Below are 144,179 nucleotides of genomic sequence, written 5' to 3'. Positions count from 1 at the left end.
CACAACAAATCAAAACATATGGAACGCAGCGAAGGCAGTGCTCAGAGGGAAATTTGTAGTAATAAATGCAGCGCTCCTTGGAAACCATATGGGGCCATTCTACCCTGTCCTATAAGATAACTAAGAGTAGGAATCAACCCTATGGCAATGGGTTTGGCTTTTTAAAATCCTTACATTAAAAAAAAAAAGATGTCAAATCAATAACTTTAAAATTTTAGGAACTAGAAAAAGATAGACAAGGGTTAACTCTGGTGAAAGGCAACACACAATATAGGGTAAGTCAGCACAACTTGACCAAGGCAAAGCTATAGAAGCCTCCTAGACACATATAAACACCTTGAGGGACTGAGTTACTGGGATTGAGTGATGGGGACTATGGTCACGAGGGACATCTAGGTCAATTGGCATAATATAGTTCATAAAGGAAATGCTCTATACCCTACTTGGTGAGCAGCATCTGGGGTATTAAAAGATTGCAAGCAGCCATCTAAAATATATCTATTGATCCCATTATGTCCATAGCAAAGGAGAATGAAGAACACCAAAGGCACAAGGAATATATCAGTCCAAAGGACTAATAGACCACATGAACCACAGCCTCCACCAGCCTGAGCCCAGGAGAACTAGATGGTGTCTGGCTACCATCACTGACCACTCTGACAGAGATCACAATAGAGGGTTCCATACAGACTGGGAGAAAATTGTAGAACAAAATTCAAATTCACAAAAGACAACCAGACTTACTGGTTTGATGAAGACTGGAGGAGCTCCCAAGACTGTGACCCCTGGACATTTTGCTAACTCAGAACTGAAGCCACTCCTGAGGTCCACCTTTCAGCCAAAGATTAGATAAGCCTATGAAACAAACAATAACACACGTGAAGAACATACTCCTTAGTTCAGTCATGCATATGAGACCAAATGGGCAACCACCTGCCCAAAAGCAAAGATGAGAAGACAGGAAAACTGGATGAATGGACACAGGAAACCCAGGGTACAAATGGAAAGGGGGGGTGCTGACACAATGCAGGGATTACAACCAATGTCACAGAACAATTTGTGTATAAATTTTTGAATGAGAAACTAATTCACACTGTAAACTTTCACTTAAAACACAATTTAGAAAAAAAAGCACACTAAACCTAAAACTACCAGAAGATGGAAAATAACAAAGATCAGAACAGATATAAATGAAATAGAGAATAGCAAACAATAGACAGAATCAACAAATCCAAAAGCTGTTTGTTTGTTTTTTTTTAAGTTCAATAAAATTTATAAACCTTTAGCTAGGCTGACAAATACAACAACAAAAAAAAGAGAGAGAGAGAGAGAAAAGATTCAAATCAGCAAAATAGTAAATGAAAGTGGAGGTATTACAACTGACCCAGTAGAAGAATAAAAACTTATAACACAATACTGTGTACAACTGTACTCCAACAAACTTGATAATTTAGATGAAATGGACAAATCCTTAGAATCACACAAACTACCTAAACTGACTCAAGAGGAAGTAGAAAACTTCCAACCGCAGCATACCTATAACAAGTGAAGAGGTTGATCAGTAATAAAAAAAATCCCCCCTGCCACCTGCCCCTCAAAAAGAAGTCCTGGACCAGATAGCTTCACTGGGAAATTTTACCAAACATTTAAAGAATTTACACACATCTTGTTCAAACTCTTCCAAAATATAGAGGAGAAAGGAATACTGCCTAACTCATTTTAGAAGCCAGCATTATCTTAGTACCAAAGCCTGACAAAAACACCACAAGAAAGAAAAACCAGAAGGCAATATCCCTTATGTATATAGATGCAAAAATCCTCAGTAAAATTATACTGAGCGGAATCTAACAGCATATTTAAAAAGTCATACACCATGACCAAGTGTAATAAAAAAAAAAAATGCATTAAATAGAAGAAAGGAAAAGAACCTCATGTCATCTCAATTGATGCAGAAAAAGGTTTTGATAAAATCCAACACCTTTTCTTGACAAAAACACTCAACAAGATAGGAATAGAAGGGAAGTTCCTCAATATTATTACGGACATTTATGGAAAACCAACCACCAGCATTATATTCAAAGGAAAAAGATTGAAAGCTTTCCCTTTAAGACTGGGAACAAGACAAGAACACCCACTCTCACCACTCCTCTTCAATATTGTATTTGAAGTCCAAGCCTGTGCAATAAGTCAAGAAACATAAATAAAAGCTGTTAAAATCAGAAAGAAAGAAGTAAAATTATCTCTATTCACAGAAAATCCAAAATAATCCACAAGAAAGCTTCTAGACCAAAAAGAGAAATTTAGAAAAGTTGCAGGATACAAGGTCAACACACAAAAATCAGTTGGGGTTCTATATACCAGTAGTAAGAGATCTGAAGAGAAAATTAAGAAAATAATCAAATTTATAATAGTGTGCCCTCCAAATGAAATAGTTAGGAATAAATTTAAGTAACGATGTTAAAGACTTACAAAATGAAAACTGTAAAACACTGCTGAAAGATTATTATACCAAAACCAAATCTGTTGTCATCAAGTCAATTCCGACTCATAGCAACCAAACAGGACAGAGTAGAACTGCCCATAGAGTTTCCAAGGGGTGCCTGGTGGATTTGAACTGCCAGCCTTTTGTTTAGCAGCTGTAGCTCTTAACCATTATGTCACTGGAGTAAAAAAAAAAAAAAAAATCCACTGCCGTCAAATCAATTCCAACTCATAGCAATCCTGTAGGACAGAGTAGAACTGTCCCATAGGGTTTCCAAGGAGCAGCTGGTGGATTGAAACTGCCGACCTTTGGTTAGCAGCCAAATGCTTAACCAGTGCACCTCTAGAGCTCCATTAGCCATTAAAAAAACCCATTGCTGTCACGTCAGTTCAGACTCATAGTGACCATTAGCCATTGGAAAGATGAAAATCAAAACCACGATGAGGAACTATTTCACTCTCATGAGGATGGCTAAGATTTAAAAAAAGAGTGAGAGAAAAAAAACAGAAAATAACAGATGTTGGGGAGGATGTGGAGAAATTGGAATGCTTATCCATTGCTGTTGGAAATGCAAAATGGCACAACCACTGTGCAAAACAGTTTGGTGTTTCTTGAGAAAGTCAAGCATAGAACTATCATATGACCCAGCAATTGCCACTCCTAGGTATATACCCTAGAGACCTAAAAGCAGCAACAAGAACAGACATGTATACCCATGCTCATTATAGCAGTGTTTACAACAGCCAAAAGGTGGAAACAATCCAAATGTCCATGAACAGATGAATGGATAAACAAAATATGGTACGTACATACAATGGATGTTCCGCTGCTATTCATAAGGTTTTCACTGGCTAATGTTTGTCAGAAGTAGCCTGCTGGGTCCTTCTTCCTAGTCTGTCTTAGTCTGGAAGCTCAGCTGAAACCTGTCCTCCATGGATGACCCTGGTGGTATCTGAATACTGGTGGCATAGCTTCCAGCATCACAGCAACACCCAAGCCCCCACAGTACGACAAACTGACAGTCTGAAATTGATCGAACATGCAATCAAGATGCATTGAAATTGTTGGTGATTGGAATGCAAAAGTTGGACACAAAGAAGAAGGATCGTTAGTTGGAAAATATGGCCTTGGTGGTAGAAACAATGCTGGAGATCGTATGATAGAATTTTGCAAGACTAACGACTTTTTCCTTGCAAATACCTTCTTTCACCAACATAAGTGGTGACTATACACATGGATCTCGCCAGATGAAGCACACAGAAATCAAATTGACTACATCTGTGGAAAAAGACGATGGAAAAGCTCAATATCATCAGTCAGAACAAGGCCAGGGGCCGACTGTGGAACAGACCATCAACTGCTCATATGCAATTTCAAGCTGAAACTGAAGAAAATCAGAGCAAGTCCATGAGAACCAAAATATGACCTTGAGTATATCCCGCCTGAATTTAGAGACTATATCAAGAATAGATTTGACACATTGAACACTAGTGACTGAAGACCAGATGAGTTGTGGAATGACATCAAGGACATCACACATGAAGGAAGCAAGAGGTCATTGAAAAGACAGGAAAGAAAGAAAAGAACAAGGTGGATGTCAGAGGAGACTCTGAAACTTGCTCTCGAATGTCAAGCAGCTAAAGCAAAAGGAAGAATTGAAGAAGTAAAAGAACTGAACAGAATATTTCAAAGGGCATCTCACGAAGACAAAGTAAAGTATTACAATAAACATGTGCAAAGAGCTGGAGATGGAAAACCAAAAGGGAAGAATGTACTCTGCATTTCTCAAGCTGAAAGAACTGAAGAAAAAATTCAAGCCTCGGGTTGCAATAGTGAAGGATTCCATGGGGAAAATATTAAACGATGCAGAAAACATCAAAATAAGATGGAAGGAATACACAGAGTCATTATATCAAAAAGAATTAGTCGATGTTCAACCATTTCAAGAGGTGGCATATGATCAGGAACCGATGTTACTAAAGAAGTCCAAGCTGTTCTGAAGGCATTAGCGAAAAACAAGGCTCCAGGAATTGATGGAATATCAATGAGATGTTTCAACAAACAGATGCATCGCTGGAGGTGCTCTCTTGTCTATGCCAAGAAATATGGAAGAGAGCTTCCTGCCCAACTGACTAGAAAAGATCCATATTTATGCTTATTCCCAAGAAAGCTGATCCAACCAAATGTGGAAATTATAGAACAATGTCATTAATATCACTCACAAGCAAAATTTTGCTGAAGATCACTCAAAAAGGGCTGCAGCAGTATATCAACAGGGAACTGCCAGAAATTCAGGCTGGTTTCAGCAGAGGACGTGGAACCAGGGATATCATCGCTGATGTCAGATGGATCCTGGCTGAAAGCAGAGAACACCAGAAGGATGTTTACCTGTGTTTTATTGACTGTGCAAAGGCATTCGACTGTGCGGATCAGAACAAATTATGGATAACGTTGCAAAGAATAGGAATTCCAGAACCCTTAATTGTGCTCATGAGAAACATTTACATAGATCAAGAGGCAGTTGTTCGGACAGAACAAGGGGGTACTGAATGGTTTTAAGTCAGGAAAGTTGTGCGTCAGGGTTGTATTCTTTCAACGTACCTATTCCATCTGTATGCTGAGCAAATAATTCCAGAAGCTGGACTATATGAAGAAAAATGGGGCATCAGGATTGAAGGAAGACTCATTACCAACCTGAGTTATGCAGATGACACAACCTTGCCTGCTGAAAGTGAAGAAGACTTGAAGCACTTACTAATGAAGATCAAAGACCACAACCTTCAGTATGGATTGCACCTCAACATAAAGAAAACAAAAATCCTCACAACTGGACCAATGAGCAACATCATGATAAATGGAGAAAAGATTGAAGTTGTCAAGGATTTCATTTTACTTGGACCCACAATCAACAGCCACGGAAGCAGCAGTCAAGAAATCAAAAGACGCATTGCATTGGGTAAATCTGCTGTAAAGGACCTCTTTAAAGTGTTGAAGAGCAAAGACATCTCCTTGAAGACTAAGGTGCACCTGATCAAAGCCATGGTATTTCCAATTGCATCATACGCATGTGAAAGGTGAACAAAGAATAAGGAAGACCAAAGAAGAATTGACACCTTTGAATTGTAGTGTTGGCAAAGAATATTGAATATACCATGGGCTGCCAAAAGAACGCACAAATCTGTCTTAGAAGAAGTACAGCCAGAATGCTCCTTAGAGACAAGGATGGCGAGACTGCGTCTTACATACTTTGGACATGTTGTCAGGAGGGATCAGTCCCTGGAGAAAGACATCACGCTTGGCAGAGTACAAGGTCAGCGGAAAAGAGGAAGACCCTCAACGAGGTAAATTGACACAGTGGCTGCAACAATGAGCTCAAGCATAACAACGATTGTAAGGATGGCTCAGGACTGGGCAGTGTTTCATTCTGTTGTGCATAGGGTCGCTATGAGTCAGAACCAACTCAACGGCGCCTAACAACAACAACAACAAACAGTGGAATACTTCTCAGCAATAAAGAGAAAGGAAGCCTGCTACATGCCAGAACATGGATGAACAATGAAAAAATTATACTGAGTGAAATAAGTCAATTGCAAAAGGACAAATATTGTATGTACCATCTCACTTATATAAAATAATAAGAGTAGGCAAATGTTGAGAAGCCTATATATATACGTTATGTATATATATATGTTATGTGTATGTATATATGTTATGTGTGTATATATATATATGTTATGTGTGTATATATATATATATATATATATGAACCCTGGTGGCACAGTGGTTAACAGCTCACCTGCTAACCAAAAGTTCAGCAGTTCGAATCCACCAGCCTGTCCCTGGAAACCCTATGGGCAGTTCTATTCTGTCCTATAGGGTTGTTATGAGTTGGAATCAACTCGACAGCAATGGGTTTTATATGTGTATATATATATATATAAAATCTCAAAACCACAATGAGGTACCACTTCATCATGAATGGGTTTTCACCATGAAATGGGTGTTGTCTGACTACATATCACATTCATAATGAAAACGCTCAGAAAACTAGGAATGCAGGGGAACTTCCTCAACTTCATAAAGAACATCCACAAAAAAAAATTCCAGCTGACATTTTACTTAATGGTGAGAAATTAAGATTGAGATGAAAGCAAGGCTGTACACTCCCATTCAACATTGTATTGAAAGTCCTAGCTAAGGGAATAACACAAGAAAAGGATATAAAAGCTCTACAGATTGGGAAGGAAGAAAAAAAAATTATTTGCAGATAACATGATTGTCTAAGGAATCAACAACAAAAACTTATTGGAACTAAGAAGTATTTATAGCAAGGTTGCAGGATACGAGATCAATATATTAAAGTTAATTCTTTTCCTGTATATCAGCAATGACCAATTAGAATTTGAAATTAAAAACAATACTATTTATGTTAACATCCCCCCAAATCAAATACCAAAACCAAAAAAACAAGCCTGTTGGCATCAAGTCGATTCCGATTCATAGGGACCCTATAGGACAGAGTAGAACTGCCCCATAGAGTTTCCAAGCAGCACCTGGTGGATTCAAACTGCTGACCTTTTGCCTAGCAGCCATAGCACTAAACCACTATGCAACCAGGGTTTCCAAAAATGAAATACATAGGTATAAATACAACGAAATATATACAAGATCTACATGAGAAAACTATAAAACTCAAATGAAAGAAATCAAAAAAGATCTAAAGAAATGGAAATATAATCCATGTTCATGGATAATGTCTTAGTTATCTAGTGCTACTATAACAGAAATACAAGTGGATGGCTTTAACAAACAGAATTTTATTCTCTCACAGTTTAGGATGCTAGAAGTCTGAATTCAGGGCACCAGCTCCCAGGGAAGGTTTTCTCTCTCAGCTGGCTGTGGGGAAGGTCCTTGTCATCAATCTTCTCCTGGTTTAGGAGATTCTCAGAACAGTGACCCCAGGTCCAAAGGATAACCTCTGCTTCTGGCTCTGGAATCTTACTGGTAGAATGTCCCCCTGTCTCTCTGCTCACTTCTGTCTTTTATATCTCTAAAGAGATTGACTCAAGATACAACCTAATCTTGTAGATTGAGTTCTGCCTCATTAACATCAGTTGTGTCTGCCTCTAATCCCGCCTCATTAACATCTGAGTAGGATTTACAACACAGAAAAAATCATATCAGATGACAAAAGGGAGGCCATTCACACAATACTGGGAATCATGGCATAGCCAAGTTGACACACATTTTTGGGAGACACGATTCAATCCATAACAGATTGGAAAATTCAATATTGTTAATATGCCAATTCCATAAAATTTAGTTTACAGATTCAACACAATCCCACTCAAAATTGCTGCAAGTTATTTTGTGGATAAAGACAAATTTTATATGACTTCAAGGTTTATAAAGTTTATACTGGGTCATAGAAAGTTAAAGTTTTTAAGACCCAGGATAGCCAACCCAGTTAAGAAGAGGAACAAAGTTGAAGGACTGACACTACCTGACTTACCTGACTTCCAGAGTTACTATAGAGCTACAATAATCAAAACAGTATGGTACTGGTGAAAAAACAAATAGATGACTGGAACAGGATAGAAATTCTAGAAATAGACCCACACAAATATAATCAACTGATTTTTTTTTTACAATGGAGTAAAGAAAATTCAGTAGAGAAAGGATAGTCATTTTAACAAATAGTGCTGAAAGAAATTAATTTCTATATTCAAAAAAAGATGACTCTAGATACATATCTTACATATTTCATAGAAGCTAACCCAAAATGGATTATATACCTAAATGTTAGATGCAAAATTATAAACCTTCCAGAAGATAACTATAAGAGAAAACCTGGTCGATCTTGGGTTTGGTGATGACTTTTTAGATACACCATCAAAAACAAAACACATGAAAGACAAAGTTAAAAAGTTGGACTTCATAAAAACTTTAAAAATTCTGTCCTGTGAAAGACTGTTAAGAGAATGAAAAGAGGTAGACTTGGAGAAAATCTTTGCAAAACACATATCTCATAAAGGACTTATACTCAAAATATACAAAAAACTGTTAAAACTCAACAATAAGAAAACAAACAATCCAATTAATGCAATCCAATTAATAAATGGGCAACAGATGTGAACAGACACCTCACTAAAGAAGATATACAGATGGCAAATAAGCACATGAAAAGATGCCGAATATCATATGTCATCATGGAATTTCAAATTAAAACAACAACAAGATACCACTAGACACCCATTAGAGTGGCTACAATCCCAAACACTGACAACACCAAATGCTGGCAAGGACGCGGAGCAACAGGAACTCTCACTCACCGTTGATGGGAGCGCAAGATGGTACAGCCACTTTGGAAGACAGTTTGGCAGTTTCTTACAAAGCCAAACATAGGCTGACCATACAGTCCTGCAATTACCCTCCTAGATATTTACCCAAATGAGTTAAAGACTTGAATTCACAAAAGCAAACAAATGTTCACAGCAGCTTTATTCATAATTGCCAAAACCTGGAAGCCATCAAGATATCCCCTGATAAAGGGATTAAAAAAAGTAAAAAATCTGCAGTACATCCACACAGTGAAATGTTATTCCGCAACAGGCATGAATTATTAAGCCAAGAAAAGACAAGGAGAAACTGTAAATGCATATTGCTAAGTAAAATAAGTGAAAAGGCTGCATATTATATGATTCCAACTACATGACGTTCTGAGAAAGGCAAAACTATAAAGACTGTAAAAAGATCAGTGATTTTCAAGGGTTTAGGCGCAGCTGAGAAAGGATGGAATAGGTGGAGCACGAGGCCTTTTTAGAGTGATGAAACTATTCTGTATGCTTTGGTAATGGTGGTCACCTGGTATTTTGCATCTGTCAAAACTCATAGGGCTGTACAACAAGAAAAAATAAACCCTAATGTAAACTAAGAACTTCAGTCAATAATAATGTGTCAACATTGGTTCATCAATTGTAGCAAACGTATCACAATCATGCAAGATGTTAATAACAGGGAAAACCATGAGTGGGGAGAGGGAGGTATATGAGAACTCTGCATTTTCTGTGGACTTTTTCTTAAAGTACTGCTCTAACAAAATAAAGTCTTTAAAAAAACCCAAGAAGTGTTAAGGAGGAGGTGGGACTTTTAAAACTATCTTGGACACTAAAATAAAGTTACTTTGTCACAATCAAGTGACGTGGACGAATCTTATAGTTAGAAGTGTTCCAAGCGAGAAGAAGTGGGATGAAGTTTTTCAAGTAATGGATATTGTGCCTGGCATCAGTAAATGTGAATGTGGAACCCCAAATGTAAGCAGCGTGAAGAGCATTTCTGGACCAAGTGATTCATTCAAAAAATGAAGAAAATATCCCCGACCCCAGATTCAAAAAAAAAACAATGAGCAGCTCGCCCAAGGACACAGATCTAATTACAAGCAGAGCTGAAACTAGAAGTCAAATTAACTGTGCAATTGAATTATTATGTAAGTTTCAGCAGAAAATGTAGCCTCTAAGAATGTGCACATCAAGGATAAGTGTAATATAAATAGAAAAACGTAGTATTAGCACACTTACCACTCACATACCACAAGAGAATGTTACAAGGATTACTGCACTAAGCCACTGGCCTCTTTGAAGGCCTCTGCACTAGCCACATAAAAGGCCCGGGGCAACACAAGGGCCCTTTGGTGACCTCTTACTTAGGAGACAAGCATGTGTGATAACAAGACAAGCACACAGTTAAACCTTAAAATATTTCCATTAAAGGTAACTTCTTTTATTTTAATATCATTTGAAAACACACACACACACACACACAATTGTTGTCCCAATACAAGAAGAAACTCGGTCCTTTTCAAAATCTCTGTCTTTTGAAATTCTAAATCTACCCCCTCCGTAAACACCCAGCAGATTGAACCAGCCCTCTCAGGGACAGCCCTGCCCTCAGGGCGAGAGCAGCAGGGTTACTCCAAGCTCTAATTCAGACCCTGGAAGACAATTTGCAGGAGGCGAGCAAAAGCTGACTCCTCTTTAGGAAACCACATCCCCCAGCACAGGCCAAGGCGCCGTCTGCCCCTGTGATGAGACAGTGACACAGTGTTCAGGAATGCAGACACCTGTAAGAGCAGGAACAGAAAATAACAGTCACCTGTCTAACCTGATCCACCCAGGTGGAAAGGGTATGTTTGGTCATGACTGGGAGCTTGGCATTGGCCTGTGGAACAAAAAGGAAGGGGAAGCCGGCACTCTGCCTGGAATGCAGCGCTCTGTCTGTCCCCAGCCAAGGGCAGTTACAGAGAGATCTCCCCCTCAAGGGCCCGCTCTGCTCCTTTCCATGACTCCATTCTGTTTAGAGGATAGCTGTCTCTTGCTGCTCCTCTGACATCAATGCCATTTTGCACAGTTACAAAACTCTGCTCTGTTGCTCCCACACGATCTGAGCCTGGAGAGCTGCATCTTTCCTCCCTGGGAAGGATGTAAATGCGGAATGGGAACTAAGACAAGGGGGAATGTGCAGTTACTGTTCCATCACTCACCTTTCTTTTTCTCTCTCCTCAAGGAAAGAGTGCGCCTACTGTAGAGTCCTGCTCCTACGAAAACAGAGCCTAGGCGAAACATACACACACACACATACATGCACTCACTGTACATATAAGCATATATATAACTTGCATAGCCCCAGGTGAATTTTCCAAATGTGCCATGACTCGTAAGGAAGAGGAAGAGAGAAGGATGCACTGGGTGAAGGACTGGATGGAGATGGGCCCAGAGCAGCCTGGGGATGAGTCGCCCCTCACCCTGGGTCACCTGACCTCCCTCCCCTTGCTGAGCCAAGGTCCTGTGTCTGGACCAGGGGAGACCCAGCCTGTCCATGTGGGCACCCACTCCAGTGTTAGTCAAGCACACAGGGCTGGTGCTCCTCAGCATGCACATGGCTGGGAACGCTGCAATGTTGCCAATACTTCACATCCGGACAAGCAGGCTTTCAGAACAAAGCAGTGCGTCAGGACACCCACACGACCTGCTCTCTGTGTGGCTTCTGTGTGAACTTGAGTGCTGCCTTCACTTATCATCTTTGCTCCATGTTTTCTTCAGAGAATCACTGCTGGTAAAACATCAAGTGCTGTTGTCCTTGGCAGATGGGGGCCTATGCAGGGAGAGGAGGAGAAGGTAACATTTCTACCATCCTTTTTCAACGTCAAGGGAAAAATTGGAATGTTCAACACGGCCTTCACAAAGCTGTTTCTAAGAGTCCCTTGGCAGTGCAGGGCCAGAGGCCAGCAGGGACTTTTCTCTGACACTCGGGGACAACCAGGGCTTTGTCCCCTTCCCTTCCGAACTCTGTTACATGGCTCCCCAAGGAAGAAGCAACCCAAGGCACAGCAGCCAGTCTTTCCCTTAGCCCCTTGTACTTAAAAGAAAAGGAAAGAAAAAAACTGAAATCATTGGGAGCCAACTGAATGTCACTGATGAAGTCACTGATGAAGACAGGTCTCCATCCAGCCGGCTCCAAACTAGTGGTCCTGGAGAGGCCTGAGCGCAAGTCCCTGCTGGCATGGGGTGCCGGGAGGCTGCGCGTGGGATAGAGGGCCCAACTTGGGCAAAGGGCACTTGCCCATGTGCCCTGCTCGCCGTAAACTGTGCCATCTTTGCCTCGAGAACATTAGTGATTTCTTGGCCCTCTCTGCCCTTTTGAAGGAATACTTCCATGGGAATTTATACTTGCTCTACATTCATCAAACATCTCAAAGGGAAAAGCCCCTCATTCTACCTTTAACACACTCAAGCACAAACTTGACCACTGAAATATTCCTACAACTTCTCGGAGAGGCTATTTCGGGTTAGCCAGCACACTCTTTACACCCACCAAAAGAGAAACGCTTTCCCACAGTCCTGTGTGCTCCTTGGTGCAGGTGTTGAAAACCCCAGACCTGATCACCATGGTTTCTTGCACCAATGCTGTATTCCCTTCTTCCACTGAAACAGCCCAAATCATCTGCCCAAAACACACCCTTATCAAATCCTCATTTTGATACCCACTACTGCAGGCTGCACAGATGGCAAGTGTTGTGCATCCCTATGTGGAGCCTTACTGAGGAGGAAGAGATTAAAGATGCCTGGCCTGCAGCCACCTGCATGGGAGGCAAAATGAAAAGCATCATCTTAGGAAATAGAGTTCATGAGGAACAGTCACAGTGCCTTCAAAGTGCAGCAGTTCCCTTCTCAAAGGTTCACAAAAAAGTGAAGACACCATGAGAAATATGTCTCATGAGTGGAACCATTCTCTAGGAGTGAGAATCTCCTTCAGGACGTTTGCTCTGGAAACAGACGTTCTTTCTTTCGTCTCCTAGAAGGAGTAGAAAGCCCCTTGGATAAACAGAGAGAGACTCCTAGGACCCTTCCTCTTGGACGTGAGCTCCATAGTTCACCAGGACGGTACAGAACACTAATACTGACACAACATTTACTAATACAGCTAATTAGTATGGTTCTTCAGATCACAAAACTCCTGCTCTTCAAGGCTCAGTCTCCATATTATTTTCTCCAGCCTGTGTTCCTGTGAAGGAAAGGTGGGGTGGAGAGGGGCTACCAAAGCAGCCTGAACATTCTAAGTTCTTCAAAGAAGGGAAATGACAGTGATAAAAAATAGAGACCCCCGGCCTCTGCCCCAGTTCATCTTGTTAGTCCCAGGGAGAGGAATGGCACTCTAGTTCACCTCTTGTTCACCTGGGCTGGTGTGAGCAGGATGGTAGTGTCTAACACCTCAGTCCAGATTCTGGCAACGACCATGCAGTCTCCTTTTAGGACACCCAATGCTGCGCTCTGTACCCTTGCTGATGACACGTGGCTATGGGCATCAGCACTGGGGTCAGTTGGGTCACCCAACACTGGAGTCCTCACAGAAAAATGGGAACCAAATTATGGAGACTCTACTCTTCCATCTACTGTTACCCATGGCTTAAACCCATTAAATAAAATGGCCCTCAAGTCAATTCCAACTCACAGTGACCCTAAAGGACAGATTAGAACTGTCCCATAGGGTTTCCAAGGGTGTAAATACTGATGGAAGCTGATTGCCACACCTTTGTCCTGAGAAGCGGCTGGCAAACTGGCGACCTTCTGGGTAGCAGCCAAGGCTTAATCACTGTGCCACCTGGGTTCCTTTCCATGGCATAACATGGGATTTTAAAGAATGTAAAGCCTCATTACATATACTCTTGAAATCCTATCCTATATCTTGTGATAAAGCAAATTGTTCAATGAGACTGAAAAACAGTCTGGGATCTTTTCATCTGGAATCTGAAAACGTGTTACAAGTACCTCTTGGTCATGACATACCACTGACCTTTGCTAGAAAGGCTTTCCATTGCTGCAATCAGCTTCTCTGCCAACACTTTCCCCTCCACAGACACAGGCACACTGCCTGTCCACAGCTAAACTTTGTTATGGAGCCTCATCTGTACCAGCACGGGTAGCCAGATCATCTACTCTGTCGTGGATCCTCCTATGGTCCCTACATTTCACAGAAGAAGAAACCAGAACACAGAAAAGCTAAGGTGGCTAAGGTGGCCAAAGAACACAGAAAGGTCAATGGTGGCTCTGGTTCCAATCCTTCTGTCACGGGATAACATTTTGGAAAATATCAATGTACTTTCCTGTCTTGCATTTCATTGTTATATAACATTTCCCTTATCAACCCATTCACATTATCCACCTCCACAAAGACAGGGATCCTGAGGGGAAGGGGAAGGAGGCTTAAGACACACCAGCGGGAAGGTAAACAGAAAGAGAGTTGACTATAGTTCATAATGTGTTTCTGCCCAGCATGACAGAACTTAGCAACAAAATGCTAGGTTAGAAAGTCAGCCGCTGTCCAAAGTGAACATTTTCTAAACTCCTGGAGCATCTCAAGACTCAACATGAGGTGCTGACCGCCATAAAGAGAACTGGGTCTGAAAGGTCCAAAGACGATAAATATTCCTGTCCTGGTGCTTGGCCACAGGCTTGCTGGCTGAGGTGGGGAAGGAAGTCCATGTCCTCTGGACTGGGGGAGGGGGGTGCAGGGGAAAGGGAGCAGTGGCAGGGGACCTGGGGGTTTCCACCTCCCTTATCTAGACCTTGGCTTTCAAATAATTGAGGGGAATTCTGAGATCAAGCAGGGTGCTTTATTGCCCTATGTTTGGGACTCAGGAAGGAGTCTGCCTGTCATTCTACCCACCTTCCTTTCCACAAAACAAAAACACACTCAAAATGTGATGGAAGATGCATGGTTGGGGAAGGAACAGCTGGAGGTGGCTGACTTTTCCCTCTCTCCGTTCTCATGTGTCATGGACAGGGGCTGGTTGGAATGTCAGGAGGTACATTATGGGTGGGTGTTATGACCAGATGGCATAATTATTATGAAATTAGCTCACTTTGGCTAGTAGATATGAGTACGTAGCTCTGTCTCCAAGCCTTGATAGGTCCCCACAGTGTCCCTAGTTCAAAATACACAACACCTAGCATAAGTAGGCGTTCAATAATTTTTTTTTCAGTTGTTTGTATTTTTATTTATTAGTAAAAATCTATGTTTACAGAATATCAGTTTGAAGGGTCATCAAAATATTAATCTTCCTAGACTATCCACAGTGAGCCCTGGTGCTGCTAACCAAAAGGTCAGCAGTTCAAATCCACCAGCCACTCCTTGGAAACCCTATGGGCAGTTCTGCTCTGTCCTACAGGGTCACTATGAGTTGGAATCAACTTGATGGCACACAACAACAACAACAAACCACCCACAAGGTTTGGTTCTGGAATTAAAGGTAGTTGTTATCAACAGTACTTTTTAAAACATACACATGATTCTGCCAGCCATAATGGCTTGTAACTCTTTATTTCATCTTCTTGTTCTCTGGAAGGCCTTCCCAGATGTCCTAAGTCTCTGGTTTGAGACAGGGATAATGCAAAAGGCACAGCTGCTGACGAGAGGCTGCAGCCTTCCTCCCCTTCCCTGATGTTTCTGAAATAATGAATCCACAGGTAGGTGAACGGATGTATAGATGGAGGCAACTTTTCTTAAAAACCCATTGTGTTTCAATTATTATATTGACTGCTTTTATGCATATTATTTTGTTTATTTGGAAAGATAGGTCTTATCTTCCATTTTTGCAGATGAGGAAATTCAAGCTCAGGGAAGTTTTAAGTTAATGGGTTCATGCAGCTTATTCCTGATGGGACAGATCACTGTGCACCTGGCCCTAAACCCACACTGCTACTCCTTTTCATAAATGCATGGCACACTTCTTCTTTTTTACCCTAAACAATCACAAACCAATGGAAAACATCTGGGTTTTCCATGCTGGAGTTTGGCACAGCAAGAGATGTCTAGAGACAAAGAAATAGAAGGCTCATCGTCAAGCATTGCCATGAAGACACAGGTTATTATTGAGTTGGCAGGAAAATATAGTTACATATGTGTTATTACTATTACCTCACATTCATTGAGGCTTATGATGTGTCAGGATCTGTGTTTAACAATTTATAGGTATTATCTCATTTGATTTCCTAAAACCCTGCAACGTAGAATCTGTTACCATCACATTACGAGTGAGGACACTGAGGTTTGAGGAGGGTAAGTCATCTGCCCAGGCTCACACAGGACTTGGCGGATCCAGGGACTGAGCTCCAGTCTCCCTAGCAATCTAGCATGTGCTTCCCCTCCTCTACTCTACTCCCTCCCTCTTCCCGAGATATTCAGAACTCCTTACCACAGCTTACATATGCTGAAGGACCCCACGGTATAAGGAACATGGTGAATTCCCTTAAGACGGTAACCTGATGTTCTATATTAGATTTTCAAAATGGTGTTAAGAAAGAGAAGAAAAATTCCTTATAAAATTGTTTCCAAATACCTCGTACTGTTATATCATAAGGAATATAAATCTTTGATTTATTTTCCCTTTCAATGGCTTTGACAAATATGAATGTTCTCTGCTGGTGATTCTTCATTTGACTGTACTATAAAAAATAATCAATACTTCTATAATGTCAAACTACAGAAAACAAAAGCAAACCCCTGGCCTGAGGGTTAGCAGAAAAAGGTGTCAAAGACCAAGAGCACAGGGAGAGGGCGCAGTACGGCAGGTGGTTCTATTGCAAGAATCTTGGATTCAGCAGCTGTTCAGGGATTAAAAGAGGGAAAGGGACTCAGGGCATATTAATTAGCAAGAAATATTTTATATTTAAAGTTTATCAAGCAACAAGTCAACAGGGTAACAGCGGGACCAGCTGGGAGACAGAATACGGAGGAGATAGTGTTCTAGCCAGACATGCGGTTCTTATCGCACTGTGCATTGCTTGGCTCTAGGTCATGAGCTGGAAACCCCTATCAGCAGTTACATACTCTGCTGCAAATATCCTCAGGCCCTCACATTTCCCTGAAGTGTATCTATCTCTTTGAAATGTCTCCACGTTGCCATTTTTCTGCTGTATTTTAAGCAAAGAGAGATACCGTTAGTTCTGGCTATTTCCTATCATAAAATATCCCCTATGATCTGCTCAATGTCTGGATCACAGAGAAGAGTTAGAGAAAGTAAAAGAGCAAGAAAAAATATGACTTAACCTAACGTCTGTTCTATGAAGTAAAGAATTCTACTCTATCCTTGGGGTTATCAAAACAGGGACACCTCTTCAAAGCACATTTTCACATATTAGATTCGAATATGTATTTAAAGATAGAAGAATTGGGTCTCCTGAAATGTTCTTTATATCATATTCCATTCTGTTTTTATCCTGACAAATAGACTTCTCTCCTGGCCAGAGTCGCACACAGGAGTCCGAAAGTAAGCTCCTTGCTCAGGCCTTATGTTTAGTCTTGGCCCCAACCTGGAGCAACAGAAATTAGCCCACTCTCTGAAATCACATCCTCCTGGGCATCCTGTTGTTTCATCTCATGTGGACCATCCGAAAAACCCCTGGATGTACAAAGAGAGTTGAGATTTATGGCACCAACAGAAAAGCTCTCACAAAGCTCAGTTTAAAACCTTCTCTGATCTCTATTGATAGCTAAAATGTTTGGGTAACTGGTATTTGGAAACTTGAATTTGAACTAAGATCAGTCAATTTACTGGAACTGTATGTATCCTTCAAAAAGAAAATGTTGTGACATAGATAGCTCCCTTCCAGGGCGTGCCTACTCAAGCCCACTACTTACACTTCCCCTCACACTGCCACTGTCTGTCAGTGTGTTGTACTGTGGGGGCTTGTGTGTTGCTATGATTCTGGAAGCTATGCTACCAGTAATTCAAATACCAGCAGGGTCACTCATGGTGGACAGATTTCAGAGGCACTTCCAGACTAAGACAGACTAGGTAAAAAGGCCTGGTAATCTACTTCCAAAAATTAGCCAACAAAAACCCCATAGATCACAACAGAATAGTTTTGGATGTAGTGCTAGAAGATGAGTCCTGTACAATGGAAGGTGCTCAAATATGCAGTGGTTGCAACAATGGATTGGCACATGACAATGACTGTGAAGATGGCACAGGTAGGACTGGGCAGTGTTTCATTCTGTTGCACATGGGGTCACGATGAATTAGAACTGACCTGATGGCAACTAACTACTAACAAATCTACAAACAACTAGGCATAACGGGAACTACCAGGATCTCTCTAGAAGGAAGAGAATCATGTGGAAAATCCAAGAAATGGCACTCAAACCTGATGATTCTAGGTGCACCCGTGAACCCACTGCGGACCTTTGCCCAACTAAGTGCTGTAACCGCGATTTGAAACCGGGCGGCGGAAGATGTAGGTTCAGAGCACAGTTTGACAACTGTCAGAGCTCTTCAATTGGAATGCAGATGTTCCACGCCACTGATGCCCAGGCTGGGGTGGCCACGGACCCTGGGACAGCAGAGCCACCAGCGAGCAGGTCTAGTCCTGAGAAGATTTGTCCATTTACCCCAGGGGCCACACAAAATTCTTTCATCTGTGCCAGGGGAACAAGTAAATAAGTAAATAAAGCTGGGAAGCTGTGTTCCCTGTGATTCTACCTCTAAAACAGTTGGCTGTCGGAAGATGGTGCACCGAATATTCGCCAGTGTGTAGGAAACAAGCATCAAGATCCTCCTCCTTCCACAGCCTCATCTGCTTGATCCATGCTGGCTCCTGACTCCTGAATTATTTCAATGTTATCACTGCCTCCGACTCTTACTAATGTGTGTAAGCACATTCCTTCCATCATAAGTTTTCTTGTCTTTCCGTAAATATAGGAGATACACCCTATATCTGTTTGCTTCTGCCTTGCCTTCAGGACATGATTGTTGTATCAATGTCAACCCCATGAGCATGCAAATCTGGACCTCAGGGAAGTTACTCTGCTAACAGCTTCAATGGGTGGGCCTAAATCTGACCACTCTTAACACAGCATCATCATTCCTCTACTTCTTCATAATACAGCTGTGACACCATATGACAGGCAACCACTGTTGCCACTTTGCTTGTAGCCTGGGAATAAAGGACACTAAAGTTGGGGGGCATAAAAATGTCATTCTTGATTTCCTCTTATGTGAAACCTTGGCAAAAGTAAATCAATTTCTTCCTCATTTAAATTCAGCATGTGTCAGGATTCCTGAAAGCACCCTAGCTACTAAAATGCATATTTTCCCACTAGCTCACTTTCTCACCTCGAGATGACGCTGGTGATAACAACAATAGCAGCTAATGTTTATCACCACTACCCATCGGTCCATTTGTCATACTGAAATGGATTGCATGTTTCTATGACCCTGGAAGCTATGCCACTGATAGTTCAAAATACCAGCAGGGTCACCCATGGAGGACAGATTTCAGAAGAGCTTCTAGACTAAGACAGATTAGGAAGAAAAGCCTGGTGATGTACTTCTAAGAATTAGCCAATGAAAACCTTATGGATAACAACAGAATATTATCCAGTATAGTGCTGGAAGATGAGCCCCTTAGATTGGAAGACACTCAAATTACAACTGGGAAAGAGCTACTTCCTCAAAGCAGAGTAAAACTTAATGATATAGATGGAGTAAAGCCATGTTGGCCTTTATTTGCGGATGAGACACGATGAGAAATAACAGCTGCAAACATCATTAGTAATTGAAATTTGGAATGTAGGAGGTGTCAACCAGTAAGAACGAGTACTGTGTTAAAAATAAAAGAAAGAAGGATAAATAAAGCACTACTGAAGAAGTAGAATGAAGTAGGGGAACTTGCACAACCTGACCTCAGAACCTACTGTACAGCAACAGTAATCAAAACAGCCTGCTACTGGAACAACGACAGACATATTGACCAATGGAACAGAATTGAGAACCCAGATAAAACCATATACCTACAGTCATCCAATGTTTGACAAAGGCCCAAAGTCCATTAAACGAGGAAAAGACAGTCTTTTTAATAAAAGGTGCTGGCAAAACTGGATGTCCATCTGCAAAAAAAATGAAACAGGACCCATACCTCCCACCATACACAAAAACTGATTCAAAATGGATCAAAGATCTAAATATAAAACCAAAACCTATAAAAATCATAGAAGAAAAATAAGTTAAATGCTAAAGGACCTAATACATGGCATAAACAGTATACAAACCATAACTAATGATACACAAACACCAGAATATAAGCTAGATAACTAGGATCTTCTAAAAATAAATATTTGTGCTCATCAAAAGACTTTATTAAAAGAGTAAAAAGAGAACCTACAGAGTGAGAAAAAGCTTTTGGCTATAACAAATCAGACAAAGGTCTAATCTTTCAAATCTTCAGGAAAATCCAACACCTCTACAACGAAAAGACAAATAACCTAATTAAAAAATGGGCAAAAAATATGAACACGCACTTCACCAAAGAAGACATTCAGGTGGCTAACAGACCCATGAACAAATGCTCACCAGCACTAGCCCTTAAGCCCTTAGAGAAATGTAAATCAAAACTGCAATGAGATACCATCTCACCCAGACATTACTGACAGGAATAATAATAAAGAAAAAAAAAAACAGAAAATAATAAATGTTGGACAGGTTGTGGGGAGATTGGAACTCTTATGCACTGCTGGTGGGAATGCAAAATGGCACAGCCATTTTGGAGAATGATATGGTGCTTCCTTAAAAAGTTAGAAATAAAAATACCATGTGATCCAGCAATCCCACTCCTAGGAATATATCCTAGAGGAATAAGAGCCATCGCATGAATAGACGTATGCATATGCATGTTCACTGCATCATTACCCACAATAGCAAAAAGGTAGAAACAAGCTAAGTGTCCATCAACAGATGAATGGATAAATAAACTATGATACATACATACAATGGAATACTACAGAACGATAAAGAACGATGATGAATCTGTGAAACATCTTACGACATGGATGAATCTGGAGGGCATTTTGCTGAGTGAAATAAATCAATCACAAAAGGATTAATATTGTGTGAGATCACTACTACAAAAACTCATGAAAAGGTTTACATACAAAAAGAAACAATCTTTGATGGTTGTGTGGGGGAGGGAAAAACACTAAATAGATAATGTATAAGTGGTAACTTTGGTGAAAGGTAAGACAGCATACAATACTGGGGAAGCCAGGACAGCTTGTACAAGGCCAGGTCATGGAAGCTCCATAGACACACCCAAACTCCCTGAGGGATGAAATTACCGGGCTGAGGGCTGTGGGGATTAGTTTTGAGGAACATCTAGCGGAACTGGTACAACACAATTTATAAAGAAAATGAGTAGCATCTGGGATCTTAAAAGCTTGTGAGTGGCCACCTAAGATACTCCATTGGTGTCACCCCTTTGGGAGCAAGGGAAAATGAAGAAAACCAAAGAAACAAGGGAAAGATTAGTCCTTTGGACTAATGGACCACAACTACCACAGCCTCCACCAGACTGAGTCCAGCACAACTAGATGGTGCCCAGCTGCCACCACTGACTGCCTGGCAAGGATCACAATAGAGGGTCCTGGACAGAGCTGGAGAAAAATGTAGAACAAAACTCTAACTTACAAAACAAGACTAGAAATAATGGTCTGACAGAAACTGGAGAAACCCCAAGAATATGCCCCCTGGACACCCTTTTAACTCAGCACCAAAGTCACTCCTAAGATTCACCCTTCAGCCAAAGATTAGACAGGCTCATAAAACAAAACAAGACTAAATGGGTACACCAGCCCAGGGGCAAAGATAAGAAGGCACAGGGGACAAGAAAGCTGGTAACGGGGAATCCAAGATCGAGAAGAGGAGAGTATTGACACATTGTGAGCTTGGCAACCAATGTCACAAAACAATATGTATATTAATTGTTTAATGAAAAACTAATTTGCTCTGTAAAGCTTCACCTAAGTACAACTGAAAAAAAAAAAAAAACCACGAAAAGAAATTTACTGAAGGTTCAAGACAGTCCATACCAGGGACGTGTCTGATCTCACAAAGTGAAACCAAATGCTCCCAGACGGTGGAGTTACAGAGGCATTTTTATGAGGTTAATAAAATACAACATCATGCATTAAGAAAGTAAATGATCATTAGAAACATAGGAAAGAAGGGAAAGACCAAAAATGATGTCAAAAGAGACTGAAACTTTCTAAGTGCAGAATAACTAAAGAAAATGAAAGAAATGATGAAGTAAAAGAAATGGGTGGCTCAAGAAAACAAGGTAAAGAATTATGATGAAATATGCAAAGACCTGGAATTAGAAAACCAAAAGGGAAGAATATGCTCAGCATTTCTCAAGCTGAAAGAACTGAAGAGAAAATACAAACCTCAAATTTCACTACTGGAGTATTCTATGGTCAAAATTTGAATGACACAGGAAGCATCCAAAGAAGATGGGTGGAATACAAAGAATCACTGTACCAGAAAGAATAGGTTGATGTTCAACCATTTCAGAAGCCAGCATATGATCAAGAACCAATGGTACTGAAGAAAGAAGTTCAAGCTGCATTGAAGGCGTTGGGGAAAAACAAGACTTCAGGAATTGACAGAACACCAATTGTGATGCTTCAACAAAGGGATACAATGCTGGATGTGCTTACTGATATATGTCAAGAAGTTTGAAAGACAGTCAGCTGGCCAACTGTCTAAAAGAGATGCATATTTGTGCTCATCCCAAATAAAGGCAATCAAAAAATGCAGAAATTATAGAATGTCATTAATATCACAAACTAGCAAAATTTTACTGAAGATAATTCAAAAAATGACCACAGCTATACACAGACAAGGAATTGCCAGAAGACCAAGACAGATTCAGAACAAGATGAGGAAAGAAAGGTATCATTCCTGATATCAGATGGATCCTGACTGAAAGCAGAGAATACCAGAAAGATATTTACCTGTGTTTTATCAACTACATAAAGGCTGCATGGATCATAACAAATTATGGATAACAATATGAAAAATGGGAATTACAGAACACTTAATTGTGTTTCTGGAAACCTGACATGTATCAAGAGGCAGTTGTTCAAACAGAACAAAGGGATAATTTGTGGATTAAAATTAGAAAAGTGTGCAGCAGGGTTGTATCCTTTTACCTTACATAGTCAATCTATATGCTAAACAATCCCAGAAACTGGACTATATGGAGAACACAACACAACCTGTGATATGCAAATGACCCAGCCTTTTTGCCTAAAAAGAAGATTACTTAAAGTACTTACTGATGGAAGTCAAAGACTACAGCCTTCAGTATGAATTATGCCTGAATGTGAAGAATATGAAAATCCTCACAACTGTACCAATAAACATCATGACAGAGGAAGAAGAAACGGAAGTTATCAAGGATTTCAATCTACTTGAATCAAAAATCAATGATCATGAAAGCAGCAGTTAAGAAATCACACAACATATTGCATTGTGAAAATCTGGTGCAAAAGACCTCTTTAAAGTTTTAAAAGCAAAGGTGTCACATTGATGACTAAGGTACACCTGACCCAAGTCATGGTCTTTTCAGTTGCCTCATATCCATGCAGAAGGTGGACAATAAAAAAGGGAGACAAAGAATTGATGCATTCATATTGAGGTACTGAAGAAGAATATCTAATTTACTATAGACTGTCAGAAGACTAGACAAATCAATGTTCAAAGAAATTTAATCAGGATGCGGGACTTTGGCTTGCTTAGTTTTGACATCATAAGTAAAAGCCAATCCTTGGCAGAGAGTTGGTGAAAACAAGGGAAACCCTCAATGAGATGGATTGATACAATAGCCACAACAATGGACTCAAACATATCAATCATCATGAAGATGGTGCAGAACCGGGAAACATTTCATTCTGTTACACATAAGGTTGCCATGAGTCAGAACTGACTCGATGCCAACTAACAACAACGTTTATTGAGTCATTCTGTACCAAGCGCTGTTCTGTTCACAATATCTCTGTCAGTTTGGTACTATTGTTGCCTCCACGTTATAGATGCGAAAACTGAGACACAGGAAGGGTAAGTAACTTCCCCATGGTCACACAGTACTAAGTGACAGAGCACAGAATTTAATTTAGTTTTTAACTATTGAAAATGTTATGCATGTTCATGTAACGATTCACATAGTATACAAAAGACCAGAAAGAGAAGTAACAGACTCCTGTTCTACCCTCCCTTCTCACCATAGCCTCATTCTTGAAGCAAATGATTCTAAACGTTTCCTTTTTATTATTTCTTCTGATGCTTACCTCCATAAATCTAGATGACATACTTATTTCTCTATTTCTAGATTTGTCACTTCAGACAATATTCATGGACTTTCTTATAAGGCATATGAGAGAAGGGATCATTTACACTCCCAACTCCTTCTTCTCAATTCTGAAATGCATATTTCAGTTCTTCTACTGACTACCAGTATTTAAATGTGCATTTTCTTCTGTCATATGCCACAGGCAGTATTTCCTGACACTCTTGACTCCTAATATGAGAGTAAATGTGAATGCTCAGTAACACCCCTACCCTTTCACTCCCACCCATGCCCACTTACACACCTTTTCTACCGCCAGAGTTATGAATATTCACATTTAGTTCTGTGCCACAATCAAGTCTTATTGCTTTGTCCAGAGATTGACTCAAAATATGCAAAACCAACAAACACATTTACATTTTTATAATTGTATAAGTACTGCTCACTGAGCCCATTAATAAGCTACAATTCTTTTTCTTCTCTGAATATACTGTCTTGATATCTGAGCCACTCAAATTATACTGTTCATATTCCCCAAATCAAATGGAACCTATCTTACAAGATCACATTACATTCTTAAGCATTCTATATTTCCGTTTGCTTCATATTTGAGTTATAGCTTTCTTACACAGGTTTTTCTTTTTCCACATTTTTAATTGCCTGTTTTTTTCTTGCATTATCTGTCTTTATTAGTGCTTTATTTCTAAGCACTAATCATACTTTCCATCTCAACAAGTTCCTTTCTTTCCTGGGGATGTCTTCTGAAGCCACCTTTCTCCCACTCTAGTCTTGACAGATGCTTCCAAGCTTACAGCTCAGTCTCTTCCACACGATTTACTTTACTGCACTCCTGGGTTGGACCTACTATTTACTGGGTGTCATGTCTTCCTCTTCCTTCGCTTTACTTCCTCAGTTTGCTGAAATTCAACCTCAACTGACTTCCTAAGAAAGAATTCATAAATACTCTCTAATTCATTCTATGAGGCAAACGTAATCGTAATACGAAAAACAAAACAAAACAAAGACATCGCAAGAAAAGAAAACTCTAGTCCAATATTCCTTATGAATATAGATGCAAAAATCCTCAACAAAGTACTAGAGAACAGAATCCAATAGCATATTAAAAGAGGAGGCATACACCACAACCAAGTGAGATTTATTCCAGGAATTCAGGGATGGTTCAACATTAGAAAATCAATCAACATAACATTAGGACAAAAGAAAAGAATAACATGATTATCTCTATGGATGCAGAAAACCCCAATCCAAAACCCACTGCTGTCGAGTCGATTCTGACTCGTAGTGACCCTATAGGACAGAGTAGAACTGCCCCATAGAGGTTCCAAGGAGTGCCTGGTGGATTTGAACTGCCAACCTCTTGGTTAGCAGCCGTAGCACTTAACCACTATGCTACCAGGGGATACAGAAAAAGCATTTCATAAAATCCAACATAATTTCTTCATGAAAATTCTAAAGAAGATTGGAATAGAAAGGACATTCTTCAAAATGATTAATGGCATCTATGAAAAAACAACAGGCAATATAATACTCAATGGAAAAATACTGAAAACTTTCTCCTTGAACTTGGGAACAAAACAAGGGTGCCCAGTCTTACCACTTCTATTCAATATTGTATTAGAAGCTATAGCCAGAGCAATAAGACAAGAAAAAGAAATAAAAAAGTGTCCAGATTGGAAAATAAGTAAATTTATCTCTATTTGCCAATGACATGATCCTATATGTAGAAAATCACAAAGATTCCACAAAAAAAGCTTCCAGAGCTTATAGAGCAATTTAGTAAAGTTGCAGGATACAAGGTCAACAAGCAAAAATCATTTGGGTTTCTATAAACCAGTAATGAAAAATCTGAAACTGAAATTAGGGAAACAATTCCACTTACAATAGCATCTAAGAGAATGAAATAACTAGGAATAAATGTAACCAGGGATGTAAAAGACTTTTACAATAAAAATTACAAAACATTGCCAAAAGAGGTTAAAGTGGACATAAATAAATAGAAAGATGTTCCACGTTTATGGATTGGAAGACCTAATATTGTTAAGATAATACTACCCAAAGCAATTTATAAATTCAATGCAATCCCAATCAAAAGTCCAACAGCCTTCTACATAGAAATGGAAAAACCAACACTCAACTTCATGTGGAATGGCAAGAATCCCTGAAAAATTAAAGCAATGTTAAAGGAGAAGAACATAGTAGGAGAACTCACACTTTCTGATTTAAAATATAAAGCTAGAGTAATCAAAACAGAGTGGTACTGGCATAATAATAAACACATGTTGTTATGTTGTTAGGTGCCATCGAGTCGGGTGACCCTATGTACAACAGAACCAAACATGGATGGGTCCTGTGCCGTCCTCACAATCGCTGTTATGCTTAAGCCCATTGTTGCAGTCACTGTGTCAATCCTTCTCATTGACGGTCTTCCACTTCTTCACTGGCCCTCTACTTTACCAAGCATGATGTCCTTCTCGAGGGACGGATCTCTCCTGACAATATGTTCAAAGTATGTGAGACTTAGTTTCACCATCTATGCTTCTAAGGAGCATTCTGGTTGTACTTCTTCCAAAACAGATTTGTTCATTCTTTTGGCGGTCCCTGGTATATTCAATATTCTTCTCTGAAACTGCAATTCAAAGGTGTCAATTCTTCTCTGGTCTTCTTTGTTCATCGTCCGGCTTTCATGTGCATAGGAGGTGATTGAAAAAACCATATCTTGGGTCAGGTGCACCTGAGTCCTCAAGGTGACATCTTTGCTTTTCAGCACTTTAAAGAGGTCTTTTGCAGCAGATTTGCCCAATGCGGTGTGTCTTTTGATTCCTTGACTGCTACTTCCATGGGTGTTGACTGTGGATCCAAGTAAAAGGAAATCCTTGACAACTTCAATCTTTTCCACATTTATCATGATGTTGTTTATTGGTCCAGTTGTGAAGATTTTTGTTTTCTTTATATTGAGGTGTAATCCATACCATCTTGAAGGTGAATCCACACTTGCTTCATCAGCAAGTGTTTAAGTCCTCTTCACTTTCAGCATGCAAGGTTGTGTCATCCGCATAATGCAGGCTGTTAATGAGTCTTCCTCCGGTCTTCATACAGTTCAGCTTCTCAGATTATTTGCACAGCATACAGATTGAATAGGTATGGTGAAAGGATACAACCGCAGTATCCCCTTGTTCTGTTCGAACGACTGCTTCTTGATCTATGCACAGGTTCCTCATGAGCAAAATTAAGTGTTCTGTAATTCCCATTCTTCCAAAGTTTGTTTTGATTCACACAGTCGAATGCCTTTGCATAGTCAATAAAACATAGGTAAACATTTTTATGGTATTCTCTGCTTTCAGCCATGATCCGTCTGACATCAGCAATGATAACTCTGGTTCTGTATCCTCTTCTGAATCCAGCTTGAATTTCTGGCAGTTCCCTGTCAATACATTGCTGCAGCTGCTTTTGAATGATCTTCAGCAAAATTTTGCTTGCGTGTGATATAATGATATTATTCAATAATTTCTGCATTTGGTGAGATCACCTTTCTTGGGAATAGGCATAAATATAGATCTTTTCCAGTCAGTTGGCCAGGCAGCTGTCTTCAAAAATTTCTTGGCATAGGCTAATGAGTACTTCCAGTTCTGCATCCATTTGTTGAAACATCTTAATGGGTATTCCGTCAATTCCTGGATCCTTGTTTTTCACCAATGCCTTCATTGCAGCTTGGACTTCTTCCTTCAGTACCATTGGTCCCTGGTCATATGGTACCTCCTGAAATGGTTGAACGCCAGCCAATTCTTTTTGCTATAGCGACTCTGTGTAGTCCTTCCATCTTCTTTTGATGCTTCCTGAGTCGTTTAATATTTTCCCCGTGGAATCCTTCACTATTGCAACTCGAGCCTTGAATTTTTTCTTTAGTTCTTTCAGCTTGAGAAATGCAGAGTACGTTCTTCCCTTTTGGTTTTCCATCTCCAGGTCTTTTCACATGTCATTATAATACTTTACTTTGTCTTCTCGAGCTGCCCTTTGGAATCTTCTGTTCAGCTCTTTACTTGGTCATTTCTTCCTTTTGCTTTAGCTACTCTAAAATTGCAAGTTATCAAAAATGAAATGGAACACTTAGACGTTGATATCCTAGCCATTAGTGAGCTGAAATGGACTGGTATGACCATTTTGAATCAGACAATCAAATGGTCTCCTATGCAGAAAACAATGACTTGAAGAGGAATGGTGTTGCAATCATTGTCAAAAAGAACATTTCAAGATCTATCCTGAAGTACAATGCTGTCAGTGTTAGGATAATATCCACATGCCTACAAGGAAGACCAGTTTATATGACTATTATTCAAATTTATGTGCCAACCACTAAGGCCAAAGATGAAGAAACTGAACATTTTTACTAAATTCTGCAGTCTGAAATTGATCGAACATGCAATCAGAATGCATTGATAATTACTGGTGACTGAAGTTGGAAACAAAGAAGAAGGATCAATAGTTGGAAAATATGGCCTTGGTGATAGAAACAATGCCAGAGATTGTATGATAGAATTTTGCAAGACCAATGGACTTCTCCATTGCAAATACCTTTTTTCACCAACATAAATGGTGACTATAAACATGGACCTCACCAGACAGAATACACAGGAATTAAATAGACTACATCTGTAGGAAGAGATGATGGAAAAGCTCAATATCATCAATCAGAAAAAGGCCAGGGGCGAACTGTGGAACAGACCATCAACTGCTCATATGCAAGTTTAAGTTGAAACTGAAGAAAATTAGAGCAAGTCAATGAGAGCCAAAGTATGACCTTGAGTATATCCCACCTGAATTTAGAGACCATCTCAAGAACAGATTTGAAGTATTGAACACTAATGACCAAAGACCAGACAAGTTGTGGAATGACATCAAGGACATCATACATGAACAAAGCAAGAAGTCATTAAAAAGACAAGAAACGAAGACCAAAATGGATGTCAGCAGAGACTCTGAAAGTTGCTTTAGAACTCAAGTAGCTAAAGTGAAAGGAAGAAATGATGAATGATGAATAAACACATAGATCAATGGAATAGAATTGAGAGTCTAGAAATAAGTGCACACATCTATACTCCACTGATTTTGATAAGGGCTTTAAGTCCATTCAATGGGGAAAGAAGAGTCTTTTTAATAAATGGTGTTGGGAAATTTGGATTTTCACATGCAGAAAGAAGAAACAGAATCAATGCCTCACACCACACATAAAAACAAATTCAAAATGGATTAAAGACTTAAATGTGAAAACTAAAACCATAAAATTCTTGGAAGAAAATGAAATGGCAAGTCTGTTTAGATTTTAACAATGGATTATTTAATATAATAGCAAAAGCACAACCATTAAAGGCAAAATAAATAAAAGCCACATCATAAAAATGAAAAACTTTTGTTCATCAAAAGAGTTTACAAAAAACTGAAAAGACAAGCTGCAGACCAGAAGACTATCTTCGGAAACCATATATCTGATAAGAATGTACCACATTTTTACCCAAATAATGCCCATCTTCTGTGTTTGTTTGCTAACTGCACCCTCTCCCTGCAAGGTATTTTTGTAAGCACCACTTACAAACAAACATAGAAGACCTGTGTTATTTGTATAAAAATATGGTAATAACCAGAGTATGTATAAAACATCGACAACTAACAACAAAAAGACAAATACACCAATCTAAAAATGGGCAAAGGGCTTGGATACTTTACCTAAGAGGACACTCAAATGGCTACCAAAACATGAAAAGATACTCAACATTATTGACCATCAGAGAAATGGTAAAACCATGAGATACCCTTTCACTTCCACTAAGATGGCTAAGATTAAGAAATATATATATATATATAACAAATGTCTGCATGGCGTGGGGAAATTTTACCACTTGTCTGTTGCTGATGGGAATGTGAAATGGTACACCTGTTGTGGGAAACAATGTGGAAGTTCCTCAAAACCTAAAAATAGAACTACCGTATGACCCAGCTAGGAATATACCCAAAGGACTTGAAAGGAGCAACACAGACAAATGTATACCATGTTCGTTGCAGCACTATTCACAATAGCCAAAAGGTGGAAATGAACTAAATGTCCATCAATAGATGAACAAAGTATGGTACATACATACAGTGGAATATTACTCAGCCAGAAAGAGAAATGAAATCTTGAAACATGCTACAACATGGGTAGAACTTGAAGACATGCTGAGTGAAATAAGTCAATCGCAGAACATATATTGTATGACTTTCTTCACATAAAAAGACAAGAACATGCAAATGTCTAGAAACCAAAGTTTATTAGTGGTTGCCAGAGGTGGAAGGGAGGACTGAGTTTTGGTTTATGGTGATGGAAAAATCACATTGATTAAGGGTAGGGTTGTACAAGTGATTAACGTAATTACTATTAATAAATTGTAAACCTGTAAAAAGTTTTCGGGTAAAAGGTAGAATTGGCAAAAGTTGTGTGATAGATATATTTACAGCCACAAAAAAGAGAAGCTGCTGAGTCTGCTTATGTACCAGCAAACACCTAATGGGATTTTGTCCCTTGCTTTGAAGTTTTAAGGTCATGGTTTCATGGGACACCCCAGTCAATGGGCATAATGATGTGTTCAGTGCTTCTGTTCTATCTCCTAGATTGTTGCAGAATTCCAGGAGGGTCTTGAAAGCTTGCAGGTAGCCATTCAAGGTACAAGAGCTGGTTTCCATTTGCTTGTGGCAATAGAGGAAGAAGGAGAGTCAGGAATAGGAGGAGGAAATGGAATATGTGACTAATCGCCTCCATGAACAACTGCCATCTCTGCCAGGGGACCAGAAGAAATAATGGTGCCCAGCTACCATTACTAAACATTTTGATCCAAGATTCTATAGCAGAATCATGATCAAAAGGGAGAAAATGCAAAAGAGAATTTCAAATTCTCATGGAATCCAGATTTCTGGAGCCATGGCAGCAGGATGAATCCCTGAAACTATCACCCTGAGATAATCTCTAAACCTTAAACCAAAAATGTCACCTGAAGTCTTCTTAAAAGCAAACAATAGTTTAACTAGTAGAGAATGGCTGCCTTGAGCATTGTGCTCTTCTAAGAACTATCTACATGAGATTGAACTGACAAGAGCAACTCTAAAGATTAGGTAGGAAACTTAGGCGGCAATGAGTTTATGTTAATGGAGGAGTGGCACGTATTGAATTGTGTCCCCCCCAAAATATCTGTCATCCTGGCTAGATCATGATTCCCAGTATTGCGTAATTGTCTACCATTTTGTCATCTGATGTGATTGTCCTATGTGTTGTAAATCCTACCTCTATGATGTTAATGAAATGGGATTAGTGGCAGTTATGTAGGCTCAATCTATGAGATTAGTCTACAGTTTAAACCAATCTCTTTTGAGATATAAAAGAGAGAATTGAGCAGAGAGACAGGGGATCCTCATACCACTGTGAAAGAAGCACCAGGAGCAGAGCACATCCTTTGGACCCAGGGTCCCTGTGCTGAGAAGCTCCTCGGCTGAGGAAGATTGTTGACAAGGACCTTCCCCCAGAGGCAACAGAGCGAGAAAGCCTTGCTTTGGAGCTGGCACCCTGAATTCTGACTTCTAGCCTCCTAAGCTATGAAAGAATAAATTTTTCTTTGTTAAAGCCATCAACTTGTGGTGTTGGTGTTATAGCAACCCTGAATGACTAAGACAGGGAAGAACCATTTAGAAAAGGAGGATGAGAATGGTTGCACAACTTGAAGAATGTAATCAATATCAGTGAATTGTACATGTAAAAATTGTTGAATTGGTGTATGCTCTGATGTATATATTCTCAACAACAAAAATACATTATACAAAATAAAAAGATTTTTTTTAAAAAGAAGAATTCATGCACGTAAATTGTTTAAGCATTTGCATATCAAAAATATCTTTCTGCCCTCATACTTGATTAATACTCTAATGAGCAAACATTTTTAAACATCAACCTGTGTATTTTTCCCTCTTGGTAATTCATTTTTTCCCTGAAGCCTTTCTCCAATTGAAACTCGATTTTGTGGCTAAGGTTTACTGTCCCCATGAAAGGAAGGATATTAAAGAAAACAGCAAGAAAAAATCAAATTCTTGGCTGTGGGTCTCAAACAGATGATTTTTTAAACAAATGGCCACGACGGTAGTCTTGAAAACAATGTTTTCTATTACAAGAGCCAGGCGGTGCCAACCAGGGAGTTGTCTCATGTATAGATGCTCAGTTTCCTTTTCCTCTGTGTTCCTGCAGACTTGGATCCCGGGTCCTCCAGGAAGATCACTGTCCAGCCCCTCAGAGCATGTTCTCTGGCAGTCTGCCTTCACAGCCCACCCACTTCCCGTCATGGAACTTTGCGGCAATAGCCTGTGCATAGGTGAGTTGATCTGCCTAGAGCCCCATGCCCCGCCCTGCCCCGTTACCTGAGCTATGATGAGCTCATTCATTTGATCACTACTCTGCTATTATTTGGGTGGGGTCTTGGGAGGAACTGGAAGTAAAGGCCCATTCCTAGCCTGCCCTATTAAACCGTATGCCTTTGTCTTTTTATTCACTCTTGGTTCACAGTTTCAATCTACCTCAGGGAGTTAACATTGCTTATATATCAGAAGGAAACCCTGGTGGCATAGTGGTTAAGTGCTAAGGATGCTAACCAAAGGGTCAGCAGCTTGAATCCGCCAGGCGCTCCTTGGAAGCTCTATGGGGCAGTTCTACTCTGTCCTATAGGGTCGCCATGAGTTGGAATTAATTGAACAGCACTGGGTATATATCAGAAATCACTCCGGGTCTCTGACCACCCCAGAGGCAGAAAGGACATAAAAAATAATTTCTAGTGTCAAAGTAGTCACATTAATTTTTGTCAGTTTCTACTAATTTTTCTCATCTTTTAACTCTGCAATTAAACTTCACGTTAACACAGTTAAACCGGTATGGGACTAACTATATATGTGCAGTTATTATCAGTTTCAACTAGTTTATCTTCTCTTCTAATTCCTTTAAATCTTAGATTGGTTAATGTAAAAATCTCTCTGAATTTAGCTCTGGCTGGGCTTTAACATTTCAGAGTGAGAGAATGTAAGATTTATATATGTAATTTGGAAAACTGGTTCTTAAAGAAAATAAACTAATAATATGCAAGTTATTGTTACAGTCATATCAATATGAAGTATTTTTTAAAATATAAATGTAAGTTTAAACTTCAGTAATAATCTATTACAGGATCTAAAGATCAGCAGCATAGAACTGACCTTGGAAAAGACCATAATTAATCGTATCAATATGATTTGACTGAATGCATTTACAATCCAGTATCAATTATCACATATGCAATATTTCTCTCTAGGATAATACTAGAAGTTACATTAATGGTTAGCCCTTACAGAGTGTTATACGGTACTACTATTATTTTACCCATTTTGCAGATAAGGGAACTGAGGCATAGATGGGGTAAAGTAACTTGCTTAAAGTCACAAAGCTAATAAACCAAAAAACCAAACCCACTGCCATCGAGTAGATTCTCACTCATAGCGACCATATAGGACAGAGTAGAACTGCCCCACAGGGTTTCCAAGGCCATAAATCTTTACAGAAGCAGACAGCCGCATCTTTTTCCCACAGAGTGGCTGGTGGGTTCGAACTGCCAACCTTTCTGTTAGCAGCAGATGGCTTAACCACAGCACCACCAGGACTCTTTACATGGCTAATAAAGGGAAAAGTTTACTGTTTGGTTCAACAACCTAAATGGTAAGTACTGCAAGAGGGAATAGAAATTTAATAATTCCAGGGAAAAGCTCTGTTAATAGAATAGGACAAAGATTGAAACCAGGCATTGTTCTTACTTCAGTTTTGTAATTCCATTTTTTGAGTTGCTAAGAGCCCTTTGGAAGGAGACCACCCTGGCCTGATTTTTAAGCCTTCATCCCCAGGCACAGTGCAGCATCTGCTGGCCTTAATGTAAGGGTGATTGCTGCAGTGTGCATCGGTTCAACTGGAGACACTTCCTGGGTCAGTTACAACTTCCCCATTACAACCCTGAGCCAATGACAACTGCATGCCAAATATTAAAAACACATTTTGGAAAGGAATTGGTTAGTAGCAAGGCACTATTTCCTGAAACAAATGCTTTAGAATCAGTTGTGGCAAAGAATGTAGGTTCTACTCAAAACCTTCTACCATAGTATCATGGCCTCCTGCCAGAGCCAGGCATGGACTCCTCTACCAAAATCAAAATGCCATATTTCTAGCACTGTCTTTGTGCAGAATAGAGATTTCGTGTCCTTTCAGTCTGTGTTAAGTAAGTTAGTCCTACATAAGGAACATTAAATACACAGTCTACACATTAAAAAAAAAAAGAGGAATATCTAGATTTCTTTTTTACAAAACTAAGTTTATTCACTCTTTTTCACTATTTTAGGCCCTACCTAGAAGTTTGAAAAACTGTGGATTAGTTAGTACAGCTGGATTATTTAGTGAAAAATGTGGGTCTGTTAGTGCAATTAATATATAACTATTATTTTGAGATAGTGCATGCTTACATGGAACAAGCAGCCTAAGTGCAGTGTGATGAATTACTTAGTACAGCCTTTCTCGCCATGTAACTCCCACCCAGGTGATTGGGCAGGGCTGTGCCAATAAGATAACTGTGGCCCACCAAGGGGATGGTCAGTTTTGCCCTAAAAGAAAGCCAATTCCAGAACATAGAGGAAAGACTACCTCCACCAAGGAAGGAGAGACCAGCAGCAGAGACCCAGCAGCTTCCAGGCCCAAAGAGAGAGAAAGCTGATTACCTTTGGGCAGAGACTAAAGGCCAGGGAGAGGTGTGCCTGTAAGCACAGCTGGGAAGAGGTTATCCTGAGTGCTCCTGAGCCTGAGTTGTAACTGTTTCTTCCCTAATAAACTCCATAATAATGAGTACGGTCTGTGAGCTCTGCGTGGCCATTGCAATAAATTATCTGACCCAGCAGAGAAGTAGAGTGTTGTGCGAGGGACAGTTGGTGTCAGAATTCATAAAGATGGCTAGAGAAGAGGCTTACGTGGCCTCCACCTCATGGGAGTCAGCCTTGCACTGTTGATCTTGGTTCTCCTTCCCCATTATGGGGTTGGAGGAGGTCAGACACCACCCCCATGCTATTTTTACACCAAGGAATATGCTAAAAGTGCAATTCAAGTAACAAATGACCTAAATAGCGTAAGACTGACTGTCACAGAAACTCAGATCCTAAGACCAAGGCAGGTATAATGACACATGCCAAGGCTAATTGACAATTGCGCCGTTCATCCCAATTGTGCAGCACATCACCTGGAGGCAAGCTGCTGCTGATCCTCAAAGACCACCTTACACGTGAATGTGCTGCTCTGCCTCCAGCCCATCTGGCTCAGCCTCCTCCCAGATTGCATCCTTTAGAGTCAGAAAGACTACATATTTGAATAAATCCAAAACCAAAACCCACTGCTGTTGAGTCGATTCTGACTCACAGCGACCCTATACAACATACTAGAACTGCACCGTAGGGTTCCCAAGGAGCAGCTGGTGGATTTGAACTGCCAACCTTTTCGCTAACAGCTGAGCTTGTAACCACTTACAGCCAGGGCTCCAACACATTTGAATATCAAGTTAAATAATCTCCGGGCTTTCCTTAACAGTTACGCATAAATTTTGTCTCCTTTAAGATGTACTAAGCTCTCTCTGGAAAAGCACTGTAATTTTTCCTCTCAACAGTGAATACAGGGCCTGGAGATAATGTCCAAAATGCTCATTTAACTGAATTAAACAAAGGTATCTGTGTTCCCACTATGAATCTGAACCAGAGAGGGAAACTATAATGAACACTGGACATGTCTGCTTTGTGCTTTGCATCAGCAGTTTCCTGAGAAAGGTTATTTAAGCCTCTCACATATTCCCAGTTGAAAGAACACACGTGTACACCGGTCACTTTAAGGACTAAATGATGAGACCTCATTTTCAGAATGCATGAAACTGAAGTCTGGCCTTCTCCAGCCATTCTTAAGAAAGATTTTCCCACTAGGGAAAACAGAGCAAACATACATAGTCCCACTGACTTAAAACATCAAATAAACACACAACAACATATTTAAACCTTAGTAACTAGTACTTATGTAGAAAAATGTAATTAGGGTTTATTTTCTATTCCAAGTTTAACAATACTGCTGCTACACACACAGCCAGAAAATTCAATCTTTAACATGCTTCTAGTTTTTCAGAACACAGATGCTGCCACATTCTCTAGTTCAAAATAGGACTTGTTTCTTGTGCCAAACTCAGCAAGACACATCATGCCTAACTGATGGACATCAGGCCATTTGGATTTGCGTAACACATCATTGGAACAAATGTCTCTTCTTTCCTTTTATATCTCATGGTTCAGTTAATTATCATTGCTTGGCATGCTATCTAGCTTAGCACTAAAAAAGGAATCAAATGATTTTATTAAGTCAGTGAATGCCAAAATGGTTCTTTTCCTTAGAACTGCAAGGCTTTCTTATTGATCTTCAAGAGGAAAAATGTAAAAAAAAAAAAAAAAATTTTAACATTCTTAAATACATTGCTCATGTCCAGCTGATATTGTAAACCATAACTTGTTCCCCATAAATGGCTTAGAACCTCTCTGCACTCTCCATTATCACAGATACTGTCTTTCCTGAAGTTAGTGAAGAGGACATATATTCTGTAATGTCTACAGTACATATATTCTGTAATAAGTTTCTATTCCTTCATCAGAAAAATGGTAAGAGGTGCCCAACAACCTTGACCAATTTTACAGTACACAATGGAAGAGAGCAAGAGCAGAAAGGACAGAGATCTACATGTGGTGATCACTGGTGCTGTTCATTAATTATTTCTAGTTGTCTCCCCTTACAGCAGAGCACTTCTGAAGCTTGGTTGGGTGAATGAGGCCAGATAATTGTACTACCCTATGAGTCGTTACTGGAGTTGATATATGTCACTTCCCATCCAAACATGAATTGCCAATGCACGAATTTCCAGCATTGTCTTTCCCTATGATCCACAGTTGGCCACTTTCAAGTAGGTGGTTGCTCCATTAGCCTCGTTCCTCGATAAAATAAATAAATAAATAAGCAGAGCCCCTGCTTGAACTACAAGGTTATACAGAGTGTCTGAGAAATGAGCCAACGTTTCCCAGCTCTGAGGTGGGCCAGCAATTAGTCACTGTGGCAGAGCTGGGCTTGTCCTTACTGATGTATCAGTGCACTGACACAGCAGGGTTGTATCCTGAGTCAGGCCTCTTGAGGGGCGGAATAGTGGTCCAGGGTCTGCAGATGAGCTGGGTGTGGCTATACTCAGCCCCACCTGCCCATCCAAAGTGAAGAGAGACTGAATAAGACTATATGAGTGGGAGGGCTTAGTTTTAATCATCTTAATCTTTTGTCCCAGTGTAGCCATAAGTTATGCAAAGGAATCTCCTACTTTGTGATAATTTAATTTCATGAATTGGGAAGAAGTGTACTTTTTCTCCAAAGCTAAGAATGTTAGTACCTACTAACCCTCTCAATCACAAAGGAAAGAAATTCAGTCATTTGAATTTTGAAATTCAGTCTATTCCTTCATCAGAAAAATGGAATATATCCCCCTCTACAAACAAAATCCCCTCCTAAACAGTTTCTGAGAAGTGACTGGCATAAAACATGCAGAAAAAGATATTCCACAACACTCTTTTGCAAGTAATTGAACAGCCTTGATAACAAGTAAATTCTCTCAATGTCTAACAGGTCTTTGCTATAAATTAAAGCCATTTGCTAATGAATTCAATTTCATAGAATTTAATGCTGCCCTAAATGTCATCTCAATCTATTAATTCTATTCTATTCTAGAAAAGCTTGAAAGTCATATACAACAATCTAATTTTTGTATATATAATATTTTGTGTATATATAAAATTAAAAAATTTTGAAATAAATAATAGAGAAAAATGGCAATTTACAATAGGAAAAGTAGGAAAAATGAGCAGAAAGTCCTCACAAAACTAGTGCCACTAGGGTCTGTATTCTTGCTAGAGGTAAAGCAGAAACTCATCTCTGAGGCTTTAACAAGCCAGTGCCTCAAGGAAAACCTGCCCAGGCCACACTCCATGCCGAAGGGTCTTAGAGGCAAGTCTGTGACCTGATGAAATCATGGGTCCACACATAAACTCAGACAAGGAAGTGACCTGTCTCAGACCTAGTCGGCTTCAGATCACATCTTCCATGCATATGAAGATTTCCCTGCTGTGGCCCTCAGCAAGTCCACCACCCCCAGATGCACACGATAAGAAAACATCTACAAGTAAGAGGAAAAATCCAGAATGGCACTTCAATTACTATCCAGCCTCAGCTATAACACTCACTTCAAAGCATATGACAACAGTGCTCATGGAGAAAGAGAAACACAGTGGGGACCCACAGCCAAGCCAGAGCCCAGAAGCTCAGTACCCTCAGGACTAAACCCCAAAGTAGCCAGAGCTTTCATTCTTTCACTTACACTTTTTGAACTCTGAACTTCATGTCTTCATTCCAGTCCAAAGTGTAATGAAAAACACACACACAGAAACTACACAACAGTTAAAGGGAAGGTCCTCTTTTTAGAGTTTTTCCCAGGGGCCACAATTTCACTGCTTCACACTCACCTATCAGCTTCTGAAATAAAGGCCCCTTCCTCCTGTCCACAGTCCAGAGATTGGGTCACTGCTGTTCCAACTTGATTTATTAATCTATCAAAAAAACAAGACAAAGCCAAACCAAACACAGAGTATAAATATGTAGCTATGAAACAAATCTGGAAGCCCTAAGAAAGGATTGATAAATTTTGATTACACAAAAACAAAAAGCATCTAAATGCCCAAAACCATCATAAAACCAAAAAAAAAAAAAAAAAAAAAAAACCCAGTGCCATTGAGTCATTCTGACTCATAGCGACCCTATAGGACAGAGTGGAACTGCCCCATAGAGTTTCCAAGGAACACCTGGTAGATTCGAACTGCTGACCCTTTGGTTAGCAGCCGTGGCACTTAATCACTGCGCCACCAGGGTTTCCAAAAAACCATCATAAGTGAAAAAAAAGTCAAATGACAATCTAGAAAAATATATTTGAAATTCGTACTATATGCATAAGACTAATTTTCCTAAAATGTGAAGCACTCCTATAAAGTAACCAGGAGAAGTAAAGGATAAACAGTTGACAAAAGATGAAATGAAAATAATTCTTAAACCAAAAAAAACCAAACAAAACCCATTACTGTCAAGTCAAATCCAACTAATGGTGACCCTATAACCTATGAAGATGTACTCAGTTTCACTCACAATGAGTGAAATGCAAATGAAGCTACATGAAAACACCATGTTTCACCAAACAAAATGACATAGACTAAAATGTTTGTAAGCATTTTAGTTTTGGGAAGGGAGTCCAGGCACAGAGAGGCTCATTCCTTGCTGGTGAGAGTGTGAACCGGCCCACCTGTATGGAGGGAAATTTGGCAACATTAGTCCTAATTACAACTACATATATCCGTTGACCTAGAAATTCTACTTTTAGAAGTTTATCTTACCGATACACAGTTGGCATATGGAAACACTAGCATACAGAAACACCGATTAGAACAGCAAAAGGTTGGAAATAACCTAAAAATGTCCATCAAAAGGGGAATGTTTAAATAAATTGGGTTTACCTCCAGAAAACAGAATATAGTCTTTGGAGAGAGGAGAGAGAATGAACACCTTTATTTATATACTCATATGAAAGAAGCTACAAAATATATTGGAATATACAGTGGAAAAAACGATATAAAAACAAGGTGCATATCAAGGTGCATAGAATGCTTTCATCTCTGTTTAAAAAGCGAAGGCAGAGTATATTGTGTGTTTGGGGAGGGTGCATGCGTGCGCGTTTGTGCTTGTGTGTGCTTGTGTGTGTGTGTGTGTCTTCTAATTGCACAAAATATTTCTTCAGAGACACCCAAAAAGCTGGTCCATAGCATCAGCTTGCAGTGTTGGCCCCCTGCCAGCTAAGTGGTTGGGTGAGCTTCCCTGTGAGTTTACCCACACTGCGTCTGCACCATTTGAACATTCAAACATGTGTGTGCACGTTCACCAACAAACACCTGCTCTTTAGGTGCATTGGTTTTCAGGAATCTGTGAATGGCCAACTATACTGTGATAAATCCTGAAACCTGCCTTTAAAACCAATACTTTAAAGTTATACTGTTATATAAAACAGGGCTCATAATAAAATAACAAGAGTAGTTGCCCCTTCTAACAGCAGAGTTCACAAAACACCACATTTATTTATTAGTTTGACAACTATTTACATGTGCACAGGCATCTGGGGTCACTGAAAGACCAGCCTGGTCACTTGTGCTCTAGATGCCAGTCTCCCATGGCCCCTGTCCCTCCAGCCCCAGGAGTCCTACTCTTGGGGGTGCCCTTCCACCCCCTGCCAAGATGGCAGTGCAGGGACTTGCACCTGGTGCTCTGCTTGGAACCCTGCTGATTGGTCACAGTGTTGCCCAGCAGGGCAGCAGCAGGGCCCAGGGTCTGGGCAGGGTAGGGCCCTGATCAGGGGGAAAAAAAACAGTATAAATCCTGAAGCTGTTGGGAAGATGCATCCCTAAGAAAAGAAAAATAAAGTCCTTCAGCAGCAGATGAGAACACGAACCAACAAAGCGCAAGACGCATACATACCATTTCACCTTCTGGGTGAGGACATTCTGTGTCTCTTTCTTCTCCGTGTCAGTAGTTGTTTTTAGCTGCTGATGAGTCATCCCCCATCCAATTTACGGCAACCCCACACACAACAGAAGAAACACTGCCTGGCCCTGCACCGACCCTGTGATTGTTTGTACATTGGAATATTGTCATCCATAGCGTTTTCATTGGCTGATTTTTGGAAGTAGAGTTGCCAGGCCTTTCTTCCTAGTTTGTCATAGTCTGGATACTCTGCTTAAACCTGTTCAGCATCATGGCAACACAAAATCTACCATTGACAGGCGGGTGGTAGCTTCACATGAGGAGCATTGGCAGAGAGTCAAATCTGTGTCTCCCCCATGGAAGGCCAGGATCCTACCCCTGAACCATCACTGCCATCTTATCTGTGAGCAGCAACCAGCAAATATCAAATCCAGAATTGTCATCCAGTGTACATTAGCTGAACAAATGAATGAATGAGTTAAAAAGTATTCATGTCTTTGAATCTTCCTCTAGTAGAGCATAATCTTTTAAAACACAGTAACTAGTTATGCTTAACTCCACGATGACATTTCATAGCATAATTCTAAAATACTTTAGTACAGTGGAGCAGGAAAGTGAGTTGGGTAGACGAGAATGGGAAACTTCTACTTCGTTAGAGAATGAGGTGTGTTGGGTCACCACTGCTCAAGAGTTTCAACAAGCTTGGGGGCTTTTACTTTCTGCTGCTCAGCACACTTTCTCTTGGGATCCAGAGCCCTTCAAAGGTTCATTAAAGAAAGATAACAGGAGCCTTAGTGTTCCAAAAGCTGATCATCTCAATTGCACAGGAAGTGGAGTCTCATTTGATTTTGCAACTCAGCTTGGATTATTTTCTTAATACCTCTGCTGACATTCTTCCCTTTGCAGTTAGTCATTCATGCTGCTGCGTTTAAATTACATGAATTAAGAAATGTTTGGCTGCTTTCCACTTTGAAACCCCTGCGGCAGGGCATCGTTTAAAGCATCTCTTAGGACTGGTGCCAGGCTCTGCAAACATGCCTGCCGGTTCGCTCAGGCTCCTTCATGTTGTGGCATACAAGGTTAATTACCCTGAAAAGCATGGACAGTAGAGGAAATGCCAGGTGCACTGTATCACCACACATACTTTCAGAGGTTGTGTGCTCACTTGTGAGCAACAGGACAAGGGAAGATTTGAGGGCTGCATCACTGGATACATTCAATAACAACAATAAAGGAAAGCAACACTGCTGTACAAAGGTCACACTTGCTCTCTGTTGTCACAGCATTGACCACAAGCAGTGTTCCCTTAGGGATTTATTTCCTGAACGTACAAATAATCAACCGGTTAATAAATTATTAGAACTTTTTTTAGGTACAAAATATAAAAAGATTCCACAAGTGATGCAGAATTCCTAGGTAATTAGCAGAATCCTACAGTTCCTGTAACAGCATAATTTTAGGCAGACTTTTTTTTTTTTTTTTTTATGAAGAGCTTAGAAACCCTGGTGGCATGGCAGTTAAGAATTACTGCCACTAACCAAAAGGTCGGCAGTTCAAATCCACCAGGTGCTCTTTGGAAACCCTATCAGGCAGTTCTACTCTGTCCTATACGGTCGCTATGAGTTGGAATCAACTCGATGGCAGTGGATTTTGGTGTTTTTTTTTTTTTTTATGAAGAGCTCACCTGTTTCTTGTAGTTTTCAATTTCATTTGCAAAATGCTTCTAGCTGCAGAATAGGAGAAATAAATGAGTTCCATAAAGATCTAATTTGTTGTCTCTAAGTAAGCTAAGTAAGCTATATAATATTCTGTGACTATGTTTAACACAGAATACTTAAGTAGTTAACTTAAGTAAGGCATAAGTGGCTAAGGTGAGGTCTTAAAATGAAGGATTTTCAAAGCAAAATAAGGCCATGCACTATATCAAACTCAGTAAAAGCTGACAATAATCCACCTACCTCTACAACACACTCTGTGTGATATTGAGGATCATTTTCTTGTTCAAATATTTTATTTACAAATAATGGCAAATGGATTTCTGGGACAACTGGAGGCTAACTACAATCTTCAATTTTCTACCTCAGCAGGACAGCAGAGGTGGGAGCAGGAAGTCCTATTCCGTTTGATATCATTTCATTGACTGGCTTTGTGCTTATGAGCATAGGGTCTGTGTTTATTATAAGGGGTTTATATAAACACGCTCATCTCATAGCGACCCTATAGGACAGAGTAGAACTGCCCCATAGAGTTTCCAAGGAGCACCTGGCGGATTCGAACTGCCAACCCTTTGGTTAGCAGCCATAGCACTTAACCACTATGCCACCAGGGTCGCTATGAGTCGGAATCGACTCGACGGCACTGGGTTTCGTTTTTATATATACACGCATACCTCTCCCACCTTTCAAATACCCAGCCATTCTCACGCCAGAGGCATATAGAGGGTAATAATTGCCCAGGGGGATATCTCTAAGTTTGCACCCCCACCTTGTCAAGGGGAGGGTTGATTCCCTGGCCGGCCTCATTGACCCAGGGGTAGGGGGGTTGCTTCCAGGGATAGATACCCCCCTTTAATCCCTCTCATTACACCTCTGTCTCTTGCCATTTACTGATTTTTACACTCTCCCATCTACCTGTCTCTGCCTGGCATTCTCCCATTCCCTCTCATCAAACTATTATTTAACCAGAAACTTCATCATGCTGGCATTGTGCCAACTTGGGTTGAATGGTTACGACAAATAGGGCAGGTAAATTTTGTAGCTGTGCAGGGCTGGCCAAAGGGCAAAGACTAAAAACCCTCTGAGATGGTTAGGTGGGCCAGCCGACCTAGCTTCAAAGCTTTCAGCACACAGAGACAAAAGGATTTTGGAAGGTGGTCACTAGTAGGTATTTCCAGGGAGATAGACAAGGTCATACAATCCTTGCTTTCCATACTAATCGGTGAATGTCTTCATATTTGTGAAGGTTGTGCAGTGGAAACCCAATCAAAGCCTTCATGAATATTAAAATGTTTTCTATGTTAACAATATGCAATTGTATTTGGCTAGCATAGTGCCTAGTACATAGTAAGTGTTCAACAGATACTGAATAAACTGCTGACTTTATACTCCAGTGTTTGATTATATAACATTTTATGTTGTGATCTCCTGGGGTATGATTATTCGAGAAGATAAATGAAAGATTCCTGAAAAGGAGGACACTGTCCTTCATGGGCCTTTGGGTCGTGCAAGCAGTTAAGTCCTCGGCTACTAACTGGAAGGTTGGAGTTTTGAGTCTACCCAGAGGTACCTTGGAAGAAGGGCCTGGTGATCTATTTCCAAAAAATCAGCCATTGAAAATACTATGGAAGATAGTTCTACTCTGACATATGTGGGTTTGCCATGAGTCTGATTCTCCTCCTGGATAGTTTTTGGGTTTTTTTTTAATGTTTTCCAAAGCAAAAATCACACTAAGCATACAATAGGCACTCAAACGTTGTGTTAAACTAAATTGAGGCCCCTCTCACTTGAGTGAATGGCCTGCCCATGGAAAGTGGTAAAGGCCATATTCCACATAATTTTATCCTCAGTGTGTTTAACTTCAGAGGGAAGAGGATAGAGGAACACTCTAGAAAGTAACTATAAGTGACTATTTCCTCTCCACTGTGAATTTGGACTGTTTAAGATTTGTAACTATCATGGCCTAAATATTACTGCTCATTTTTTGTTTGATATCAAGATAATGTCAGATGATTCATGATAACACCTTCACTGAAGGAAATGGAAAAATAGTGGTCTCTGTTATGTGTTAAGGCATAAGACTTAATGGCTTTATCTGCATAGCAATTACATCTAATAGAAAATCTAACAAGAAAAAATCTAATAGAAAAAAGCTAGTTTGAAAGAATAGTATGGAGGCAAAGCCAAATTTATTACTATACTATGTTTTAAAGAACCGGCTTTGAATTATAGCCTTTCAGCAGAATTTTCAACAATTTAAAAAGACAAAGGTGAAAAAAGTTTCCTTAACCCGTAGGTTTAATTGTTCACAGCTTTAAAAGAAAGATAATGGAGTGTTGTAAGAGTAGGAAAGGAGGAATTATTACCACAGTAATAAGAAACCAGAATAATATGATTTTATTTCATGTGAGACATTTAGCCAGGTCAGATACCGGCAGTAGAAAGGGCTGCACGTTTCTTGCCTGGTGAACATACTTATTCGAGGCAAGAGCTTTTCTCAGATAGAAGGAAGAAAAGGAGGAGGAGGAGGCTCTAGTTCTACAAATCTCACCTACTCTGAGGGAAGGCATTCCTGAGGCATGTGTTGTTGTTAGGTGCCGTCAAGTTGGTTCCAACGCATAGCGGCCCTATGTACAAGAGAAAGAAATGCTGCAGGGTCCCACACCATCTTCACAATCATTGTTATGCTTGAGCCCACTGTTTTAGCCAACATGTGAATCCATCTCCTTGATGGTCTTGCTCTTTTTCTCTAAACCCGTATTTACCAAAAATGATGTCCTTCTTCAGAGACTGATCCTTCCTGATAGGGTGTCCAAAGTACTTGAGATGAAGTCTTGCCATCCTTGCTTCTAAAGAGAATTCTGGTTGTACTTCTTCCAAGACAGATTTGTTCTTCTGACAGCCCATGGTATAGTCAATATTCTTCTCTAACACCATAATTCACGTGCATCAATTCTTTGGTCTTCTTTATTCATTGCCTAGCTTTCACATGCCTATGAGGTGACTGAAAATAGCATGGCTTGAGTCAGGCACATCTTAGTCCTCAAAAAGACATTTTTGCTTTTTAACACTTTAAAACGTTCTTTTGAGGCAGATTTGCCCAATGCAACACGTTGTTTGATTTCCTGACCACTGCTTTCATGGGCATTGATTGTGGATCTGAGCAAAATGAACTCTGTGGCAACTTCAATCTTTTCTCCTTTTATCATGGTGTTGCTTACTGGTCAAGTCGTGAGAATTTTTGTTTTCTTTATGTTGAGGTACAATCCATTCTGAAGGCTGTGGTCTTTGATCTTCATCAGTAAGTGCTTCAAGTCCTCTTGACTTTCTGCAAACAAGGTTGAATCTTCTTCCAATCCTGATGCCCCATTCGTCTTCATATAGTCCAGCTTCTTGGAGTATTTGCTCAGCATACAGATTGAATAAGTATGGTGAAAAGGTACAACCCTGATCCACACCTTTCCTGACTTTAGACCATGCAGTATCTCCTTGTTCTGTTCGAATTGCTGTCTCTTGGTCTATGTACAGGTTCTAGAATTAAGTGTTCTAGAATTCCCATTCTCCGCAACGTTATCCGTAATTTGTTATGATTCACACAGTTGAATACCTTTGCATGGTCAATGAAACACAGGTAAACATCTTTCTGGTATCCTCTGCTTTCAGCCAGAATCCATCTGACATCAGCAATGATATTCCCTGTTTCACATCCTCTTCTGAATCCACTGTGAACTTCTGGCAGTTCTCTGTGGCTGTACTGCTGCAACCGCTTTTGAATAATCTTCAGCAAAATTTTACTTGTGTGTGATATTTTTGTGTGTGTGTGTGTGATATTAATGATATTGTTTGATAATTTCAGCATTCTGCTGGATCACTTTTCTTTGGAATGGGCACAAATATGGATATCTTCCAGTTGATTGGCCAGGAAGCTGTCTTCCAAATTTTTTGACATAGACAAGTAAGCACTTCCAGCACTGCATCTGTTTGTTGAAACATTTCAATTGGTATTCTGTCAATTCCTGGAGCCTTGTTTAAAGGTGCAACTTAGACTTCTTCCTTCACTACCATCGATTCTTGATCATGTGCTACTTTCTGAAATGGTTGAATGTCAACCAATTATTTTTGGTACAGTGACTCTCTGTATTCCTTCCATGTTCTTTTGATACTTCCTGTGTCATTCAATATCTTCCCAGCAGAATCCTTCATATTGGAATTCAAGGATTCAATTTTTTCCTTCAGTTCTTTCAGCTTGAGAAATGGTGAGTGTGTTCCTCTCTTTTGGTTTTCTAACTCCAGGTCTTTGCAATTTCATTATACTTAGCTTTGTCTTCTCAAACTGCCCTTTGAAATCTTCCATTCAACAGTTTTACTTCATCATTTTTCCTTACACTTTAGCTATTCTTTCAAGAGCAAGTTTCAGCCTCTTCTGACATCTACTTTGGTCTTTTCTTTCTTTCCTGTCTTTTTAATGACCCTTTGCTTTCTTCTTGTATGATGTCCTTGATGTCATCCCACAGCTTGCGTGGTCTTAGGTCATTAGTGTTCAATGCATCAAATCTATTCTTGAGATAGTCTCTACATTCAGGTGGAATATACTCAAGGTTATATTTTGACTCTCGTGGACTTGTTCTAATTTTCTTCAGTTTCAGCTTGAACTTGCATATGGGCAATTGATAGGCTGTTCCATCATTCAGCTCCTAACATGTAAGATCTATATTCTAACATGAACATGTAAGCTGCGTTATTCCATGCCTATTGTTTTTGCGTCTCCATGTGTGAATATAAATACCTTTCTGAACCTGCTTTTCCTAACCCTCTGGTTGCTGTACAGAAGACTGTGAGAGGAGGGGAATAAGTCCCCCCAGGTGATGGCCTGAAGTACAAACACAGCAAGCTGTTTAGAAACATCAACATTAGAGCATTAACACTGCGTGGGACGGTAGGGAGCTTCTAGTCTAACCTGCCCGCATTTTCAAAAAAGGAAATTAAGGACCAGGAAACTTCCATGAAATGATCAGTGTGACAAAGCTGGTGAGGAGGAGAGTTGTTAAGAAGAGTTGGTTAGGAGAAGAACCACTATAATCTTTATAGCCTGAGTCCCTTCCAAAAGAACCTTCTTTCCTTGGGGACACTCATACCAGTCAACAAAAGGTAAGGTGACAAAGATACACTGGAGAGACAAAGGTCTTCTCAAAAGATCATGGTGAAGAAACAAGAAGGAAAGGGGCTACTCTATGTCAGGCCTTGGTACATATGGTCACGTTCAATATTTATGACATTCCTGATGACTAGTTTCATTGTGATTCATTCATACATAAGAGAATCGGGCTGGGTGAGGTTACAAATGACTCATGTCACCACTGTGACAAGCAGTGGAGCCCAGATTTTTATCCAGGTCTGTAGGACGCCAAAGCCTGAATTCTTCCTATTACCACTTGGATGGGTTCTCCTGAACCCACTCAAACAGCCATTCCCACATGTGGCATAACATCAGGACTGGTCACAAACACAGGCTTCCATAAAAACTGATGACAACTGGTTCCAGTTAAGATGAGGGCTTAGATAGAGACACTGTAACATCCACTTACAACAAAAACTTGAGAAACCCTAGTAAAACAGACACAAATAATGACCTCATATTCCTGAACATCAAATGGAGGGATAAAGAATCAGATTGAGGAGGCAGGGCCAAGATGGCAGAATAGCCAGATGCTTCCTGCAATCCCTCTTACAACAAAGACCCAAAAAATCAAGTGAAACGATTATGGCAAGCTAGGGGCCCTGAACATCAAAGGCAAAGTTAGAAAATGGACTGAGTGGTGGGGAAGAGACAGGTGGTTCAGAAGTGAAGAGGAGTTGCTGGGCCTGAATAGCTGGGAGCTCTCACACAACATTCCTCGGAGTGGCAATGGTGGGCCAGTATTAGAATTCAGCTGCAGTTTCCTCAGGGAGAAGCAGCCTGCCACACAGCCTACTCACCCTCTGGAACCAGAGAAGAACAGCGCTCTCAGCAAAAGCTAAGTGCTTGTGTATATTTTACAGCACCCTCTGCCCCCAAGCCAGCTTCGGTGGCTGATGATTTCCCTGGGCCTGAGATAGGGTCCTTTGAGCACCCTAAGCCATGCTTCCAGACTTGGAGAAGGAATAAATTCACGTCAGGTGTAAAAGATAATTTTCCAGTGCCTCTATGTGGAGGAGCTCAGGACAGAAGCAGCTCCTGTACAAGCATAAACAGTCCGTGGACTTTGAATACCTTTCCCCCCTGCATGGACTTGTGTGGGCCTATTTCAGGAGAATAGACCCTTGCTGGCAGGCTGCAACTGTTTAGGCAGTGAGGTGGAGAGGTGGGTGTTTGATATTTGACACCGCTTTGCCTATTAAACAGGGTCTTCATCGACCCACATCAGGGGCCTAAGGACTGGTGGCTCCCCTCAGGTCACCCAGCCACCTGCAACAAAGATCCAAAGATAACTGGTACCTCCAAGCCCTTATGACCAAAAGCATTGGGTGCCCATGGTCCATCTGCAGAACCCACCCACCTGTATGCTCTAGGGAACAGGGATGTGCTTTCTTTAAATACACTTGGGGGATGGTTCTCAGTGTCCTGCCTTGTTCACAGCATGACTCCCTGCTGCAATCAGATACCAGTACCTACACCATTCACTCCTACCCCTCTAACACTGTATGATAGAGACAGTATCACACACTTGATGACCAGCTACCTCGACACCTGAGCTGAATCCATACAAGAAAAGTGAATGAACTCATAAGCTTTCATACCTGGTAACAGCTCTAGCCATCTGGTGACAGGACGTCAGAGCTCCAAAGGCAAAAATAATCAAGCTGGCTCACTCAAGCAACCCATTTGAGTAAATCAAAACAAAACAAAGCAAGAAGCTAAGATACAGTAAGCAAACATAAAATGAACTAATATAATAACTTATACATGGCTCAGAGACAACAGGCAATATCAAACAACATAAAGAAACAGACCATGATCACTTCAACAAGCTCTCAACACAAAGATTCAAAAGATCTTCTGCATGAAAGTGCCTTTCTGGAATTACCAGATGCAGAACACAAAAGATTAATATACAGAGCTCTTCAAGACATCAGAAAGCAGATCAGGCAATATGCAGAACAAGCCAAGGAACACAGAAATAAAAGAGATGAAGAAATTAAAAAGGTTATTAAACAACATAAAGAAAAATTTAATCAGCTGCAAGAATCCATAGAGACACAGCAATCAGAAATTCAGAAGGTTAACAATAAAATTACAGAATCAGACAATTCGGTAGAAAGGCAGAGGCGCAGAATCGAGCAAGTGGAAGGCAGAATTAGTGACCTTGAAGATAAAGCATTTGGCGCCAACATATTTGAAAAAAAAATCAGATAAAAGAATTAAAAAAAAAAAAAGAAGAAGAAGAAGAAAGCTTAAAAATGATGTGGGATTCTATCAAGGCAAATAACCTACGAGTGATTGGAGTACCAGAACAGGGAGGGATAACAGAAAATACAGAGAGAATTGTTGAAGATTTCTTGGCAGAGAACTTCCTGATATTGTGAAAGATGAGATGATATCTATCCAAGATGATCTTCGAACTCCATATAAGGTACATTTTAAAAGAAAGTCACCAAGACATATAATAATCAAACTTGTCAAAACCAAAGATAAAGAGATAATATTAAGAGCAGCTAGGGATGAATGAAAAGTCACCTACAAAGGAGGGTAAATAAGAATAAGCTCAGACTACTCGGCAGAAACCAGGCAGACAAGAAGGCAATGAGATGACTTATATAAAGCATCGAAGGAAAAAAATTGCCAGCCAAGAATCGTATATCCAGTAAAACTGCCTCTCAAATATGAAGGTGAAATTAGGATATCTCCGAATAAACAGATTTAGGGAATTCACAAAAACTAAACCAAAACTACAAGAAATACTGAAGGCAATTCGTTGGTTAGAAGATCAATAGCATCAGTTATCAACCTAAGACTAGAACAATGGACAGAGCAATCAGATATTAACCCAGACAAGGAAACAACAAAAATAAATTAAGATTAAACAAATGCTCAAAACAGGGAAACAGTGATGTCATTATGTTAAAGAAGACAACATAAAAATAATAAGCGGGGACTAAGAAGTGTTGTCAGGAGGGATCAGTCCCCAGAGAAGGATATCATGCTTGGCAGAGTACGAGGTCAGTGGAAAAGAGGAAGACCCTCAATGAGGTGGATTGACACAGTGGCTGCAACAATGAACTCAAGCATAACGACGATTGTAAGGATGACTCAGGACCGGACAGTGTTTCATTCTGTTGTGTATAGGGTCCCTATGAGTTGGAACCAACTTGACAGCACCTAACAACAACAACAACAAGAAATGTAGTCTTAGATCTTTCATATCCAGAGGAAGACAAGGCTATATAAAGAAATAAAAGTTAGGTTTAAACTCATAAATATAGGGGTAAATATTAAGGCAACCACAAAGGAGACTAACTATCCTACCAATCAAAATAAAATACAACAAAAAATAGAGACTCAGTAGAAACAAAATCAACAACAATGAATAAGAGGAAAAGAAAATATCAAAAGATAAACTACTTAGCACAAAAAATTAAGTGGAAAAAAGAAACTGTCAATAACACACAATAAAAGACATCAAAATGACAGCACTAAACTCATACCTATCCAAAATTACACTGAATGTAAATGGACTAAGTGCACCGATAAAGAGACAGAAAGTGCCAGAACGGATAAAAAAAACTTGACCCATCTATATGCTGCCTACAAGAGACACACCTTAGAGACAAACTAAAACTCAAAGGATAAAAAAAAATATATCAAGCAAACAACAATCAAAAAAGACCAGGAGGGGCAATATTCATTTCTGACAAAATAGACTTTAAGGTTAAATCCACCACAAAGGATAAAGAAGGACAATATATAAGGATTAAAGGAACAATATACCAGGAGGATATAACCATATTAAATATATACACACCCAAGGAAAGGGCTGCAAGATACATAAAATAAAATCTAACAGCATTGAAAAGTGAGATAGACAGCTCCACAATTATAGTAGGAGACTTCAACACACCACTTTCGGTAAAGGACAGGACATCCAGAAAGAAACTCAATAAAGGCACTGAGATCTAAATGCCACAAACAACCAACTTGACTTTATAGACATATACAGAACACTCCACCCAAAAGCAGCCAAGTATACTTTCTTTTCTAGTGCATACGGAACATTCTCTAGAATAGACCGCGTATTAGGTCATAAAGCAAGCCTCAGCAGAATCCAAAACACTGAAATATTACAAAGCATCTTCTCTGACCATAAGGCCATAAAGTAGACCTAATAACAGAAAAAGCAGGGAAAAGAAATCAAACACTTGGAAACTGAACAATACCCTGCTCAAAAAAGACTGGGTAATAGAAGACATTAAGGATGGAATAAAGAAATTCATAGAATCCAATAATTATGAAAACACTTCCTATCAGAACCTTTGGAACACAGTGAAAGCAGCGCTCAGAGGCCAATTTATACCAATAAATGCATACATACAAAAAGAACTGGCCCAAATCAAAGAAATATCCCTATAACTTGAACAAATAGAAAGAGAGCAACAAAAGAAACCCTTGGGCACTAGAAGAAAGGAAATAACAAAAATTAAAAGAGAATTAAATGAAACAGAAATCAGAAAAACAATTGAGATAAGAACAAAAGCCGGTTCTTTTGAAAAAATTAACAAAATTGATAAGCCATTAGCCAAACTGACAAAAGAAAAACAGGAGACGAAACATATAACATGAATAATAAATGATAAGGGCAATATTACAACAGACCCAACTGAAATTAAAAGAATCATATCAGATTGCTTTGAAAAATTCTAGTCTAACAAATTTGAAAACTTAGAAGAAATGGATGAATTCCTAGAAACACACTACCTACCTAAACTAACACAAACAGAGGTAGAACAACTAAATAGACCCAAACAAAAGAAGAGATTGAAAAGGTAATCAAAAAAACTCCCAACAACAACAATAAAAAAAGCCCTGTCCTGGACTGCTTCACTGCAGACTTCTACCAAACTTTCAGAGAAGAGTCAACACCACTACTACTCAAGGTATTTCAGAACATAGAAAAGGAAGGAATACTCCCAAACTCATTCTATGAAGCCAGCATATCCCTGATACCAAAACCAGGTAAAGACACCAAAAAAAAAAAGAAAGAAAATTAAAGACCTATATCCCTTATGAACTTAGATGCAAAAATCCTCAACAAAATTCTAGCCAATAGAATTCAACGACATATCAAAAAAATAATTCACCATGACCAAGTGGGATTCACACCAGATATGCAGCTATGGTTCAACATTAGAAAAACAATTATTGCAACCCATCATATAGATAAAGCAAAAGACAAAAACCACATGATTTAATCAATTGATGCAGAAAAGGCATTTGGCAGAGTTCAACACCCATTCATGACAAAAACTCTGAGCAAAATAGGAATAGGAGGAAAGTTCCTCAACATAATAAAGGACATTTATACAAAGCCAACAGCAAACATCATCCTAAATGGAGAGAGTCTGAAAGCATCCCCCTTGAGATCAGGAACCACACAAGGATGCTCTTTATCACCACTCTTATTCAACATTATGCTGTAGGTCCTAGCCAGAGCAATTAGGCTAGATAAAGAAATAAAGGGCATCCAGATTGGCAAGGAAGAAGTAAAAGTTATCTCAATTTGCAGATGACATGATCTTATATACAGAAAATCCTAAAGAATCCTCAAGAAAACTACTGAAACTAATAGAGGAGTTCAGCAGAGCATCAGGATACAAGACAAACATACAAAAATCAGTTGGATTCCTCTACATCAACAAAAAGAACATTGAAGAAGAAATCACCAAATCAATATCATTTACAGTAGCCCCCAAGAAGATAAAATACTTAGGAATAAATCTGACCAGAGATTTAAATACCTATACATAGAAAACTACAAGACCCTATTGCAAGAAACCAAAAAAGACCTACATAAGTGGAAAAATATACCTTGTTCACAGATAGGAAGACTTAACATTGTAAAAATGTCTATTCTACCAAAAGCCAGCTATGGACACAATGCAATTCTGATCCAAATTCCACCGACATTTTTAATGAGATGGACAAACAAATCACCAACTTCATATGGGAGGAAATGAGGCCCCAGATAAGTGAAGCACTACTGAAAAAGAAGAACAAAGTGGGAGACCTCACTGTACCTGATTTTAGAACCTATTATACCACCACAGAAGTTAAAACAGCCTGGAATTGGTACAACAACAGATATTTAGACCAATGGAACAGAATTGAGAATCCAGACATAAATCCATCCACATATGAGCAGCTGATATTTGACAAAGGCCTAAAGTCACTTAAATGGGGGAAAACACAGTCTTTTTAACAAATGGTGCTGGCATAACTGGATATCCATTTGCAAAAAAAAATGAAACAAAACCCATACCTCACACCATGCACAAAAATTAACCCCAAATGAATCAAAGACCTAAATATAAAATCTAAAATGATAAAGATCATGGAAGAAAATATAGGGACAATGCTAGAAGCCCTAATACATGGCATCAACAGTATACAAAACATTACTAAAAATGCAGAAGAGAAACCAGATAACTGGGAGCTCCTAAAAATCAAACACCTATGCTCTTCCAAAGGTGTTGCCAAAAGACTAAAAAGATTACCTCCGGACTGGGAAAAAGTTTTTCACTATGACATTTCCGATCAGTGTCTGGCCTCTAAAGTCTACATCATTTCACAAAAACTCAACCACAAAAGACAAATAGCCCAATTAAAAAATGGGCAGTGGATATGAACAGACACTTCACTAAGGAAGACATTCACGTAGCTAACAGATACATGAGGAAATGCTGACAATAATTAGCCATTACAGAAATGCAAATCGAAACTTCAAAAAGATTCCATCTCACTCCAACAGGCTGGCATTAATCAAAAAAACACAAAACGAGAAATGTTGAGAGGTTGTAGAGAGACTGGAATACTTATACACTGCTGGTGGGAATGTAAAATGGTACAAGCACCTTGGAAATCGATTTAGTACTTCCTTAAAAAACTAAAAATAGAATTTCCATATGATCCAGCAATCCAACTCCTTGGAATATACCCTAGAGAAATAAGAGCCTTTACAGGAATAGATATACACACACCCATGTTCATTGCAGCACTGTTTACAATAGCATAAAGATGGAAGCAACCCAGGTGCCCTTCAACAGATGAACGGATAAATAAATTATGCTATATTCACACAATGGAATATTACACATTGATAATGAACAATGATTAATCCATGAAACTTTTCATAACATGGAAGAATCTGGAAGGCATTATGCTGAGTGAAATTACTCAGCTGCAGAAGGGCAAATATTGTATAAGACCATTATTATAAGAGCTTGAGAAAAAGTTTAAACTGAGATGAAAACATTCTTTTGTAGTTTTGAGAGGGGGGAGGGAGAGAGGTTGGGAGGTTCACTAGTTAGTAGATAAGATCTACTTTAGGTGAAGGGAAAGACAACACACAATACAGGAGAGGTCATCACAACTGGACTAAACCAAAAGCAAAGAAGTTTCCAGAATACACTGAATGCTTCGAAGGCCAGAATAGCAGGGGCAGGGGTTTGGGGACCACAGTTTCAGGGGACATCTAAGTCAATTGGCATAATAAAATCTATTAAGGAACCATTCTGCATCCCACTTTGAAGAGTGATGTCTGGGGTCTTAAATGCTAGCAAGCAGCCATCAAAGATGCATCAATTGGTCTCAACCCACCTGGATCAAAGGAGAATGAAGAACACCAAGGACACAAGGTAATTATGAGCCCAAGAGACATAAAGGGCCACATGAACCAGAGACTACCTCATCCTGAGACCAGAAGAAGTAGATGGTGCCCGGCTATAACCGATGACCACCCTGACAGGGAACACAACAGAGAACCCCTGAGGGAGCAGGAGAACAGTGGGATGCAGACCCCAAATTCTCAAAAAAAGACCAGACTTAATGGTCTGACTGAGACCAGAAGGACCCCGGTGTTTATGGCCCCCAGACCTTCTGTTTGCCCAACATAGGAACCATTCCCAAAGCCAACTCTTCAGACATGGATTGGACTGGACAATGGGATGGAGAGGGATGCTGGTGTGGAGTGAGCTTCTTGGATCAGGTGGACCATTGAGACTATGTTGACATCTCCTGCCTGGAGGTGAGATGAGACAGTAGAGGGGTTAGAAGCTGGCAAAATGGACACGAAAAGAGAGAGTGGAGGGAGACAGCAGGCTGTCTCATTAGGGGGAGAGTAATTGGGAGTATGTAGCAAGTCGTATATAAGTTTTTGTGTGAGAAACTGACTTGATTTGTAAACTTTCACTTAAAGCACAATAAAAGTTATTTTAAAAATTTCACAAAAAATTTTAAAAACTTTTCACATCAAAAGACAAGGACAGAAATTAGACAGCAGCGCAAGAAAAGCAAACTATCACCTACAAAGGGGCCTCAATAAGTTTAAACACTGATTTCTCATCAGAAGCGATGCAAGCAAGATGGCAATGGAATGACATAAACAAAGTCCTTAAAGAAAAGAACTGACAATTGAGAAATATATACTCAGCAAAATTATCATTCAAAAATGAGAATGAATTCAGGACATTCCCAGATAAGCATAAATTAGGGTAATTAGTAACCACCAGACCAGCCCTACAAGAAATACTAGTGGGAGTCCTTCAGAAAGAAAACCAAAGACATCAGACCACAATCTGAGGTGAAGACACATGACAGCCAACTGAATACATATAACAGTAAAATAAGGTTAAAAATGTATTACTGGGAATCTGAGATACAAAATTGTAATCAACAAAAACATCCAAACAAAAGGGGGAATGAATGGAGTAAATATAAAATTTTCACATGTTGAGGACATTGAGGTAGTCTTAAGATAAAACAGATCATTTTAAATATAGGATGTTAAATGAAAACCTCATCATAACCACAAAGAAAATTAATAAATCTACTTACCAAAATAAAGAAGAAAAACAAAGACTCAACAGACATAAAAACAACAATAATGAATAAAAGGGAAAGAAAATCCATATATAAAAAGAACTCAGTATAGATAGGAAAGAACAAAGAAAACATTAAAATCACAAAAAGTGTTTTAAAAAAAGACTCAATTAAATCCTTCCCTATCTATAATCACACTGAAAGTAAATGTATCAAATTCTCCAGCCAAGAGACAGAGTGGCAGAATGGATTTTAAAAAGTGATTCATCCATGTGATGTTTACAAGAGACGGACCCTTAGGCACAAAGACATAAATAAGTTAAAAGTCAAAGGATGGAAACATACATTCCAAGCAAACAATTAGCAAAAGAGAGCAGGGGTGGCAATATTAATGTCTGAAAAAAATAGACTTTACATCAAAATCAATTACAAGAGAAAAAGAAGGGCATTATATAATGATAAAAGGGTCAATTCACCAAGAAGATAAAAAACAATTATAAAAGTTTATGCACCCAATGACATAGTCCCAAAATTTATAAAACAAACCCACTGCCATTGAGTCAATTCCAATTCATAATGACCCTTTACGGTAGAGTAGAACTGCCCTATAAGGTTTCCAAGGTTGTAAATCTTTACTGAAGCAGACTGTCACATATTTCTCCCATGGAGCAGCTGGTGGGTTCAAATCATAAACCTTTTAGTTAGCTGCCAAGCACTTAACCACTATACTACTAAGACTCCTTATAAAGCAAACAATGGCAGAATTATAGACAGAAATAAACAGATATGCAATAATAATAGGAGATTTTAATATGCCACTTTTAACGATGGATAGAACAATTAGGAAGAAAATCAGTAAAGATATAGAAAACTTGGATAACACTATTAACCAACTAAAACTAAGACAAACATAGAACGCACCACTAAACAGCGCAACATATATTCTTCTCCAATGCACATGGAATATTCTTCAGAGTAGACTGTATTTAAGGCCACAAAGCAGACCTGAATAAAAGTTAAAGGACTGAAATCAGACAAAGCACCTTCTCTGACCACAATGGTATGAAGCAGAATTCAATAACAGGAAGAATAAGGACAAAAAGATAAATACCTGGAAACTAAATAACACACTACTAAAACAATAAATATTGGGTCATAAAAGAAATCAAGGACAAAATTAAAAATACACAGAGTCAAACACAACTGAAAATATAACATACCAAAACCTTTGAGGCTCAGGAAAAATAGTGCTCAGAGGAAAATTCATAGCAATAAATGCCTACATTAAAAAGAAGAACCACGGCTTCCATCAGACTGAGTCCAGCACAACTAGATGGTGCCTGGCTACCACCACTGACTGCTTTGATAGGGATCACAATAGAGAGTCCAGGACAGAGCTGGAGAAAAATGTAAAACAAGATTCTAACTTACAATAAAAGGCCAGACTTACTGGCCTGACAGAGACTGGAGAAACCTGAGAGTATGGCCCCCAGATACTCTTTTAGCTCAGTAATGAATTCGCTTTTGAGGTTCACCCTTCAGCCAAAGATTAGACAGGCCCATAAAACAAAATAAGACTAAAGGGGCACACCAGCCCAGGGGCAAAGACTAGAAGGCAGGAGGGGACAGGAAAGCTGGCAATAGGGAACCCAAGTTCAAGAAGGGAAAGTGTTAACATGTTTTGGCATTGTTAACCAATGTCATAAAACAATATGTGTACTAACTGTTTAATGAGAAACTAGTTTGTTCTGTAAACCTTCATCTAAAGTACAAAAAAAAAAATTTTTTTCAAAAAAGGAGAAAGATCCCAAATCAAAAAGTTAACCCAACAACTTAATCACATAGAAAAGGAACAGCAAAGGAAGCCCAAAGGTACCAGAAGAAAGGAAATAATAAAGATCAAAGATGAAATAGAAAACAGAAAAACAATGGAGAGCATCAACAGGATCAGAAGTTTGTTCTTTAAAAGAATCAATAAAATAGACAAACTACTGGCTAGACTGACAAAGGAAAAAAATAAGAAGATGCAAACAACCAAAATAAGAAATGAAATTGAAGATGTTACAACAGATCCAACTGAGATAAAGAGCACCATAACAGAATACTGTGAAAAATTGTACTCCAACAAATTTGAAAAACTAGATGAAATAAATAAATCCCTAGAAACTTACTAACTACCTAAACTAACATGAATAGCAGTAGAAAATCTAAACAGACCCATAACAAGAGATTAAAGAAAAAAAAAAACTCCCAACAACAACAAAAATCCCTGGCCAGATGACTTCATTGGAGAGTTTTATCAAACATTCAGAGAAGAGTTGATACCAATCCTACTCAAACTCTTTAAAAACATAGGAAAGGAAAGAATAGTCCCTAACTCATTCTATGAAGCCATCATCACCCTAATACCTAAGCCAGGTAAAGATATCACAAGAAAAATAAATTAGATACCAATATGCCTCAGGAATATAGATGCAAAAATTCTCAACACAATTCTAGCAAATAGAATTCAACAACATATTAATCAAATTATATACCATGACCAAGTGGGATTCATACCAGGAATGCAAGGGTGGTTCAACATTAGAAAATCAACCAGTGTAATTCATCACATAAAGGAAGACAACCACATAATCATCTCAAGTGATGCAGAAAAGACATTCGGTAAAATGTAACACCTTCTTTTGATAAAAACCCCAGCAAAATAGGAATAGAAGGAAATTTCCTAAACATAATTAAGGGCATACATGTAAAACAAACAGCCAACATTATACTCAATGGAGAATGACTGAGAGCCTTCCTCTTGAGAATGGGAATGAGACAAGAATGCCCACTGTCACCACTCTTATTCAATATTGTACTGGAAGTCCTAGCCAGAGCAATAAGGCAAGAGAGGGAAATAATCATATCCAAATTGAAAAGGAAGAAGTAAAACTGTCTCTATTCACAGATCCCATGATCCTATACATAGAAAATCTCAAAGACACCACAAGAAAGCTGTTGGGTCTAATAGAATTCAACAAAGTTACAGGGTGTAGGATTAACACCAAAATAACCTACGTTGCTTTACACTAACAAGGAAAAACCTGAAAAGGAAAACAAGAAGACAATGCAATGTACAAAAGCACCAAAAAATATAAAATGCCTAGGAATGAGAATAACCAGGGATAGGAAAGACTTATTCAGTGAAAATGATTTAAAAAAAAAAAAAAAAAAAACTACTAAAATAGACTAAAAGAGACCTACATAAATGGAAGGGCTTTCTGCACTCATGGATAGGAACAATTAATATTGTGAATATGTCAACACTACCCAAAGCAATCTATAGATAAAATGCAATCCTGATCAAAACTCCAACAGCATTCTCTAATGAAATGCAAAAAGTAATCACCAACTTTATATGGAAAGTAAAAGAGACTACGAATAGCAAAAGCAATCTTGAAGAAAAACAAAATAGGAGGCCTACACTGCCCGATCTCAAAACACACTATACAGTTAAAAGTAATCAAAATAGCCTGGTACTAGTTCAATGATAAACACATAGACTAGTGGAATAGAATTGAGAACCTGGAAATCATCCATCAATCTATGGACAACTGATTTTTAACAAGTGGTCAAAGTCCATCCACGAGGAAGAAACAGCCTCTTCAATAAATGGTGCTGGAAAAAATTGGATATCTACTTACCAAAAAATGAAACAGGACCCATACCTCATGCCGTACACAAAAACTAACTAAAAATGGCTCAAAGACACAGAGGTAAAAGTATAAAGTGCTTGAAAGAAAACATAGGGACAAAAATATGGGACCTAAGTTTTTTGTAAACATAGTTTATCAAACACAACTACAAACAGATGAACAGCAGAAGACAAATTACATAACTGGGACCTCATAAAAATTAAATACTTATGCTCATCAAAAGACTTTATCAAAAGAGTAAAAAGGCAACCTACAGACTGGGAAAACATCTTTAGCAACAACATATACGGCCAGGGTCTAATTTCCAAAATGTATATAAAATTTCAACAACTCAACAACAAAAGGACAAAAAAGTCAATTGCAAAATAGGCAAAGGGCATGAACAGACACTTCAACAAAGAGGACATTCAAGCAGCCAACAAACACATGAAGAAATAGTCTGTGATTAGCCATTAAAACTGAAAAAGCCAAACCCATTGCCTTCAAGTCTATTCTGACTCATAACAACCCTATAGAACAGAGTAGAAGTGCCCCATAGGGTTTCCAAGGAACAGCTGGTGGATTCATACTGCCAACTTTTGGTTAGCAGTGGAGCTCTTAACCACTACACCACCAGAGCTCCTCATCAGCTGTTAGAGAGATGCAAATCAAGACTACAATGAGATACCATCTCCACTCTGCTAAAACAGCAATGATTGAAAAAAAAAACAAACAAACAAAAAGGAAAACAACAAATGTTGGCAAGAATGTGGAGTGATGGGAACCCTCATCCACTGCTGATGGGAATGTAAGGTACAACTGCTTTGGAAAACAGTATAAAAACTGCTCAAAATTTTAGAAATATAGCTACATTTTTGTTATTGTTCTTAGGTGCCGTCCAGTCAGTTCTGACTCATAGCAACCTTGTGTACCACAGAATGAAACAATAGCCAGTCCTGCTCCATCCTCACAATTGTTGTTATGCTTGAGGCCATTGTTATAGCCACTGCGTCAATCCATCTTGTTGACGGTCTTCCTCGTTTCTGTTCACTCTGTACTTTACCAAGCATGATGCCCTTCTCCAGGGACTGATCCCTCCTGACAACATCTCCAAAGTATGTAAGACGCAGTCTCACCATCCTTTGCTTCTAAGGAGCATTCTGGTTGTACTTCTTCCAGGACAGATTTGTTTGTTCTTTTGCAGTCCATGGTACACTCAATATTCTTCGCCAACACCAGAATTCAAAGGTGTTAACTCTTCTTCAGTCTTCCTTATTCAATGTGCAGCTTTCCCATGCATATTATGCGATTGGAAATACCACGGCTTCAAGGTGACATCTTTGCTTTTCGACACTTTAAAGAGGTCCTTTGCAGCAGATTTGCCCAATGCAATGCGTCTTTTGATTTTACTGTTGCATCCATGGGTGTTGATTGTGGATCCAAGTAAAATGAAATCCTTGACAACATTATTCTTTCCTCTGTTTATCATGATGTTGTTTATTGGTCCAGTTGTGAGGATTTTTGTTTTCTTTATGTTGAGGTGCAATCCATACGGAAGGCTGTGGTCCTTGATCTTCATCAGTAAGTGCTTCAAGTCCTCACTGTTCAGCAAGCAAGGTTGTATCATCTGCATAAGGTGGGTTGTTAATGCATCTTCCTCCAATCCTGATGCCCCGTTCTTCTTCATATAGTCCAGCTTCTCATATTATTTGCTCAGCATACAGATTGAATATTTATGGTGAAAGAATACAACCCTGACACACACCTTACCTGACTTTAAACCATTCAGTATCTCTTTGTTCTGTCTGAACAATAGAGCTACCTTATGATCCAGCAGTTCCACTGCTTGGAATATATCGTAGAGATCTAAAAGAAGAGATACAAACAAATGTATACACACTTATGTTCATTGCAAGGCCATTAACAGTATCTAAAAGATGGAAACAACCCAAGTGTCCATCAAAGGGTGAATGGATAAAGAAAATGTGGTACTCAGCAGCCATAAAGAGTGATGAGCTCCCAAAACATCTTGGATATAGATGAACCTAGAGGACATTATGCTAAACAAAGTAAGTCAATCACAAAAGAACTAATATTATGTAATCTCACTGTTATAAAATGACAAGAACAGCTATATACACAGAGACCAACATTCATTGGTGGTTACCAGGAGGGGAGGAGGGTGATTCATTCTATAGAGAGTGATCACTTTTTAATTGTGGTGATGGAAAATGTAGCACCAAATACTCGAGAAGCATGCACAGATTAACCAAGATAACTGATGCTACTAGGCTGTACACACACACACACAAAGGATGTCTGGGGAAATGCCATATTGTATACAATTTTTCAACAACCAAAATTTGTGTGTGTTTATTTGCATATATGTGTGCATAAAACCACTAAACCCATTGCCTTCGAGTCAATTCTGACTCATAACAACCATATAGGACAGAATAGAACTGCCTCATAGGGTTTCCAAGGAGTGGTTGGTAGATTCCAACTGCCTACTTTTTGGTTAGCAGCTGAGCTCTTAACCACTATGTCACCAGGGCTACATATACATGTACATATGTACACATACACATATATGTATTTGGATACATTTATCTCCACACATCTGTCAGTTTGTCATACTGTGGGGACTTGCGTGTTGCTGGGATGCTGAAAGCTATGCCACTAGTATTTCAGATACCAGCAGGGTCAACCATGGTGGACAGGCTTCAATGGAGCTCCCAGGCTAAGATTAGGAAGAAGGACCTGGCAGTCTATTGAAAAAAATTAGCTAATGAAAACCTTATGAATAGCAGCAGAACATTTCTAATATAGTGCCAGAAGATGAGCTCCTCAGGTTGAAAGACACTCAAAATAGAAAAGCAGACTAGACCTTAATGGCGCGGATGAAGCCAAGCTTTTGGGACCCTCATTTGCTGATGTGGTATGACTCAAAATGAGAAGAGACAGCTGTAAACATCCATTACTAATCAGAATGTGGAAAGCACAAAGTATGAATCTAGGAAAATTGGAAGGCATCAAAAATGAAATGGAATGCATAAACGTCGATACCTAGGCATTAGTGAGGTGAAATGGACTGGGTTTGGCCATTTTGAATCAGACAATCAAATGGTCTACTATGCCAGTAATGATAAATTGGAGAGGAATGTTGTTGCATTCATCATCAAAAAGAATGCTGCACTGATATTTGACAAAGGCCCAGTGTCAGTTAATCAGGGAAAAGATAGTCTTTTTAACAATTGGTGCTGGCATAACTGGATATCCATTTGCAAAAAAAATGAAACAGGACCCATACCTCACACCATGCACAAAAACTAACTCCAAGTGGATCAAAGTCCTAAACATAAAGACTAAGATGATAAAGATCATGGAAGAAAAAATAGGGACAACATTAGGAGCCCTAATACAAGGCATAAACAGAATACAAAACATTACCAAAAATGACAAAGAGAAACCAGATAACTGGGAGCTCCTAAAAATCAAACACCTATTCTCATCTAAAGACTTCACCAAAAAAGTAAAAAGACCACCTATAGATTGGGAAAGAATTTTCAGCTATGACATCTCCGACCAGGGCCTGATCTCTAAAATCTATATGATTCTGTTAAAAGTCAACCACAAAAAAGACAAACAACCCAATCAAGAAGTGGGCAAAGGATATGAACACGCACTTCACTAAAGAAGATATTCAGGCAGCTAACACATACATGAGAAAATGCTCTCGATCATTAGCCCATTAGAGAAATGCAAATTAAAACTACGATGAGATTCCATCTCACTCCAACAAGGCTGGCATTAATCCAAAAAGCACAAAATAATAAATGTTGGAGAGGCTGAGGAGAGATTGGAACTCTTATACACTGCTGGTGGGAATGTAAAATGGTACAACCACTTTGGAAATCTATCTGGCATCTTCTTAAAAAGTTAGAAATAGAACTACCATACAACCCAGAAATCCCACTCCTCGGAATATACCCTAGAGAAATAAGAGCCTTTACACAAACAGATATATGCACACCCATGTTTATTGCAGCACTGTTTACAATAGCAAAAAGCTGGAAGCAACCAAGGTATCCATCAACGGATGAATGGTTAAATAAATTATGGTATATTCACACAATGGAATACTATGCATCAATAAAGAACAGTGACGAATCTGTGAAACATTTCATAACATGGAGGAACCTGGAAGGCATTATGCTGAGTGAAATTAGTCAGAGGCAAAAAGACAAATAGTGTATAAGACCATTATAAGATCTTGAGAAATAGTATAAACTGAGAAGAACACATACTTTCGTGGTTACGAGGCAGGGAGGGAGGGAGGGTGGGAGAGGGTTATTTACTGATTAGTTAGTAGATAAGAACTACTTTAGGTGAAGGGAAGAACAATACTCAATACATGGAAGGTCAGCTCAACTGGACTGGACCAAAAGCAAAGAAGTTTCCGGGAGAAACTGAATGCTTCAAATCTCAGAGGAGCAAGGGCAGGGGTTTGAGGACTATGGCTTAAGGCGACTTCTAAGTCAATTGGCAAAATAATTCTATTATGAAAACATTCTGCATCCCACTTTGAAGTGTGGCGTCTGCGGTCTTAAATGCTAACAAGTGGCCATCTAAGATGCATTAATTGGTCTCAACCCACCTGGATCAAAGGAGAATGAAGAATACCAAGGTCACAGGATAACTATGAGCCCAAGAGACAGAAAGGGCCACAGGAACCAGAAACTTACATCATCCTGAGACCAGAAGAACTAGATGGTGCCTGGCCACAACCAATGACTGCCCTGACAGGGAACACAACAGAGAACCCCTGAGGGAGCAGGTGAACAGTGGGATACAGAGCCCAAATTCTCATAAAAAGACCAGAATTAATGGTCTGACTGAGACTAGAAGAATCCCGGTGGTCATGGTCCCCAAACCTTCTGTTGGCCCAGGACAGGAATCATTCCCGAAGACAACTCATCAGGCATGGAAGGGACTGGACAATGGGCTGGACAGAGATGCTGATGAAGAGTGAGCTCCTTGTATCAGGTGGACACTTGAGACTGTGATGGCGTCTCCTGTCTGGAGGGGAGATGGGAGGGTAGAGAGGGTTAGAAACTGGCAAAATGGTCATGAAAGGAGAGACTGGAAGGAGGGAGTGGCTGACCCAGGGGGAGAGTAAGAGGGAGTATGGATTAAGGTGTATATAAGCTTATATGTGACAGACTGACTTGATTTGTAAGCTTTCACTTAAAGCACAATAAAAATTATTAAAAAAAAAAAAAAAAAGAACACTGCAAGATCTATCCTGAAGTACAAGCTGTCAGGGACAGGATAATATCCATACACTTAGAAGGAAGACCAGTTAATAACAACTATTATTCAAATTTACACACCAACTAAGGCAACAAATAAGAAATTGAAGATTTTTACCAACTTCTGCAGTCTGAAATTGATCAAACATGCAATCAAGGTGCATTGATAATTACTGGTGATTGGAAAGTGAAAGTTGGAAACAAAGAAGGATCGGTACTTGGAAAATATGGCCTTGGTGATATGGCCTTTTTTTTTGGTGATAGAAACAATGCCGGAGATGGCATGATAGAATTTTGTAAGACCAACAACTTCCTCATTGCAAATACCTTTTTTCAAAAACATATATGGTGATTGTACACGTGGACTTCACCAGACGGAATACACAAGAATCAAATAGTCTACATCTATAGAAAGAGACGAAGGAAAAGCTCAATATCATCAGTCAGAGTACGGCCAGGAGCAAACTGCAGAACAGACCATCAATTGCTCATACGCAAGTTCAAGTTGAAGCTGAAGAAAATTAGAACAAGTCCACGAGAGCCAAAATATGACCTTGAGTATATCTCACTTGAATTTAGAGACCATTTCAAGAACAGATTTGATGCACTGAACACTAATAACTGAAGATCAGACAAGTTGTGAAACAACATCAAGGACATCATACATGAAGAAAGCAAAAGTCATTAAAAAGGCAGGAAAGAAAGAAAATACCAAAATGGATATTGCAAGAGACTCTGAAACTTGCTCTCGAAAGTCAAGTAATTTAAGCGAACAGAAGAAATGAGGAATTAAATGAGATGAACAGAGGATACCAAAGGGTGGCTCAAGAAGACAAAGTGAAGTAATATTATAATGAAATGCACAAAGACCTGGAGTTAGAAAACCAAAGGGAAAGAACACAGTCAACTTTTCTCAAGCTGAAAGAACTTAGGAAAAAATTCAAGCCTCCAGTTGCAACATTGAAAGATTCTACAGGAAAATATTAAAGGACACAGGAAGCATCAAAAGAAGACGGAAGAGGCAGGGCCAAGATGGCTGACTAAGTAGATGCCACCTTGGATCCCTCTTGCAACAAAGACTCAGAAAAACAAGTGAATCGATCACATACATGACAATCTACAAACCCTGACCATCAAACACAGGTCTAAAGAGTTGACCTGAGTGACAGAGACTGAGAACAAGCAACCACGGGGAAGCAACGACTGTTTTCGGAGACTGGAACCAGCGTCTCAGTCAGAAAACCTTGGCACCGGGCTTTGGACTGGGCGCAGGGGAGTTGAGCATGGAATTCTGAGACGGTGCAAACACGGGACTCAGCCCTAACCCCCAGAAGTGACCTCGGGGGAAACCCAGCCAGTGCACGCAGGCAGCGCAGCAATGCAACAACACGGCTCACAGGAGAAGTCACCGGGAGGCAGCAACTTGTTTTGGAGCCTGGTGTGCGGTGTCACAGCTGGGGAACCTTGGCGCTGGGCTTTGGACTAGGAGCGGAGGAACTGACCAGAGCTTCTGAGACAGCACAAGCACGGGATGTGGGCCTGACCCTCGGGGGCAATCTCGACCCAGCCAACACACACAGGCTACACACCCCTCAGGAATCTCAGAAAAAACAGTCATCACCAAGCAAGATAAGTAACTTTGTCTATATTCTGGGGTGTTACTCTCTCCTATCTATCTGATCCCTACCCTCCCCTTCCCAGGCAGCTTCATTAACATTGGAATTTCCTGGGCCAGAGTGAAGTGCTCTGTGGGTTTTTTTTTTTTTTTTTTTTTTTTTTTTTTTATGGTCTTTTCCTAACCCATTCTCCTGGCCTGAGAGAAATAGCTACAAAAAAACCCAGGAACCAAAAATGCTTCCCTGACTTCCCAAAATTGGACTGAAAATACAGAACCAGCTCCAGCCAAGCACATGAGATCCACAGTCTTGGGCTTTCATCCCTACAGGGAACAAGGTGGCTATTACAATGCAAAGGCAATTCTGATAGGGATCTGACTGTAACAGTTTTAGCTGATTACTGGAAAGACAAGTTTCTCAGGTCTGATATCTCTACCTATTGAACAGAGCCCTCACTGACCCACAACGGGGAACCAAGGGCTGAAGCTCCCCCCAGACCACCTAGCCTCCTGCCTTAGGGGTCTGAGGATGGCGACACCTACTAATCTGTAGAGGTACATGCATTGGATACCTAAGGTACAGCTGCAGAGCCCACCCACCAAAGTGCTTTAGGAATAGAGACACACCTATCTCACTGGCACTTGGGGGAAGCCTGTCAGCATCCTGCCACCCCTGGAGTGTGACCCCTTGCTGCTACTAGAATCTGGTGCACAAAACTATCACCATTACTCCTCTAGGAGGATAGGTGACAGTCTGCACCACACACTTGGTGACCTAAAATCAGATTCTACTCAAGAATAGTGAATGGACTCTTAGGCTTATATATCTGGTAACAACCCAAACCAGCTCGTAATAGGACATAAGTGATTCAAGGGCTACAACAATCAAGACAGCACAATCTAGTAGCCCATCTATGTACACTGAAAGAAAACAAAACAAGATAAGACTCAGTGAGCAAATATAAACTAAATCACTACAATATGTTATAGATGGCTCAGAGACAGCAGTTGATATCAAACCACATAAAGAAGCAGACCATGATTGTGTCTACCACTCCCCAAATTAAAGAATTAAAATCTTTCCCAAATGAAGATACAATCCTGGAATTGCCAGATGCAGAATATAAAAAACTAATTTACAGAATGCTTCAAGACATCAGGGATGACCTCGTAAATGAAATAAGGCAATCTACAGAAAAAGCCAAGGAACACACTGAAGAAAGCAGTTGAAGATATCAAAAAGATTATTCAAGAACATAGTGAAAAAATTAATAAGCTGCAAGAATCCATAGAGAGACAGCATTCAGAAATCCAAAAGATTAACAGTAAAATTACAGAATTAGACAACTCAATAGGAAGTCAGAGGAGCAGACTCGAGCAATTGGAACATAGAGTGAGGGACCTGGAGGATGAGGGAATTGACACCAATATAGCTGAAAAAAATCAGATAAAAGAATTTTAAAAAATGAAGAAACGCTAAGAATCATGTGGGACTCTATCAAGAAGGATAAGTTGTGTGTGATTGCAGTTCCAGAACAGGGAGGGATAACAGAAAATACAGAGAGAATAGTTGAAGATCTGTTGGCAGAAAACTTCCCTGACATCATGAAAGACGAAAGGATATCTATCCAAGATGCTCATCGAACCCCATTTCAGATTGATCCAAAAAGAAAATCACCAAGACATATTCTCATCAAACTTGCCAGAACCAAAGATAAAGAGAAAATTTTAAAAGTAGCCAGGGATAAAAGAAAGGTCTCCTACAAAGGAGAATCAATAAGTTCAGACTACTCAGCAGAAACCATGCAGTCAAGAAGGCAATGGGATGACATATATAGAGCACTGAAGGAGAAAAACTGCCAGCCAAGGATCATATATCCAGCAAAACTCTCTCTCATATATGAAGGTGAAATTAAAACATTTACAGATAAACACAAGCTTAGAGAATTTCCAAAAACCAAACCAAAGCTACAAGAAGTACTAAAGGAAATTGTTTCATCAGAAAATCAATAATATCAGATACCAGCACAACACAAGGTCACAAAACAGAACACCCTGGTATCAACTCAAATAGGGAAATCACAAAAACAATTTAAGATTAATTTTAAAAAGAAAAAAATGCTCAAAACAGGGAATCATTGAAGCCATTATGTAAAAGATCACAATAATCAAAAAGAGGGAGTAAATACAGGAGGCATAGAACTGCCATATGGAGAGGAAAACAAGGCGATATAGAACAACACAAGTTAGGTTTTTACTTAGAAAAATAGGGGTAAATATAAAGTAACCACAAAGAGGTCTAACAATTCCATAACTCAAAATAAAAACCAAGAAAAACATAACAACTCAGCAAACATAAAGTCAAATACTATGAAAATGAGGAACACACAATTTACAAAGAAAAACATCTCAGCACAAAAAAGTAAGTGGAAAAATGATATTGTCAACAACACACACAAAAAGGCATCAAAATGACAGCACTGAACACATACTTATCTATAATAATGCTGAATGTAAATGGAATAAATGCACCAATAAAGAGACAGAGAGTATCAGACTGGATAAAGAAACACGATCCGTCTATATGCTGCTTACAAGATACACACCTTAAACTTAGAGACACAAACTAAAACTCAAAGGATGGAAAAAAATATATCAAGCAAACAATAAGCAAAAAAGAGCAGGAGTAGCAATATTAATTTCTGACAAAATAGACTTTAAAGTTAAATCCACCACAAAGGATAAAGAAGGACACTACATAATGATTAAAGGGACAATTGACCAGGAAGACATAACCATATTGAATATTTATGCACCATATGACAGGGCTGCAAGATACATAAAACAAACTTTAACAGAACTGAAAAGTGAGATAGACACCTCCACAATTATAGTAGGAGACTTCAACACACCACTTTCGGAGAAGGACAGGACTTCCAGTAAGAAGCTCAGTAGAGACACGGAAGACCTAATTGCTACAATCAACCAACTTGACCTCATAGACTTATACAGAACACTCCACCCAACCGCTGAAAAGTATACTTTTTTTTCTAGCGCACATGGAACATTCTCTAGAATAGACCACATATTAGGTCATAAAACAAACCTTTGCAGAATCCAAAACATCGAAATATTACAAAGCATCTTCTCAGATCACAAGGCCATAAAAGTGGAAATCAATAACAGAAAAATGAGGGAAAAGAAATCAAATACTTGGAAATTGAACAATACCCTGCTCAAAAAAGACTGGGTTAGAGAAGACATTAAGGAGGGAATAAAGAAATTCATAGAATGCAACGAGAATGAAAACACTTCCCATCAAAACCTCTGGGACACAGCAAAAGAAGTGCTCAGAGGTCAATTTATATCGATACATGCACACATACACAAAGAAGAAAGAGCGAAAATCAGAGAACTGTCCCTACAACCTGAACAAATAGAAAGTGAGCAACAAAAGAATCCATCAGGCACCAGAAGAAAACAAATAATAAAAATTAGAGCTGAACTAAATGAATTAGAGAATATAAAAACAATTGAAAGAATTAACAAAGCCAAAAGCTGGTTCTTTGAAAAAATTAACAAAATTGATAAACCATTGGCCAGACTAACTAAAGAAATATAGGAAAGGAAACAAGTAACCCAAATAAGAAACGAGATGGGTCATATCACAACAGACCCAACTGAAATTAAAAGAATCATATCAGATTATCATGAAAAATTGTACTCTAACAAATTTGCACCCCACTTTGAAGTGTCTGCGGTCATAAATGCTAACAAATGGCCATCTAAGATGCATCAATTGGTCTCGACCCACCTGGATCAAAGGAGAATGAAGATCACCAAGGTCACATGATAGCTATGAGCCCAAGAGACAGAAAGGGCCACAGGAACCAGAGACTTACATCATCCTGAGACCAGAAGAACTAGATGGTGCCTGGCCAGAACCGATGACTGCCCTGGCAGGGAGCACAACAAAGAACCCCTGAGGGAGCAGGAGATCAGTGGGATGCAGAGCCCCAATTCTCATAAAAAGACCAGAATTAATGGTCTGACTGAGACTAGAAGAATCCCAGTGGTCATGGTCCCCAAACCTTCTGTTGGCCCAGGACAGGAACCATTCCCAAAGACAACTCATCAGACATGGAAGGGACTGGACAATGGGTTGGAGAGAGATGCTGATGAAGAGTGAACTCCTTGTATCAGGTGGACACTTGAGACTGTGTTGGCATCTCCTGTCTGGAGGGGAGATGGGAGGGTAGAGAGGGTTAGAAACTGGCAAAACTGTCACAAAAGGAGAGACTGGAAGGAGGGAGCGGGCTGACTCATGAGGAGGAGAGTAACTGGGAGTAAGGAGTAAGGTGTACATAAGCTTATATGTGACAGACTGATTTGATTTGTAAACCTTCACTTAAAGCTCAATAAAAATTATTTTTAGAAAAGAGAAGATGGAAGAAATGCACAGAGTCACTGGACCAAAGAGGACTGGTTGATGTTCAGCAATTTCACAAGGCAGCATATGATCAAGTACTGATGGTACTAAAGGAAGAAGTCCTTTAATCACCTCATATGTATTCAAAAGCTGGTCAATGAATAAGGAAGACCACAGAAGAAATCATGTCTTTGAACTATGACGTTGGCAAAAAATGCTGAATATACCATGGGCTGCCAGAAGTACGAACAAATCTGTTTTGGAATAAGTACAGCCAGGATGCTCCTTAGAAGCAAGGATGACAAGATTTCATCTCACATACTTTGGACATGTTATCAGGAGGAACCAGACTCTGGAGAAGGACATCATGCTTGGTAACGTAGACGGTCAGCAAAAAAAGAGGAAGACCCTCAATGAGATGGATTGACGCAGTGGCTGCAACAATGGGCTCAAGCATAATGATTATTGTAAGGATGGTGCAAGACTGGGCATTGTTCCCTTCTGTTGTATCTAGGGTCGCTATGAATCAGAACCAACTTGCCTGCACCTAACAACAACAGTACACATATGTGTGTGTGTGTGTGTGTATATCTAGATTTGTATACATATGTGTGTGTATATATTTGTATACATATATATGTGTGTGTATATATATAATAATAAAAAGTCACAAAAACATCTTAGACATAACCAATCACTTCGTGGGATTAGTTTTCTTGGTTTGAAGACTTAGGGTAATAGTGTCGTGAGACAACATGGTCAATTGGCATAATATAGTTCATAAAGTTCTTATTCTACTTCCTAGTCTGATGAGTAGCATCTGGAGTCTTAAAAGCTTGCAAGTGGCCATCTAAGATACAACTATTGGTCTCTACTCATCTGGAGCAAAAGAGAAAAAAGGAAAACCAGGACTCAGAGAAGGAACCAGTCTACAGGACTAATTGTCTACCTGAACCATGGCCTCCTCTACCTTGAGACCAGAAGAATCAGACGGTGCCTGGCTACTGGTATCAAATAATCTGATCATGACAACAGAGGGATCCTGATAGAAAGGGAGGAAAATGTGGAATTTCAAATTTTAAAAAAATTCAGACTTACTGAACCCACTGTGACAGGAGGAATCCCTGAGACTATTACCCTGAGATATTCTTTAAGCATTTAACTGAAATGATCTCCTCAAGTCACCTATTAGCTAAATAGCAAGTTAGCCCATAAAGTGATGAATATCACCCTTGAGTATCTCCCTCCTTTAAATAACCACCTATCAAAATAGGAGACCAAATAGTCAACAAATTCTCAACAAGCATAGATGAGAATGGGGTAGGGGGGACTATGAGACTAGGTTAATGGGGACAGAACAACTAGCAGAAATAATGAGATACAATGTTGAAATAATGAGGTAATAATGTTGATACAATGTGGAGGCTGTAACCAATATCACTGAACAATATGTGTAGAAATTGTTGAATGGAAGGTGTTTTTCTGTGTATGTGTCCCTCGAAAATAAAATACTATTAAACAAAGAAACAAATTAATGATGACTAACTTCCAAAATAATTTTTCTTTAACTTCCAAAAGGAGATGGGTTTGACCTCAAATGTTTCCCCAGTGACTTACTCCAATTTCTACCGATCAAGTTTTTTTTTTTTTTATTGTATCTTACACAAATCACTCAGGAGTGCCTTGAATGGTTGGCTCTAATGATTTTCCAGGATGTTTTCATAGATACATGGATGTTTAGTAAAACAATACAGGAATCCAAATTACTGCTCCTTGGCTTGTCTGAGAAAAAAGATGGTCTATCTTAATTTAATCATTTAAATCTACTATTGAGTAAGAGGAACTTATTTTCTTTGCTGTTTTTCTTAGGTATTTCTCTAATTAGAACCAGCCTATCAGATCATTGAGTGTAATTTACACGAAGTAGTGAAAAATAAACCAGGCTTTATGTATGTTTAAACTATATGATTGTAAAACTTGTTTAAAGTTAGCACAATTACTAAAGAGTCATTAGACAAAGGGTATGCCTTTTCTTTTCAAACTTCATTGTGCCAAGGTGTGCAGTAAATACTGTTCAATAAACAGCCATAAATAGGCCAGGAATTGACTGTGTGCTCACACGTGCCTTTCCACGGTTCTAATTCCACTTGAAATGTATTGTTTCAGGGAACTTCCCCTGTCAAATCTAGCTTTCCTATTTGAACTATGTAAACACTGTTCCATGTGTGTAAATAAAATCATAAATTTAGGAAATATATTCTCTGAATTAAGTTTCTGAAGGAAAAATGGTTTTATAAAGTGGAATTAAATCCCCATCCTTGTATTAAATTCCTTATTTGCTAACAAGGAAATAAGAGTAGTCACTTTCAAATTTAAAAATCAGAAAAAAAAAAGAGATCTGAAGAGCAAGAAAAAAGAATAAGAAGTGATATTGATTCAGTAAGTTATTCAATGAACATTAACTGTCCAAAATCTAAAAGGTTCTGTGGATACAATTTCTGTCCTCAGGAAGTTTCTAATCTACCTGAGGAAATAAGCAAAGAAACAGGCAATTCTAAGAGAGTGTAGCAGTCTCAAAGACAAGGTTCAACTGATGAGCCCTGAGAACTTGCAGGAGTGTGGTCAGCCCCATGGGATATAGCCACATAAGCAAAGTGCAGAAAGAGAAAAATGCACACAGCATAAGAAAAGCCCTGAAGAATGTCATCTCATCTAGTCTGGAGGGATGAGGGAAGGTTTCTGTGGAGAGGTCACACCTAACTCAGTTTTTATGGAAGAGCAGGTAAAAAAGGGGCTAAACTGGGAGAGGAAGACAGGATAAACAAGGCATTAAAGTGACAGACAGTGTAGCATATGGGGAAATCCTAGCAGCGTGGTGTTATCATAGCTTCAGGGACAAGTTAGGAAGAGGGGAGAGGACATACTATGGATGTAGATATGGGGCATCTTCTGATCCTCTAAGCAGAAACTCCATTCTCCTTGAGGTAGGTCAATCCAGAAGCAAGGAAGAAGACAGATGGATGACGAATGGAGGGGGTAAAAGTGGAATGAAGGTACTTGGTTTCACAGCTATCACTAGAGTCCCTGGAAGAGCTGATAAAAGCTGGGCTGGGCAGGGAACTAGAAATGGCAATGAAGAGGCAAACTGGAGCGCTATGGAAGGAAGTACAATTTTCAGGACTTGGTGATATGTTGGATGTAAAAATCCAAACAGTTTAGTGGACTTCCCTGGTTCTCCTTGCCACCTCTCTGACCCAAATACAAAGACGTTTGAACTGGGGGTTACAGAGCAACCCACATGGGACTCTGGGAGGCCAAGAGAGGAGGTGGGTAGTTTGAGGTCTGGGATTGGAACAACATGCCATGGCGACTGACCCCCACCAAAAGGGTGATTATGGGCACACCCTCCCCAGACAGTTTCCCTCTGACAATGGCAGGCAAGCCTGGGACCATCGGTGGAGACCTATCAAGAGCTCAGTGACAATAAGAGGGTGGGGTGGCCTCTCTTTCCAGCAGGGCCCAAGAATCCCCTTTTCCTCCAAGAGAAAACTGGTCTCTCAGATGGAACCAGCAAGAACACACCACAGCAAAGTTCTGCCCAGGAGGGCTTTGTTCCAGTAGGCCATGTTTCCCTTTCCCTGCCCGGAGACCCCCAAAGCAGCCATGGGGCGCCAGTAGAGAGATCTCACTATACCCCACCCCTAATATACCCCTGTGCCACCAAGTGACACCCTATGATCCAACCGGGGAAACCCTTCTGCCCTCTCAGGCAGTACCAGCAAGGACCAGTGGGAGGACTAGCAGCACTAGATAAACCAAGAAGATAAGAATAAAACTGCAAAGGCTCCAAAAATTAAACTGTCATTCAAACCAGCCCATGAAGTAGGTCAAGAACCATATACTAAATCTAAAGAAGAAGAACGCTCACTAAAATAAAAGGTTTAAATAGGACACAGAGACTCCTAACATAATAGACAAAATGTCCAGGATACAACTGAAAGTCATCAGTTATGCAAAGTATCAGGAAAATCACACTTGGATGATGAAAAATAATAATAATAAACTGACAGTTACACTGAGATGAGTCAGATGTTAAAATTGACAAGGATTTTAAAGCAGCAATCATACAATGGCTTCAATAGTCAGCTACAAGTCCTCTTGAAAAAATGCAAATATAGAAGAATCTCAGCAAAGAAATAAAAGTTAAAGTGAAATTAAAATTATGAAGGGAAAGATCAAAAACCAAAACAGAACCTATTGCTCTTGAATCAATTCTGACTCATGGCGACCCCGTATGTGTGACAGAGTAGAACAGCAATCCATAAGGTTTTCAATGGGTGTAATCATACAGAATTAGATTGCCGGGCCTCTCTTCCACAGTGAAGTACAGTACTGCTGGGTGGATTTGAACCATCAATCTGTGAGATACTAGCTACTAGCTGAGCTCAAACCATTATGTCACCCAGGGGCCATGAAGTGAAAGACACAATAACAGAAATTAAAAAAAAAACAGCTAGATAGACTCGATAACAGAGTAGACATGGTGTACGTAATCAGTGAACTTTGGGGCGTAACAGTAGAATTCACTCAATCTGAGCAGAGAGAAAATAGACTGAGGGGAAAAAAGGGCCCTCAGAGACCTGGGGAACAATAATAAAATCTGACATTTGTATCATCAGAGTCCTAGAAGGCAAGGAAAAAGAGAGTGGGGCTGAAAGAGTATTTGAAAAAATAATAGCAGAAAATGGCCCAAATTGGTGAAAAACACAAACACTGATCCAGTGAGCTGAAGAAATCCTAAGCATGATAAACTCAAGGAAATCCATGCTGAAACATATCATAATTAAACTTTTGAAAACTAAAAACACAGAACAAACCTCGAAAGCAACTAGAAAGAAATGGCCCATTACCTATAAAGAAACACCAATTTTAATAACAGTGGATTTCTCATCTAGAATTAAGGAGGTCAGAAGGACATGCTACAATATTTATAAAGTGCTGGAAGAAAAGAATTGTAAACCAAAAATTCTGTATCCAGCAAAAGTAGCCTTCATTAATTGAGCAGAAACTAAAACATTCTCAGATGAAGTAAAACTAAAAGAATTTGTCACTACTGGAGATGTCCTTAAAGATTTGCTAAAGGAAGTTCTTCAAACGTAGAGGAAATGATAAAAGAAACAAGGATGGACAATCTGGAAATATTGGAGAATAAGAAAGGAAGGAACAACAGAGGATTGGAAATATGGATACATATAATAGAAAATCATTTTTCTCATGAGGTTTAGAATCCATATTTGATGACTGGAACAAAAATTATAGCACCATCTGATACTCGAGACTATGATAGTTAAAAGTAGTTACAGTAAAAGAGACATAGAAAATGGCAGAGAAGGGAGTTCAAAGAATCAGTTCTTCCACTGAAGCAACCACTAAGCTGGTAAAAAAAAAAAAAAAAAAAAATGACAGAATCAATATCCTCAAAACTCTGTACTCTAATCAAAATTTTACAGTAACTATGGGAGTGTTTAATGAAGAAAGAGGCTGCTAAATTTCAGTAATAAAGCATTGTTGTTGTTTTGCTTACACTGTAAAATCCCCTTTTCTCCCACTCAGCAGTGGCAGCAGCCACGGAAACAGTGGCTCCTGGTGCAACTTGCTGGTTCCAAGGGCACAATATGGACTTTGCACTCCAAAATCTGTCTGTGCATTTTGACATGTCTGGTCATTTCCTGGAGGAGCTGACGCAGAGACTTACCTTCGTTTTACCAAATTTGGGCTGAGGAGGCTGTCCAGGCAGCATCCAATGAAAGCATTTAAGGACATATACTACTTGTAGCCACCTGGTGCAAAGAAGCAAATAGACCCGATTGCCTGAGAAGGAGGCAGCTGAGGGGGAATAATTTCAGAAAATAAGGGCATTGGGGATTCTAGAGTACAGTGTGCATCCCAGGGCCAGACACATGCTCAGAAAAGACCTAGGCAGATCCTACGTTTACGCTCCTGGCTGATCTATAGGTTTCATGCAAGCAAAGGATCGAGTTTAGTGCCTCAACTCACAGCAAATCTGGAAATACCAGGAGAGTTTTTTGTTTGTTTTTGTTTTGTTTTTTTATTGCAGGCTTTTTAAAAAATCTCCATCAGGTTACTGGGTGACCACTTAGATACTGGGACAGAGACTTTCATTGATTACATACAATAGGAATACTTGTATACTAAATTTTGCAACAAGAATACCTATATACAATAATTTTGCAAATATAAAAATAATTTTGTCTTTGCAAAATTATTTCCTCCATATTAGTAATCACTGTAATGTAAATAGGTTTAACTCACCAATAAAAAGACAGAAACTGGCAGAATATATTTTTAAAAAAATGTTCTCACTATATGCTGTCTATGAGAGACTCACATTAGATCCCAAAACAAAATAAGCTGAGAGTAAAAGGATGGACAAAGATATTCCAAGCAAATGGACCCTAAAGAGAGCGTATGTGGCTACACTAAATATCTGACAAAATGGACCTTAAATCAATAATTATTACAGGATTCAAAGAAAGTCATTCTATATATTGATAAAAGAATCAACTCATCAAGAAGATATAGCAATTATAAATATAAATGCACCCAACAAGAGAGCCACCAAAATATGAAGAAAAATCAGTAAAATTGAAGGGAGAAATAGACAGTTCAGCAGTAATAGTTGGACACTTCAAAACATCACTTTCAATAATACATAGAACATCTATATAGGTATCAATAAGGAAATAGAGGACTTGAACAAAATCATAAACCAACTATACCTAACAGACATAAAATATAGCATTCTACCCATCAACAGCAAAACACATCTTCTTCCCAAGCACCCATAAGACATTCTCCAGGATATACCATATGTTAGGTTGCAGAACAGCTGTCAATAAATTTAATTAGATTTAAATCATGCAGTGCATCTTCTTCAACCACAATAAATGAAGCTAGAAATCAATAATAGAAGAAAAACTGGAAAACCCAAAAATACATGGAAATTGAGTAACACAACATTGAACAACCAATGGGTCAGAAAAGAAATCACAGGGGAAACTGAAAAATACTTCTAGACTAATAAAAACAAAAACACAACATACAAAAACCTATGGGATGTAAGAAAAACATTACCCAGAGAGAAATTTGTAGCTATAAGTTATTGCATTAAAACAGAAGATCTCAAATCAATAATCTGACTTTATACCTTGCAGAACTAGAAAAATAAGGGCAAAAAAAAAAAAAAAAAAAAAAAAAAAATCCAAAGCTAGTACCCAGAACCCCAGACAGAAAGAAGAAAATAGTAAACACTAAAGTGGAGATAAAGGAAATAGAGAATTGAAAAGAGAGACAGAGATTTAATGAAGCCAAAAGTTGGTTCTTTGATAAGATCAGTGAAATTGACAAATCTTTAGCTAAACTAAGAAAAAAGAGACTCAAGAAAATAAAAAATGAAACTGAGGACATTAATACTGACCTTACAGGAAGAAAAAAGGATTTTATGAGAATCCTATGAAACAATGGCAACAAACAAATCAGATATTCTAGATGAAATGGAAAAACTTCCAGAAACATACAAATTACCAAAACTGACCCAAGAAGAAAGAGAACATCTGAATAGACCTATAGCAAATAAAGAGATTGAGTCAGTAATTAAAACCCTCCCAGCAAAGAAAAGTCTAGGATCACACAGCTTTTCTGGTGAATTTTATCAAACATAGAAAAAGAATTAATATCAACCCTTGCCAAATGCTTTCTAAAATAGAAGATGGGGAATGTTTCCTAACTCATACTAAAAGGCCAGCATTACTCTGATACCAAAGCCAGAAAAAGACACCACCAAAAAATCACCAGAAAAATATTCCTTATGAAGGCAGATACGAAGACCTTCATAGTAAACCAAATCTAACACCATATTAAAAGGATTATACACCATGACTAAATGCAATTTATCCCGGGAATACGTGGGTAGCTCAACATAAGAAAAAACAATCAATACAGTAGTCTCCAACTTCCAATGTATTTGAGTTACAATGAACCACACTTACAATCATCAAATTTTTTTTACATCTTATCATTAGTAATACACACTACATAAAATGTTGCAGCATGTAATTCACTGATGTTATCATTCTGAGAAGTTCACTCATAGATGTTCAATTTTATGATTTACTGTTTAAAACACTACTGTATAGCAGGCTATGTCCTGGTCTACAATGAAGTCAGTGTCAGTGTTGAGAGTCAAAATGGATAGAAAGTTGGGCAATGCTTAACTCTAATCACATCTGAACTGTGCAAGCACTCGAAAGCCATTATGACTCTGACTTCATTGTTAATACACTGACCTTGACTTCATTTTAGACCAAACTTGTTGCTGCCAAGTTGATTCCAAGTCATAGCAACCCTATAGGACAGATTAGAATTGTATCATAGGGTTTCCAAGGAGCTGCTGAACTGCTGACCTTTTGGCTAGAAGCCAAGCTCTTAACCACTGTGACACCAGGGCTTCTATAACCAAAACCCGTTGCTGTTGAGTGGATTCTGACTCATTGTGACCCTATAGGGTTCCTATAGCATGATCTTATTCAATGTTTTGTACCTGAAGAAGCATCAGTTGTTAATTTGAAGTTGACTTGTTAAAAGTTTCTCTGTGACACCTGCACTGTTTCTAGTCCCAATAATATGTCTAGAAAATAAGTCACGCCATTAAAAGTTCTGACTCAAAAAAGAAAGTCAGGAAGGCTCTAGACATGGATATAAAGATGAAGATCATTAAGGCCTCTGATAATGGAAAGCAAGTTGACAAAATAGCATGTGAGAAAGGACAGTCTCATCTGACCATTTTGATAATCATTAAGGATGAAATAGGATTTTGAAGGCAGTTAAAGGAGTGATTGGCATAAAATCAGTAATTCTAACAAAGAAGAGGAAAGGGCCAATCCATGAGATGGAGAAGCTCTTGATGATTTGGATAGAATATCAAATCCGGAAGAGGATTCTTGTCAGTTAATTGACAAATCAAACGAAAGTGTGCAGCCTTTTTGAAAACCTGAAGAAACAGCAAGGAGAAGACTACCACAAGTACTTTAATTCCAGCAAGGGAAGTTTTGATCAAACGAAGATTTGGCTTACATAAGTGCATATAACTGGAGGAGCAGGAAGCGCCAATGTTGAAGTTGCCTAAAAATTCAAGGGAGAGCTGGACTAAATAATACAAGATGAAGAGTAGGTACAAGACAACCAGAGTAGGTTTTCAACATGGCTTCTTTTGGAAAAGGATCCCAGAACAGATCTATATTCACAAAGAGGTGATGCCTGGTTTCAAGACATTTAAAGACAGAATCACACTGCTGCTTGGAGGAAACGCTGCTGGATTTAAATTAAAATCTTTTCTTGTTTACAGTTCTGAAACCCCCTGAGCATTCAAAAACATTGCCAAAAATAAGCTGCTGGCCTACTATAGGAGTAAATTGAAGGTCTGGATGACAATTACGTTATTTGAAGACTGGTTTTTAAATTGTTTCATCTGAGAAGTGCACACTTACTGCCTTGAAAAGAGCATTCAAGATTGTGCTGCTACTTGATGCCCCAGGACATCCTCCTCATGCAGATGATCTAAATCAAGGTGTAAAAGTGGTGTATCTACCTCTCAGTGTGACAGCTGCGATTCAGCATGTGGATCTAGGTGCAGTTGCCACCTTCGAGGCATACTATCTACAGACTACGTTTACTCAGGCAATAACTGCAAGAGATGTAGATACAATAATGTTACACAATTTCTGGAAGAATTATAGTAGTCTTCAGTGTATCTGAAACATGATACTGGGACAACTGAATAGCCACCTGTAAAAGAATAAAGTTGAATCCCTACCTCACTCTATATAGGGATATTAACTCAAAAAATGGATGGGCAAACTAAATTTGAGAGCGAGAACTGTGAAACTCTTAGAAGAAAACATAGGAGTAAATCTTCATTACCTTGGATTTGTCAATGGATTCTTAAATATTTTACCAAAACAACTGAAAAAACTATGAGTTCGAAATTTGCCAAGGATACAGAATATTCAAAGAACACAATCAAACACCAGGATTCAATTGACCCAACAGCAAAAGCATACACTTTTTTTAATTTTCAATTGCCCGTGGAACATGACCAAAATAGACCATACCTGGGCCATAAAACACGTCAGCAAATGAAAATATTTGAAATGATACAGAGTATTTCTCTGACCATGTCAGAATCAATTTAGAATCAGTAACTGGAAGATAACAGGAAAATCTCTAAACATTTGGAAACTAAACAGCACATTTCTAAAATACTCATGGGTTAAAGAAAAATTCTCAAAAGAAATAAAAATTTACATATAACTCACTGAAAACAAAATAAAACATCAAAATATGTGGATACAACTAAAAGTAGTTCTCAGAGAGGGAAATTTATAGCACAATTAGAGATGAGGAAAGGTCTTTATAGCCTAAATTCCTACCTCAAGAACAAGAAAAAGAATAGGAAAATAAGCCCACAGAAATTATAAGGAATAAATTAATGATGATAAGAGTAGAGAGCAATATTGAAAATAAGAAAAACCAGTGAAACAAAAGCTGTTCCAATGAAAAGACCAATAAAATTGGTAAACCTCCACCAAGGCTGACAAAAATAAAGAGCGAAGACATAATTCACAAATGTAAGATAGAAAGTATCATAAAGATTTTGCCTCCACTAAAAAGAAAAGAAGGAAATACTTCAAAAAATTTATGCTAATAAATTCTACAACTTAGAAGAAATGAACCAATGTCTGAAAAACCACAAAATACTAAGACTCAACTGATATTAAATGGACAATCTGAATTGTCATTAAAGAAATTGAATTCATTTTAAAAAACTCCCCCAAAGGAAATCTTCAGGCCCAGATGGTTTCCCTGGAGAATTCTATCAAACATTTAAAGAAGAATTAATACCAATTTTATACAATCCCTTCCAGAAAATAGACAAGGAAGAAACACTAACTCATTTTATAAGACAAGTATTATCCGGATTTCGGACAAAAAAATAGATTTAAAAAAAGGAAGGAGTCATGGTGGCACAATGTTGAAGCACTCAACTGCTAACTGAAAGGTTGGCAGCTCAAACCCACTCAATGGATGTGTGGGAGAAAAACCTGGCAATCCAATCCTGTAACGACTACCATATTTTTCTGCAAATAACACACACCTTCTGTTTGTAGAAGCCCTACCCCTCAACCATGAGGTATTTTCTCAAGCTCCTCTATGCCAATTTTTTTTACATGTGTTGCTGTAAAAAAAAAATTTTAGCATAGAGAGCTGATGAAAATACCTCATGGGGGAAGAGAACAGTTGGCAAACAAACATAGAAGGCACACATTATTTGCATAAAAATACAGTACAACTTAGAAAACCATATGGGGCTGCTCTACTCTGTCACGTGGGATTACTGAGAGTCGAAATGGACTTGACAGCACCTAGCAACAACAACAGATCAGTACTTCTCTTAAATTTAGATGTGAAAATTCTCAACAAAATATTAGCAAGCTAAATTCAGAAATGTATAAAAAGAATTGTACACCCTGACCCTTCAAGCCTAAGGTGTGCCTGGCACAAGCCATGATATTTTCAATCACCTCATATGCATATGAAAGCTGGACAATGAATAAGGCAGACCAAAGTAGAATTGACGCCTTTGAATTGTGGTGTTGTCGAAGAATATTGAATATACCATGGACTGTCAAAAGAAGGAACAAATCTGTCTTGGAAGAAGTACAACCAGAATGCTTCTTAGAAGCAAGATGGCAAGACTACGTCTCACATACTTTGGACATGTTATTGGGGGACCAGTTCCTGGAGAAGGACATCACGCTTGGTAAGGTAGAGGGTCAGTGAAAAAGAGGAAGACACTCAATGAGATGGATTAACACAGTGATTGCAACAATGGGTTGAAGCACAACAATGATTGTGAGGATGGTGGGGAATTGCACAGTGTTTCATTCTGTTGTTCATAGGGTCGCTATGAGTCAGAACCGACTCGATGGCACCTAACAACAATAACAATAATATAATCAATTCATGTAACTCACCCTATCAACAACCTAGAGAAGAAAAGTCACATGATCATATAAATTAATGAAAACACCTTATAAAAATTTGAATCTCATTTTGTTAAAAACTCTTAATGAGTTAGGAATAGAAGGTGGTGGTGTTGTTGTTAGGAGCTATCAAGTTGGATCTGACTTACAGCAATCCTCTGTACAGCAGAATGAAAAGCTGCTCGGTCCTGTGCCATCCTCACAATCACTGCTATGTTTGAGCCCATTATTGTAGCCACTATATCAATCCATCTCACAGAGGGTCTTCCTTTTTTTGCTGACGCTGTACTTTGCCAAACATGATGTCCTTCTCCAGGGACTGGTTCTTCCTGATAACATGTCCAAAGTATGTGAGACAAAGTCTCACCATTTTTGCTCCTAAGAATAATTCTGGCTGTACTTCTTCTAAGACAGGTTTGTTCATTCATCTGGCAGCCCATGGTGTATTCAATATTGTTTGTCAACATCGAATGCGTCAATTCGTCTTTGTCTTCCTTATCCTTCCCTATTCATTGTCCAGCTTTTGCATGCATATGAAACTGTTGAGGAAACTCTTGTGGCTTAGTGGTTAAAAGCTATGGCTGCTAACCAAAAGGTCAGCAGTTCGAATCCACCAGGGGCTCCTTGGAAGCCCTATGCGGCAGTTCCACTCTGTCCTATAGGGTCCCTATGAGTCAGATTTGTTTTTTGGGTTTTTTTTTTTTTTTGAGACTATTGAAAATATCATATCTTGGGTCAGAAGCACCTTAGCCCTCAAAGTGACACCTTTGCTTTATAACACTTTAAAGAGCTCTTTTTATTTTCACTGCCAATTTGAGGTAACTACCTTCTATTGCAACCGTTTTTGAAATGATGATTCAAAAACAGTTGGACTGGAAGGTGCCACTGCCACTGCCATCGAGTCAATTCCAACTCATAGCGACCTTATAGGACAGAGTAGAGCTGCCCCATAGAGTTTCCAGGGAGCACCTGGTGGATTTGAACTGCCGACCTCTTGGTTAGCAGCTGTAGCACTTAACCACTACTCCACCACAGTTTCCAGACTAGAAGGTAAATAGAGAGCATCTAGGATAAAACCTGTAATTAATATCAAACTTAATAGTGACAAATTGAGTACTTTCCACCTAAGATGATGAATAAGGCAAGAATTCCACTTTCATCACTTTCAATCAACAGATTACTGAAAATTCTAGCCATTGCAATAAGGCAAAAAAAAAAAAAAGAAATAAAATTATATGGATTGGAAAGGAAGAAATAACAGTGTACCTATTTGCAGATGACATGTTGTAGAAAAACTCAAAACTTTTACAAAAAACTTCTAGAACTAATAAGGCCACAGAATACAAGATCAACACCTAAACATCAATTGCATTTTTAAATAACACCAATGAACGTGTGGAAACTAAAACGAAAAACAATACCATTTAAATCCCTACAAAGAAAATGAAAACTTAGGTATACGAAATAAAACATGTATAATATCTGTATGCTGAAAATTACAAAATTCTGATTAAAAAAAAAAAGGAGATCTAAATAAATGGAGAAGCATACAGCATTCATGGACTAGAAGACTCAATATAGTAAATAGATCAATTATCCCCAAATTGATCTACTGATTTAAATGTAATTCTAATTAAAACCTAAAAAGGTTTTTTTGCAGACCTAGACAAGTCTATTCGAAAATTTATATGGAAAGGTAAGGCCCTAAAGTAGGTAAAAACAATCTTGAAAATGAAGAATAAAGTGAGAGAACCACTTCACCCAATATCAAGGCTTAATTTAGATAAAGTAATCAAGACTGCATGGTATTGGCAGAGAGATAAAGACACAGATCAATAGAACTGAACAGCGAACACAGAAGTACACCCACAGAAATATGCTTAACTGACTTTTTTTTAAATAATTTTTATGGTGCTTTAAGTGAAAGTTTACAAATCAAGTCAGTCTGTCACATATAAGCTTATATACACCTTACTACATACTCCCAATTACTCTCTCCCTAAAAAGTCAGACGGTTTCCTCCTTCCAGTCTCTCCTTTCGTGACGGTTTTGCCAGTTTCTAACCCTCTCTACCCTCCCATCTCCCCTCCAGACAGGAGATGCCAACACAGTCTCAAGTGTCCACCTGATACAAGTAGCTCTCTCTTCATCAGCATCTCTCTCCAACCCATTGTCCAGTCCCTTCCATGTCTGATGAATTGTCTTCGGGAATGGTTCCTGTCCTGGGCCAACAGAAGGTTTGGGGACCATGACCACTGGGATTCTTCTAGTCTCAGTCAGACCATTAAGTCTGGTCTTTTTATGAGAATTTGGGGTCTGCATCCCACTGATCTCCTGCTCCCTCAGGGGTTCTCTGTTGTGTTCCCTGTCAGGGCAGTCATCGATTGTGGCCGGGCACCATCTAGTTCTTCTGGTCTCATGTTAATGTAAGTCTCTAGTTCACGTGACCCTTTCTGTCTCTTGGGCTCATAGTTATCGTGTGACCTTGGTGTTCTTCATTCTCCTTTGATCCAGGTGGGTTGAGACCAATTAATGCATCTTAGATGGCCGCTTGTTAGCATTTAAGACCCCAGACGCCACGCTTCAAAGTGGGATGCAGAATGTTTTCTTAATAGAATTTATTTTGCCAATTGACTTAGAAGTGCCCTTAACCCATAGTACCCAAACCCCTGCCCTTGCTCCGCTAACCTTCGAAGAATTCAGTTTATCCAGGAAACTTCTTTGCTTTTGGTCCAGTCCAGTTGAATTCACCTTCCCTGTATTGACTATTGTCCTTCCCTTCACTTAAAATGGTTCTTATCTACTAACTAATCAGTAAATAACCCTCTTGCACCCTCCCTTCCTCCCCCCTTCTTGTAACCATGAAAGAATGTATTCTTCTCAGTTTATACTATTTCTCAAGATCTTATAATAGTGGTCTTATACAATATTTGTCCTTTTGCATCTGACTAATTTCACTCAGCATAATGCCTTCCAGGTTCCTCCATGTTATGAAATGTTTCACAGATTCCTCATTGTTCTTTATGGATGCGTAGTATGCCATTGTGTGAATATACCACAATTTATTTAACCATTCATCCGTTGATGGACACCTTGGTTGCTTCCAGTTTTTTGCTATTGTAAACAGTGCTGCAATAAACATGGGTGTGCATATATCTGTTTGTGTGAAGGCTCTTGTTTCTCTAGGGTATATTCCGAGGAGTGGGATTTCTGGGTTGTGTGATAGTTCTATTGCTAACTTTTTAAGAAAACACTAGATAGATTTCCAAAGTGGTTGCACCATTTGACATTCCCACCAGCAGTGTATAAGAGTTCCAATCCCTCCGCAGCCTCTCCAACATTTATTGTTTTGTGTTTTTTGGATTAATGCCAGCCTTGTTGGAGTGAGAAGGAATCTCATCATAGTTTTAATTTGCGTTTCTCTAATGGGCTAGATCGAGAGCATTTTCTCATGTATGTGTTAGCTGCCTGAATATCTTCTTCAGTGAAGTGCGTGTTCATATCCTTTGCCCACTTCTTGATTGGGTTGTTTGTCTTTTTGTGGTTGAGTTTTGACAGAATCATATAGATTTTAGAGATCAGCCGCTGGTCGGAGATGTCATAGCTGAAAATTCTTTCCCGATCTGTAGGTGGTCTTTTTACTCTTTTGGTGAAGTCTTTAGATGAGCATAGGTGTTTGATTTTTAGGAGCTCCCAGTTATCTGGTTTCTCTTCGTCATTTTTGGTAATGTTTTGTATTCTGTTTATGCCTTGTATAAGGGCTCCTAACGTTCTCCCTATTTTTTCTTCCATGATCTTTATCGTTTTAGTCTTTATGTTTAGGACTTTGATCCACTTGGAGTTAGTTTTTGTGCATGGTGTGAGGTATGGGTCCTGTTTCATTTTTTTGCTAACGGATATCCAGTTATGCCAGCACCATTTGTTAAAAAGACTGTCTTTTCCCCAATTAACTGACACTGGGCCTTTGTCAAATATCAGCTGCTCATATGTGGATGGATTTATATCTGGGTTCTCGATTCTGTTCCATTGGTCTATGTGCCTGTTGTTGTACCAGTGCCAGGCTGTTTTGACTACTGTGGCTGTATAATAGGTTCTAAAATCAGGTAGAGTGAGGCCTCCCACTTTCTTCTTCTTTTTCAGTAATGCTTTACTTATCCCGGGCTTCTTTCCCTTCCATATGAAGTTGGTGATTTGTTTCTCCATCACATTAAAAAATGTCATTGGAATTTGGATTGGAAGTGCATTGTATGTATAGATGGCTTTTGGTAGAACAGATATTTTTACTATGTTAAATCTTCCTATCCATGAGCAAGGTATGTTTTTCCACTTATGTAGGTCCCTTTTAGTTTCTTGCACTAGTACTTTGTAGTTTTCTTTATATAGGTCTTTTACATCTTTGGTAAGATTTATTCCTAAGTATTTTATCTTCTTGGGGGCTACTATGAATGGTGTTGATTTGGTGATTTCCTCTCTGATGTTCTTTTTGCGGATGTAGAGGAATCCAAGTGATTTTTGTATGTGTATCTTATAACCTGAGACTCTGCCAAATCTTATAACCTGAGGCTCTGCCAAACTCTTCTATTAGTTTCAGTAGTTTTCTGGAGGATTCCTTAGGTTTTTCTGTGTATAAGTTCATGTCATCTGCAAATAGAGATAATTTTACTTCCTCCTTGCCAATCTGGATGCCCTTTATTTCTTTGTCTAGCCTAATTGCTCTGGCTAGGACCTCTAGCACAATGTTGAATAAGAGCGGTGATAAAGGGCATCCTTGTCTGGTTCCCGTTCTCAAGGGAAATGCTTTCAGACTCTCTCCATTTAGAGTGATGTTGGCTGATGGCTTTGTATAGATGCTCTTCATTATGCTGAGGAATTTTCCTTCAATTCCTATTTTGCTGAGAGTTTTTATCATGAATGGGTGTTGGACTTTGTCAAATGCCTTTTCTGCATCAATTGATAAGATCATGTGGTTTTTCTCTTTTGTTGTATTTATGTGGTATATTACATTAATGGTTTTTCTAATATTAAACCAACCTTGCATAGTTTTTCTCTTTTGTTGTATTTATGTGGTATATTACATTAATGGTTTTTCTAATATTAAACCAACCTTGCATACCTGGTATAAATCCCACTTGGTTGTGGTAGATTATTTTTTTTGATATGTTGTTGAATTTTATTGGCTAGAATTTTGTTGAGTATTTTTGCATCCATGTTCATGAGGGATATAGGTCTGCAATTTTCTTTTTTTGTGATGTCTTTACCTGGTTTTGGTATCAGGGATATGGTGGCTTCATAGAATGAGTTAGGTATAGTATTCCACCATTTTCTATGCTTTGAAATACCTTTAGTAGTAGTGGTGTTAACTCTTCTCTGAAAGTTTGGTAGAACTCTGCAGTGAAGCCACCTGGGCCAGGGCTTTTTTTTGTTGGGATCTGTTTGATTACCTTTTCAATCTCTTTATTTGTTATGGGTCTATTTAGTTGTTCTACTTCTGATTTTGTTAGTTTAGGTAGGTAGTGTTTTTCTAGGAATTCATCCATTTCTTCTATGTTTGCAAATTTGTTAGAGTACAATTTTTCGTGATAATCTGATATGATTCTTTTAATTTCAGTTGGGTCTGTTGTGATATGGCCCATCTCGTTTCTTATTCGGGGTATTGGTTTCCTTTCCTGTATTTCTTTAGTCAGTCTGGCCAATGGTTTATCAATTTTGTTAATTTTTTCAAAGAATCAGCTTTTGGCTTTGTTAATTCTTTCGATTGTTTTTCTGTTTTCTAATTCATTTAGTTCAGCTCTAATTTTTATTATTTGTTTTCTTCTGGTGCCTGATGGATTCTTTTGTTGCTCACTTTCTATTTGTTCAGGTTGTAGGGACAGTTCTCTGATTTTCGCTCTTTCTTCTTTGTGTATGTGTGCATGTATCGATATAAATTGACCTCTGAGCACTTCTTTTGCTGTGTCCCAGGGGTTTTGATAGGAAGTGTTTTCATTCTCGTTGCATTCTATGAATTTCTTTATTCCCTCCTTAATGTCTTCTCTAACCCAGTCTTTTTTGAGCAGGGTATTGTTCATTTTCCAAGTATTTGATTTCTTTTCCCTCATTTTTCTGTTATTGATTTCCACTTTTATGGCCTTGTGATCTGAGAAGATGCTTTGTAATATTTCGATGTTTTGGATTCTGCAAAGGTTTGTTTTATGACCTAATATGTGGTCTATTCTAGAGAATGTTCCATGTGCGCTAGAAAAAAAAGTATACTTTTCAGCGGTTGGGTGGAGTGTTCTGTATAAGTCTATGAGGTCAAGTTGGTTGATTGTAGCAATTAGGTCTTCCGTGTCTCTACTGAGCTTCTTACTGGAAGTCCTGTCCTTCTCCGAAAGTGGTGTGTTGAAGTCTCCTACTATAATTGTGGAGGTGTCTATCTCACTTTTCAGTTCTGTTAAAGTTTGTTTTATGTATCTTGCAGCCCTGTCATATGGTGCATAAATATTCAATATGGTTATGTCTTCCTGGTCAATTGTCCCTTTAATCATTATGTAGTGTCCTTCTTTATCCTTTGTGGTGGATTTAACTTTAAAGTCTATTTTGTCAGAAATTAATATTGCTACTCCTGCTCTTTTTTGCTTTTTGTTTGCTTAATATATTTTTTCCATTCTTTGAGTTTTAGTTTGTTTGTGTCTCTAAGTCTAAGGTGTGTATCTTATAGGCAGCATATAGACGGATCATGTTTCTTTATCCAGTCTGAGACTCTCTGTCTCTTTATTGGTGCATTTATTCCGTTTACATTCAGCATAATTATAGATAAGTATGTGTTCAGTGTTGTCATTTTGATGCCTTTTTGTGTGTGTTGTTGACAATTTCATTTTGCACTTACTTTTTTGTGCTGAGACGTTTTTCTTTGTAAATTGTGTGTTCCTCATTTTCATAGTATTTGACTTTATGTTTGCTGAGTTGTTATGTTTTTCTTGGTTTTTATTTTGAGTTATGGAATTCTTAGGCCTCTTTGTGGTTACCTTAATATTTACCCCCATTTTTCTAAGTAAAAACCTAACTTATATCATCCTATATCGCCTTGTTTTCCTCTCCATATGGCAGTTCTAAGCCTCCTGTATTTACTCCCTCTTTTTGATTATTGTGATCTTTTACATAATGACCTCAATGATTCCCTGTTTTGAGCATTTTTTTCTGTTTAAAATTAATCTTAATTTGTTTTTGTGATTTCCCTGTTTGAGTTGATATCAGGATGTTCTGTTCTGTGACCTTGTGTTGTGTTGGTAAAAAAAAAAGAATTTTTTTTTTTTTTGTATATGATACTATTGATTTTCTGATCAATTTCCTTTAGTATTTCTTGTAGCTTTGGTTTGGTTTTTGCAAATTCTCTAAAAAAAAAAATATTCTCTAAGCTTGTTTTCATCTGTAAATGTTTTAATTTCACCTTCATATTTGAGAGAGAGTTTTGCTGGATATATGATCCTTGGCTGGCAGTTTTTCTCCTTCAGTGCTCTATATATGTCATCCCATTGCCTTCTTGACTGCATGGTTCCTGCTGAGTAGTCTGAACTTATTCTTATTGATTCTCCTTTGTAGGAGACCTTTCTTTTATCCATGGCTGCTTTTCCAATTTTCTCTTTATCTTTGGTTTTGGCAAGTTTGATGAGAATATGTCTTGGTGATTTTCTTTTTGGATCAATCTGAAATGGGGTTCGATGAGCATCTTGGATAGATATCCTTTCATCTTTCATGATGTCAGGGAAGTTTTCTGCCAACAGATCTTCAACTATTCTCTCTGTATTTTCTGTTATCCCTCCGTGTTCTGGTACTCCAATCACATGCAAGTTATCCTTCTTGATAGAGTCCCACATGATTCTTAGGGTTTCTTCATTTTTTTAAATTCTTTTATCTGATTTTCTTCAACTATATTGGTGTCAATTCCCTTATCCTCCAGGTCCCCCACTCTACATTCCAATTGCTCGATTCTGCTCCTCTTCCTATTGAGTTGTCTAATTCTGTAATTTTACTGTTAATCTTTTGGATTTCTGAATGCTGTCTCTCTATGGATTCTTGCAGCTTATTACTTTTTCCACTGTGTTCTTGAATAAACTTTTTGATTTCTTCAACTGCTTTATCAGTGTGTTCCTTGGCTTTTTCTGTAGATTGCCTTATTTTGTTTATGATGTCATCCCTGATGTCTTGAAGCATTCTGTAAATTAGTTTTTTTATATTCTGCATCTGGCAATTCCAGGATTGTATCTTTATTTGGGAAAGATTTTAATTCTTTAATTTGGGGAGTGGTAGACACAATCATGGTCTGCTTCTTTATGTGGTTTGATATCAACTGCTGTCTCTGAGCCATCTATAATATATTGTAATGATTTATTTTATATTTGCTCACTGAGTCTTATCATCTTGTTTTGTTTTCTTTCATTGTACGTAGATGGGCTACTAGATTGCACTGTCTTGATTGTTGTAGCCCTTGAATCGCTAATGTCCTATTACCAGCTGGTTTGGGCTGTTACCAGATATATAAGCCTAAGAGTCCATTCACTATTCTTGAGTAGAATCTGATTTTGGGTTACCAAGTGTGTGGTGTAGACTGTCACCTATTCACTTAGAGGAGTAGTGGTGATAGTTGTGTGCCCCAGATTCTAGTAGCAGCAGGGGGTCACACTCCAGGGGTGGCAGGATGCTGACAGGCTTCCCCCAAGTGCCAGTGAGATGGGTGTGTCTCTATTCCTAAAGCATTTTGGTGGGTGAGCTCTGCAGCTGTACCTTAGTTATCCAATACACGTACCTCTACAGTTTGGTAGGTGTCACCATCCTCAGAGCCCTATGGCAGGAGGCTAGGTGGTCTGGGGGGAGCTTCAGCCCTCAGTTCCCTGTTGTGGGTCAGTGAGGGCTCTGTTTAATAGGTAGAGATATCAGACCTGGGAAACTTTTCTTTCCAGTAATCAGCTAAAACAATTACAGTCAGATCCCTATCAGAATTGCCTTTGCATTATAATAGCCACCTTGTTCTCTGTAGGGATGAAAGCCCAAGACTGTGGATCTCATATGCTTGGCTAGAGCTGGTTCTGTATTTTTAGTCCAATTTCAGGAAGTCAGGGAAGGATTTTTGGCCGCTGGGTTTTTTGTAGCTGCTTCTCTCAGGCCAGGAGAATGGGTCAGGAAAAGACAAACCAAAAACCAAAAAAAAAAAAAAAAACCCGCAGAGCACTGCACTCTCTGGCCCAGGAAATTCCAATGTTAACGAAGCCACCTGTAAAGGGAAGGGGAGGAATCAGATAGATAGGAGAGAGTAGCACCCAGGAATATAGACAAAGTTACTTTGCTTGGTGATGACTGTTTTATTTGAGATAAAACAGTGCATTGTGTGCATTGGCTGGGTCGAGATTGCCCCCGAGGGCCAGGCTCACATCCTGTGCTTGTGCTGTCTCAGAAGCCACGGTCAGTTCCTCCGCTCCCAGTCCAAAGCCCAGCGTCAAGGTTCCCCAGCTGAGATGCCACACTCCAGGCTCCAAAACCAGTCGCTGCCTCCCAGTGACTTCTCCTCCTGTCAGCCGCGTTGCTGCATTGCTGCACTGCCTGCGTGCAGTGGCTGGGCTTCCCCTGAAGTCACTTCTGGGGGTTAGGGCTGCGTCCCATGTTTGCGCCATCTCAGGATGCCATGCTCAGCTCCCCTGTGCCCAGTCCAAAGCCCGGTGCCAAGGTTTTCTGACTGGGACACTGGCTCCAGGATCCAAAAACAGTTGCTGCTTCCCCATGGTTGCTCGCTCTCTCATTAGCCACGTCAGTGTTCAGCCTGCTTGCGGGGGCTGAGTCTCTGTCACTCAGGTCAACTCTTTAGATCTGTGTTTGATGGTCAGGGTTCGTAGATTGTCATGTATGTGATCGATTCACTTGGTTTTCTGAGTCTTTGTTGCAAGAGGGATCCGAGGTAGCTTCTACCTAGTCAGCCATCTTGGTCCCGCCTCTGAACTGACTTTTGACAAAGTTACAAAAGCAGTTCAGTAGCAGAAAGATAGCTTTTACAACAAAGAGTTGCTAGAGTAATTGGACATTTAATGGGGGGATAGGAGAACCTTGACCTGAACCTCAAACTTTATAAAAAATTAACTCAAAATGGATAACGAACTTACACACTGAAAGGAAAAAAAAAAAAATCTGAAGGAATAAAGAAACTTTTACTAGAAAAGCTTTGGGATGTAGGCTAGTCAATGTGCTCTTGGACTTGACACAAAAGCATATTCCAACATAGGAAAAATTGATAAATTGGACCACATCAAAATTAAAAGATTTGTTTTCTGAGAGTCCATATGAAAAGACAAGCTATAGACTGGGAGAAAATATTTACAAACCACATATCCAACAAACAATTAGTCTGTAGAATATATAAAGAACTCTCAAAACTCAACAGTAACAACAACGAAAAAAGAATCCAATTAGGAAATGGCAAAATACATAAACTGATGAATGTTTAATAAACAAATGTATTTATATAGACCATTTTTATAAAATTTTTAAAATGACAAAATTTTAGAGTTGGAAGACAGATTAGTGATTTCCAAGGGTTAGGCTGGTTATGGGAATAGGGGGTGGAAGAGGGAGGTAGGTGTGATTCTACAAGGGTGACAGAAGGGATTGTGTTGGAACTGTTCAGTTCTTGACTGTGGTGGTGGATACAGGAAACTCCATGGGTGATACGGTTGTACAGAACTAAACACACACACACACAAACGAATAAAAATAAAACCAGGGAAATATGATTAAGATTCTTGGGTTGCATTAATATCCACATCCTATTTATGACAAAACACTGTAGTTTTCCAAATTGGGGGAAATTTAGCAAAGTATAGAAAGGATCTTTTTGTCATGTTTCTTACAATTACATGTGAACCTATAAAAATTTCCATTAAGATAAAAAACAGCTTAGTTTCTGGAACTGGCAAAATGAGATTTATAGGTAAAATTGTGGAAAACCTCTTAAGGGGTTTTTCCAGAACGAGGAACCATGGTTAGGGGAGTATGCAATATTCTAGAAGAAGCAATTGAAGGAATGAAGAGTTATATAGACTTCTTGTGGATGGACCTGGACTTCAGGGATTGAATGCTTGGATGGGAGGAATTATCTCACTTTTTAATGTCAGAACTGGCTGGATCCCTGACAGTGTATCTTGCTAGTCAAGAGGTAGAGTGCTCCCTATTTGAGCTAACTTTTGTTGCAGGTCATTAAGGGCCTCTATCTGGAAGCGTGCTGAGTGTTACTTTCCAGAAGAACACAAAGTCAAGGGTTCTCAGGTTTTTGGAGAACTGGCAAGAGGACACTGGGTAGGAGAGAGGCAGCAAAGGCCTCATTTTAGGAAGAGCCTGAAATGCAATCTCCTTTGGGATTCTTTCACTGTCTTGCTTACAAACAAATAGTCTTGACTCTTGTTTGTTCACTCTCTCATCTTTAATCTTATAGTTAGTAAAAATAGGTTCGGAAATGATGAAGATGGCAAACTCACCTGCATTTACATCCTTGCCCTTTTTAGAGTTCCTCTCTCTACAAACACGTATGACCAAGAAAACTGAAAAAGACATGAAGACGCCTGAATTAAATTAAATCAGACATGGTGTTTTTCAGCATTTTATAAACAGCCTTAAGCAAATATTCCAAGCCAAAAAACAATTAACCAGGTAAATGAGGGTATTTCCTTTCAATACCATCTTCCTTTCCTATTATTATTCGTAGTTCACAAAGAAACTTTGTTTTTTATAATGTGGTTGGTTTACACAGATTTGAAGGTGTCCCATTCAGCATATTTTATCAACTAATATAGGCAAAATCTACAATGTTCGCACGGGATGGAACCACAGTCTGTTGGCTGGAAATATTTCCTTTGGGGCCTGGCTATTAAATTTCCTGCTCAATCATTCCTCATCAATTGATTGTTTATTGTACCAATCTCAGCCCATTAATTTCTACACATGTATACAATGAAAAAACTCCTACTATCTTAGTTTTTTTTTTTTTTTTAATCTTAGTTATTGTAAACCCTGGTGGCGTAGTGGTTAAGTGCTATGGCTGCTAACCAAAGGGTTGGCAGTTTGAATCTGCCAGGCGCTCCTTGGAAACTCTGTGGGGCAGTTCTACCCTGTCCTGTAGGGTCGCTATGAGTGACGGCACCGGGTTTGGGTGGGTATCTTAGTTATTTAGGAAAATGGCAACAAATAGATTTCTCACTAAACTCAGTGGTATATCTAAATTTACAGTGATTTTGTTTGCTTTATTATCCTGGGCCAAAGAGGACAACAGGTTGGAAGGGAACTTATAAGGGCCCGTGAGTACTGCTTGTGTTCATTAACTAGAGGGCCACCCCACCTTAGGAGCTGAGTTTATAAGTGGTCTTTATGCATGATGCACCCTGTATCCTGGCCTTGGACAATTTTTCATATGACTGAACTAGAAAGAAAGCCTCCTGTCTATAGGACGCCACTGATCCCATCTGCACACTAAGACTGCCCACATTCCTTATCCAACCATGCTCCATACTTTCTTCTCCAGCCCTGTGTATAAATCACTACCTCCATGGATGCCTGACTTCTTTAGCTAGAACCCAACAGCCTTTAATATAATTATATAAAATTTTCTTTGTATCTGCCATTACTAAAAAAGCACCCCAAAATTCCTTCAGCACTGGAATTTTGCATAAAAATCTACACTCAAAATCTTAACTTTATGCAATTAAATTTAGCACACATTTAACTGAGTTTCTTAGAAAAACATTTCAGGTTAATGCATGTTAAATTACAATATAGTTACTAAATTAAAGTCTCTTTTCAAGGATTTCTACGATTCATTGAGGTTGTGGATCTGAATATTTGTCAGGAACCCCTTCCCACTGGCTCTGATGTCCCAACATCATTATGGATACCTATTAAATTCTAGTAATGTGTCAGGGTTCTTCTTAACAGCTAAAGGAAATGGAAAAACAAAACCTCAATATTTCAGTGTACAGGGTTATAAGCTCTGCTTCATTTCTCTACACTCAAAAACACTGGATATTTTCAAGATTGAACAAAAATAAAGTGAGGAAAAGAGAGTCGAGTGAGAGGTGAATATTTTTGTATAAATAAGCTAATGAAAATACTTGTCCTGAATACCCTGAGATATTCACGTTTATTTACTTGCTTGGCATTTAAACAATTCCTCCTTGCTCCTTTCCTTGAGGGGCTCCATGCTGCTGTCTGCTCTCAAGTTGCTTTTGCACACTCCCTCTTTCTTTTCCACCACTTCCACCTGTTACAATATGCCATCCAGTGTTGGTTTAGTCAGCACTTCTTTTTCAAATTAAAGCTGAGGAATAAAATGATTCAAACAAATGTCATTACTAGTCTTTTTCAAATCTGAAGAAGGGGAAGGAGAAGAAGAAGGGGAAAAAAGGAGGAGAAGGTGGTGGTGGCAACAAGGAGAGCAGAGAGAGCGAGGGGAGGAAAAGGAGGAGGAAGAAAAGGAATAAGGGAAAGACGACGATGTAGAAAAAGAGATAGAGATGAAGAGATGAGCAGGTAGGGGGATTGGGTAAGAAAATCGGGGCTCTATCTGAAGCCTCCAAAAAGCCCTTTTGCATTTTTGTCCTCTGTCTTTGAGACATAACCTGTGTCATCTATCTTCGTGCATCAATCACAATTCGCACTGTATCTACATTTGCAACTGATTTGAGAGACTTAACTGAACTTAAAACAGTTCAGTTTCTAAGAGAAAGGTCATTATTGTTACATGATAGTGAGCAGTATGGTGAGAATTATTGAGATGTGAAAAAGGAAAGAATGATCAAATCCTGAAAAAAAGAAATCAATATTCAGATCTCTAACACTTCCAAACTGGTGTTTGTCATTTGTGGTGAAGTGAGTTTCTTTATGTGGCCTTTTTCCTTGGTTCTTTGGAAAAATTGCTTGAAAGATTTTTTTTCCCTAAGCCCTGAGGAGTTATCTTTGCCCTAGTTAGTTTTCTACCCCAGAGGGTTTGTTACTTTTGTCCAGGTTGATTGACATTTCCTGGGTAAGCTGTAAACCACTTTTTTTCTGAACCTGGGCTGCAGCCTACCCCGTGATTGTATACACCTGGCAGGAACTGACCAATATACCCCTGTAAATGAAATTGAGTATGGACTGTGCAAATGAGGTGACTATAGCCTATTACACAAATGAAGTGCCTCTGGCCTACTGAGAGGGGATTGGTCAGTTTGTGGCCCCCTCTGGGAGGGGCCATGCCTTGAAATTGACAAGGATTTGTGTGTGTGTGTGTATGTATGTATGTATATGGAGCCAGCCCCACAGAGATTTTGGAGACGGAATCAGGCAGAGAAAAAGTAGAAAGGAGAATAGAAAAGAAGCAGAGAGAGAGGAGGTAAGTATCCTTCTAAAAGAGCTGTAACACAGGCCAAGAGCTGTAACACTGAAGACATTGAGAGGCCCAGAAGGGGCCCATCAGTAATTTCTGTGGTGACAAGTGGCAGAACCAAGAGGGGCCTGTCTTCAGGGGCCAAGAGGAATCTGTCTTCAAGAGGCCAAGAGGAGACCTTTCCTGAAGGGGCTGAGAGGAGGCCTGCAGAAGCAAGAGGAGCTGAGAGAGCTCTCCTGCACTGAAGAAGGGAGACTTTGCCTATATGCGTCCTGATCCTGACCCCAAGTTTTAGCCTGTTGTTGCTGATCCCAAGTGGTACTCTGTTACTTCCTTAATAAACCACTTAAGTATGGTCTGTGTTGGCCATCGTAATGGATTATCGAACCCAGCAAAGAGGTAGAGAGTGCCATGGGACGGCAGCTGGTGTTAGGATTGGTAAAAATGCTGGAGAATGTAGATGTGTCTGACCTGTACCTCATAGGGATCAGCCTTAGGCTGATCTTGATTCTCATTGTCCCCTCTGAAGCCAGTTAGGTTTTGACGCTACTACTAATTTTTTTTTTTTTTACTACTAGTAGTCCCATTTTACATCATTGCATTATTCATATAAACTCATATTCTCCAAAGTCAAGTTAAATTTCTGTCACTTTCTTTTTCTTGAATAGGAATCATCCAAAGTTTGTGGACATGGAAGAGTGAGTGGGTGATGTGTCTAGAGCCCAGAAGAACATGGAATATTGAATTTCTGTTTTCACATTAACAAGAAAATTATACCAATGGAAATGATTTCAGCAAAATACAAGATTAGAAAGTAGGGATCCAATTAATTTTTGGACTTACCAGGGTAAAAAAAAAAATTTACTAAATAATTTGCTTCCCTTTGGATGGACATAGGACTGATATGTTTTATGTGAAGTAAAAAATAAAATTAATAATGAGAAAGTAAAACCAAGGGCAAAAAAAAAGGCCCCAAATGCATATATTCCTGTATGTGAATTAATCTTTGCACAAGAAGCACACTGGGGTAGCTGTTCTGGTAACTCAGGCTGAATATGTGATCTCATCAAAGGTGGCATTTGGCCTCCAGTTATCAGCCACTTACTAAGCCCCTGCTAAGCATCAATCAATGTGTTAGCCTTTGGTCTAAAATCTTGGAGACGGAATCTTGGAGACCAAAATTGAAACACCACGGGCAAAATACAAAGAAAAGTCTTGCTATGTAAATGTTCTTAATGAGACTGAGGAAATGAAAAAACAATTCAACAACCTGATGGCCCACTCTATGTCAAACACTTTTATAGGCACTTGAGACATCGATAAGCAATGCTCATCTCTATTTTCAGAGAACTTACACTCAGTGAGGGCTGGATCAAGAGTAACTCCCTCAAGAACTATCATTGGGTCCACTGGATGGATCACTAAGGAAGAATCAACTTGGAAACATCCACAGAAACTCTCAAGTCTGAAGAACATACTCTTTCTCTTTCATTTTTCAGAGTAGAAATAAAAATGAACTTGAAAAAGATATGCAAATTCTCCAAATAAATCTGAGCATTTTCCCACTGCCTTAGAAAGGGGTACATGACTTGTACAAGAGCCAGTCAAAAGATAGAAATGGGGACCAGCCTGGTGAAATCACCCGTACAGTATGCAAAAGACACCACCATGCTCAGTGGTATCAGGACTCAAGGGTTGCTGCTTCCTTCTCTTCAGTATAATTCAGTTTGTTCAGGGGCCACCTTTTCTCCAAGAGACTCAGAAGATGGGGACTCCATCTCAGTTAAGTCTTGACTGGTCTGAGACAGTTTCTCCACCTCAGCACTACTGATATTTGGGGCCACACAATTCTCTGTTGTGGGGGATACTCCTGTGCATTTCAGGATGGTTGGCCACATCCCTGGCCTTAACTCCCCCCTCCCCCAAGTTGTGATAACAAAAAACATTTGAAATGTTGCTAGAAGTTCCCTGGGACAGCATCACCAGTTAGGAACCACTTGTCCATCCCCTGAAGCCACTGCCCATGGATTGACACTGAGGCTGGCCTTGGAGCCCAGGCTGTGGGGACTGATGTCCTTTTCCTTATCCCCACTCTAAAGCAAAGAAGGAAGTTGCAACCCACATGGCCACTGGCAGCCATTTGTCTACTCCAAACAAAAGCAGCCAACTCCAGCTTTTGGGTGCAGATGCTGAGGGCAGCAGAATGGACTCAGTAAAAATGCCTGGATTCGTGTTGGTTTTGTTTAGTCCCTGAAGTCCCAGTTACATGAGATCATAACATTTCTCATGTCTAAGCCAGTTTGAGTAAGGATATCCTGTTGCTTGCTGATGAACTCATCTTCAGTGATACAGTATGCAAATCCAAGGAAGGGGCATTAAATTAATTGATCTGTATAAACTGAATGCATATTTAAAGACTGAATTCACCCAAAGTATTCTAGGCAAACTATACGAGACCAGATGCCTAACGTTCTAGGCAGACTGCCTAAGACGCCTTGTAAATCTGTTGCCCTCAGAGTCTTTCCCTATCTCAGTAAACTCCATTCTCTGGGTTGCTCATGCCAAAAACCATGGTGTCACCGTTGACTCCTTTCTGTCTCTTAGATCCTTAATAGCACTGTCTTCATCTTCAAAATTATCCAGAACCCTTCCACTTCTTACCACTTTCACTGCTTCCACTTTGGTCCAAGCCAACATCATGTATGGTTGATAAGATTTCTTGGACTCAATTCCAGCTCTTGATGACCCCATGTGTGTCAGAGTAGAGTTGTGTCCTGAAGGATTTTCAATAGCTGATTTTTGGAAGTAGATCACCAGGACCTTCTTCCGAGGAGCATCTGGGTAGATTTAAACCACCAACCTTTCTGTTAGTAGACTAACATAAGCATGATTCTTGTTGTTCTTGTGGGTTGCTGAGTCAATTCCAACACATAGGTGACCCTGTAGAACACAGTAGAACTGCCCCATAGGGTTTCCTAGGCTGTAATCTTTACAGGAAGAGATCATTCACAGATAGCCCCCCTATCTATACTTGCCTCCCTTCAACCTATTCTCAACACAGCAGCTTGGGTGATCCTGTTAAAAGCATATGTCACCAAATGTACCATGCTATCCTGGATTAAGATTCTGGAACACAAAAAGTGACAGTGGAATAACTGGTGGAGTCAAAATAAAGTCTATAATTTAGCTAATTATATCATGCCAGTGTTAGTTTCTTAGTTTTAACATGGTTACATAAAATGTCAACGCTAGGAGAAGCTGGGTGAAAGGATTATGAGAATGCTCTATACTTTTCTTTGCAACTTTTCTGTAAATCTAAAATTAATACAAAATGAAGTTTAAAAAAATACAGTTAACGACACTGCTCTGCTCAGAATCCTCATTTTGCTTAGAGTAAATGCCCAAGCACTTGCCATCACTTCCAGAGCTTTTTGAGACCCGTCCTTGTGTCCCTTTTGACCACCTCTCCTCATAACTGCCACTCGTTTGCATTGCTCTGGATACACTGGCTTCCTCCTGTACCTCAGCACACCAGACATGATCCTGACTCAGGACCTTTGCATCTGATGTCTCACTTTCTGGAAAGCTCCATTCCCAAACACTCACATAGCTCCCTCTCTCATCTTCTTTAGGTTTTCACTTAAATGTCACCTTTTCCATGAGTTGTTGCCTGGCTAGCCTACCCAAAGTGGTTGCCCTCCTCCCCACACTTCCCTTCTTCCTTCTGGGCTTTATGTTTCTTAACACACATCACTATCTGGTATACTAGGTATTTTCCTATTTACTCTGATTATTGTCTGTCTCACCATTAGGATGGAAACACTCAGAGGACAGTATTGTTTGTTTCGTTCACTGTTTTCCATAGACCCTATAATGGTGCTGGCACTTAGACTATTCGATAAATATTTGCTGGATAAAGGAATATGTGCATGTGGTATCCTGTTAGCTGAACTTGTTAGCACACCACTGTGATAAAGAGTAATAGTCCTATATACAACATATATCTAGATATCTTGACAAAGAGAAATATGAGCTGATTATAGTTCAGATAATTAATCACCTGGAGGAATTCATGCAAAAATCTCTCCAGGGAGTCCTTTCAAAGATATATTCCAAGCCCTTATGAAGCTCAATCTTTCCTTCCTTTTGTTTTTTTACATTTTTAATCTCAGCGTGGAGTCCTGGTGGCACAGTGGTTAAGCACTTGGCTGCTAACCAAAAGTTCGGTAGTTCGAATTTACCAGCTTCTCCTTGAAACCTTATGGGGCAGTTCTGCTCTGTCCTCCTACAGGGTCGCTATGAGATGGAATCGATTTGACAGCAACAGGTTTGGTTTTTGGTTTTAATTTCAATGTACTTATTTCTAAAATAGGATTGCCAGTCCTAAGGTGCAAAGGGAAATGATTTCTTGGGCACTTAGCAAGTGCTTGTGAATAAATTATTCCTATATAGACTCTGGGGTATAGATAGAAATCTGGACTGATTTCTTGAAATGAAGAAAATGATAAAACCACCGCAAATGTCTAGAAATTGCAATCAGAGCCTTGATTCTCCTAGGCCCCACAAACCAAGTGCAATTAAGTGAACACCTGTGTTTAAGACAAGGAAGACTGCTTCCAGCTCTTCTCTGCTTCTTTCTGTTGTCCCTGTTCTGTCCTCCAGCCCTCTTTCCATCTGCAGCCTCCCCTCTTACATCCCCCAGACATGGCTTCCTACCCCCCACCCCTTTCCCACCACTGAAGAGCACAGGGCTTGAATTTCTAAGTTTTGTAACCAGACTCTGTTCAATCATATGGTTGCTGTGTGCTCTTTAGCAAACCATGGAAATTCACTTTAAGTATATAGTATCTCACAAACTGGTTGAGCAAGTCTTGTAAATTGTAAAGTGATGCAAAGAATGATGTTTCTATTATTTCTCTTTCCCTTTCTTTTTCTTTGTTGTTTTTTATCCTCCCTATCTTGAATTTTTTATTTTCAATTCCTTCTTTCCTGCATACATTTAAACCAAGCAGCATTTCGGATTCTAGCTATGCTTTGCTATTCCCAGATATTAGCAGAAGCAAAAAAACAAATACAAACAAAAAAAAAAAAAAAAGAAGAAGAAGAAGAGATGGAAGAAACAGATTTAAATCCTGGGGGGCAGCAGGGTGGGGAACACATTTTAACAAGTTTTAGATTAACAAGTCATCAAACTAGAGATAAAAAGCAATGGGCTGGGTAGTGGAGCTTGAGATAAGATTTGCACAAAATAAGATTCCTACTTGACCGTATGACCATGGTTCTGATACACTTCACAGCTTTACCCTAAAGAGGTTCACAGTGATCTTCCTCTTTTAAACATAAAGAAAGTTAAGAGACAAGATAAAGCTGCATCGTAGTGCCTTAAGGGGAAAAAAATCTTTAGTCAGGGGTGGATTACACAATAAGCAAGGTAAGCATGGTGCTTACTTCGCTTACCAGACATCGAAGACTCTGCTTCTGGGTGTGGCTGGCATCTGTCTCTCTCCCAACCCCAGAGCACCTTTCTATAGAATCAAAGCCTCTTTTCAAATTTACAATCCCTGACATGGGCCAATGACCCAGTAAGCAAGGAAGCACTAATTAGTAAGTAAGCACAGTGAGCCTGTGCTTCCCTTGTTTATTGGATAATCTGCCCCTGTTTTCAGTTTACAAATCTGAGTGTCACTAGAGCATATCAAGTCAAATTTGTGTTGTGGGAAGGCAGGTTCATGGAAGCCAAGGGGACCTATGAAATCTGGGCTCATGGGGCCTGAGTCTCCCCTTAGTGCTGTCTTTTCCCAAGAAATCCCAAGAGTTTTTCCCTCTTCATTCCATTTATTTGCATCATACCCTGTTCCTATTTTCAGATAGAGAATCAAAATAATAACTTTTCAAAGAGCTCAGATAATTAATCCAAGTCCAAATGTTTCTGGATATCCAGAAAATCCAGTTTCCTTGGGTTTAGTCTAGTGGCTCAGTCTCCTGTTTAGAACACCCTAAATTCACTTCCCAAGCCTTTTGGCAGCTATTAATAGAATCACAAATGCACTTGCATGTTTCAATTGCAGGTTACCTATCAAGTGGCTGAAGGCATCCTACAATGCTTTGTATCTTTAAAAGAAGTCAGTGATTAGATCATATGACATGAAGTGCTTTCTAAAACCCAGCCTTGGACAGGAACCAGTGAAGATGCACTCCCCTTTGCAGCCAGAAGATGCTTGTCTGGTCACACGTTTTGTGTGCTTGCTACAGTTCCACTCTGAGCCACAAATGCTACATCTATGATTTAAAAACGAAGGGGGGAGGCAATAATATTTTCCCATAATCAGTTTTACCTAGGGCTGTTCTTCCAGCCTGCCCATGCCACCCTTTTGTCTCCACAGAGGATATAAGGCCTAAACCCTCCCACTCTGTGGCATCTCCCTTCTGCTCCATAGTTTCTAATTCTCCTTAAGTATTCCCCCGATGACATGCAATAAGCACAGGTTCCTGCCTGATCCACACTACAGCAAACAGTATTGTTTCCCTGGGGACTTAGGGTACACAAGAGAGTCCCTGTACTGAAGATACCTTTCAACTGTGAAGCATCCTTCAGAGCAAGGTACCAGGACTTTGCTGTACTCCCCATCTAATCAAGAAGCCCAGTACTCAGCTAGCATGTCTTGAATCCCAGAAGATGTCATTCTGCCAGATCTCCCATGTGAATCCCTCCTAAGCTGGTGACATCATTCTCCAAGCAAGTGCCTTGGGTCAGCAAAGCCATGGTTAAGCAGAAGCAGATCTTTTCTCTGGAATTCTCTGAAGAGTCTGTGGTTTTCAGCAGGTGGAGGGTGATTTCCCAGCATGGTTCCCTAGATGGGAGGATGATGTGAGTTCCAGCTGTGACTGCCCACTGCTCATCCATCTCAGGGTAAATACAGGGGCCTCACTCCTGTGCAGAAGAACCTTTGGTGGGATGACACCTTCACTTCTCATGATCAGAGGTGTCTGAATGACATTGCTTTTCCTTTTCTGAAAAATCAACAACAGGTGTATTGTCTTTAGCCACAGTATTTTTAACATAAATTGCTATACAAAATGTATTTATACAATTTAACATAAAATTATTTGAAAACATTGGTAATACAAGCTTATTTAGCTTGAATGACTCAATGTGGATAGCAAATGAAACTCTAGGAAGCATCATCAAGGTCTGTTCTCACTGCTCTTCATTTGCTTCAAAATTTTATTTTCAAATTCTGGCTCCTGCAAGCCCATTTAACGTTTCTGAAATCAAGATTGACCTTGGAAAGTATTTTGTCACGATGGCTGGGGAGCCAGTTAGAAAGCCAGCTGTCCAACACAGGCCCTTTGTGATCAACAGTAACCAGTGGCTTCTCTCAGGACACATGTCTTTTACCTGGGCACAGCCCCTCTCCCAACTGCATGAAGAGGCTTTACTTTTGCTGTGCATCATTAGCAATTGTCAGGTATGGTGTGAACAAAGCTTGTCTACTTTTTAGGAATGGGCTGAGATGCCTGGCTCCTAGATCCAACTTTATGTCCAGCTCTAGGGTCGGTATGCAAATATGCTTGGCCTTTCCTCCAAGGGCTGCTCTGGAGCAACGATCATCATGCCATGCTTACTGGATTAGGTCTCACTTCACTTTTTAGTTTTTGAAAAAGGAGTTCTACCAAGTTCTCTGATCTGCTCTTCGAGTTAACCCACATGGGAAATAATGCAGATAGCTGTCACCCTTGGAAAGTATCCTGGAATCTCTCTTCCAACATGCCACAAATCACATTCGTCCCCTGCTGGTATTTAAAACACTTTTTTAACCCTTAATGCAGGTGATCAGGAAACCCAGGCCTACTGGGTTTAAATTTATTGATAAATAAATTGGATAAGATTTTTTTTTTTTAACTTGGTCTGCCAATAATTCTCTATCTTGGTCACTTCCAGATGAGTATTAATGGCTGCTTTGCAGTAAAACCATATTGGTAGTTGAAGTCATTGGGGGGGGAGCATCAAGTTTGGTGCTATGGGGGGACATTGGGTGCCTCTTCCATCTGGGCCTTTGGGGAACAAACTCATTTGGTTTAAAAAAATATGCTGTAAAGTTTTTTTTTTTCTCTAAGATAGTTTAACTATCTTGATATAACTAACACTCCTTACAATTAAGTGTCTGCAAAATGCAAAAACAATACAAGTAGGATTTTTACACCAAAGGATAATTTCTTAATACACTTCCTCTACTTTTTTTTTTTTTTGCTTTTCTTTCTTATAATTAGAGATGGAATATGAAGGTGAGGGTAGAAACAAATGGCAGCATCATCCAAGGACTTGTGCAAGGGTGAATAAGACCAAAAAAAAAAAAAAAAAAAAAAAACCCAAACTCATTGCTGTCAAATAGATTCTGATTCATAGCAACCCTATTGGACAGAGTAGAACTGCCCCATATGGTTTCCAAGGAGCCGCTGGTAGATTTAAACTGCAGACTTTTTGGTTTGCAGCCAAGCTCTTAACCACTGCACCACCAGGGCTCCTTGTAAAGGGGAATTGATAATCTAAAAGAAGCCAGGCAAGTCCCATAAAAAAAAAAAAAAACAGATAATTCCATTTGCATCATGGAGAAGTGCAAGACCTTTCCTCTGCTACTGTCCTGCATTTGCCATAACTTACTCTCACAGTGATTTTTAAAGTGTCCCTTCCAATATGGCCTCTTCTATCTCCTGTCCCTTTGAACACTCATTTGAGATGACAAAATGTCATCACGCTTTTTCAAGATCTAGAAAATGAAGAAGAATCAATGAAAAGCACAGGGGTTTGAGTGAGAGAGAGACTGACTTTAGGAAAAGGGAAACCGTGGGGGAAAAAGGTGCTCTGCCTAGAACAGGAAAAGTGACAGTAAAAGATGAAAACCTTCAAAAACAAATTAAGATTAACTCCATCACCCTCTTCCACAGATTCACACACGATTTATTGACAAAGAGTTATACGTGGAATGATAGTTCTCCAAAAAATAATGATAACAGTAGAATAAGAAACAAGGTGGCTGTCCAGGAGAAATAAAGGGAAAATAAGCTATTTTCCTTAACACTTTCACTGGAGTTCAATGACGAAATGAGGCCTTCAGGTATAAATCAGAAAGAAAAAAATGCATCTCAGGATTTCAGATGTGGGGGAGGTGGGGCCAAGATGATGGAGTAGTCAGGTGCTTCCTATGGTCCCTTTTACAACAAAGACCCCAAAAAACAAGTGAATTGATTACATACAACAATCTAGGAACCCTGAACATCAAAGGCAAAGTTGAGGAATCGGACTGAGTGGCAGGGGGAAGGAGAGGCAATTCAGAAAAGATGAGGAGTTGCCAGACCTGACACGGCAGGAACCAGCACCCTGCAGGCCAGAATTGGTTGGAGCCAAGCAGTGAGGCAAACAGTGGCATTTGGGATTCGTTTTCCACATTGGGAGACACCAAGCAGCTGAGAGTCTACTCATGCCTCCAGAATCAGCAAAAAGCAGCACTCAATCAGCAAAAGATAAGTACAAGCATCTAGCCTACCACACAGATCAAAAACACCCCTTTGGGAAAAACCTCTCTCCCATTTACCTGACTCCTCCCTGCTCTGCATGGGGTCCTGAGCTGGCTTCAGTGATAGCCACATTCCCTGGTCCAGAAGTAGGAACCATCTTGTGCCCTGAGCCATTCTCCCAGCTTTGGAGAGGGAGCAAATTAACAAACAGGGAAAAACTAGTCTGCTGGCTCCCCTAAGCTGGGAACTCAGGGCAGAAACATCTCCTTTGCCTAGGCACAGGCATAAGGGATCCAAAGACTTTGAATGCCTTTAACCCCTGCATAGACCTGTGTGGGTCATTTCAACTGTGTAGGCCCTCATTATCACAGTATAACAGGGTATATACATGAAGACTAACTTCAACTGTTTCAGCTATATTGTGGAAAGCCAGGTTCATGACATTTGACACCACTCTGCCTAAGTTTCTCACCTACCCACATCAGGGGCCTGAGGGCTGGTGTTCCACCCATGCCACCTAGCCAGTCACGACGAGGGACTAAGAATAAGTGGTGTCTCCCACTCTTTACAGCCAACAGCATTGGATGTCCATAGTCCTGCTGCAAAACCCACCCATCTATGCACTCCAGGGGACAGGGACATGCTTCCCTCAGGACACTCAAGGACAATTGTCAGCCCCCTGCCTTCCTCAGCATGTGATCCCTTACTGCAGCCAGATACCTATACAAATCACCCCTGCTTGTCTAGGACTGTAGGTGAGAGCCTGCACCACGAAGTTGGTGACCAACTACCTGGACACCTGAGCTGAATCCATACAAGAAAAGTAAATGGACTCCTAGGTTCACATACCTAGTAACAACTCTAACATAGACACCTGGTGACAGGATGTTAGAAAGTCAAAGGAGCCAACAATCAAACTAGCTCACTTGAGCAGCCTATTTGGGCATATCAACACAAACAAACAAAAAACCAAGAAGCTAGGACACAGTAAGCAAGCATAAAATAAATAAATACAATGACTTATTGATGGCTAGGAGACAACAGTCAATATCAAATCACATAGACAGACTGTGATGGCTTCATCAAGCTTCCAAAACAAAGAATAAAGAAATCTTCTGGATGAAGAGAACTTTCTGGACTCACAGGAGGTAGAATACAAAAGATTAACATACAGAACTCTTCAAGGGATCAGGAAGGAGATCAGGCAAAACGCAGAACAATCCAATGAACACACAGGCAAAGCAATAGAGGAACTTAAGAAGATTAGAGAAGGGTATAATGACAAATTTAATAGGCTGCAAGAAGCCATAGAGAGAGAGCAAACAGAAATCCAGAAAATTAAAAATAAAATTTCACAATTAGACAATTCAGTAGAATGTCATAGGAGCAGAACTGAGGAAATGGAAGTCAGAATTAGTGAGATTGAAGATAAAGCACTTGACAACAACATATTTGAGGAAAAATCAGAAAAAGAATTTAAAAAATGAAGAAGCACTAAGAATTATGTGGGACCCTATCAAGAGGAATAACCTACGAGTGACTGGAGTACCAGAACAGGGGGATAACATAAAATCTAGAGACAATTGTTGAAAATTTGTTGGCAGAAAAATTCCCTGATATTGTGAAAGATGAGGATTTCACATGGGTTTTCGGTACATGGATTTTCTGACGTTGTGCTTTCTGTTCCCTCTCACTTCTTCAATATTCCACGAAAATAATTTGGAGAAAGTCATGCAATAGTCCACGAGTTCAAGTATTACTTCCCAAATATAACCTCCTGTCTTACACAAGGAAAAGAAAAAGGGTTTATACTCCACCTTGTTTCACTGATATCTCCATAATAAGTTCAAATAAATACAAAACAGATTCAATATAAGGAAAATATTAAAAAGATCTCAATGTTCTCAGTTCCTGTCGCAGTGGCATCAGTGGGGGTGGGGGGGGGGTGCAGACCACACCAGGTGACACTGTCAAAGGGGGTTACACCAAAATGACTCTTTAAATTTTTTGTGCAGTGTTTCAGCAGAAATTTATTATTTTTTTATTAAAAAATCCCTGTAGTTAGTTATAACAAAACATGCATCAATATAGCTACAAAGCTAAAACTCTATGCTAATTTACTCTTTGAACCTTCTAATGTGCTCCAGTCAGAGCTGTCATGATTACCCATCTATAATGATCCTTCACATGGTTTTGTCTGCATGAGCTATAAGCACTTGCTGTTGTTTTTGTTGCTGCAGTGTTTTTAGTCACTGATTTTGTCAAGTTTTCTGGTGTTTTAGCTACAATATTGTGGTAGTTAGCATGAGGGGTGACATCATGAGTTACTGTACTGGGTGATACCAACCCTAGTGTGACCACTGTACCCCTGGGCACTTTCTTCTTCTGGGTCAGTACCAGCTCTTGTCTTCCTCATCCCAGTGCTTCACCCCTCCCAATGAACTGTTGGGTGGTAGCATTACAACAAGGCAGGAGGAGGCTGCAAAAACAACCATGACAGCTGTGCTAGATGCCATGGATAGCGGCTGTCATGCAGAGGAGGAAACACCAGCTCAGACACAAGATTCAGATGGAGGTGCATCCCCCAGGACGTCCTGTGCAGGCACCTGTCATCCATAAAGTATCTTTATGTCGTTATATAAAGAATGAATAAGAGCAAAAACAAAAAAGCACACTGTAAGTTAATAAACCTATCTATCTAGTGGATTCTGACTCCTGGGGACCCCATGTGTGCAGACTAGAACTGCTCCACAGAGTTTTCAATGGCTGCTACCTTTTGGAAGCAGATCACCAGGCCTTTTCTCTGCAGTAAGACTGACTGTGTTCCAACTGCCAACCTTTAGGTTAGGAGTGGAGCACATACCTCCAGCACCAAACGGGGGCCTTCTTGTAAGTGAATAGCACTATTTATATGTGGACAGCTGTTTTTTTAGACTGACTCTGCCCCCGACAGTAAGATGTGAACTTGGCTGTGGCAAACAGCTGTGAGTGATGAGGCAGGGAGACCATGCACCCCTACCTACACTCACTAGGTTTGTTTCACATCCGTGGGTACCAGGGCTGGATGAATCCGCCTCAAGCAGCATGTGCAGTGGGGGTGGAATGGCCTGTGGTCTTCTGTTCTCTCCACCTCAGTTTAGAGTATTGATCTCTGCCACTGTCTTTTCACTAAGTGCTAGGCGAAGAATTTTGTCCCATTCAAAGCTCTTCAGTCTTGAAGCCAAGTTTTATTTTATCCTGCAAAATAATGTTCTGTTATAATTCTTTGGAGTCACTTGGTCCTCTTTGGTTTCCTGAGGCAGAGTGAAAATCATGCAAAGAGAAAGAAGTCCTAAAATATTCATCTAAAAGTGAGTATCCCCCTGTCACCCCAGCATTTCCTTTAAAAACAGATCAATAACCTGAAAGGACAAGTTGCACTTTGGCCCTTCCTGGTTTTCATACAAGCAGTCCAAACAGGATCAGCGGGCTTGCAGCTGGCCTGGGCCCTCTGTGCCGAGGTCGGGCCCAGCCCACCTGTTGCACGTTCAGTATACCCTCCATCTGCTCCAGCACCTGCTATGAGTCTGTGCTTCCCCCCCCCCCACCCCAATGCTGGTCTGCACACCTGTCACTCTGTCACTCAATGACTGCCTCTTCTGTTCTCTCTTCTCCCTTGAGGTCATGGCCAGGGAGCATTACAGGTTGACTCATCTGCCACTCTCTGGCAGCTACCCGCCACTGGCCAAGCTCTACTAGGAAGCATGTTGCATCCACTCCTCTGTAGACTTGCAGGCACATCCGTCCAACCTTTGGCTCATGGGTGCTTCCTCTGCTGCCTGCCATGGAGCTGGGGACTGCTGAGAGAGTCCTGCCACCTGCTCCAGTCTTGGCTTCCAGTCAGCTGTTTGTGCCATCTGCTTAGAAATGCCGAGTCAGTTTTCAATGGAATTTTCTTCCCTTGTCAAAGTGCGTAATCTCTAACATCAGGGCTGTGCCTCAGACCCACATTCAAACTGCTTGGTATTGAGGGTCTATGGTAGTAAGACAGGATATGGAACATTTAGAGTTTTAGGATATAAGCCTGCCAGTACCAGCCACAGTCCTCAGAGTTTCCAGAGTAGGATCTGGGCATTCCCATGTCCATTAAGAAGGCTCCCAAAAAACCCCAGTTCGTAAGGCTGGAAAGGAAGGAGTTTTGGCTTGATGTTCTTCAGAGACAGGAAAGAGAAGAGGTAAAAGAAGAAATAAGTTATGGAGTATGTGAAAAAGTTGCCTGCGTGGTGCAGAGGTTTGCAGCTCAGTTACTAACAAAAAAGTTGGCAGTTTGGCACAAAAGAGGAAATGCAAAGGCCTGGTGATTTACTTCTGTAATATTTGTTGTTGTTGTTAGGTGCCATCAAGTAGATTTTGACTCATAGCAACCCCATGTGACAGAGTAGAACTGCCCCATAGGGTTTTCTAGGCTGGAATCTTTATGGAAACAGATCACCAGATCTTTCACCACAGAGTTGCTAGGTGGGTTCAAGCCACCATCCTTTCAGTTAGCAGCCAAGAAATTTACCATTGCACCACAGCCTACACAGACTACAGCCATTCAAAACCCTATGGAGCACAGCTCTACTCTGACCCACATGGGGTCGCCATGAGTCAGAATCTACCGTGTTTTGGGAGGGGTCAAAGAGGAATGGGGAGTGGAAAAAGATGTAAGTGAACAAAAAGGGTGAAATATAGGGGCTATGATTATTTTAAGGTAAAATACATAAATCTCAGGAGATTGCCCTCTTTCTTGTGACATTTATAGCAGAAAATGTAGGAAAACTTTGAATTAGCTGACATAATGCTAAATGATATTTCTACATTGTAGTGAAAAAGCATGCAATCACTGGGTACACTCTTCGATATCTTTTAATAAAGATTAAACACACAATTTTGTCTTCATCCTGTGCCTGCCACATTTCCTACACATGGTTTGCCAGAAAAAGAGGTTCTCCACAGTTTCCTCCACCTCCACTTCTGATGTACCCATTTGTTTCCCCACCTATCGTGTGACACAGATCAGAAGAAACAGAATGACAGGCATTGTACTTGACAAGACATAGCTGTGGAGAAATAATAAAGATGCCCCTTACTACGTTACATGAGCGACATAGTCCACAGGTGCCCGAACACCTGCCAGCAAGGCCAGTCACCTGAGCACTGAGTCAGTCATCGCATCTGGGCCACAGACAAAACAAGCTAGTGCTGAATGCACCACTACTCTGTGCTTACGCAGGAGGCTTCTGCTAGATGAAGGAAAGCTCCAGAATGTAGACAACCAAGCAGCAGCTGGGAAAGTCATTGAAATGTAATACCAATCTCAAAATAGTCATATTTTATTCTTTTTGAGACTTATAAATGGTTAAGGAAACAGAATTCACCTTAGGGAAATAATGTTTCTTTAAGTCTCATCATATCCCATTTTCCCCCAAAGATTAAAACAAATGGGGCTGTGGTGGTAAATCTTGCCATCAGCCTGAGAAGCCATGGAACTCTACTTTCTAGGCTGTGTGAGTAGACAGTCATCCCAGCATGTGAAGCGGCAGTCAGACGTCTCCAGGAAGGAAGCTGGAGGCGATGGCAGCACCTAAGAACTAAGACAGGCGGTCTCAGGAGTGGCAGTTCTGTGTTGTGGCTTCTCCACCCCATGGATTTCACTGACTAGCCAATTCACTTCCTATGCTCACTCCACCTGCTGGCCAGAGTCCACTGTCCGGACACGCCTGCCTGCATGAGCCTGCCCAGGCTGACCTGGCGGAGGTCAGCTACTCCTTGTTGGGAGACAAATTAAGAATGCTGTAACCTCAATAAATCACTGTGTTCTCCCTGCTTGTAGACCAACCTAATTTACAAAATACATGCCTGAGTTCATTAAAATGAATTAATTCATCCCTTCTTCTATTTATTCACTCAACAAATATGTATCGAGTTCCTGTCATGCGCCTTGCACTTTGCCAGGTGCTGGCACTAACACAATGGACAAAAAACACGGACCCTGGTCTTTTGCAATCAAGAGAAAAAATCATGTTGTAAAATGACCCAAATAATTATTTGCTTACAACTGTGATGAGTGTTTTAAAGAAAATAAAGGGTGTTATGAGGGTATAAACCAGAGGGGTCTCACTTGGCACAGGATGAGTTTGTGAGTGGGACAACATTTCAACAGGGATTGAGAAGTTGAGAAGTCAGCCAGGCTAGGAAGTGATACCTGGGGTTAGGATGAGGTGGAGGGTAAAAAAACATTCCAGGTGGGAAAGGAGTCTTTGCACAGACCAAGAGACTGGCACAGAGGCAAGAATGGAACAAAGGCCAGCAACACAGCTGATAGTGTCGCCAGTTGAGTAGGTTCCCTGTACAACTCACATTGTCTACACTGCTACACTGGGAAGGGTGCCCCTGCAGAGCTACATGGCACAGAATGGAGTATAGTAAGAATGGAATGAATAGAAAGGAGATGGCCAGATTATGCAGGTCTTGTGTGTCCAGTTAGGAATGCGTTTACCTTCAAGAAAGAGAAAACCAAGGAAAAGTGGCTTAAGCAAACATGAGCTTATTCTTCACATAACCGTCTGGGGCTAGTGTGTCCAAGCTGGTGCAGTTGTTCAACAATGTCATCAGTAAATCAATCTCTCTCTGTTTTCTCTGATCTGCTATCTTTTGCACATTGACTTTCTTCCTACAGTATCAAGATGGCGTCTTCATCTCCAGGCACCATTTCAACATTCTGGGCAATTAAAAGGGCTAAGGGAAATGGGGAGAGGGTTAAGGATTATGCCAGCCAAGTCTTCCCAGTTTCCTCTGCTTAAGGAAGCCAACATCGTAGGCCGTGCTAAAGATTTGGGGTCTTAAAATTTGAAGATTTTTCACCAATTAAACTCTCAAACAAATCATATTACTACCAAATTTCTAATAAATATATAGGCTCTTTAAAGATTATTAGTAAGTCATTGAACCCTGAATTCCATAGTGCTTCCACTCTGATTAGTTTTATATTCTTTGAGAATATACAAGAAGAGAGCACTTCTTCATCTTTGTACCCTCCAGTATTTAGCACAATGTTTTGTGTTTAGCATTAAATACATGTATAGTCATTCATGGAACAAATATATACTGACTGTCTATGACGGGCCACGCATGGTTCTAGGTATAGGATGTTTACTGTTGATACATTCCTTTAGGAACAATTTGGGGGAGGCATATCTCCCTCCATAATCAATTCAAACTTACTTAACTCTTTTAAACCGGCAGCTGGCTGGTTAGAATTTCTCCTAGTACCATCCTTATGGAATTAGCATTAGAGAAACAAGGAAAGTGCTTTTACAATCTTGAATGATAGAGTGTGAATGAAGAACACGCTACCATTCTTTATTATTCCCTTAGAATACAGCTAAAGGGAAAATAAACCACAGTCCTGCGAGAGCTGACAATCGCATTTTTGTCAGTCTGATGGACAGGGTAACATTATGGACTTTTCACAATTTATTTTCCTCTTTTCCATGGACAACAAAATTTAAATTTGATCCAGGATGGGAATGTATTGTTATGCATCATGAGAAATTATATTCCCTTAAAAAATAGGGGATAGCAGATCCTCACCCTCCCCACTGGATCCTAATGCCTTGATGGATCTGATGAGTTTTCTCCCAACGCAGATAAATCTTCATTTCCACCTGTGAACATTCCCAGAGAAATGATGGACTGCTCTACATGGCCATAAACCATTAGTCATCCAAGAGAATAAACGGAACTGGCTAAGAGGGAAGCACTTTTTTTTTTCTCTTAAATAGTCTATAAAATAGTATTATGTGTCTTGAGAAAATTTAAAGTTATACTAGAATAATGCAATGGTGAGGCAGCCTCTAAATTGACCAACAAATCTTACCGCTCCCTAGCTGATTTTTCTGTTTCCAAATAGATAGCAATTAAATGCATGGTTTAACCTGAGTGGGTCAAGAATATGCAAGCTGTACTTAAGATTAAAACTATAAATCAACTAAAAGCTAGAATAAGATGAGGTCAAATCACCCCTAGCTTAGATGAAAATGTTGAAATATCAACGAAGGAAAAACATGAAGTAAGCATTTATGCTGCCATTAGTTACTTTGGTACAAACAAATGAAAGGCAAATTAGTACTTATATACTTCACAGTAATAATAATAGTAATGATAATAATGGCTACTATGTATCTCTTTTAATCTCATAGAAATCCTATCATGCCATTTTTGGAAACTTCGAGCCAAGTAAGTTGCACAAAGTACACAGTTAGTAAATGGATAAAGCAGATCTTTGACCATAGTTCTTTCAAATTCAACATTAGTGCTAACATTACTTCTTTTGTTCAAAATTGAAAAGAAATCCTTCCAGTGTTGTTTTTCTTCAAATTTCAATAATAATAACAAAAAATGGTAAAATTATGATGGAAACTCTGTAATAAAGAAGTCTGATTGTTTTTAGTGAGGATAAGAATGCCATTATCCTCTTACAACACACCATACTTTCATTGCCATCAAGTTGATTCTGACATGTAGTGACCCTATAGTAATGAAGTTATAAAGGGCATTTTAGGAGAAATGTTACAAAAAAATTGCAACGATACCATGCATCGACATTCTCTTTGATGCCCTGTCCCTTTATTAATTAAAATACACAATAAAGTAGGGTCAAGTTTAAATGTGTCATCAAACCATCCTGATCCAATTTGACTTTGCACAGGCAATGTGCTGCAAGAAACCAATCCATTGTAACTTGTGCAAATGGACAGTCATGATGTCTGGAAGAATGAATTATTTGATAAGAACCCTTATGTTATATAAAACTTTGTTAGGAGGAAAAAAGTGTGTGTGTGTACGTGCACAGGTATCATGCATGCACATACATTCACACAACTTCAATATGACTGAAGTCTTAGAAGTACCATATATATATATATATATATATATAGTGAAACAAATAAATGCTAGTCTAAAAAACCAATACCATTTTTAAAAGATATAAGACCAGAGCTGGACATTATATCTAAAGACACACTAAATATATAAAGATAACAGAATCCAATGTTCATGTCTAATTCCTTTGTAAAAACAGCGGATTTGTCTCTAGACATATATACAGAAGAAAAACGATTTCAGTTCTCTTCAACAAGAAAAGAAATAAATATACTGGAAGATTATTAGCAATTCTTTTGTGAAATTGAAGACTAACGTCAAAACGCATTTCATTTCAGAATGACCTGAACAATGTAAATTGATGGACAATTTACAAAGTGTTTGTGTGTGTGCATGTGTCTGTGTGGTGTGTGTGGTGTGTGTGTACGTGTCATCTGATAACATTTGAAGACCACAAAAACTTGGGATGTAGGCAGGACACTTACAAAGTGACATGCCTTGTCTTAAGACCTATCTCTTAACCCCCTGCCATTGAGTCGATTCTGACTCATAACGACCTTATAGGACAGTACAGAACTGCCCCTAAGGGCTTCCAAGGAGTGGCTGGTGGATTTGAACTGCTGACCTTTTGGTTAGCAGCCGAGTTCTTAACCACTGTACCACCAAGGCTCATAATTCAATGGTTTTTCTTTTTTTTACCACACAACCTAAAAACAGAAATAAATCATTCTGTGAAATTAAAAAGCCCCATCAGTTGTATTTCCTGCCTCTCCAAAGTAGAAATGAGAAAGCACCTTATCTGATACTATCAGAGACAATAAAAGAGTTGAAATAAGGAAGTTCAATTAAACTCCAGACATTTGCCTCAAGGAACCAAGATTTAATAGACTTTATAACAAATGAAAATAAGAAAACTTGTTAAAACGTTTAAAGCAAAGAGAAATTCAGTCACTGACCAAGAAAACAGCCAAATTGACTCTGTCCAACAGTTTAGTTTCAGTTTGTTGCAATCAGCAAATGTCTCTTGCTTCAATTGTGTTTGTTGTTGTTAGGTTCTGACTCATAGTGATCTTGTGTACAACAGATCAAAACATTGCCTGGTCCTGTGTCATGCTCACAATCGTTACTATGTTGGAGCCCATTGTTGCAGTCACTGTGTCAATCCATCTTCTTGAGGGTCTTCCCCTTTTTTGCTGACCCTCTACTTTACCAAGCATGATGTCCTTCTCCAGGGACTCATCCCTCCTGATAACATGTCCAAAGTACATGAGATGAACTCTCACCAACCTCACTTCGAAGGAGCTTTCAGGTTGTACTTCTGCAAAGACATCTGTTTGTTCTTCTGTCAGTCTACAGTACACTCAATATTCATCACCAACACCATAACGCAAAGGCATCAATTCTTCTTTGATCTTCCTTATTCATTGTCCAGCTTTTGCACACATATGAGGCAACTGAAAATATCATGGCTTGGATCAGGTTCACTTTAACCTGTGCCATGGGTGAGAGACGTAAAAAAGGAGAGGCTATGTTCTGCCGGACCCCTTGACCAGGTAGGCCTAATTAGGAGGGTGGACACTTATCCACACTTACTTCCCTCTAGAACCATAGCTGAGGGACCCCGAGGTCCCTCGGCAGGCTATTTTTATATCCCAAAGCCCACCTGGCAAGCTACATGGGAAAACATCAGGCCTTAGAGGATGGGGGTGGTAGAGGCCTCATCATGCCCCCTCCCTTCCTGTGGCTTGTTGCCAAAGAGATGAATTGGGAATTCCCAAGTCTTTTTCACGTGTTTAAATGTTGCCTGGTTATCTTAGAAAACAAATAGCATCTTAATTGCTCAGGCTATTTTTAGCAATCAGAGACAAAAGGTCAAACTTAGTTTTTTGTTCCACAGTCACTATTTTTTTTTTTATTTTAGCCATTCTGATAGATGTGCAGTGTTATTTTGTTTTAATGTGTATTTCCTAATAACCAACGGTATTGAACATGTTCTCACATATTTGCCATCTCTGTATTTTCTTTCCTAAATATCTTCTCGTGTTTTACTCATTTTCTGACTGGATTGTTTGTTTGAGAGTTCTTTATATACTCTAGACCCTAGGCCTTTATTGAATATGTGATTTGCAAATATTTTCTCAGTTTGTAGCTTGTCTTGTCTTCCTCTTAGCAGGTTGTTTAACAGACTAAAAATTTTAATTTTGATGAGGACCAGTTTATCAATTTTCCTTTTATGAATTGTGCTTTTGGTATTAAGTCTAAGAATGATTTGCCTAGCCTGGGATCCGAAATGTTTCCTACTATTTTTATAGTTTTGTACTTTATGTTTAAATCCATGATCTGTTTTGATTTAATTGTTATGTTAGGTGTGATTTAGGTCTAGGATCTTTTTTTTTTTTGCCTATGGGTAACCTAGTGCCCAACCACAACTTATTTAAAAGGCTGTCTTCCCTCCTTTGAATTATTTTTGGACATTATAAAAAATCAATTGTGCATACTTGTGCAAGTCTACTTCTGGATTCTCTATTCTGTTCCACTGATCTATACGTCCATCCCTCCACAAGTATTGCATGGTCTTGATTACTGCAGCTGTATAGTAACTCTTGAAGCCAGGTCGACTGATTCCTCCCACTTTATTATTCTTCTTCAAAACTGCTTTTGCTAAACTCTTGTCTAAGCTCTGCAACAGACTTTCAAGTCAGTAGATTGCTTTCTCTGCAAGGAAACCAGAAATTCACTTCCCACATTCACACACATGGCATCAGTTTTCTAATCCTTTCCCACTTGACAGCTTTCTTCTGCAATTACTCACAGTGGACCAGTGATCCTAGTCATCCATTCATTCATCAAATACATGAGAATTTACCCACTCAGGTATAGGATCTGTTTTAGCCAAGAGGCTCAGACTCCTACTGAATGCAGAAACAAGCAGCATTTTCTCTAATGGTCTACTTGAACTTAAAACAGTATTTATTTTACCCTTTCTGTCCAAAATGATTTGGTTTGTTGAGGAAGATAGGAATTAAGGAGTTTGGTTTCTCTTTATCATTCCTCAGCATTTCCCTACTGACTTCTGGCAGAGATCTATATTATTAGTTCTCTTTCATTCGAGAACAGCTTTATAATAATAGTATAAGTGGTTAAGAACATGGCTTTGAAGTCTGAACCTAGGCTGGTAACATCTGACCCTGGGCAAGTGCCCTGGCTTTTTGAGGCCTCCACTCTCTCCTCCGTAGAAGGGGTAAGGACGCTATTTTCATGAGGTCACTACAGAATGAAAGAAATACAGTTTGTGAGGCCTTAGCAACGTGCCTGCACATGGTGAGCACCCAGAATGCAGTAATTCACAAACCATTCATTTAAAATCTTTGACATTGTTTCCGATTCGTCATTCACGTAGTGTTCTAACATCTTTAAAATGAGCATTCTGTGCCCTGTCACTCTTATACTTCTATCTGTGCTCTAATCTCATCTTTCTCTCTGGGCTAAATTTAGAAGAGCAATTAAAATAGCATAGTATTGAGTAAAAAAATGTCAGATATAAATAACACGTGTTGTATAACTTCATTTATATAAAGTTCAAAAACAAGCTAAATGAAAGTACAAACTTTCTGTATACATCCTTATGAAATAAAATTACACAGAAAAGCAAGATGAGAGGCCCTCATTACTCACGAATGTGAGTCGTGACTGGAAAGGGGCAGAGGGCTCCTGGGTGCTGCTGGACTACATAGTGAATACTACACGCCATTATGCCATATACCAAAGAAATAAATAAATAAAACCCAACCTGTTGCCATCATGTCAATTCTGACTCATAGGGACCCTTTAGAACACAGTAGAACTGCCTCATAGGGTTTCCAAAGAGAGGCTAGTAGACTTGAACTGCTGACATTTTGGTTAACAGCCAAGCTCTTAACCACTGCACCACCAGGGCTAGTACTATGCCATATATTAATGTTTTATGCATTTTTTCTTTATGTGTCTTGTGTATCACAATAAAATAATTAAAAAAAATTATTTAAAGCTAATTTAAATACATAAAATGTGTTAATATGGAAACAATGAGAATTAGAAAATTCTCATTAAGCTTTATTAGACTTAACTGTTATTTTAAAGTGTAAAGACTATTACATTTGTCCTCTCCAAAAAATAGTAAGTATCCTTGTCTTGCCCTGCAGGACCTTTTATCATCAGAGTTCCAGGGCTTCTCTTGTTACTTCATTCCCCACGCTCTCAATTCTGGTCTGATTTCAAAAGAGTGTATAACGCAGTGTCAGGTGCAGGGCATATTCCTGTGAGGTTCTGTACATGCAGTGGCTGGGAAAACCCCCGAACCTCCTAGCATTGTCCTACTTCCCTTCTCCATACCACTCCCAAACATCACATGCCCCTCACACAAAAAGCAGTCTTTCAGTCTAACAAAGCAGTTCTGTATCAGATCAGTTTTGGACAAGAGAAATACCCAATTCACCTCATTCAACCCAGGACATTTCTTTTATCATTCCTGTCATTTTTATATTTTTATCTCATAGATGGATAATATACTGTTGAGCCCAATACACATCTGGAATAATGAAGAAAGTTATCATGTACATTTTTCTAATAGAGCATTTGAACATACATTGACACATGCAAAGGATATACCAGAAATCAAGCAAAGCAAATATCTTTAGCATCTGCATTATACCTACACGCTCACAACCTACAGAAATAAACTTTTTGATGTATAAGACCGTATAGACCCTGTTCTCTCAGCTCTTCCTACTAAGTACAACTATAAACCTTGAAAATAACGGAAGGAGAACAATGGGAGGTAGTAAGAGAAAGGCGAAATTGTTTGGAAAGATAAGACTAGAAGAAAAGCACAGTGGCAAGATGCCTTAAACCTCCCCCTGCCCACAGAAAAAGGTGATCCAGACCCAGGGTTTCTATGAGCCGGAATGGACTCATAGACAACTAACAATAATATGCAGAAAATGACAGAACTCTGATGAAAGAAATATAAAATCTAAATAAATGGAGAGATATTTCATGTTTATGGATTGGGAGACTCAATAGCATTAAGATTTCCTTTTTCCCAATTTTATAAATAGATTTGACTCAACCCCAATCAAAATCACAGCTAAATATTTTGTAGACATTGACAAACTTATACTAAAGTTTACCTGAAAAGGCAAAAGATCCAAAATACCCAATATGATATTGAAAAATAAGAACAAAGTTGGAGGAAACACACCACTTGACTTCAAGACATACTATAAAGCAACAGCAATCACACAGGTGTGTGGTAGAAAATACACAAAATAGATCAATGGAACAGAATAGAAAGTCCAGAAATATGCCTATCAAATAATAGTTGACAAATTAGCAAAGGCGATTTAATTGAGAAAAGATCATCTTTTCAACAAATAATGCTGGAACAATTGAATGATCACATGCAAAAAAAAAAAAAATTGAATCTAGACCTTACACCTTTCACAAAAATTAACTCAAAATGGACCATGGACTTAAATGTAAAATGCAAAATTTTAAAACTTGTAGAAGACATCATAGGGGAATTTATGATGAATTCTAGATACAACACCAAAAGCACAATCCATGAAAGAAAAAAATTTAGAAGCTGGGCTTTTTTGAAATTAAAACTTCTGCTCTGTAAAGAGAATGAAAAGACAAGTCACAGACTGTGGAAAAAAATTGTGAAACACATATCTGGTAAAGGAACTGTATCCAATATACACAAAGAATTCTTAAAACTCAACAAGAAATCAAACAACCTGTTTTAAAAATGGGTAAAACACTGGAAAAACCTCACCAAGGAAGATATACAGATGGAAAATAAGTACAGGTAAAGATTCTCAAGATTTTGTCACCAGAGGATTGCATATTAAAATAACAATGAGACACCACTGCCCATGTACTGGAATAGCTAAAACCCAGAAAACTGACAATACCAAAGCTAGCAAGGAAGTGGAGCAAGAGAAACTCTCATCGTTGATGAGAATACAACATGGCACAGCTATATTAAAAGACAGTTTGAAGAGGTGGGGCCAAGATGGCAGAGTAGTCAGACACTTCCTGTAGAGAGGCGGGGCCAAGATGACAGATATTTCCTTTGGTCCCTTTTATGGCAAAGACCCCAAAAAATAAGTTAATCAATTATATATGACAATCTAGGAACCCTGAACATCCAAGGCAAAGTTGAAGAATCAGACTGAGTAGCAGGGGGAGGGAGAGGCAGTTCAGAAGCAGGGAGGAGTTGCCCTACCTGACCAAGCAGGAACCAGCACCCTGCAGGTCGGGATCAGCTGGCATCTGCGGTGAGGCAAGCAGTGGTGTTCAGAACGCGTTTTCTACATTGAGAGAGGCTGAGCAGCGGAGAGGCTACTGACGCCTCCAGGATCAGTGAAAGCGGTGTTCAGTCATCAAAAAATAAGTACATGCATCTAACCTACCTCGTGGATCAAAAAACACCGCTTTGGGAAAAACCTCTCTCCCTCTTATCTGTCTCTTTCCTGCTCTGCACTGGGTCCAAGCCAGCTTCAGAGAGTGCCACATCCTTTGGGACAGAAGTAGGATCTGTCATGTACCCTGAGCCATTTTCCCAGCCTTGAAAAGGGAAAAATTAACAAACAGGGAAAAAAATAATATGCTGGCTCCCCTAAACTGGGAGCTCAAGGCAGAAACAGCTGCCTTGCCTAGGCACAGGCATAAAGTATTCACAAACTAGAAATGCCTTTCACCCCTGCATAGACATTTGTAGGCCCATTTCAACAGAGTAGACCCCCATTAGCACAGAACAACAGAGTGTATATCTGAAGTCTAACTTCAACTGTTTCAGCTATATGCTGGAGAGGCACATTGGTGAAATCTGATACTGCTCTGCCGATTAAGCAGGGTCCCCATCTACCCACATCAGGGGCCTGAAGACTGGTGCTCCCCCCATGCCACCAAGCCACCAGTAGCAGGGGTCCAAGAATAAGTGGTGCCTCCCAGTTCTTACAGCCAACAGCATTGGGTACTCATAGTCCCTCTGTAAAACCCACCCACCTGCACACTCTAGGAAACAGGGACATACTTTCCTCACAGATACTCAGGGATGGTTGTCAGCCCCCTGCCTTGCTCAGCACATGAGCTGTGCCTACGCCAATAACCCCTTGCGTCTAGGACTGTAGGTGAGATCCTGCACCACACACTTGGTGACTGACTACCTGGACACCTGAGCTGAATCCATACAACAAAAGTAAATAGAATCCTGGGCTCACATAGTTTGTAACAGCTCTAACCACCTGGTGACAGGACGTGAGAGATTCAAAGCCGCCAATAATCAAACTAACTCACTCAAGTCGTCAATTTGGATATACCAAAAAAAAGAAGCTAGGACACAGTAAGCCAAAATAAAATAAATAAATATGATAGCTTATTAATGGGTCGCAGACAACAGTCAATATCAAATCACATAAACAGGCAGACCGTGATGGCTTCAACAAGCTCTCAAAACAAAGAATCAAGAAATCTTCCAGATGAATAGAACTTCCTGGAATTACTGGAGGTAGAATATGAAGGACTGATATACAGAACTCTTTAAGAGATCAGGCAAAGTGCAGAACAAGCCAAGGAGCACACAGACAAAGCAATAGGGAAACTTAAGAAGGTTAGAGAAGAACATAATGACAAACTTAATAGGCTGCAAGAATCCACAGAGAGACAACAAACAGAAATCTAGAAGATTAACAATAAAATTTCAGAATTAGACAACTCGACAGAAAGTCATTGGAGCAGAGTTGAGGCAATGGAAGTCAGAATTAGTGAGATTGAAGATAAAGCACTTGGCACCAACATATTTGAGGAAAAATCAGATAACAGAATTTTAAAAAATGAAGAAACACTAAGAATTATGTGGGACTCTATTAAGAGGAATAACTTATGATTGACTGGAGTACCAGAACAGGGTACGGATAACAGAAAATACAGCGAGAATGAGGCAATATGCAGAACAAACCAAGGAACACACAGATAAAGCAATTGAAGAAATTAAAAAGATTATTCAGGAACATAACAAAAAATTTAATAAGCTGGAAAAACCCATAGACAGACAACAATGAGAAATTCAGAAGATTAACAATAAATTATAGAAGTAGGCAATGCAATAGAAAGTCAGAGAAGCAGATTAGAGCAAGTAAAAGGCAGAATTTCTGAACTTGAAGATACAGCATTTGGCACCAATATATTTGAAGAAAAATAAGATAAAAGAATTAAAAAAAATGAAGAAACCATAAAAATCACGGGGGACTCCCTCAAGAAAAATAACATACAAGTGATTGGAGTATCAGAGCAGGGAGGGATAACAAAATACTGGGAGATTTGATGGCACAAAACTTCCCTGATATCAGGAAAGATGAGAAGATATCTACCCAAGACGCTCATTGAACTCCACATAAGGTAGATGTTAAAAGAAAGTTACCAAGACATATTATAACCAAACTTCCCAAAATCAAAGATAAAGAGAGAATTTTAAGAGCAGCTAGGGATAAACGAAAAGTCACCTACAAAGGCGAGCCAATAAGAATAAGCTCGGCTGTTGATGTAATCCACCATATAAATAAAACAAAAGACAAAAACCACATGATCTTATCAGTTGATGCAGAAAAGGCATTTGCCAAAGTCCAACACCCATTCATGATAAAAACTCTCAGCCTAATAGGAATTGAAGGAAAATTCCTCAACATAATAAAGGGCATCTTTACAAAGCCAACAGCCAACATCATTCTAAATGGAGAGAGCCTGAAAGCATTTCCCTTGAGAACGGGAACCAGACAAGGATGCCCTTTATCACTGCTCTTATTCAACATTGTTCTAGAGGTCCTAGCCAGAGCAATTAGGCTAGACAAAGAAATAAGGCGCATCCGGATTGGCAAGGAGGAAGTAAAGTTATCTCTATTTGCAGATGACATGATCTTATACACAGAAAACCCTAAGGAATCCTCCAGAAAACTACTGAAACTAATAGAAGAGTTTGGCAGAGTCTCAGGTTATAAGATAAACATACAAAAATCACTTGGATTCCTCTACATCAACAAAAAGAACATCGAAGAGGAAATCACCAAATCAATACCATTCACAGTAGCCCCCAAGAAGATAAAATACTTAGGAATAAATCTTACCAAAGATATAAAAGACCTATACAAAGAAAACTACAAAGTACTAGTGCAAGAAACTAAAAAGGACATACATAAGTGGAAAAACATACCTTGCTCATGGATAGGAAGACTGAAGATAGTAAAAATGTCTATTCTACCAAAAGCCATCTATACATACAATGCACTTCCGATCCAAATTCCAGTGAGATTTTTTAAAGTGATGGAGAAACAAATCACCAACTTCATATGGAAGGGAAAGAAGCCCCAGATAAGTAAAGCATTACTGAAAAAGAAGAAGAAAGTGGGAGGCCTCACTCTACCTGATTTTAGAACCTATTATACAGCCACAGTAGTCAAAACAGCCTGGTACTGGTACAACAACAGACACATAGACCAATGGAACAGAATTGAGAACCCAGATATAAATCCATCCACATATGAGCAGCTGATATTTGACAAAGGCCCAGTGTCAGTTAATTGGGGAAAAGATAGTCTTTTTAACAAATGGTGCTGGCATAACTTGATATCCGTTAGCAAAAAAATGAAACAGGACCCATACCTCACACCATGCACAAAAACTAACTCCAAGTGGATCCAAGACCTAAACATAAAGTCTAAAACGATAAAGATCATGGAAGAAAAAATAGGGACAACGTTAGGAGCCCTTATACAAGGCATAAACAGAATACAAAACATTACCAAAAATGATGAAGAGAAACCAGATAACTGGGAGCTCCTAAAAATCAAACACCTATGCTCATCTAAAGACTTCACCAAAAGAGTAAAAGGACCACCTACAGATTGGGAAACAATTCTCAGCTATGACATCTCCGACCAGTGCCTGATCTCTAAAATCCATATGATTCTGTTAAAACTCAACCACAAAAAGACAAACAACCCAATCAAGAAGTGGGCAAAGGATATGAACACGCACTTCACTAAAGAAGATATTCAGGCAGCTAACACATACGTGAGAAACTGCTCTCGATCATTAGCCATTAGAGAAATGCAAATTAAAACTACGATGAGATTCCATCTCTCTCCAACAAGGCTGGCATTAATCCAAAAAACACAAAATAATAAATGTTGGACAGGCTGCGGAGAGATTGGAACTCTTATACACTGCTGGTGGGAATGTCAAATGGTACAACCACTTTGGAAATCTATCTGGCATCTTCTTAAAAAGTTAGAAATAGAACTACCATACAACCCAGAAATCCCACTCCTCGGAATATACCTTAGAGAAATAAGAGCCTTTACACCAACAGATATATGTACACCCATGTTTACTGCAGCTCTGTTTACAATAGCAAAAAGCTGGAAGCAACCAAGGTGTCCATCAACGGATGGTTAAATAAACTATGGTATATTCACACAATGGAATACTACGCATCGATAAAGAACAGTGAGGAATCTGTGAAACATTTCATAACATGGAGGAACCTGGAAGGCATTATGCTGAGTGAAATTAGTCAGAGGCAAAAGGACGAATATTGTATAAGACCACTATTATAAGATCTTGAGAAATAATATAAACTGAAAAGAACACATACCTTTGTGGTTACGAAGGGGGGGGCGGGAGGGTAGGAGAGGGTTATTTACTGATTAGTTAGTAGATAAGAACTACTTTTGGTGAAGAGAAGGACAATACTCAATACACAGAAGGTCGGCTCAACTGGACTGGACCAAAAGCAGTTTCCGAGATAAACTGAATGCTTCAAAGGTCAGCAGAGCAAGGGCGGGGGTTTGGGGACTATGGCTTAAGGGGACTTCTAAGTCAAAAATGGCAAAATAATTCTATTATGAAAACATTCTTCATCCCACTTTGAAGTGTGGCATCTGGGTTTTTAATGCTAACAAGCGGCCATCTAAGATGCATCAATTGGTCTCAACCCACCTGGATCAAAGAAGAATGAAGAATACCAAGGTCACACGATAGCTATGAGGCCAAGAGACAGAAAGGGCCAATGAACCAGGGACTTACACCATCCTGAGACCAGAAGAACTAGATGGTGCCCAGCCACAACTGATGACTGCCCTGACAGGGAGCACAACAGAGAACCCCTGAGGGAGCAGGAGAACAGTGGGATGCAGAACCCAAATTCTCATAAAAAGACCAGAATTAATGGTCTGACTGAGACTAGAAGAATCCCGGCGGTCATGGTCCCCAAACCTTCTGTTGGCCCAGGACAGGAACCATTCCCAAAGACAACTCATCAGACATGGAAGGGACTGGACAATGGGTTGGAGAGAGATGGTGATGAAGAGTGAACTACTTATATCAGGTGGATACTTGAGACTGTGATGGCATCTCCTGTCTGAAGGGGAGATGGGAGGGTAGAGAGGGTTAGAAACTGGCAAAACAGTCACGAAAGGAGAGACTGGAAGGAGGGAGTGGGCTGACTCATTAGGGGGAGAGTAAGTGGGAGTATGGAGTAAGGTGTATATAAGCTTATATGTGACAGACTGACTTGATCTGTAAACTTTCACTTAAAGCACAATAAAAATTATTTAAAAAAATAAGAATAAGCTCGGACTTTTTTTTTTTTTTTTTTACTCAGCAGAAACCATGCAGGCAAGAAGGCAATGGGATGACATATATAAAGACTAGAAAGAAAAAAAAATTGCCGGCCAAGAATTATATATCCAACAAACTATCTCTCAAATATCATGGTGAAATGAGGACATTTCCAGATAAACAGAAGTTTAGGGAATTTGCAAAGACCATACCAAAATTACAAGAAATACTAAAGGTAGTCCTCCAGCTAGAAAATCGATAACATCACATAACTACTAAAGACTAGAAAACAGGACAGAGAAACAAGATATCAACCCACATAGGGAAATCACAAAAATAAATCAAAGCTAAAACACTCAAAACAGGGATACCGAGATGTCATTATGCAAAAAGATAAAAACATTAAATCGAAAAAGAGGGACTAAAAAATGTAGTCATAGATCTTCCACGTGGAGAGGAAGACAAGGCTATATAAAGAAACAAAAGATTGGTTTCAACTTAGAAAATAGGGGTAAACATTAAGGTAACCACAAAGGATACTAATAATTCTAATAAGGATACATCAAAATAAAAAACAAGAAAAACATAAATACTCAGCAAATACAAAATCACGAACAATGAAATAGAGGAAAAGACTATATATAAAGAAAACTGATTCAGCACAGAAAATTAAGTGGAACAAAGAAACCTTCAACACCACACACACAGAGAAAAAGATATCAAAATGACAGCACTAAACTCATACCTATCAATAATTAAGCTGAATGGAAATGGTCTAAATGTACCAATAGAGAGTGGCAGAATGGATTAAAAAAAAATGATCTGTCTATATGCTGCCTAAAAGACACACTTTGGACTTAAAGACACAAACAAACTAAAACTCAAAGGATGGGAAAAAATATACATACCAATCAAACAACAATCAAAGCAGGAGTGGCAATATTAATTTCTGAAAAAATAGACTTTAAAGTAAAATCCACCACAAAGGATAAAGGAAGGACACTACATAATGATTAAAGGGTCAATATGCCAGGACAACATAACCAAAATAAATATTTAAGCACCCAACAAGAGGGCTCCAAAATACATAAAACAAACTCTAACGGCATTGAAAAGTGAGACAGACAGCTCCACTGTAATAACAGGAGACCAACATACTACTTTTGGTGAAGGACAGAACATCCAGAAAGAACCTCAAGAAAGACACAGAAGATCTAAATGCCACAATCAACCAACTTGACCTCATAGACATATACAGAACACTCCACCCAACAACAACCAAGTATATCTTCTTTTCCAATGCACATGAAACATTCTCCAGAATAGACCACATATTAGGCCATAAAGCAAGCCTTAACAGGATCCAAAACATCGAAATATTACAAAACATCTCTTCTGACCATAAACCCATAAAAGTAGAAATCAATAACAGACAAAGCAAAGCAAAAAAAAAAAAAAAAAAAAACCAAACGAACACATGAAAACTGAACAACACCTTGCTCAAAAACTACTCGGTTATAGAAGAAATTAAGGAAGGATTAAGGAAATTCACAGAATCAAACAAGAATGAAAACATCCTACCAGAACCCGTGGGACACAGCAAAAGCAGTGCCCAGAGGTCAGTTTAAATCAATAAATGCTCACATCCAAAAAGAAGAAAGAGCCAAAATCAAAGCATTAACCCTACAACTCGAATAAATAGAGCAGCAAAAGAAGAACTTGGGCACCAGAAGAAAGCAAATAATAAAAATTAGAGCAGAATTAATGAAATAGAGAAAAGAAAAACAATTGAAAACTTAACAACACCAAAACCTGGTTCTTTGAAAAAATCAAGAATGATAAACCACTGGCCAGACTGACAAAAGAAAAACAGAAGAGGAAGCAAATAACCCGAATAAGAACTGAGATGAGCGATATCACAACAGATTCAACTGAAATTAAAAGAATCCTAACAGAATACTATGAAAAATTGAACTCTAACAAATTTGAAAACCTAGAGGAAATGGGCAAATTTCTAGAAACACACTACCTACCTAAACTAACACAAACAGAGGTAGAACAACTAAATAAACCTATAACAAAAGAAGTGATTGAAAAGGTAATTAAAAAACTCCCAACATAAAAAAGCCCTGGCCCTGACTGCTTCACTGGAGAATTCTACCAAACTTTCAAAGAAGAGTTAGCACCACTAATAGTAAAGGTATTGCAGAGCATAGAAAATAATGGAATACTCCCAAACTTTTGTTCTATGAAGCCAGCATAACCCTGATAAGAAAACCAGGTAAAGACACCACAAAAAAAGAAAATTAGAGACCAATATTCCACACGAACCTTGAGGCAAAAATCCTCAACAAAATTCTAGCCAATAGAATTCAACAACATAGCAAAAAAAATAATTTACCATCACCAAGTGGGATTCATACCAGGTATGCAAGGATGATTCAACATTACAAAAACAATGTAATCCACCACATAATAAAACAGAAGACAAGAATCACATGATTTTATCAATTGATGCACAAAAGGCATTTGACAAAGTTCAACTCTCATTCACAATAAAAAACTTTCAGCAAAATAGGAAAAGAAGGGAAATTCCTCAAGATAATAAAGGGCATTTATACAAAGCCAACAGCCAACATCATCCTAAATGGAGAGAGTGCGAAAGCATTCCCCTTGCGAAAGGTAATCAGACAAGGATGTCCTTTATCACTGCTCTTATTCAACATTGTGTTGGAGGTCGTAGCCAGAGCAATTAGGCTAGATAAAGAAATAAAGGGCATCCAGATTGGGAGGAAGAAGTAAAATTATCTCCATTTGCAGATGATATGATCTCATATACAGAAAACCCAAAATAATCCACAAGAAAACTACTGCAACTAATAGATTTCAGCAGAGTATCAGGATACAAGATAAACATACAAAAATCAATTGGATTCCTCTACACCAACAAAGGGAATGTCAAAAAGGATATCACCAAATCAATACCATTTACAGTAGCCCCCAAGAACATAAAACACTTGGGAATAAATCTAACCAGAGACATAAAAGACCCATACAAAGAAAACTACAAGACAGTACGGCAAGAAACCAAAAGAGGCCTAAATATGTGGCCTTGCTCATGGACGGGAAGACTCAGCATTGTGAAAATGTCTCTTCTACCCAAAGCAACCTACGGAAACAATGCAATCCCAATCCAAGTTCCAATGGCATTTTTTTAATGAGATGGAGAAATCAATCACCAAGTTCATATGGAAAGGGAAGAGGCCCCGGATAAGTAAAACATTACTGAAAAAGAGGAACAAAGTGGGAGGCCTCACACTACCTGATTTTAGAACATATTATACGGCCACAGCAGTCAAAGCAACCTGGTACTGGTACAACAACATATACATAGACCAATGGAACAGAACTGAGAATCCAGATGTAAACTCAACCACTTGTGAGAAGCTGATACTGGACAAAAGCCCAAAGTCCGTTAACTGGGGAAAAGACAGTCTCTTTAACAAATGGTGCTGGCATAACTGGATATCCACCAGCAAAAAAAAAAAAAAAGAAACAAGACCCATACCTCACACCATGCACAAAAACTAACTCAAACTGAATCAAAGACCTAAATATAAAATCTAAAATGATAAAGATCGTGGAAGAATAAATAGGGACAATGCTAGGAGCCCTGATACTTGGCATAAACAGTATACAAAAAGTTACTAACAATGAACGAGCATCAGAAAAGGAACTAGATAACTGGGAGTTCCTAAATGTCAAAGACCTATGCTCATCCAAAGACTTCACCCAAAGAGTAAAAATACAACCTACAGCCTGGGAAAAATTTTTTGACTATGACAAATCTGATCAGCGTCTAACCTCTAAAATCTACAAGATACTGCAAAACCTCAACTACAAAAAGACAAATAACCCAGTTGAAAAATGGACAAAGGATATGAACAAGCACTTCACCAAAGAAGACATTCAGGTGGCTAACAGATATAGGAGGAAATGCTCACGATCATTAGCCATTAGGGAAATGCAAACCAAAACTACAATGAGATACCTTCTCACCCCAGTAGGGCTAGCATTAATCCAAAAAACATAAAATAATAAATGTTGGAGAGGTTGTGGAGAGACTGGAACAGTTATGCACTGCTGATAGGAATGTCAAATGGTACAACCACTTTGGAAATTCATTTGGTGCTTCCTTAAAAAGCTAGAAATAGAACTACCTCATGATCCAGCAATCCCACTCCTTGGAATATATCCTAGAGAAATAAGAGCCCTCACGTGAATAGCTATATGCACATCCATATTCATTGCACCACTGTTTACAATTGCAAAAAGATGGAAACAACATAGGTGCTCGTCAACGGAAGAAAGGATAAATCATGGTATATTCACACAATGGAATACTACGCATTGATAAAGAACAAGGGTGAATCTGTGAAACATCTCATAACATCGATAAATCCGGAAGGCATAATGCTGAGTGAAATTAGTCAGTCGCAAAAGGACAAATATTGTATGAGACGACTATTATAAGAACTCAAGAAAAGGTTTAAACACAGAAGAAAACATTCTTTGGTGACTATGAAGGTGAGGAGGGAGGGAGAGGGGTATTCACTAACTAGATAGTAGACAAGAATTATTTTAGGTGAAGGGAAGGACAACACGCAGTACAGTGAAAGTCAGCCCAACTGGACTAAACCAAAAGCTAAGAAGTTTTCTGAACACAGCCAAATACTTCGAGGGACAGTAACAGGAGCAGATGTCTGTGGACCATGGTTTCAGAAGACAGCTAGCTCAAATGCCGTAACAAAGTTCATTAAGGAAATGTTTCGCATCCCACTTTGGGGAATGGCATCTGGGGTCTTAAAAGCTAGCAAGCTGCCATCTAAGATGCATCGGTTGGCCCCAACCCACCTGGAGCAAAGGAGAATGAAGAACACCAAAGACACAAGGAAAATATGGGCCCAAGAATCAGAAAGGGCCACATAAACCAGAGACTCCATCAAGCCTGAGCTCAGAAGAACTAGATGGTACCCAGCTACCAGCAATGACTGCCCTGGCAGGGGACACAACAGAGAATTCTGATGGAGCAGGAGAAAAGTGGGGTGCAGAAGTCAAATTCTGGTAAAAAGACCCTATTTAATCATCTGACTGAGACTGGAGGGACCCCAGAAGACATAGCCCCTGGACTCCCTGTTAGCCAAAAGTAAAATCATTCCTGAAGCCAACTCTTCAAACAAAGATTAGACTGTACTATAAGACATAAAATGATACTGGTGAGGATTGTGCTTCTTAGCTCAAGTAGACACATGAGGCTAAGTGGGCAGCCCCTCTCAGGAGGCGAGATGAGAAGGCAGAGGGGGATAGGAGTTGGTTGATGGACACAGGAAATACAGGGTGGAGAAGAGGAGTGTGCTGTCATATTACAGGTAGAGAAACTAGGGTCATTTAACAATGCACATATAAGTCTTTGCATGAGAAACTGACTTGAATTGTAAACTTTCACTTAAAGCACAATTAAAAAAAAAAAAAAAAAGACAGTTTGGCAGTTTCTTACACAGCTAAACATAGTCACACCATTTGACCCAGCAATTGCACTCTTGGTATTTACCCAATTAAATTCAAAACTTATGTTCACACAAAAACCTGCATCTGAATGTTATGGCAGCTTTACTGATAATCATCAATCTGGAAGCATCTGCAATAAATGAATGGATAAATAGACTGTGGTACACACATACCATGTAGTATTAGTCAGTGATAAGAAATGAACTGGCAAGCCACAAAAAACGTGGAGGCAACTTAAATGCCTATTGCTTCATGAAAGAACCCAGCTTAAAAAAAGTATATACGTGTAATTTTAATTACATGACATTCTAGAAAAGGCAAAACTATAGAGACAATAAAATGATCAGTGGTTACCAGGAATTTGGGGGAAGCACGGAAGGGATGAATTGGTGAAGCACGGGGGGGTTTTGGGGCAGTGAAAGTGTTCTGCATGATACTGCAATCGTGGATACATGACAGTACCCATTTGTCTAAAACCAAACAGCTTTACAACAGAAGAGCAAACCTTAATGTATGCAAATTAAAAAAAAATATTTATGGTATGGGGATCCCAGGAAAAAATATAGACTGTGACAAAAGAATCTAATTGTACTATAAATGAATAAAACAACTTCTTTGAAGGGGATGAAGGAAAAGATATTGATCTATGTTATTTTAGAAACTGGGTCTAAAAGACTAAAGACAAAGGAATTAAACATAATACTGTAGTTGATAAAGTTATTACTCACAGGCACATGGGTTAACAATTCTAATACTACTACAGAACAATTAAGGAAATGGATAGTAGATGATAAGAGCCAAGTTCATCATTGTTGGAGGTGGAGGTTATAGGTAAGAAAGGGTTATAAGTTAGAATGACCCATATGGTGATGGACTAGAGCTGGAGATGTCAATAAAAACTTGTGTTTAACTGAATATATATGTCGTTGTTGTTAGTTGCCATTGAATCAGTTCTGACTCATGAAGACCCCATGTGTGCAGAGTAGAACTGCTCCATAGGGTTTTCAAGGCTGTGACCTTTTGGAAGCAGATTGCCAGGCTTGTCTTCCACGGCAGCTTTTTGCTACTAATTGAGTGCTTAACTGTTTGCTCTACCCAGGGACTCTAATATATATACAGAAGGTTGTATTATAGAAATATTTATAGATATGTATGTATTTACCACCTTGGTATTTTCTTTCTTTCCAGTATTTTCAATGACCTCTTGCTTTCTTCATGTATGAGGTCCTTGATGTCACTCCACAACTCGTCGGATCTTTGGTCACTGGTGTTCAATGCATCAGATCTGTTCTTGAGATGGTCTCTAAATTCAGGTGGGTACACTTAAGGCTGTATTTTGGCTCTCATGGACTTGCTCTGATTTTCCTCAGTTTCACCTTGAACTTGCATATGAGCAATTGATGGTCTGTTCCACAATTGGCCCTTGGCTTTGTTCTGACTGATGATATTGAGCTTTTCCATCTTCTCTTTCCACAGATGTAGTCAATTTGATTCTTGTGTGTTCCACCTGGCAAGGTCCATGTGTACAGTCACCATTTATGTTGGTGAAAGAAGGTATTTGCAATGAAGAAGTCGTTGGTCTCGCAAAATTCTATTGTTCAATCTCTGGCATTGCTTCTATCATCAAGACCATATTTTCCAACCACTGATCCATCTTCTCAGGAAAGAAAGAAAATACCAAGATGGGTGTCAGAGGAGACTCTGAAACTTGCTCACAAACGTTGAGCAGCTAAAGCAAAAGGAAGAAATGATGAAGGAAAAGAACTCAACAGAAGATTTGAAAGAGCAGCTCAAGAAGACAAAGTAAAGTATTATAATGACATGCGCAAAGCTATGAGTCAGAATTGACTCAACAGCACTGGGGTTGTTTGGATGCAAAGAGCTGGAGATAGAAAACCAAAAGGGAAGAACATGCTTCACGTCTCTCAAGCTGAAAGAGCTGAAGACAAAATTCAAGCCTCTAGTTGCAATAGTGAAGGATTCTATGGGGAAAATATTAAATGATGCAAGAAGCATCAAAACAAGATGGAAGGAATACACAGAGTCATTATACCAAAAACATTCAACCATTTCAAGAGGTAGCATATGATCAGGAAACGATGGTACTGAAGGAAGAAGTCCAAGCTGCTTTGAAGGCACTGGCAAAAACCAAGGCTCCAGGAATTGACGGAATATTGATTGAGATGTTTCAACAAAAGGATGCAGCACTGGAGGTGCTCACTCATCTATGCCAAGAAATATGGAAGACAGTTTCCTGGCCAACTGATTGGAAGAGATCCATATTTACGCCTATTCCCAAGAAAGGTGATCCAACTGAATGTGGAAATTATAGAACAATATCGTTAATACCACATGCAAGCAAAATTTTGCTGAAGATCATTCTAAAACGGCTGCAACAATATATCAACAGAAAACTGCCAGAAATTCAGGCCAGTTTCAGAAGAGGATGTGAAACCAGGTATACCATTGCTGGCGTCAGATGGATCCTGGATGAAAGCAGAGAATGCCAGAAGGATGTTTACCTGTGTTTTATTGACTATGCAAAGGCATTCCACTGGGTGGATCATAACAAATTATGAATGACATTGAGAAAAATGGGAATTCGAGAACACTTAAGTGTGCTCATGAGGAACCTTTACATAGATCAAGAGGCAATTGTTTGGACAGAACAAGGGGATACTGATTAGTTTAAAGACAGGAAAGGCATGTGTCAGGGTTGTATCCTTTCACCATACCTATTTAATCTGTATGCTGAGCAAATAATATGTGAAGCTGGACTATATGAAGAAGAAAAGGGCATCAGGATTGGAGGAAGACTCATTATCAACCTGTGTTATGCAGATGACACAACATTTCTTGCTGAAAGTGAAAAGGACTTGAAGTACTTACTAATGAAGATCAAACACCACAGCCTTCAGTATGGATTGCACCTCAACATAAAGAAAACAAAAATCCTCACAACTGGACCAATGAGCAACATCATGATAAACGGAGAAAAGATTAAAGTTGTCAAGGATTTCATTTTACTGGGATCCATGATCAACAGCCATGGAAATAGCACTCAGGAAATCAAACGATGCATTGCATTAGGCAAATCTGCTGCAAAGGACCTCTTCAAAGTGTTGAAGAGCAATGATGTCACCTTGAAGATTAAGGTGCACCTGACCCAAGCCATGGTATTTTCAATCACATCATATGTATGTGAAAGCTGGAGAATGAATAAGGAAGATCAAAGAAGAATTAATGCCTTTGAATTGTGGTGTTGGTGAAGAATATTGAATATACCATGGACTGCCAAGAGAATGAACAAATCTGTCTTGGAAGAAGTACAGCCAGAATGCTCCTTAGTAGCAAGGGTGGATAGACAGCATCTTGCATACTTTGGACATGTTGTCAGGAGGGCTCAGCCCCTGGAGAGGGACATCATTCTTGGCAAAGCACAGGGTCAGTGGAAAAGGGGAAGGCCCTCAATGAGGTGGATTGACACAGTGGCTGCAACAATGAGCTCAAGCATAACAAGGATTGTGAGGATGGCGCAGGACCGGGCAGTGTTTCGTTCTGTTGTGCATAAGGTCGCTATGAGTCAGAACCGACTCAACAGCACCTAACAACAACAATATGTATTTACTGGTTAGTATACATTGTTGTTGCTGTTGTTGTTAGGTGCTGTCAACTTGGTTCTGACTCACAGCAACCCTATACCCGTTCTTGTGCCATCCTCAGAGCCGTTGTTATGTTTGAGCCTATTGTTGCACCCATTGTGTCATTCCATCTTGTTAAGGTTCTTTCTCTTTTATGCTGACCACCTACTTTATTAAGCATGATGTCCTTCTCCAGGGAGTGGTCCCTTCTATACATATATGTATTTTTCTGCTCTGTCAACCAAGAAGGTCTAAAACAAATGACACCCCAATAGAAATGAGCATGCCTAGGTCTCAGATCTTGGATTCTAAAACCATGTTCAATAAAACTAAAAGTAACCAGAGCTCCTTGGAGAAATGACTGGTACTAGGGCTAGGACAGGAAATATTCAAAGTGAGACTAGAGCATATTGTAGTTCCATAAAATAAGGAAGTACTAAAACAAAACGACAGAAAGAAAGCTGAAAACAACAACCAAAAGCAACTTGATGGTGGCATGTCAAAGGGGCATAGGAGCCAACTGAAAAAGCTTCCAAAGGCCAAAGCTGTAACAATCAGAATGACAAAATAAAGAAAGTAGTATTAGGTTATACCCCAAACTATAAAATAAATATCCATGATTCCATAATAATATCAATTAAAAAAAAAAAAAAACTTTACAGTGAGAAGCCTGACAAATACTACCGCAGTCAGGTGATCAAGGTTAACATCAACACATAACTCATGCTGGTGGTATGTATTCTTGATGTGATGTTATGAAAATGGCACTTCAGCTCTGTGATCTTCTTCCCCTAAACCAATAACCTCAGTTTAATTATGAGAAAAACATTAGACAACTTTCAATAGAGGGAGCATCTTACAATATGCCTGGCCAGTACCACCTAAAACTGAAAGTCATCAAAAATAAGGGAGCCCTGGTGGTCCAGTGGTTAAAGCATTTGGCTGCTAACCAAAATGTCAGCAGTTCCAATTCACCAGCCACCCCTTGGAAGCCCTATGGAGCAGTTCTACTCTGTCCTACAGGGTCGCTATGAGTCAGAATCAACTCGACAGCAGTGGGTTTGGTTTTCTTCATTTGGGTCACAGCCCAGAGGAGCCTAAGGAGACAAGATGACTAAATGTAATGTGGCATCCTGGATGAGATACTGGAACAGGAAAAGGACCCTAGGTAAATCTAAGGAAACGTGAATATACTATGGACTTCGGTTACATCAATGGTCGCTCATTAATTGCAATAAATGTACTATAGCAATATAAGTTGCTAATAATAGGAGAACCTGTGGTGGGGCAACTAATGTGGGAGTTCTCTACAGTATCTGCTAATTTCTCTGTAAATCTAAAATTGTTCTAAAAATAAGTCTAACTATAAATCTTGACTATAAGTCTATTACTAAATGGGTGGGGGCAACAGGAGGAATTCTTGTAGTGATGGCAAAATGTTAACATGGGAGGAAACTGGGTAAAGGCTACAGATCTCTCCCTGTGTTATTTCTTAAAACTGCACGTGACTCTACTTTCATGTGAATACGAACTCAACTTAAAAAAGTAAACAATGTCTAAAAGAATATTTTTGGGAGCAGCAAAGAAGGAAAATCTTTGAGTAATTTCATACCTCTGAACTCAGTTTTTCTATGAACCAAGGAACCTACAAAATAGAAAGAACAGGGAAAATACCAAGAGAAAGTAATAATAACAACACGAATAGTAATAAGAAGGAGAAAGGGAAGAAAGAAAAGAAGCAGAAGAAAAAAAATGTAATCGGCTGTCAACTTTTTTTTAGAAATATCCCTTTGGAGGACATCAGCAGTTTCTGTCTTCCAGGACTAAGGCTGGTATTCACCTTGGGGGCAAACAGCTCCTTTATTTTCTATAAGTGCATTAATATTTCGATCATGAAGCAGATATAAGGCATTCCATCTAAGCACATGGCACACTTACTAGCAGACTGAAGGTTCTCAACAAATAATTTTTAATAACTAATAAAAAAAAAATCGGGAGGGAAGCAGGGCCAAGATGGCAGAATAGCCAGATACTTCCTGCAATCTCTCTTACAACAAAGAACTGAAAGAACAAATGAAACAATTACATTTATAACAAGCTAGGAGCCCTGAACATCAAAGGCAAAGTTAGAAAACAGACTGAGGAGCAGGGGGAGGAAGAGACAGTTCAGAACTGGAGAGGAGTTACTGGAACTGGATTGCTGGGGCCCCCTCGGGCACCGCACCCAGGAGTGGCTGCAGCCAGCTGGTTTAAAAGCATTCAGCGGCAGTTTCCTCAGGGAGAAACAGCAAGCTGCATAGCCTACTCACACCTCCAGAACCAGAGAAAAATGGCGCTCTCAGCAAAAGCTAAGTACTCGCATATATTTTACTGCACCCCTGCCTCCAAGCCGTCTTCAGTGGCTGTTGATCTCCCTAGGCCTGCGATAGGTCCTGTTGCGCTCCCAGAGCAATTCTCCCAGTCTTGGAGTAGGAATAAATTCACAATTGGGGGAAAAGATAATTTGTCAGCTCCACTAACCGGGGAGCTTAGGACAGAAGTGGCTCCTGTCCAGGTATATATGGTCCATGGACTATGAATACCTTTCCTCCATGTGTGGACCTGTGTGGGCCTATTTCAGAAGAATAGGCCCTTGTGGGCAGACTACAACTATTTCAGCTGTGCAGTGAAGAGGTGGGTGTTTCATATTTGACTCCACTGTGCCTATTAAACAGGGTCCTCACCTACCCACATCAGGGGCCTAAGAAATGGTGGCTCTACTCAGGTCACCCGATGACCAATGATGGGGTCCAAGGATAAGTGCTACCTCCCAGCCCTAACAACCAAAAGCATTGGGTGCCCATGGTCTGTCTGCAGAACTCACCCACCTGTACACTCTAGGTAACAGAGGTGCGCTTTCCTCGCAGACACTCCAGGGATGTTTCTCAGTCCCCTGCCTTGTTCAAAGTGTGACCCCCTGCTGCAACCAGATACCAGTACCTACACCCATTACCCCTACTCCTCTAAGACTGTAGGACAGAGCCTGCACTGCACACTTGATGAGAAGCTACCAAGACAACTAAGCTGAATTCATACAAGAAAAGTGAATGGACTCCTAGACTGATATACTCGATAACAGTTCTAGCCATCTGGGGACAGGACATCAAAGTTTCAAAGGCAAAAATAATCAAGCTTGCTCATTCAAGCAACCCATTTAGGCATATCAAAACACAACAAAGCAATAAGCTAGGATACAGTAATGAGACACAAAATAAACTAATTCAATAAGTTATAGATGGCTCAGATATAACAGTCAATACCAAGTCACATAAAGAAACAGACCATGATCGCCTGAACAAGCTCTCAAAACAAAGAGTCAACAGCTCTTCTGGATGAAGGTGCCTTCCTGGAATTACCAGATGCAGAATTCAAAAGATTAATATACAGAACCCTTCAAGACATAAGGAATGAGATTAGGAAGAAGATCAGACAATACACAGAACAAGCCAAGGAACACACAGATAAAGTAGTTGAAGAAATTAACATTATTCAAGAACACAATGAAAAATGTAATAAACTGCAAACATCCATAGAGAGACAGCAATCAGAGATTCAGAAGATTAACAATAAAAATACAGAATTAGACAACTCAATACATTGTCACAGGAGTAGAACTGAGCAAGTGGAGGGCAGAATTGGTGAGCTTGAACATAAGGCGCTTGGCACCGATATATCTGGAGAAAAATCAGTTAAAAGAATTAAAAAAATAAATGAAGAAATCTTAAGAACCATGTGGGACTCTATCAAGAGGAAAAACCTACGAGTGGTTGGAGTACCAGAACAGGGAGGGACAACAGAAAATACAGGAAGAATTGTTGAAGATTTGTTGGCAGAAAACTTTCCTGATATCGTGAAAGATGAGAAGATATCTACCCAAGATGCTCATCGAACTCACATAAGATAGATTTTAAAAGAAAGTAACCAAGACATATAATCAAAAATTTCCAAAAAAAAGATAAATAATTTTAAGAGCAACTAGGGGTAAACGAAAAGTCATCTACAAAGGAGAGCCAATAATAATAAGCTTGGACTACTCAGCAGAAACCACGCAGGCAAGGAGGCAATGAGATGACTTATATAAAGCATTGAAGGAAAAAAATTGCAAGCCAAGAATCTTATATCCAGCAAAACTGTCTCTCAAATATGAAGGTGAAACAAGGACATCTCCAGATAAACAGAAGTTTAGGGAATTCGTAAAAACCAAACCAAAACTACAAGAAATACTAAAGGGAGTTCTTTGGTTAGAAAATCAATAATACCAGGTATCAACCCAAGAAGAACACTGGACAGAGCAATAAGAGGTCAATCCAGACAGAGAAATCACAAAAATAAATCAAGATAAAAAAAACCTCAAAACAGGAAAACAGTGATGATATTATGTAAAAAAAAAAAAAATACATTAAAACAATAAAGAGAAAAACAAGGAGACAAAAGTTAGGTTTCAACTTAGAAAAAAGGGGTAAATATTAAGGTAACCACAAAGGAGACTTACTATTTTTTTTTATTAAGGTAACCACAAAGGAGATTTACTATTCTACTCATCAAAATAAAATACAAGAAAAAAATACAGACTCAGCAGAAACAAAACCAACAATAACAAATAAGAAGAAAAGAAAATATATAAAGATAAACTACTCAGTACAAGAAATTAAGTGGGAAAAAGAAAGTGTCAATAACACACAAAAAAAGACATCAAAATGACAGCACTAAACTCATTAAAAAAAAAACTCATTAGCTATCTATAATTATGCTGAATGTAGATGGACTAAATGCACCAATAAAGACACAGAGAGTGGCAGAATGGATTAAAAGGCATGATCCATCTATATGCTGCTGACAAGAGACACACCTTAGGCTTAGAGACACAAACAAACTAAAACTCAAAGGATGGAAAAAAAATATATCAAGCAACAAGCAATCAAAAAAGAGCAGGAGTGGCAGTATTAATTTCCAACAAAATAGACTTAAAAGTTAAATCCACCACAAAGGACAAGGAAGGACATTAAGTAATGATTAAAGGGAAAATACACCAGGAGGATATAACCATATTAAATATTTAAGCACCCAATGACAGGGCTGCAAGATACATAAAACAAACTCTAACAGCACTGAAAAGTGAGATAGACAGCTCCACAATAACAGTAGGAGACTCCAACACAGCACTTTCAGTGAAGGACAAGGCATCCAGGAAGAAACTCAATAAAGACACAGAAGCTCTAAATGCCACAATCAACCAACTTGACCTCATAGACATATACAGAACACTCCACCCAACAGCAGCCAAGTATACTTTCTTTTTCAGTACACATGGAACATTCTCTAGGATAGACCACATATTAAGTCATAAAGCAAGCCTTAGCAGAATCCAAAACATTGAAATATTACAAAGCATCTTCTCTGACCATAAGGCTACAAAAGTAGAAATCAATAACAGAACAAGCAGGGAAAAGAAATCAAACACTTGGAAACTGAACAATACCCTGCTTAAAAACGACAGGGTGGTTATAGAAGACATTAAGGACAGAAAAAAGAAATTTATAGAATCCAATGAGAGTGAAAACACTTCCTATCAGAACCTTAGGGGCATAGTGAAAGCAGTGCTAAGAGGTCAATTTATATCAATAAACACATACATACAAAAAGAAGAAAAGGCCAAAATCAAAGAATTATCCCTACAACTTGAACAAATAGTAAGAGAGCAACAACAACAACAAAAAAAAAAACCCTCAGGCACCAGAAGAAAACAAATAATAAAAATTAGAGCAGAAGTAAATGAAATAGAAAACAGAAAAACAATTGAAAGAGGTAAAAAGACCAAAAGCTGGTTCTTTGAAAAAAAACTAACAAAATTGATACATCATTGGCCAAACTGACAAAAGAAAAACAGGAGAGGAAGCAAATAACCCAAATAAGAAATGAGATGGGCAATATTACAAAAGACCTATCTGAAATTAAAAGAATCGTATCAGATTACCATGAAAAATTGTACTCTTAACAAATTTGAAAACCTAGAAAAATGGACTAATTCCTAGAAACACACTACCTACCTAAACTAACACAAACAGAGGTAGGACAACTGAATAGACCCATAACAAAAAAAGAGATTGAGAAAGTAATCAAACCCCTCCCCCTCCCAAAAAAAAAGCCCTGACCTGGATGGCTTCACTACAGAGCTCAACGAAACTTTCAGAGAAGATTTAACATTACTACTACTAAAGGTATTTCAGAGCATAGAAAAGAACTGAATACTACCAAACTCATTCTATGAAGTCAACATATCCCTGGTACCAAAACCAGGTAAAGACACTATACAAAAAGAAAATTACAGATCTGTATCATTCATGAACTTAGATGCAAAAATCCTCAACAAAATTCTAGCCAATAGAACTCAACAACATGTCAAAAGAATAATTCAATATGACCAAACGAGAGTCATACCAGGTATGCAGGGATGGTTCAACATTAGAAAAAACAGTTAATGTGATCCAACATAGAAATAAAACAAAAGATAAGCACCACATGATTTTATCAATTGATGCACAAAAGGCATTTAACAAAGTTCAACACACATTCATGACAAAAATTCTCAGCAAAATACGAATAGAAGGAAAATTCCTCAACATAATAAAGGGGACTTATACAAAGCCAACAGCAAACAT

General features: G+C 39.3%; 1 long non-coding RNA gene across 1 annotated transcript; it reads right to left on the bottom strand.

Annotated features, from left to right (window-relative positions):
• Positions 1-38,882: 38,882 nt before the first annotated feature.
• LOC126059048 (uncharacterized) lies at positions 38,883-104,839 on the bottom strand. The gene is made up of 3 exons (XR_007513353.1): positions 104,765-104,839; positions 95,316-95,378; positions 38,883-38,907 (listed from the first exon to the last, which is right to left on the bottom strand). It is a non-coding gene; the product is annotated as an uncharacterized LOC126059048 (long non-coding RNA).
• Positions 104,840-144,179: the final 39,340 nt, after the last annotated feature.

This window comes from Elephas maximus, chromosome 15 (genome assembly GCF_024166365.1).
Source record: "Elephas maximus indicus isolate mEleMax1 chromosome 15, mEleMax1 primary haplotype, whole genome shotgun sequence".
NCBI lineage: Eukaryota > Metazoa > Chordata > Mammalia > Proboscidea > Elephantidae > Elephas > Elephas maximus.
The sequence above is the reverse complement of the archived record's forward strand: the minus strand, read 5'-3'. Positions and strand labels throughout refer to the sequence as shown.